We start from the raw sequence: 126,963 nt of genomic DNA, 5'->3' as shown, positions 1-126,963 counted from the left end.
AATTATACAATACCAGGATATCAAATCTAGTAAAGGTAAAAATTCACATTTTTTCCTTTCAATTTTCAACAGTCTAGTTTTACAAGCCCTACTAAGAGTAGTGTCCTGCTGCAATCCATCAGAGGGAAAAATTCAAAAATATACTGAAGCAGAAGTCATGTTTATTTAAAGATCTTATTGGTTTAAAATCATTACATGCTTGGAATTTTAATGTCCTTAGGTATATAATCAAACATGTATCAGTCTTACATGGACTCACACTACTTTCAGTCAAGATTCATCTACAAAAAAAACATGCTATCCTGTAATCCACTGGTATTTTCCAGTAACCGAAGCATTGTATACATGGGTAGGTGGTGGTGGCAGTACTCAGAGAGAGAGAGAGAGAGAGAGAGGGGGGGGGGTTCTACCATCTTGCTTCTGGTGTAAAAGCTGACATGGACCCTCCCTCCACCAACTGCCATTACAGTCACCTATAATCCATCTTGCCTTGATGGGAGGGAGAGAAAAACAGAACACTTTCAGATAACCTGACTAAAGAGAACATAAAATGTGCATCTACCAGCAGGAATTGTGTAAATTAATCTGTACAAGTGTATGCTCAGCTAGTATTTTTACTGCAGATTGAATGGTGCCCTTATTTATGCATTGGTTTAGTGGAAGAGTGATTCTTAAATGTAATCAATTTACTTCGTTCAGCTGTGAACAAGAAAAAGTGAGTCACTGTATAATGGATATTAATTCATTAATATTAATTCATTAATATTCATAATACAACAAAATTTGAGTCCAATGGCACCATTAAACCCATTTAATCAAGATGTGAGCTTTCATGTGCATGCACATGCCTTGCATAAATTTTTGTTGGTCTTAAAGGTGCCATTGGACTCAAATTTCATTGTGCTACTTCAGACCTACACGGCTATCTGATTGAATCTATCTATTATACAGTTACTCACTCTTGTAGTTGTGAATTTCCTGCATTTTGCAGGGGGTTGGACTAGATGACCCCGGAAGTCCCTTCCAACTCTATGATTATATGAATTCTTATGTAATTTTGTTTGTTTGTTTCAGGCTTGCAAATTGAATACGTTCATTTAAAAGGCCATCCTGTTAAACAGAGCTTCTGCCTGAAATGCTGTGAAATCATTAGTTATACATATCCTCACTCCCTGATATATTGTGGTTTGCCCCACCTCCCATGGCAGCCATTTTGTGGTTGCACCTACCCACCAAATTCCAAAGGCATCTGCTGGGTCAAAAGGCTGAAGACCCTGGATGGTAGACTGCATTTATTATGGAGGGTTTAAAATTGTGCAGATCATTATTACAATATTATACTTCCTTCATATGTAAGGATTTATTTTTCTTAAAAAAATAAATGTTTTGAATGAAATAACTCAGCACATGTTTTTCTAACCAGAGAAATTATCTTCTTTTGTTTAATCAAACAAGTCTGTCTTAACAAATAGATATTGTGTAATCAAATGAAAGTTTTTTTTTCTTCTACAGGCAAATCAAGTTACATCTGTTTTTAATATGACTGTTTGCCATTTGGCCTGGTTAATATTATTTATGTGTTACAGGCCATTTATGATGCAAAACAGAAATGGGCAGGCCATGTAGGTTTCTGCCTCAATAACAATAAACACCTCATGTCACTGGCTGGATTCCTACAGAGGTGTCCAGCAGGAAGACCAGAAAGGCTCTTGACCCAAGGCTAAACCCTTTGGCCCTGTGGTCCCCAACCTTTTTATCACCGGGGACCACTCAACGCCTTTTACTGAGGCCCGGTGGGGGGGGGTAGTTTACTCCTCTACTCTCAACCACTGCCCTAATGCTCTCTGATCGCTATGGTAATGTTTAAACATCCCTTTAAAATACGATACAGACACGCCACAACAATGAACATAAGGAACATTTTATTTTCACTCATGAAAATATTCACTATTTTAACTCATGACAATGACAAATCAATGGGAACCCTGAGCTTGTTTCTCTGCAACGAGATAGTCCCATCTGGGAGTGATGGAAGACAATGACACCCAAAGTGTGTTGTAAAGGGCCGGGGGGGGATGAAGTAAAGGGCCGGGGGGGAGAGAAGGTGTCCTTCGGGGCCCACCTCCAATTAGTCGAAGGACCACATGTGGTCCGCAGCCCACAGGTTGGGGATCGTTACTTTGGCCAAAAGGGTATGAACATACTTGCAAATAGAGTGCCATCATCTTGAATTCATGGAAGAATGGACATCAAAGTAAAAGAATAATTATTGGACTTGGATTCCTAAACTAGAAAATTCAGCTTTAAATGCCCTTGTTTCTAATATAAGAGGCACACCTACTGTAATGGTTTCAGAGCAATCAAGTACTGTGCCCTCATCGTAGGGAGATGTAGCAGTGATATTACTTTCCAGCAGTCACTAAACAGTTAAGGCTAGAAGTCTGAATATACAGATCTGTGAGCTGCAATTTTGAAGAGCATATAATTTTGAACCACTTTTCAATTCTCATAAGTATTGTATTACAATTAGTGTACAGAGAAGGTCATTTTCTAGTTTGTTTCTATCAAGGTTATTATGCCATTAAAACCATATTCTGAGGTCTAAAGGAAAATTTATAAAGGCTGCAATCTAGTCACATTCCTGAATTTCACAGGACTTTTCTTGGAGTAAATGGAACTGGCCTGAAACCGGCAAATCAATTAGGCTGCCTATAGATAGCTCCATCCCACACCATGGTGGCTTGATTTAGCAGAAACCAGAATGGAACACACAGGAACACAACACCTTTACACTGTTAATCATTTGAATGGTGTTTACCAGTGAGGGGCTTCAGAGAACAAGCAAAACTACATGATGTTGAATCAGACCCTTAGTATATCCAGGTTAGAACTGCTAGATTCAAGTTCAGTAGCACCTTAAAGAGCAACAAGATTTTCAGGATATAAGCATAGAATCATAGAGTTGGAAGGGTCCTTTAAGGCCATCTAGTCCAACCCCCAATTCAGTGCAGGATTAAAGCCTTTTCTGCATGTTTGTTCCCCAACAGTTCTGGTCCCATACTGTTTTGGTTTATTCTGAGTTTCCACACACACTTTTATGCTTTTAGTTTTCACTTTGACTTTTATCTCGGTGTAATCGAATGCTGATTTTGAGATCTAATCATAGAATCATAGAGTTGGAAGAGGCCATACAGGCCATCTAGTGCAGTGATCCCCAACCACCGGGCCGCAGCTCCTTCTCCCCACCCCCTCCCTGCAGTGAGAAACTTCCCAGGCCGCAAGCAAATCGGCCGCCAAAGCAGCCGATTTGCTTGCAGCCCGGCAAGCTTCTTTTTTTGGGGGGGAGAGGGAAGCAGGACCACCGGTGCAAACGCACATGCGTGGCTGCAAACACACATGCGCGGCTGCAAACACACATCCGCTGCAGTTACGTGCATGCATGCACAGAAGTGCTGCACATGTGCATTTGTGGCCGTGCATGGCGCAAACACGCATGTGCTGACCTGCTACGCACGCACATTTGCGCATGTACAGCCACACATGTGCGGCCGCCAGATCGCCCTCCCCCCCACCGGTCCGCAGCCTTAGATAGGTTGCGGACCACTGATCTAGTGCAACCCCCTGCTCAATGCAAGATGAGCCTCATGTTTCTGTTAGTTTAGATGCACCCTCTCCTACCCACCTCCAGCACATGGTTCGGTGATCGGACTGTTGTGCTCAATCCATACCCACTTTTCCCCCTGCCCTGAAGACAACTGAATTCTTTTTTTCCTTTTTAGAAAGACATTAAAATACCAACATATTACTGGAGAGTTGTACCAATTCTTATGTAAGAACATCCAGTCCAACACTCTTGTCACACAACGGCCAACATCCTGAATTTCCAGCTTTCATTTTTTTTAAAGGTAAAACTATAGCCTGGGATGCCCTATAAGGTGTCCATGGGTGCTGATGCCTTTTCTCGTGTTCATCAAATGTTTTTAGGAAGTGGGTGGGGCCAGGCGGGGCAGTTGATTGGCAGTGCAGTTTTTAAAAATATTGCTAAGGAAGCAGCTGGCACCACAGGACAAGGATCTTCACTGTGTGACTGAAATTAAGCTGCAGCAATCATTTTGTGGCTGACTTCATCTGCTGCGGGCAGCAGGCATTTTGTGGCAGACATTTTGTTGCTGTGCCAACCATGCCATGTCAAAATTCCAAAGGTGCCCACAGGCACAAATGGTTGGGGATTCCTGTTCTAGCCCCTTTCCTCAAAGAGATATGCCTTTTTCCTTGTACATGTGAAAGGAAAGGGGCTAGGTACATACTACCTAGTGATATATTAATATTTGAGTGCCTTATTTAAAAAGAGAGAGGGGAAGCTCATCGCCAATTATGATAGCACCCTCCCTTGAAATCCTCATTACTGAAGGTATGTGCAAGGGGGGGGGGGGGATGAACTGACTCCACAACTGTGAAAATGCAGTGGGAAGGCAGACATGTGAAAGAATCGTGCCTGAACTTATTCCAATACTTGTGTATCAACTGCCAAGGAAATTAGGAGTAAATTGAACATGCGGAAAAGCTCAGTGTTCCCTTCTGTATCTGACATAGGAAGCTTTGATTCTCAAAAACTTATACCACAAAAATCTTGTTTCTCTCTAAGTTGCTACTGGAATTGAATCTAGTTGCCCTACTGCAGACCAATGCAGCCATCCACTGAAACTGTCCCCAGGTCAAAACGACCTACTCTGACTGACAGTGGCTCTCCATGGTCTCAGGTGGAGTTCTCTCACATCACCCATCTGATCCTTTTAACTGGAGATGTTGGAGATTGAACCAGGGATCTTCTACATGCCAAGTAGATGCTCTGCCCAAAGAGGCCTGTAGGGCTCAGTGTTCTAAACAAACATCTGTCTGATGATCATGCTAAACTGCTCCTATTTGTATGCAGTGCTTGTTCCATGGCTTAGTCACTTGGATTTCATCGTGCCACCAAAACGTCTCCCCCCAAAGGGGTCCTATCGTTGTGTAGCTATTCACCTCTTGAAATGTGGGCCATATGTAAAAAGAATGCCTATAGAACAATTTTTAAACCATTTTTAAAGAAAAAGAAGAAAACTAATTGATGAGACAATTTCCCAATTTTAAACCGCCGTGCACATAACAAATCCTGCTGCTTCAGCAGATGTCTGCCTTCAAAATATATTTACTGGGGTCCCTTGGAACTTCTTCAGGAAATAATGTGGACATTTCTTTCCAGACTGAAGAAGCATGGCAAGAATTTTGCCTTGCTCAACAATCTGCTGGGATTTCCCCACCCCCACCCCCTTTTCCTATAAATCCCAGTTTTGGAGATTTCTCCACACACACACCTGACTTTGTGAAACTGCATAGTCCCAAAGAGATGATACTGTAGCTTTAATAATGACATTGTGTGGATGTAAGCCTTCTTTCCAAACTTGGTATTTGGACTTTTGCATAAGTGATGGGACCAGTGGTGTAATTTGAGAACGGAGAGCAAGCCAGCACAATCTGAGGGCCAAAAACCAAGCTCCGGCAATACCACCAATCCAGATGTAGTGTGTGTGTGTGTGGGGGGGGGTTAGTATGAAGCGGCTACAGCAGCTTCAGTTAATCCAGCGAAAACCTAGAGGCTGGCTCTTGCTGTCTCCCTCGTTTTGCTTGTAAATTTCAATAGCTTGGGAGAGAGTGGAGGGGGGGGGGAGTGTTGGAGGTGGCTGGGGGAAGCCGCAGAGCAATAGATCAGAAGCAACTCCCTCTTCGTTCCTCAGCAAAAGACGGAGTGAGCCGGTGCCAGAGCGGTCTGTCAAGAGAATGGGGCTCTTAGTTCCAGGGAGCCTGGGAGGGCGTCCCAACCGGCCCCAATGAAAACCCGCGTGAAGCGACCCTCCTGCCAGACAGCTTGATCCGCCGCCTTCAGGAGGGGGGGGGAAGGGGGGAGCGGAGCAAGAGGCTCCTCTCCGACTCATCTGCCTCTGCGCTGCGCCCGGGAAGCCGCCGTCGGGATGCCGCTCAGGCTGAGCGCGGTGTGGCTGCTGAGCTGCTTGGCCAGCCTGAGCCGCGGCTATTTCGACGGGCCGTTGTACCCGGAGATGTCCAACGGGACGCTGCACCATTACTTCGTGCCTGACGGGGACTACGAGGAGAACGACGACCCGGAGAAGTGCCAGCTGCTCTTCCGAGTGAGCGACCGGTTGCGCTGCTCGGCGGGCGGGGAGGCGCAGCAGCAGCAACAGCAGCTGAACTACCAGGCGGCGGCGGCGGCGGCGGCGCCCAGCCTGACCCTGCGGGAGGAGTTCACCATCCTGGGCCGGCAGGTGGAGGACGCGGCGCGGGTTTTGGAAGGCATCCGCAAGAGCATCTCCTACGACCTGGACGGCGAGGAGAGCTACGGCAAGTACCTGCGCCGGGAGTCCTCGCAGATCGGCGACGCCTACGCCAACTCGGACAAGTCGCTGGGCGAGCTGGAGAACAAGTTCCGGCAAGGGCAGGAGCACGAGAGCCGCGAGGAGAGCCGCCTCAACGACGACTTCCTGGGCATGCTGGTGCATACGCGCGCCCTCCTCAAGGAGACCCTGGCCGTCTCGGCGGGCCTCCGGGACAAGTACGAGCTGCTCGCGCTCACCGTCCGCAGCCACGGCACGCGCCTCAGCCGCCTCAAGACTGAGTACCTGAAGGGCTGAGCGCCGCCCCGCCACGTGGAGCCCCGCTGTGCGCGCCTGGCGGCGGGGCTGGCAAGCGGCGCGTCTCCCCACTGGCCTCCCTGTTATCAGTCACGCAGCTGCTAGACGCCGGGAATTTCGTTTGGATAAGCGGCCATAAACTTCAGTCATCCTTTTTTTTTGGGGGGGGGGGAGAGATTGTTTTTCTTCTTATGTTTTTTAAGTGATGCATTCGTGCGTCACCGCAAGCGCCATCTCAGAAGAGGCATCTCCTCCTGTGTAAGAGGAGTAATGCTTCTTTTAAGATGGCACTGGCCTCTCTTGAATATAGAAATACTATACAAATAGTTCATTTTAAAAGAAACTTTAGCAGATGAATCACGGGCATCAATCTAACGAAAGCTTTTTAATCATTGGATTTGGCTCATACACCTACAGTTGCAATCTTATGCAGAGTTCCTTCAGTCTACACCCATTTATGTCTGAATTTTAGCCAGTGTCGCTGTGCATAGGATTACACTGTTAATGTTGCAACTTCCTTTATTGCCATTGTTACTATTAGAAATTCTTTATTGTCAGTAATATAATCATTCATTCTCAGCCCTCTACAGCCTTGATCATGCTTGGAAGTTAGGTTGCCTGTTCTGGTTTGGGAAATATCTGAGGGTGGAGCTGGGAGTGGGTGGGTTTTCAGCCAGGGAAGGACAGTGGAATATAATACTACAGAGTCTTCCATCCCAAGCAGCTATTTTCTTCAGGGAATTGATCTGTGGCACCTGGAGATGAGCTATAATTCCAGGGCATCCCCAGGTCCCACTAGGGACTGGCATTCCTAGTTGGAAGTCCTCTGGGCACAGATGTATCAGAATTATTAAAAGAAACCAAATTATTTACTTGAGTATATTTTTAATCATCATGATGGGTGCCACTAATGCCAGGCATAAGTAGGACCACAATGCTCTCTGCCCCTATGCCTGCCAACTTTCTGACAAACAGGAATTCAATTGTTACTGCTGTGTCATTGTGCCAGCCAAAGCTTCACTTGCTGGATTTCTACCCGTTGTTAAAGGCTTCACAGGCCCATGAAGAACAAGCATAGTGAAACTTTGGGGGGGGGGGGGTGTTCATCTCCCATAAAGAGACCAGGAAGCAAAAAATTTGATGTTCCTGTTCCAGGCAGAGGTATTAAACTGGAATTAATGATTTGTCAGCAGATTTTTAAGATTGCTTATTTCCCTAGCTATGTGTAGCCCAATTGTAGCCAACTGAAAGTTTTATTTATTGTGTTAATATCGTTATCCATTATTGTTCCTCTATATATTTGTGAAACAGCCTAGGGGGTGGGACGTGTCCGGCTATCCAAGTTAGAATAGGGCCAATCAGGGTGTAGCTAGCTTTGCCCTGATTGGCCCTGCCCCTGCAGCTCCCACCCTCCGTCCCTAGCCTCTATCCTCTTTGTTCTCAGACGCCTCAGTGCCTGGAGCCAGCAGCAGGTAAGGGGAGAAGGCCCTGGGCAAAGGGTCGTGGTGGAGAGCTTGCTAACGAGGGCTTCTTGGCCTGCTATGCTGGGCCTTCCGACGAGGGCCTGCTGACTGCCTGCTAAGGAGCTCTGTCCCAGCCCTGCTAACGAGCTGCCCAGCCCCCGCCTGCTCCACTTGATCTGGCTGCAGCCCAAAGCCACCTTAAGCTGCCTGGCCAGCAGCCACAGGAGGTGGCCCTTTCAAGGCCCATTCTTAAGAACGGGCTTTGAAGCTAGTAATAATATATGTAGCACTTTCCTCATTCAAGAGATTTAGCAGCCCTACTGGTCACAGTCCAGCAACATTATCCCATTCATTTTACTCTATGCTGGTTTGTGAGCAGTGCATTATTTTTTTCAGTCTCCAAGGAAATGATTAACTGAGGCCAACAGAGTGATTTGCCTGCAGTTTTTGAACATTGTTTTCTATTCCTTCCCTACCTAAGAGCTGTGGAACCTCCATGAATGTGCATCAAAGATGCCCCAGTATCATCACAAAATGTAATAATGTATATAGCATTAGCACACCTAATACATGTAAAACAGACAATCATGGCTGCATCCATACCAAGTATTTCCCATGTTTCAGTCACCCAACTGGTGCATTTTTTCTACTTCCCACAAGATGTCATTCTGTTTGTCCACTGAACATTAACAGCATGCTCCCCTTCCATGGCAAAGAACAAACAAACACTGCTTTATTTTAAACCTATAAAAATTATGTTCCCTGGGAAAGTCGCCATGCAGCAGGAGCAGTTTCTTGTTGTGTCTGAAAGGGAAACAACTTATTGAAGGACTTCAGTGCAGTACAATTTAGTTACTCTGCTCATCTGTTGTTGATCCCCCAACAAGAGTTAACAAGAGAATCTAGCCTTTTAGGCAGAGAGGAGGGGATTGTTGAAGGAGGAAGGGTTTTGTTTTGTTTTGGATGGTTCTTAAGTTTATAAGGGCATTACATTATTCCTCTCTAGTGTTGTTCATGCTTGTGTTATTGTTTTTTAACAAAAATTCACCAATCAGCCTACATTTTAGGAAGTGGGGAGGGAATTGTCAGCAATGTCTTAAAATACATGGAGTTTTTAAAACCTTTTAAAAATAGAAATTGTATTCTTTTTAGGCAGTGTTACCCATGTTCCTCAAAATAAAAAAAATTAAACAAGGTGGGTGGAAAATATGAGGGTTCTATGAGAACACTTTGTGTGTGGGGAATTCAGCTCGATATGAAAGAGAAACCACTTTTAACAGTTGAGAGAAAATGGATTACCCTGGACTGTGTGGAATCTCTGTTGCAAGAATCATGTTAGCGATCAACTATCACGGGAAATGACCCTGGTGTGGAAGCTGGCTTTAAAATTACTCAGAGAATATCAGGGGATCCATTTCTATTATGGGCTTAAAAAAAACTGAGGCTTTTTTAAGTTAAGAAGTTACTTGCAACTATAAGGCCTCTCATAAAAACTGTCAGATTTGAACCAAATCCTCCATCCCTCCCTTTCCCTCCTCTTTCTGAAAGAATGATTTTTAAAGGCTGCAGAGGGATTTAGAGTAGTTGGAAGCTACTGTTGAGCCTAGCTTGGCTGTCTCCCAGATTTAACTCCTGCCATGTGGGAACTATCCCCACTGAACTGCCAGCACTGGAGTCAGCCACATTCTTAAAGCTAGCATTGCCAGGTCTGGATCTGAAAATTAAGGGGATGCTTCATAGCTGTGTTGGCCACAGTGTAATTCTGTTGGAGCTGGACCTATCTAATAATAGCAGCCTAAAGAACTCTCAAATAACATTTGTGTCATTACATGGACTGTCAGTGTTCCAGTGCCTAAAAATAAGGGCTAGAAATAAAGCAGGAACATTGCAGCTATTCTACCCTATTAGGATAGCTGGTTTTGCGATCTTTGATAAAGGGAAGCAAGAGACTCCAGGGAACTTTTAGGACCAGGATATAGCGGTATGTGTTGCACCACCTATTAGATAAAGTCATAGAACTGTTGTTTATTGCCTGGCTCCAGGATTGTTAGATATTTATGTCAGGGTAAAAAGTGAGATTCAGATAGGTCAAACTTTCAGTGGTCTTGGTGGGTAACCTAGGGTCAGCAGAGTGGAGGCTCAGAAACTTGGAAGAAAAGGCTGGCAAAGAAAGCATCCACGGGAGAAGCAGAACATCCACTTCCTTGGAATGGTCTGATGTCCTGTCTCCCTATTTTGGCCTGTAGCTACTTGAACAAAAAAGAGGGGGGGGAGTTCCCAAGAGTAATATTGGAGTAACTTTCCCCAGATTTACATACTTACAAACCTCTCCCCTTTCTGTCTTCATCATCACTTATCACTATCAGTGCTGCTTTCCAGTAATATCAGCTCTTCCCTTTTATTAGTGTGTGCACTGGTGCTGTCAGCTCAAGCCTTTCTTCTAATTCTGCAGAGCTGCAGGTCTTTGGAATTAGATACGTGCATTAAATGTCAAAGAACTGTTTTTATGTGGAATATAAAATATACTCCTTCAAATTAAGAAAAAAAATCTGACTAGATACCTTAGACTGTTCATCTTCTGAAAGTCCATAGAATATACTGCATATTTCATGGCAATTCTTTCTCACTTTGCATACACTTTTCACCTTTCTGAAAATTTTCATGCCCCATCCTCACAACTCCTCACAACAAAGCTAAAGCTTCCAGCTAGCACCCTTCATTCCCAAATGAGTTTAATCCAAGAAACTGGTTCATTCCAGTTTCTTCCATCCACTCCCTAGTACTTCCCACTTCGTACTGGTACCCTGGTAGGATTGTATTATAGCCCATTCTTTTGTATTATAGCCCATTCTTTAATTCTTTTGAAAGTGCAATATAACAGGTTCAGGTATTAAGGCTTTTAAAAAGTCAACTGAACCATTAATACAACAAGCCATTTTGTATTTCCATATATCAGAACTTGCTTGATTCTATGTCTTGTGATTCTGAAACATGCTAAAATTGCTTGAAAGAGTACAGAAGTCTGGCTGATGTTTTACAACTATCTCTTTATCCCCCCCCCCCCCAAGTAAGTAAATTGGCCTGGCTGAAATATGTAACTGACCTCTTGACATGTACTTTCAGACTGGAGATTTGCAACCACCTTGTATGTAAATTTTCTCACAAAAGTTATCCAATATGGGACAGCTCTCCTTCCATGAAAAGTGTTTCAAATTTGCTATGGTCTAGTATTATAAAGTAGAGCTTATCACAGTGATTAATTACACTTTGCTTGGTAAACATCACCATAATCTCTGCAAAGCCTTTAGTTCCTTATCAAATTAAAAGTATATTCCCACTGATAGCATCATATACACACTGTTGACCATTGTCCATGAGTGCATAGGATGTTTAGGAAATGTTACCAGATCTTCCAAAAGATACAACACAGAGAATCCATGATATAGTCACTTTCTATCAGGGACCCATGACTTTGCTTTCCAATATGGTATTTATTAAATTGACTTTCTGATTTATGAATTCTTAAAATACATATTGTAAGTTGTATGCAGTACATACATATGATGTTGAAATCTAGAGGTATTAAGTATTCAATATGTAAGAATGGTTTTGTATTCTATTGTCTATCTTTAATTGCAGATGGTGTATATTTACCATTTTGGACTCTTTATTGGGATGTTTTAACATGTATCCCCATATTCGCACTTCAGTCAGCACAGTTAACTGGCATGGGCCGCAATCCTATGCATACTTTTCAGACCCAAAATATTGGACAAAAAAAAATCACTGGTGAATGTTTACAGCTCATATGTCTGACACATTTAGAAAACTATTTGAACTGCAATGCTGCATTTAATTGAGAGGCAGTTTGGTGTAGTGGTTAGGAGTGCAGACTTTTAATCTGGCATGCCAGGTTCGATTCTGCGCTCCAGCTGGGTGACCTTGGGCTCACCACGGCACTGAAAACTGTTCTGACCGAGCAGTGATATCAGGGTTCTCTCAGCCTCACCCACCCCACAGGGTGTCTGTTGTGGGGAGAGGAAAGGGAAGGCAACCGTAAGCCGTTTTGAGCGTTCTTCGGGTAGGGGAAAGCGGCATATAAGAACCAACTGTTCTTCTTCTGATGTGACTGAAGCAGCTTAACTCTGCAATCTTGCATCTTTTTTGAGACTATGCCAAGAAGGAATTTGAATAGAATTTCCTCAAGGACCTCAGTCTTAATAGTGACCCTTTAAGAATGCCCAGGATTGCAGGCTAAATGGTAAAAAGAGATGATTTGTTCCAAGATACCAATAATTCTGTTCCTTCTATACTTTTGCTAGCTTTTGTTTCATAAAATGATTTGTTCTAGACAATAGCAAAAGAATGTGGTAGGAAACTTGTTCAATACAAACCATTTTCTATTTAATTATAAATTGAAGCAGATATTAGATACTACATTGCGAGCAGGACAATGACTTTCAAATTGTTTTCATAAATAAATAATAAAGTTGAAATCCTCCTATGATTTTTCCTTTTAATCATAGCATCCTGAAAAATTATCTTCTTTGACAACACTGAAAGGATTTGAGAAGTCTACCTGGCAAGAGCTTGCTGTCTATTAAAATAAGCCAGTTCGCTTCCATTATTGTCAGCTTTACAAACGTGTCAGTCCTTAATGCATCTTCTTGGAAGCAATTCCAGCTCAGAACAATGGAATGTATATCTAACTAAACAACATGTAGAGCTAAGTGAATGACCATGTGTGTTTAAACACAATTCATGCTATTGATTCTAAGCTGTACTTGAAAAATATTACAAGTTATATTGTGTGTGTGTGTGTGTGTGTGTGTGTGTGTGTGTGTGTGTGTGTGTGTGTGTCATACTCTTAACCTGCCAGCACCATTCATAGTTAAGAGACCAATTTCTGGGCTCCTTTTAAGTAACATTGCTCAGAGTGATATTTTAATGAGGGACTTACTCATACATGACTATATCTGTGATTGCAACTTACATTTGCAAATAATTCCTTTCAATGGAACTGAATGTCAAGTTCAGTATTATTATACTTCTGGAGAGCCTTAGGCACTTTCCCAACATCTTTTACACAATAAAAGCAATATTTAGGGCCATTCCGCACCGGGATCCATGTAGCAAATTGTTTGCTGAACAAAAAATCACCATTTTAAATAGTGGAAATCAGCGTAACCCATACCTGCCTTTGTAGTGGAATCCAGTTGCGTTTCTATCGTTTCCCACCGGGTTCCGTTCTCTGCAAAAATCGCTAACCAGGAAGCGCTATTGCTAAGCTGTGTCCCGCCCCTGGCCGTCAAGCAGCCAATGGGCGGCCGTTATCATGCTCCCAAACAGCCCCTTTCCCTTTGAGGAAGTTTAAAAAAAAAAAACACACACACACATTGCAACGAATATGCATTGATTCGTTGCAACGGAGAGACCCATCCAGTTAGCAGGTGGTGTTTGAGCTGCCGTTTCATCGTTGCCATGCTCCCCCTGAGTGAAAAAAAAAAATCCCCCCCCCTCGCGGGTGCAATTTTCGGCCGAAAACAGTGTGAAAATAAAGTGAAAATAAAGTGAAAATAAACCAGCAAACGGGCTTGTGCTTGGTGACTTTAAACAGAGGGGCTGCAGCCAGGGAAGCCTCGCTGGGTAAACGAAGGCTCGCTGGTGCGTTGATCTCCGCTCACTCGGAGAAAAAAAAATGGCGATCGCTTCGCCGGAAGATCAGAGGAGAGGGCCAGGGGGAGGGACTTTGCACAAACCGCAACAATGGTAACGCACAGAACTTTCCCGCTAGTGTTGCAGATTGGTTGCAGGAGTGTAGCGCTTTCCAGAGGGTGAATCCACTTTTTGGGATTTCCCTGAAAGCGCTACAACGAAGCGCTTTTTGCAGATCGGTTTCAGGAGTGTTGCAGATTGTCAACGACGTTGTGCATAATGGCAAAACTGTAGCAATTTCAATTAGTAACCATTGTGCTATTTTGGATGAATGTGGAAAGCCCCTTCGAGGAATCCAGGCCTTCCTCTTGCAGGAAAATCTCCTTTTTACAAATTCTCAAAATGCAGGGGGGGGGGCTTGCTGAGGTAACTCCTGCTTTCATTACAAAATAAATTTCTAGCATATATGTGCATATATGTGTTTATTTCCTTCACTTATACTCCTCTTTCTCCCCAGCAGCAGGGTTTTTCCTATGGTTTTTCCCCGTCAATTCTGGCGCCATGCTGCTTTGTTTTATCCCAATTGCCACATACATTTCTGTGCTGTTAGTTTTTAGTTTTTTTGTTATTCCCTAGACCAGTGGTCCCCAACCTGCGGGCCGCGGCCCGGTGCCGGGCCGTGAAGGCCATGGCGCCGGGCCGCGGCTCCCTCTCCCCGCCCCCCCCACAGTAAAAAACTTCCCAGGCCGCAATCAGGGCCGGGCCGCGCATCGCGGAAAGGTTGAGGACCACTGCCCTAGACCTCTTTACTCTGAACTTTCTGGAGGCTGACTTTGGATCACCTTTTCCCTTTTGCAAAACATTTCTGTCACTTTTCTTTGTCCCATCCACCCCTAGTCCATTTTTCAATATTTGGATTGACATCATTGTCAGTCTACACCACCACCACCCCGCCCACCAGTCCGCCCTAAGAAAAGTGGCTCGAGATTTTCTAAAGGCTCCAGAATATCAATATATCAGTATGGTGTTGTAATGGTAGTTCATGCAGGTTCTCTGAATACCAGCTTTTATTTTAAAAATGAAGTGAGTCCTTAGCCTAGCCTCTTCCCTCATAGGAAAATAAGGGAACAGGCATAGTTCTCTAAGGGAAATGGCTAGAAATTTATTTTGTAATGAAAGCAGGAGATTAAGAAAACCTGCTTAAACAATCATGACAATACAGTATTGATACAGTGATATTTTAGACCCATTTGTTTAAAAAGGGGGGTTTTTCTGATGCCTCTGCTGATGAAAAATGTTGCCTGAGCACCTGTGGCTTGCATTTTGCCATATCTGTGTATATGTAGATGTAACTGGTATATTTGATGGGGAATTTCCCTAGTTTTTCTCACAAATTAAGAACTATCTGCATGTTTGCAAGATTCTGAATCATAATTGTGGCTAGCCCTCTGATACAAGATACAGTGATTTGTATTTTGCCTCCTTGTTCTTCAAAAGCAGCCTGATCTTTAACATAATACTGTTATCAGGATTCATTAAAACAAAGCACTGAATTTTCCTGGGAATGAGTTTCTCCCCTTAAGTATAAAAGCAATGACATATTTTTTAAAAAATTAGACTTCTGTAAACAACTGTCTTCTGTAAACTTACTGAAAAACACAACTAAGAGATGGGTATCCATTTATTTAAATGTCAGACATCTAGTAGCTATAATAGAACTTGTAAATTTGTTATAAAAATGTGGAAATCTTGGCTTGAATTCACCATATGGTTTGTAAAAACTTCCCTTGGGCTGTATCTACATAGCTCTGGTTTATGTACTTATGTTGAGCTACAACAATAATTTGCAACTGGATTTTCTTATACAGACAAAACAACCCATTTGCAAATAACTATTACAGTGCAATGAGTGTGCAATAACCAATTATGCAAACATGATTCAGATCATGCTGGAAATACATCATGCTCTAGACACAGTTAAGTAAATTAATAGAATAATAGATTCATAGAAACATATGAGTTGGAAGGGACCTGCAGGGTCATTTAGTCCAGTGCAGGAAATTCACAGCTACCTGCCTACCCAGTGACCTCAATTCCATGCCCAGATTATGCCCCCCCCCCAAAAAAAAAACACCCCACAGAATCCCTGGCCGGTTTGGCCTGGAAGAAATTCACTTCCCGATCCCAAAGTGATGATTGGCATTTCCCTGGACATGAAAGAAAAGACTACAAGAGCCATGCACCGACACAGTCGCTTCTGCCCACCTACTAACAATCTGCCTAAGTTCACAGAATCAGCATTTCTGTCAGATGGCTATCTAGACTCCGCTTAAAATCTTCCAAAGAACCCACCACCTCCTGAGGAAGCCTGTTCCACTCTGTCCAGAACTTCTTCCGGATGTTTAGCTGAAAGTTCTTTTGAATTAATTTAAACTCATTGGTTCTGGTCTGACCCTCTGGGACAACAGAAAACAACTTTGCTCCAACCTCTATGTGACAGCCCTTCAAGTATTTGAAGATGGCTATCATATCACCTCTTAACAAAAATTGAGTCCAATAGCACCTTTAAGACCTACAAAGATTTATAAAGATTTGTTGGTCTTAAAGGTGCTATTGGACTCATTTTTTGCTTTGCTACTTCAGACCAACATGGCTGCCCAAAATTGAACACTGTACTCCAAGTGAGGCTTAACTAGAGCAGAGTAAAGCAGTGCCATCACATTGCATGATCTAGATACTATATTTTTGATACAGCTCGAAATCCCATTTGCCTTTTTACCCACCAAGTCACATTGCTAACTCAAGTTCCGTGTTTAGTCTACTAATACCCCTAGATCCTTTTCAACCATACTACTGCCAAGACAAGTCTCCTCCATCCTATATTGATGCATCTGAATTTTCCTACCTAAATGCAGAACTTTACATTTATCACTATTGGAATTCATTTTAGCCTAGTTTTCCAGTCTGTCAAGATCATCCTGTATCCTGATTCTGTCTTCTGCTGTGTATGCAACCGATCCAAGTTTAGTTCTTGTATTTATATACCGCTGCTCTTGGCCTTGCCAGTCAAGTAGGACAGTTAGATTTGGATACAGTAGCACTTTAGAGATCAATGAGATTTCCAGAGAATTAGCCTCCGATAGTCCATCTGAGGATGGAAGCGTATACCTTGAAAGTCTTGCTGATCTGCTAAGGATGACACTGTTAATAGACTAATTACATAGATAGGTTCTGAAAGTTCCACATCTCTCATACCACAAGTTGGTGATGGTTCCCACAAAAATCCACAACATTTCACAGATGAATCACATGTTCATGTCTATGCAAACTGTAAGAACATATCCACATGGTTTTCTTGTAACTTTTATACATCCCATACTCATAGGGGTACCTTCCCATGAAATACCTGCATATTTAAAACACACACAAAAGACACAAGTTTTATACTAGGAACTTTAAGAGACAAGCTGTTTCTTTGGGGAAAGCTGTATCAAGAGCCTTCAGTTTTCTCAGGGTTTAGCTGTTATCAAAGATTCATAGAATCGTAAGAGCTGGAAGGAGCCATACATTCAAAGGCAAGCAAAAATATTTTAGTGAAAGATGCGAAGGGAAATCAAACTAAGACCACATTCAACTATCCAACCATTGTTCCCTTAATTTTTATTAGCTCATAAATATGTTAATGATCTGAACTACAATGAAAGCATTTTGAGTGTGTGCACGTGTGTATATGTACCAGCTATTTCCACTCACAAAATTTCCATGTTTGATGGGCCATGTACTTAAACCAAGCAACCAGGTCCTGATCACAACCTCCACATCTATTAAATATGTACACTACAAAAGCATAACTTACAAGGTTCTGAGTATTTAATCAGTATACAATGTGTTTTATTTCCTTCAGTGTGCAAGAAAGAAAATGGTACCAGTGTTCAGAATCTTATTAACATAATAGAGCATTTTAATGCTGACTTTTATATGAAAGCCTAAACTTTTTTATGCCCTTAAAAGGTCACTTTCCCCCTAACTTTTCCCAAGGCACCCAGCTTTCACAATTTCTTTCAAAAAAAGAACCATTTCAGATGCCACTAAAGTATTATTAGTGTGAATGAAATACTGGCTATCATCATTATAAATAATGAAGCAAGAGTGTTGTATTTAGAGTCTGTCAGAATTGTCTGCAGTGTTTCAAACCATGAAAATGTGACTGTGCCTGCAAATGTTAAAAGAAATTTATTTCTTTAGCTTCATTTACTTTGATCTTCACCCAGCCAAAGAAGAAGAAAACTGGGGCCTAAGTTTATTTCTTTGAAACACAAAGCAGCTTTGCTTGTATTAAAAGTGAATCAGACACATGGTTTTTCAAACATTGCTTCATTTTACAGCCAAGCTACGTGTTGCTGGAGTTCCATAACATGAAAAGACAGCTGTGGAGAAGCCCAATCTGGTTTGGGGCTACAGTGCCTGGGAAAGAGGTTTAATTCTTCGCTCATCAAAAATACCCTGACACCAGAAGATAACTGAGAGCCAGAGTGGTATAGTGGTTAGAGTGTTATACTAGAATATGACTCGGGTTCGAGTTTCCACTCTGCCATAGAAGCTCACTGGGCGACCTTGGAGTGACTAAACAGTCACTCCAGTAAGCCCACTGATTTGGATTTACTTAGATCAAAGTAACTGGGTGGCCTAACCAATTACTGACTCACAACCTAATCTACTTTCTGGGGTGATGTACATTAAGGATGAAACGGAAGAGTGGGGAAACCATGTACACTAAGTACCTAGAGGAAGCTAAGGATCAAAATATATAATGAATAATTGTGGGCACATTTGTAGCCAAAGATAGCTTGGACCTATGTCAAAAGCATGTATGGTATTAAATACCCTTACAAATCAAAATCCTCCCATGTAAATGGTTTGTAATGATGGAAAGCCTGAAAACAGATGGAATAAATAAATTAACTTAAGTGTACATCTTTCTGTAAAATGATATTGTGACAGTAACAAAAACATGAAATCTGTTGCTAAAGAAACAAGTTCCAGATTTTCATTACAATTACTTTGGAAATTACTATTTTAAAACTCCATTTTACAAGCATTCAGAAAACAGAAGAATGTTAACTTTGGTTGAGTTCTTATGTAACCTAGAAAGGAGTGTTTTATTTCAGTTGGACAACCCTTTCTACTTGGACTTCATGCAGTACCCATTATACATTCCATAGGATACATCAATCAAAAAAACACAAATACATTACTTGCATGGGAAATCATTCTGTTTTAGGAGCAGCTGCAAAATATGACCAACTGCCAGGTGTCCATTCTCATGTCATTCTTACATCTGACAAAAACTATTTTTTTAAATTTGAGACTGCATTTAATCATTCAAAATGAAATCTTTTGTTAAGACAGGACTGCTTTAAAATTTTCTCTTGCTGTATTATCACTGTTTCTCCTGTAATTTATAGTAACACAAAGGGTAAGAACCACAATAATACAGATCAATTTATGTAGTGAGGAATCACACATCTCACCTCAGGCTTTAACATAACTGGGTGATTTTAGGCACGGTATTCACTCTAAACCTCAGACCCCTCTCCCCGTCTGCAGCATAAAGACAAGAATATTTATGTGCCTAACAATGTTGTCATAGATTAATATAATACTGTTCAAATGATGGATGCCTTAAAATTAGCATATTTGCACATCTGCTTGTCAGTATCCATTTCACTGAGATGTTTCCCAGGTGCCAGATATACGACAGGTGACGTGATACTACCAGCTTGTTTTCAGTGTTTTTGCAGTGCTATTTAAAATGTTATTATTATTACATGATCAATGTGTGAGACACTTTACTGAGTAAATAAAAACAGGCCTCTACCCTAAAAAACTTACCATCCAAAATCAGGACAAAGGATAACACAGAGAAAGAAAAAAAATACATAACTCAGATACTTTCTCTATAAACTGATCAGACCATTTTGAGGGCTTAAGCCCCAGAACATAACAATGCAAGAATTCTGTCCACCAAAATATAAATGGATCTTCTATCTTTGCATATATTTACATCTGTGTAAGCCATATATATTTCCACTCAAAAGGGATACACTTCACCAGTGGTCCCCAAACTTTTTATCACCGGTCACCGATCAACCCTTGACAATTTTACTGAGGCCTGGGGGGGGGGTAGTCTTTTGCCAACGGTCGTCACCACCGCCTGAGCCCCTGCTCCACTTGCTTTCCCGCCGGCGCCCCTGACTTCCCGCCGCTCACTGGAGGGCGCTGCCAGCAGCAGCTGCGCAGTGCCACACCTAGGGGGTGCCCCAGCTATGGCGGCCGCCGGAGAGCACCAAAGATGAGCCGGCAGCAGAGTGGCAGGGCAGCCCCCGAGGCAGCAGCCGGGGAGGAGGACGAGGAGCCATGCCCTGGTACCAACTGATCTACAGACCGGTACCAGTCCCCAGACCGGGGGGTTGGGGGCAGCTGCACTACACCATGCAATTTTCATTTTAAAAGACGGCTGTTAGATTCACCCTGACCAAACTGAAACATAATTTGAGAATGCCTGTTTTCCACAGCTTCAACTAACAGTTATGCACAAAACAGAAGGAAAGACCATGTTTGATCTAACAACTTGGACGAGAAACAAAAACCCATGGGAGGAAAGATGAAAAATGGTTATAGCACTGTTAATGTTAAAAGCAATTAAATACTACTTTATTTAATTTATGGAACAGAATTAGGCATTTTTTCATGGATTACAGCAATGATTTGGCACTCGGAGTCTCTTACTGAATAAAGCTGCCAACAACAAATATTCAATTTTCCATATGTCACAAAACTCAGTTTCAATTAATTTTTCATTCTGATTGTCAAAATGGTTGTAAAAATCTAATTTACAAACCAGCCTTTTATATTTTGTTATTACTTCTGCTCATAATTGATTCCATCAAACAAGCCAGCTGGGTGACCTTGGGTCAGTCTCAATTCTCTCAGAGCTCTCAGCTTCACCTACATCACAGGGTGCCTGTTGGATAGAGAGGAAGGGGAGGCAATTGTAAGCTGCTTTGAGACTCCTTCGGGTAGAGAAAAGCAGCATATAAGAACCAATTCATATTCTTCTGTCAAGGAACTATGAGATGCATACATAGTTATCTGCTCCTAATTTTATCCTCTTAGAAAACTCAACAATGGCCACAGGATTGGAAAAGGTCAGTTTACATTCCAATCCCAAAGAAGGGCAATGCCAAAGAATGTTCAAACTACCGCACCACTGCACTCATTTCTCATGATAGCAAAGTTATGCTCAAAATCCTACAAGCTAGGCTCCAGCAATATGTAGACCAAGAACTTCCAGAAGTACAGGCAGGATTTCGAAGAGGCAGAGGAACTAGAGATCAAATTGCCAACATACGCTGGATCATGGAGAAAGCTAGGGAGTTCCAGAAGAACAGCTACTTCTGCTTAATTGACTACGCTAAAGCCTTTGATTGTGTGGAGCACAACACATTATGGCAAGTTCCTAAAGAGATGGGAATACCAGAGCATCTTATTTGTCTCTTGAGAATCCTATATGTAAGTCAAAAGCAACAGTGAGAACCGAGCATGGAATCACTGATTGGTTCAAATTTGAGAAAGGAGTTCGGCAAGGCTGTATACTGTCACCTTGCCTATTTAATTTGTATGCGGAGCACATCATGCGAAAGGTGAGTCATAAATTGGGATCAAGATTGCAGGGAGAAATATCAACAACCTCAGATATGCAGATGATACCACTCTTATGGCAGAAAGTGAAGAGGAACTAAAGAGCCTGTTGATGCGGGTGAAGGAGGAGAGTGCAAAAGTTAGCTTGAAACTCAACATCAAGAAAACAAAGATCATGGCATCCGGCCCTCTCAATTCCTGGCAAATAGATGGGGAAGAAATGGAGATAGTGACAGATTTTATTTTCCTGGGCTCCAAGATCACTGCAGATGGGGACTGCAGCAAAGAAATTAAAAGACATTTGCTCCCGGGATGAAAGCTATGGCAAATCTAGACAGCATCCTAAAAAGCAGAGACATCACCCTGCCAACAAAAGTGTGTCTAGTCAAGGCTATGGTATTCCCAGTTGCAATGTATGGCTGTGAAAGTTGGACCATAAGGAAGGCCGAGCGTCAAAGAATTGAGGCTTTTGAACTCTGGTGCTGGAGAAGACTCTTGCGAGTCCCTTGGACTGCAAGGCAAACAAACCGGTCAGTCCTAGAGATCAGCCCTGACTGCTCCTTAGAAGGCCAGGTCCTGAAGATGAAACTCAAATACTTTGGCCACCTCATGAGAAGGAAGGACTCCCTGGAGAAGAGCCTAGTGCTGGGAGCGATTGAGGGCAAAAGAAGAAGGGGACGACAGAGAATGAGGTGGCTGGATGGAGTCACTGAAGCAGTAGGTGCAAACTTAAATGGACTCCGGGTTATGGTAGAGGACAGGAAGGCTTAGAGGATCATTGTCCATGGGGTCGCAATAGGTTAGACATGACTTCGCACCTAACAACAAGAACAATAAAATTATTCAAAAGTACAATGGTAGATGAGGATTCTTTCAAGGAAGGATTCAACAGATGAACTGTAAGATTCAAAACCAAACTGACTCTTAAAAAAAAAACGCAGGGCTAAAACTATTTGCAGTAGGCAATCCAAAACCTTGTCAAAAGCCACACCTGGCCCTGCAGTTTCATAGAACACCTTGCACCAGGAAAACAGCTGGCCTGTACTATGGGACTCACTGTGACACATTGGGGATTGGCTGGCTTAATGGATGTCCCATTCTATTCACCACATGACCTCACATTGTGTAATCTTCCATGAGTCTCATGGACTATAAATGACAACATCCCGAAATTCTATATTTCTTGGACCTTCAGTGCAAATTGCTGGCTGCTGTGTGAGAGGATGCTGGAGTAGATGGACCACTTTAAGATGGCTTAATTCAGCAAGGCTCCTGTAATTTTCCTCCTATGCCTTTCTTCATTGTCTTTCCTACTAGTGATCTTTCCTACTAGCGAGTTTGAAGGGACTAGATGCAAAAACCCTGAGGTTTCGGGAGGATCCATGCTTTGGAACCATGTTTTTGCTCCATGGCATGGCCATGAAGGTGTGGATCTGTGATTTTTGTGGTGTGAGAAGTGGCAATCTTATGGTGAGTTTCGGGTGGTCCAGTGAAAAACCCTGAGGATTCATGAGGATCTGATCTTTGGAATCATGTTTTTGTTCCATGGTGTAGCCGTTAAGGTTGGATCTGTAATTTTTGTGGTTTATGCTGTGGCTATTGATAGGTGATCTTAAGGTGAGTTTGACTATATGCAAAACCCCTGAGGATCCGTGGTTCGGAACCATGTTTTTGCCCTATGGTGCAGCTAGGAAGGTGTGGATCTGCGATTTTTGTTGTGTATGTTGTGGCTATTCAGAGAGGATGTGATCTTTTGGTGAGCTTGGGATGGGCCAGTGCAAAAATCATGAGGATCCATGTATTTCAACTATGATTTTCCCCCATTGCAGTGCCATACCTATAGTCTAAGGTAGCGATCCCCAACCTGTGGGCTGCGGACCACATGTGGTCCATCGACTAATTGGAGGTGGGCCGTGAAGGACGCCTTCTCCCCCCCACCACCTCCGGCCCTTTACTTCACCCCCCCCCCGGCCCTTTACAACACACTTCGGGTGTCATTGTCTCCCATCAGTCCCAGATGGGACTATCCCGTTGCAGAGAAACAAGCTCAGGGTTCCCATTGATTTGTCATTGTCATGAGTTAAAATTTCCATGAAAATAAAATGTTCCTTATGTTCATTGTTGTGGCGTGTCTGTATCTTATTTTGAAGGGATGTTTAAACACTACCATAGCGATCAGAGAGCATTAGGGCAGTGGTTGAGAGTAGAGAACTACCCCCCCCCACCGGACCTCAGTAAAAGGCGTTGAGTGGTCCCCAGTGATAAAAAGGTTGGGGACCACTGGTCTAAGGGACAGTATACAGAATGAAGGTGGCTTTATTTCGTTTAATGTAAAAAACACATGAATTCATGAGAACCCGTTTGAACTAATCTAGACCCACAGCCCATTAACGTTACACACTGGGGGAGGGGGGGGAGGGCTAAAACTTATTTTTCTCTTAACGTTTGTGAAAGGTCGCCTCGTTGCCCGTGACTAACAGAATCAATTTTCTAAAGTTACCTGTTCCTGGCTGCGTACCCGTGTCAGTTCGAACCCTGGCCGGGAGGGGGCGCTCCTCCCCCTGACGCTCCCTGTCGCTTCCGCTCACCTTCCCAAGGGCCGCGCACTCCTAGTCAATCGCCTTTCAACCCCCGCTCTCTGTGGGCGAGGCCGACCTTTACCCCACTCTGCCACATCTTGCTTACTGAGCCCGCCCGCGCGGTCCCTCCTGACCCTTCTTAAGCGAGCCCTTGACAGCCGCCCCCTTAAGGCTTGGCTCAGGTAAGACGTCCCCCCGCCCCTCGCCCAGTTGGGTGATATTTGTGGTTTTCGACCGTCTGCCTGCGGTTCGGATCCCAGCTCTCGAGCGGCCGAGAAAACGTCCGCCGGCAGTGCGCCCTCCTCTCTCTCCTTTCCCTTGGCAAGGCTGGAGGAGGCGGGCCCTCCCTGCCCCTCCGCCGGAGCCTTGCAATGCGGAGAGCCCACACGGATCGCTTCCCGCCCCCGCCGCCGCTGCGGTTCTGTGGCCGGCCGGCGCGACCTGGCAGGCAGACGGCGAAGGAGCCTCTGGGAAAGAACCCCGGGCGCTTCCCCAGCGGGGCTCCCCATGGGGGGGGGGGGGGGGGAGCGGGGCCGAAGCGCTCGCGACGGCGTCCGGGCAGCTGCGCAGCCCTCTCCTGGGCAGAGGCGTGGCCGCGAGAGGCAGGCGCGGCTGGGGAAATGGGACGCGGATGGGAGCGGGGGGAGGACACCGGCGGCTGGCTAGAAAGCCCCACGTCAAAAGAGCTGCAACAGGATGACCTCGTATCGGGCTAATGTCTTAGCACTGGTAGATGTTAATGAGTTTAGCTCGACTTCTGGATTTTTAATATTGGATTTGACTACCCTGGTTCTTCCTACAGCAGACCTATTTGTAGTCATCCTACATTCTACATCCTATTTCGCCCGCTTATCAGCAGCTGGAAGTGTTCCTCGTTCTCTCTGCATAGACTCTTGATTCAAAACTTGTTCAAATGAGCCTCTGTTTGTACCATCAGTCTTGGGATTTCTAATAGACTTGGAAACTCCTCTTTAAGATGCCACTGAACTCCTGTTTTATTACTTTACAAAACTAGCAACAAAGCCCTTTGCCACTCGGCCCTCTCCTTTGCGCCGTTCATGTCCACCATCATTTCCAGACTATAAATATCAGCTCCCAGGCAGAAATGACTGTTTTAGAGGGTGGGCAGGGTTGTTGTGCAGAAGAAACATTTGAGGCCTCCTATCCAGGATTGTTGTGGAGATGAAACGCTTGAGACATACCACACAGGATCATTGTGCAAATGAAACAGGAGCCAAAGAATTCCTGCAACAGCATCCAGTGTCCTCTGCACAACAGCTCTGTGCAGTAGGCCACCAGTGTTTGGAGGGAGGGAGAGCCATGCATGGCTTGGCTATGTCTTCATTCCAGTAGTGAGGCCAGCCACAGGGACTTTATGCGGTCTCTGTCAGCTGATGGTGAGGTCAAAGAGGAAAGTGCTTCCAAGTCACGCATGCCTCTTCAAAATGAATGCACGTGCATGTCCAGAAACATTCCTGCATCACTGTCAGAAGAGTGCAGCAATGGCTGCCCCTTGGCGCAATACAGACAAACACGTTTGCCACAGTCAAAGCAAGCAAGGGGATGGAGAATCCTGAACAAGAGCGCCTATTGGCCCTGAGTGGGCGATATTCCACCAACAGGAAAAGGGCAGTCCAGGTTTGTCAGCAGTTGCTGGGCAGATCCCTTGGACCGCAGGGTATACTGTTTAATTAGTGAGCTGTCCTTAATCACAAGCTCCTTTTTATGTGAGATGATGATGTTATAGAATCATAGAATAATAGAGTTGGAAGGGACCTCCTGAGTCATGTAGTCCGACCCCCTGCACTATGCAGGACACTCACAACCCTATCGCTCATCCACTGTAACCTGACACCCCCTTGAACCTTCACAGGATCAGCCTCTCCGTCAGATGGCTATGTACCTTCTGTTTAAAGAATTCAAAAGATGGAGAACCCACCACCTCTCGAGGAAGCCTGTTCCACTGAGAAACCACTTTAACTGTCAGGAAATTCTTTTGAATTAATTTAATCCCATTCATTCTGGTCTGTCCCTCTGGGGCAAGGGAGAACAATTCTGCTCCATCTTCCATATGGCACCCTTTTAAATACTTGAAGATGGTTATCAGATCCCCTCTCAATTGTCTCCTCTCTAGGCTAAACAGACCAAGCTCCCCCAACCTTTTTTCCTACGTCTTGGTCTCCAAACCCCTCATCTTTGTTGCCCTCCTCTGGACACGCTCCAGTTTGTCTACATCCCTCTTCAATTGGGGTTCCCAAAACTGAACAGAGTGAGGCTGAACCAGAGCAGAGTAAAGTGGTACCATCACCTCTGATCTGGACACGATACTCCATTTAATACAGCTCCAAATCTCATTTGCCTTTTTAGTTATTGAGTCACACTGCTGATTCATGTTCAATGTATGGTCTACTAAGACTCCTAGATCCCTTTTGCACATACTACTGCCAAGACAAGTCTCCCCCATCCTATACTGGTGTATTTGTTTTTTCCTACCTAAATGCAGAACTTTACTTTTGTCCCTATTTAATTTCATTTTATTCAGTTTAGCCCTCTTTTCAAGCCTATCAAGATCATCCTGTATTCTGATTCTGTCTTTGGTTGTGTTTGCTACCTCTCCCAGTTAAGTATCATCTACAAATTTAATAAGTATCCCCTCAATCCCTCATCCAAATCATTTATAAATATGTTGAACAACACAGGCCCCAGGACAGATCCCTGAGCCACTCCACTTTTCACTCTTCTCCAAGAGGATGCGGAACCATTTAAGAAGAAGAAGAAGAGTTGGTTCTTATATGCTGCTTTTCTCTACCCGAAGGAGGCTCAAAGTGGCTTACAGTCGCCTTCCCTTTCCTCTCCCCACATCAGACATCCTGTGGGGTGGGTGAGGCTGAGAGAGCGTTGATATCACTGCTCGGTCAGAACAATTTTATCAGTGCTGTGGCGAGCCCAAGGTCACCCAGCTGGCTGCATGTGTGGGAGTGCAGAATCGAACCCAACATGCTATATTAGATGTCCGCTCTCCTAACTCATTCCAATCCAAATGGAAATCGAAGCTAAAACCCAAGTGCAGAAGCAATCCAACCCCTGGTAAATGCAGGATCAGTCTTAAGCATCCATGAAAAGTATCACCCATTTCAAGTCCTAATAGTTTCCAATAGCCATGGAACTATTTACATTGACAGCTTGGGCTTTCCCTATAGTTGAGAAGCTGCTCATGTATTTGGGAGGATATGAAGTGAGTAGGAAGGCACTTGTGCATTTGGACCATGTGAGTATATTTTCTTTGATGACCCCATCAACAGTTGATTTTTGCCATAAAAGTGTGAGATTCAATTTATTTCTAACGACAGTATTACTAATTAAAAGGTTATACATACCTATAAGCAAAACTGGCATTAAACGGTTCTCATGTTAAAGAAAATTCCATCGTCAATTGAGTCTGGGCTTCCACTGCATACCTAAGGCATAGGTGGTCTCCCAGGTCAACAGTGTTCTGATTTAATGAGAGAAAGAAATTCTATAGCAGCCTAAGCTTGCCAAGTATAGCCTTGCAGAGGACTGAGTCATAAAGAAATTTATAACTACTGCAGAAGGAATATTTAAAGCATATTTCAATAGAGCGTTTAAAATCTCACCTCATATATTTTGCAATCTCACTCTCCTCACTGGTCATATTTTGGCATTCTAGCTGCATTTTTTAAAAGAAAATTTACCCATAGTGTTGTGTATTTCGAATTAAAGTGAATGTGTTTTTTTCTCTGCAGAGCTGCAAGAAAATGAAATATTTTAGTTGATTAATCATCTGACTTTTAATGTATTAGGTTTGTATATAGTTTCATATTAGCAAGCTTTTGGTATAGATACCTTGTTAAAGATACCGAGGAAGGGAATTGTTTTCCTTAAGGGTGAGATAAAATAATCATACAAGTTATAAAACATATCTTATTTTCAGAATGAAAGGGTGTCTTTCTTCAGTTTGAGCTTCTGGAATATACTATTACCAAGCCAAAATGCTTCCAGATATGACTTGTTCAAATCCCATCCAACTTGTGGAAGATCCACATTTAAAACAGACTGACACTGATTTGAATTGAGCACTATCAGCTTAAGTAAACTGTAGTTCAGGTAGCTAGAAGGAATGAAATGGCACTTCTACCCAAGAATGTTAAGCATCTCCCTGCTTTAGAATAAAAAAGAACATCCATTTTTAAGGCTCTTTTTCAACAAAATTGATACGTGGAAAAGAACACTAATGTATGTGTATAGGCCAGCCTTTTTCAACTGTTTTACTGTTGAGAAACCCCTGAAACATTCTACTCTGGTTTGCCCTCACTTAGAGTACTGTGTTCAGTTTTGGGCACCCCAGTTGAAGAGGGATGTAGACAAACTGGAGCCTGTCCAGAGGAGGGCAACAAAGTTGGTGAGGGGTTTGGAGACCAAGACGTATGAGGAAAGGTTGGGGGAGCTTGGTCTGTTTAACCTGGAGAGGAGTCGACTAAGAGGGGATCTGATAACCATCTTCAAGTATTTATTTATTATTATTATACTAGTAATCAAGCCCATTGCAGTTCGAAATGCAATGGGCGCTAGCAGTCAGAGTGGTTGGGGGGGGGGACTACCTGCAATCTTTGGGCGGGCTTTGAAAGGGGAGAAGGGGGAAGGGGAAGGGACACGCTCCCACCCCCCACCCACCCTCTCTCTCAGAACCCCCCCCCCGAAAAGCGGCGGCGCGGTCCTCCCTCCCAAGGCGAGTCAGAACCCCAGGTTCACTCACCGCCCTCGCGCTGGTCCTGGCTGGTCTCTGCTGTTTGTCTTCGGCCATCGGACTTGCTGGTTCGTGGGGCTCCGTTGGGTGGCGTGGCCTCCCCCGAGTTGTTTTGGCGCAGGGGAGTGACGTCAACCTGTAATGGCTGCCTCCGTGCGACTCCCACGTGGGCCAGTCATCCAGGAAGCGGCGGCGGCTGAGCCTCGTGCGTCAGCGGAGGTCGGTGTCTTCGCAGGGGGAGGTTTCGGTGAGTTCCAGCGCAGCTTGACGGGTGTTTTAGTCTCACTTCGGGGGGGTGTTTTGTTTTTTTTGCTAGGAGGAGTCCGGGAGTTCCCCCAGGCGGCGGGCCGAGCGGCGGGTCTCTTTTTTTTTTTTTTTTTTTGGAGTCCGGGAGTCCCCCCGCGGCGGGCCGAGCGGCGGTTCTCTCTCTGTTTTTTTCTTTGAGTCCGGGAGTTCCCCCAGGCGGCGGTCGGAGCGGCGCGTCTCTGTTTTTGTTTTTTTTGGTGTCCGGGAGTCCCCCTGCGGCGGGCCGAGCGGCGGTTCTCTCCCCGGTTTTTTTTTTTTTGAGTCTGGGAGTCCCCCAGGCGGCGGTCGGAGCGGCGCGTCCCTTTTAATTTTTTTTTTTTTGGAGTCCGGGAGTCCCACTGCGGCGGGCCGAGCGGCGGTTCTCTCCCCGGGGTTTTTTTTTTGAGTCTGGGAGTCCCCCAGGCGGCGGTCGGAGCGGCGCGTCCCTTTTAATTTTTTTTTTTTGGAGTCCGGGAGTCCCACTGCGGCGGGCCGAGCGGCGGTTCTCTCCCCGTTTTTTTTTTTTTTTTTTTTTTGAGTCTGGGAGTCCCCCAGGCCGCGATCGGAGCGGCGCGTCCCTTTTTTTTTTTTTTTTTTTTGGAGTCCGGGAGTCCCCCTGCGGCGGGCCGAGCGGCGGTTCTCGCTGTTTTTTTTTTCTTTGAGTCCGGGATTCCCCCAGGCCGCGGCCCGAGCGGCGGGTCTTTTTTTTCCTTCAAGGCATCGGTGGGTTCCCCCAGGCGGCGGCCTGACGCGGCGGGAGGCGCTTTGCGCCTCTCGCCGCGTCAGGCCGCCGGACAGGGAGCCCCCGGCAGCCGCGCTCCGCGCGACTGCCGGGGGCTCCCTCAGGCGGCGGCCTGACGCGGCGAGAGGCGCAAAGCGCCTCTCGCCGCATCAGGCCGCCGGGGGCTCCATCAGGCGGTGGCCTGACGCGGCGAGAGGCGCTTTGCGCCTCTCGCTGCGTCAGGCCGGGAGCAACTGCGAGCCGCGCTGCGCACGGCTCGCAGTTCCTGGGGCTGGGAATCGGAGGGACCAATCGGCAGGCGCAAAGCGCCTGCCGATTGGTCCCTCCGATTGTCTGTCATGAGGAAGGGTCCAATCTGGACCCTTCCTCATCCCGGACTCATCCCGCCCCAGCACCCCTTACTGCTTTATTTAGTCCGTGGCGCCCGCGGCGCCACGGGCGGTTTACAGATATTTGTATAACACCCTCCTCTGAGGGTCAGGGTGATTCACATACAACATAAAGAATACATAAAACTTTGTTTCTTCATAACTTGACATATAAATGGACTGTAGCAATATAACAGTAACAATAGCAACCAGAACTGAAGGTAACGGTCTAATTCATAATGGTTCTAACAGGTCCATGGTTCAAGTGTATGGGTTGTTGGGAGGGAGGTTTAGGGGCCCTGCAGATGTTACTGATTCCAGTCGACCGCAACCAAATGCCTGGTGGAAGAGCTCCCTTTTGTAGGCCATGCAGAACTGTTTTAGATCCATCAGGTCCCTGATCTCCAGGTGCTCATTCCACTAGGCGGGGCCAGGACAGAGAAGGCTCTGGCCCTAGTTGAGGCCAAGCGGGCTTCTTTTGGGCCAGGGATCATTAGCTGGTTGGTGGTAGCAGAGTGTAGGGCTCTTTTGGGGCATGAGAGGCGGTCCCACAGGTACACTGGGCCCTGATCGCATATGGACCTAAAGGTAATTACCAGAACCTTTAGCCTGATCCGGAATTTGACTGGTAGCCATTGCAGTTGAGGGAGGATTGGCAGTATGTGGGACCTCCATGGTGTTGCTGTGAGGACCTTGGCCGTTGCATTTTGGACCAGCTGTAATGTCAGGATCAAGGTTAAGGGCAGGCCTGCGTAGAGCGAATTGCAAAAGTCCAGACTAGAGGTGACCGTTGCATGGATCAGTGTGACTAGGTCTTCCAGGGCCAAGTAGGGCGCTAGTAGCTTGGCTTTGAAGAGATGGTAAAATGTCAGCCACACTACCTTTGTGACCTGGGCCTCCATTGTGAGGGAGGCATCCACGATCATGCCCACATTCCTGGTGGAGTGAGCTGTTGAGAGCTGCACACTATCCAGGGTGGGCAGACACACTTTCTTGCATGAACCCTTCCTACCCAGCCACAGGGCCTCCGTTTTTGACGGGTTGAGCTTCAGAGGACTCTGCTTAAGCCACTTTGTCACTGCTTCCAGGCAGCTGGCTAATGCTTCTGGGGGAAAGTCAGAGTGGTCATCTATCAGAAGGAAAAGCTGGGTGTCATATGCATATTGATGACACCCCAGCCCAAACTTCCATACCAGTTGGACAAGAGGTCACATAAAGATGTTGAATAGAATAGGAGAGAAAACCGCTCTTTGTGGGACTCCACAAGCAAGTTGTCAGCAGTTTGATGTTCTCTCTCTTATTGCTACCCTCTGTCTGGGACCCTGGAGGAAGGAGATCAGCAGATAGTGAATCCAGCACCTCTTGGGGGGGAATCACACAGCTAGATGTCCTTGTTTTGGAAATGAAAAATATACTAAAAATTTTAAAGTTAAGCATTATCTCTATTCCTTGAGGTTTAATTTGGCACATCACACTTACAATGAATATGGTTCAGCATGTAGTTGGAATATTTTTCTAAGTAGAATAAATAGGATGTGCAATAGGTAGAAAAAATAGGTTTTTTAAAAGATATAGCAAAGAGTGGCCTCATTGGTCTTCTCCACCAGTGAAATTTTTTTAATGATATGGTTCTGCACACTTTCCATGTGTGTGGTGCACAATTAGGATCAGAACTGTGGTGCATATGGAAAAGGGCCCTCAGCCACACTCTCCCTCAAATTTTCCTAATCTGATACCATTCTAAAGAGTGTAATTGGGCCTATTGAGAAAACCCACATGCCTCTCAAGGAATGTGTGTTTCCTTAAACTGCACCCTTAATTTCAGATTGGGAAAGCGACACAGGGAAAAGGCTGACACCTCTTCACAGATATTTTGATCCAAATCTGGTACTACATAGGTGATAATTGACAAGTACTTCCAAATATTATACGGCAGTGGTCCCCAACCAACCGTCTGGAGACCGGGACCTGTCCATTGATCAGTTGGTACCGGGCCGCAGCTCCTCCTCCCCAGCTGCTGCCTTGGGGGCTGCCCTGCCACTCTGCTGCTCTGCCGCCAGCTCACCTTTGGTGCTCTCCAGCAGCCGCCATGGCTGGGGCTCCCCCTCGGCGTGGCACTGCGCAGCTGCTGCTGGCAGTGCCCTCCAGCAGACAGCGGGAAGTCAGGGGTGCCGGGAGAGTAAGTGGAGCAGGGGTTCAGGCGGCAGCGACGACATCCCTCGGCAAAAGACTATCCCCCCCCCCCCGGGCCTTAGTAAAATTGTCAAGGGTTGACCAGTGATAAAAAGTTTGGGGACCACTGTATACGGTACTACATCTGACATAGAATGTTGACTCCAGACATAGCTAACGTACTCTATAATGTATGGTATGAACTTTGCTTTGCAATTCAAAACATAGTGTTTACCTAAGGATTATAGCAATTAATACTAAAAAAGGATTAAAAAGAAATTTGTATGCTTAGTATACTGACAAACTAAAGCAAAATTTTAAAACCCACTTTTCTTTCTTCTCTTGAAACTCCCTTTACCTCCATCATCCTGTTATCAGTGGCTGAGCCGGATTTACCTTTTCCTCTTGAATTCAACAGCTGAGACGGCTTCTACATATTATATTAAAACTAGGGGCAAAGCCTGTTGTACCCAGGAATACAATGGGTGCTAGGATGCACACCTGCACTGCGGCCTTCCTGGGGGCTGGCTACACGGCAAAAGCTCCTGCCCACCCTTGGACTCTTGAGGTCCCACCTCCAAACCTCAAGGAATATTCCTGACCTAGGGGTCACCAACCTCCAGCTGCTGTCTGGAAATCTTCTGGAATTGTACTATTGAGATCAGCTCCCCAGGGAAAAATGACTGTTTTGGAGTGGGGAGAACAACAACTCCAGGAGCTTGAAGATTAAAGGGCTCGCTTGGGAGGGGGGAACTCTATGGCAGAGAAGTTGCAGGATGGGAGAGGTTGGGACCTGGGGATTTGCTGAAATCACAGGTCATTTCCAGGCAACAGATCAGTCCCCCTGGAGAAGAGCCCTGGCTCTGGATCCCATGGATGCCAGACTCCAGGTGGATGCGGGACTCCAGGCTAATAATAATAAACATCAAGTAATTAATAAACTTGCCACGGTTTCTTCCTTTAATGAAAATATTTAATTGATAACAAAATTTGCTTAAAAAAACTAAACACATTTCATTCAGAACCTTCTTCAGTTCAGTTCAATATCAGAGTAAATCAAAAACAGTTGTACAATCAAACAAGAAAACATTGGTTGGCAAAGACCTTAATTGGGATCCTCAATTACTGCCTCTGTCAGATTTTCTCAACTTGTTTACCATTGAAAACCCCCTGAAATATTCTTCAGGCTTTGAGAAACCCCAGAAGTGGGATCTCCAGGTCCCTGCTGGAGACTAGCATCCCCACCAATGTCCAGGGGTGCCAGCCTACAGGTGGGACCTGGAAAACCCCCAGAATGAAAGCTCTTCTGCAGACTGCAGAGATCAGTTCCCCTGGAGGAAATACCTGCTTGGGATGCAGATGGAGGATGATGTTGCACTCCCCGCTACTCATAGAGAGAGAGAGAGAGAGAGAGAGAGAGAACACAGACGACAAAAACATTCTCAAAGAGCAAACCTTGCTAACTACACAATCACCTCTCCATGTACAAAATACCTGAATGTATCCCTCCTTGGATTGCTCTGAGAAGCCATTGGCCAGAAGGTCCAAATTTAAAAGAAAATAATCCTATAGCAGTCAATGAGTAAGTAAAAAATACACCATCCTCCTGCAACAGCTTCTTCTGCGTGCGCTCTACCTACATCTTTTTAAGATGTTTACTCATGAGTAAACATTCCCAGTGTAGAAGCTTTTCATGTCTGTCTGCATGCTGTTAGCTCTGATTTGCCCTCATTGGCAGAGTGTGATTTGAACGGATTGGCCCTCATTGGCAGAGTGTGATTTGAACTGATTGGCTCTCACTCATGAGTAAACATTCCAAGGGCAGAGGCTTTTCCTGGATGTTCTGTGTCCCAGAGGGCCAGCAGGCGGCTGTTTCTGGGCCTTCCACAGCTCCCCCTTCAGAAGGCATGCAGAGGCTGTGTCAAGAGGCTGCATCAGGAGGGAGATCACTTCCCACCCATGTCCTCCAAACTGAAAGAAGAGACCATGGGAACTTGCTGGCAGCAGGGCATGCTCTGAGGCCAGCTCCTCTTCCACCCATCAAATTTCTGAAACTAGCAGGAAGATGGAGTTGGAGAACTAATCACTTGTTAGCCTTTCCTGGCTGAAAGCTCCCTCCTGATTGGGGCTAAATTACCAGGGCTGAAGGCCCTCCTGATTGGGGCTAAATTTTCCTGTCTGAGGGCCATGACTTAACAGTAAATATTCCCAGGGCAGGGGTAATGACTTACTCATGAGTACACATTCCCAGGATAGGCTTTTCCTGGCTCTCTGCATGCAATTTGACCTGATTGTCCCTCATTGGCAGAGTGCAATTTAAGCTGATTTGCCCTCACTCTTGAGTAAACATTCCCAGGGTAGAGGCTTTTCCTGGCTGTCTACGCGGAATTTGAACTGACTGGCCCTTATTGGCAGAGTGCAGTTTGACCTGATTGGCTCTCATTGGCAAAGTGATCTCTCCCTATTGGTTGCATACCCCAAGGGAATTCTAATCAAGTAGGAAGTGAGTTGGCTGCATGCAAGTTCAACTTTATAATGTTTAATGATTATAATTGTTAGTGATTACGTAAAGACAGTACAATAATATAGTATGAAGGCAGAAGAAAAAAAGTTGACTAAAATTTTCAGAGGCAGTTTAAAATTCCTTGTATTACTTTATTATAGAAAGTTTTATAGAAAGTTTCATCCTGCACAAAGAGTGCCAATTATCTCTTTTCTAAATTGTGTGTACAGAATTCACTTTTTAAATTTCAGACAAAACTAGGTTGCATGTTATATTAGCAGTCTACTCCTTTATCATATGTAGCCAAAATAATTCTGTTTTTTCCTTAATTATGCTACTCAAACAGCTTCAAAATAAGAAACAAATTGTGAGCTTGTAAGAAAATGGCATCTTACTATTTCATAACATTAACAGTACTTTATTAGAACATATTCTGGTAAATAATTAGTTGTGTTTTGCCTTTCTTCTTTTTCATGAAATCATAACTAAGAAACAGAAAGCAAACCTACCTTGAAAGGCCAAATACACATGTCCCACTTAAAGTGCTTTTCAAAGCTCTTCTAATACCGTTGGAGCGTGCATGCGAAACAGGCAGTTCTAAGTGAACTTGTAGTAGGTTTCTGAATCAATTGAGGGCTAGGCAAGAAAACTGATTTACAATTGAATCCAGTCTTCCTGTACTTTACAATGCACATGTGATTGCCATTTTAGATTTCCCAGTGATTCTTGGCATAAGATGCTTGGACTTTTCATGAGATGACATATTTAGTAAACTTGAAGAATTACTGTACATGGAATATTCTATGTGCTGAAAGAAAGGAGAAAGAGGTGATTGAGAAAGAGATCAGAGGGTATAGTCTTTCCTCAAGTTTCAGTGTGCGTGTCAAGATTTTCTCTGACATGCCTTCTTTTGCAGCAGCTGTTCATTGCATACAACTGAAAATCATAGTTCTGTCAGCTGCCTCTAATTGGGGTCCAAGTTGATGTGGCCAGCACGGATTTTTTTTAAAGGTCTAGATGTTGAAAACAATGTCAGAACTTTTGTGCTAGAGGAACAAAGGGTGGAGAGTGAAGGAACACTTCTTAGAACATTTTCCTTTTCATTTCAAACCTTTCAACATTGTGCTTTAATCTTACAGAACCAAGCTGAAGAGAACATTCATGGTGCAAAGGCATTTATGTGCCAGACATTAAAGAAGCCAAGGCAAAGATGTGGAAAACTATAGCTAAATACCTGCTAAGGACCAAACTCCATCAAGACTATCTTCATCCTTTGCTGCAAGCACAGAACGGCAAACATATTCTTGAAAAGCATTTCTCTCTGAGTAGGAGGCCTTGGCAACACTCAACTGGAGCAGCACAGGCAGTGCAGATCTCCCGTGGAAGTGCACCCATCCAGAAAGTAGAAGCTCTGGATAAAAACCAGTTTGTTTGTGTTCACTGGGAGGATGGGAGTGAGAGCCTCTATCCTTCTGTATGGCTACGAGACAATTGCCAATGCCCTGACTGTTTTTTGCACTCTGCTAAGGCACGCAAATTACCACTTGAAAATCTTGATGTCAATATTGAGCCAAAGGATGTCACTTTGATGGAACAAAAAAAGGTAACTTTCTGTTTTATTAGAAAAAGAAGTGTTGTCACATTATAAAATATGAAATGAAAAATGTACAATAATTTCACTGTGTTCATAATACTTAAGAATACCTATTTCTTGCACAAATTGTCTTTGGAGACAAACTATTAGTAAAAAAAGAAAATGTCAGGGACTTTACTGACATCAAGACTTTTCTAACTCTCCTCCCCCAAAAGTCAACAAAGCAAATAACATACCCACAAGATTTTTTTATAAGTAAGTTTACTTTAGGCTGTTTTCAGTAGTGTTTTTCTTTGTTGACAAAGGTATACATTATATGGCCAGACAACCACACCAGTGAATTTGAGGCTGAATGGTTGAAGAAGAGATGTTTTTCTGAGCAAGCAAGAGCAAAAATACAAGAAGAATTATTTCTATCTGGTAAGAATTCATACCATTATGAAAAATGTATTAAAGTCAGAGGGTGCTTACTAGAGCAGGATTTCTTTAGCAATATTAATAGTAGTAATATTATTAGTATTAGTATAGATAAATTATTTACTTGATTTCTCACTGAGACTCAAGGTAGCATACAAAATTGCAATTGGGTGCGGGGGGGGAATTGTGCAGGTATGTCCCTCCTGGGCTATGGCCAGCCCTTACCAGCAACTGTTTTTATTATGCGGCACAAAAAGACAGACAGACCAGCATCAGTCCTGTGAGTCTGGAAAGTGCAGGAAGATCTAAATAAAGAATATTTACAGCCTGAAACTGTAAATAGTGAACAAGTAAATGGCTGGAGAGACATGGGAACTGAAGTGCCTTTTTCAACCTTGGCAAATAAAAAACAGTATAAAAAAAACCTTACTAAGGTCAAGACTGCTGTGCACAGAGAGACCTCCTCTTAGGGTTGCCAGCTTCCATGTGAGGCTCTCTACCCTACCTCCATCATGGGGAGTCTGCTATAGGGAGAGGAAGGGAAGATGACTGGAAACTGCTTTGAGACACCTGAGGCCTGCTGGGTCACTGTGGCCCATAGGTTGTCTATTGAGGGGAGACGAAGGGAAAAGGTAAACCGCTTTGGGTAGTAAACAACAGGGTACAAAAAACCCAGTTCTTCTTCTAAGGGGCAACCATGAAAGAAGCATGTGGGCACAGTGAAAAAATGGAGAAGAAGGAACAGGGTAGACATCTGTGTACTGTGACTACCCCATGTGTATTGGGGCAGGAGGATATTTCAATGTCTGTGGCCTAATTCACACAAGAAGAGAAATGATGCAGAACTGGGAGGAATTGGTTGCCATGTAATCTCCCCCTAAGAAGAGTTTCCAGTCTGATTTTCCCTTCACATATCTGAAGGCATGGCTCTGGAAAGCTCATCTGTAACCACAATGCCGCAATTCCCAAAGGTAGGTCTTCTCCCACACTCAATGAACATTCCAAACCACATGTTCTTGACACCCATCTCTCCAAACGCATGCCCTCATTTGTCACCACGCCACCACAACCTCCCACAAAACATACACATTCAACCCTATGCCCTTACAAACTGAACAACTCCTCCCCTTCCTCTTCCCACCGCCAAGCTCTAACGCCCATTGTATTCCTGGATGCAATGGGCTTTGCCCCTAGTAACAAAATAAATGAATAATAAATATAGGTAAAGATGGGAGGCAGATGAAAGTTGGTAGGCAAATGTCTGAGAAGGAGAGAAGAAGGTAGGGAAAAGGGAGAGAGCAGTGGGTTACTAGGAGGAAGGCAAAATAGTGTGGGGAGGAGGATCCATGGGAAAGTGAGATGCCACCTCACAAGCCCTTGAGTTTTTCCTCCTATGCAAGAGGGCCTGTCTCAGTGACCAGCATCACTGAACTGGGCCACAGTTCTCTTAGACAGAGGCTGCCGGGAGAGGGAGATAAAAGCTTAGAGAGACAGATAAAAGTAGGTTGGCTGTTGGAAGGAGATAAGGTTGCCAGCTCCCTAGCGATTTGCAGGAGTTGAGGGTGGGGTTTAAGAAGGGTAGGGACATCAGAGGGGCATAATGCCATATACTCCATCCTTCAAAGCAGCCATTTCCTCCAGGGGAATTGGGATTGCTGGAACTACAACTGCTTTCCAGATGACAGAAATCAGTTTCCCTGGAGCCAATGGCTGCTTTGGAGGGTGCACTCGGTGGCATTAGACCCTGTGGAGGATGGAGGATGCTTCACTCTTCAAGGCTCCACTCCCAAATCTCCATGAATTTCTTGATCTGAAGCTGGCAACCCTAATGAGGAACTGATCTCTGTAGTTGGGAGATCTGCCATGATTCCAGGAGATCTGCCAACCCCACTTGTTGGCTGGTAACTCTAGAAGGAGAGAAAGAAACAGGAAAAGGGAAGAGGCTATGGAGGCTTTCAGGAAAGACGAAATAGTGGGGGAAGAGGAAATGAGATAACTCCCACAAGACTTTGCGGTTTTCCTTTTGTAAGTCGTAGTTTCAGAGTATAAGATGTACACACACAGGCAACATTATGCTTCACTGAATCATCAGATATTGCAGTTATTTGGAGGACCATTCTGCATTCTAGTTTTGCTGTGTCCTTAATATGGGGCGGGGGGAGAGGGGTCGGAATTCATAGGAAATATAGAACAGAGGAGCTATTTTGTTTCCTTAACAGAGGAATTGTTCACAATTCAGAACACTGATTCTCCCTTGGGAGACATGAAGAAAACAGTTCATAAATGTTTTAATTGAGTAACATAAACTGGCTCTGGTAACCTGGGCATAAATATCAGAGTTTCAGGAAAAGAAATAATTGCTTCAAGTGAGCAGCTCTGGAGGATTTTCCTCAGATTTTACATTCAGATGGAAGCTTGAATCACACAGCTCATGTTTGAGATGGAGAGAGCCAATCAGTGCCCTCGTCCTACCAGCCTCACAGTGTTGCTCTTTGTCTACATCCTAGAAGATGGAGAATAGTGTATCCTACCCTTCCACTGAAAAAGAAATCTGAAGCCGTCTTTCACACAGAGGAGCCTTTCTCTCATAGAAGCGCTGTTCCTCTGGTAAAAGACTTTTAAGGCTGAAGGAGCGCTTCAGACTTTGCTGAGAAGAATGCCAATATACAAACCAGAAACTTAACATGTTTACATTGCACTAAGGGCTCCTGAAAATAATTACATTTCAGTAAATGTATAAAATAGAAACTTATTGTGCATTTTTTGTATTATTTTTTTATGATTCCTAAATAATTATTCATCACCTTTGCTGTACCTGGTTGTAGCATTTGCATCAATATTTGTCTTTCTAAAGAATTGTCACAGTAATGATTACCCTGACATTTTTTAAAATTTTTATTTACTGTTCCTAATTATGGTTACATGCAGGCAGTTTCTTTTCACCGAGCCAGATTGCTGCCTGCAGCATGTATGTTGAGGGCGTGGAATCCTTTCCTCCATGATGGAGTCTCATCAAACTGGTTTGGAAGGCTGTTGTATTCTCCCTTGTGAGGAACGCATGCTCAAATGCAGAATCCGTTCTTTTGATCAATTGCAGTATGCAGAAAGAAAAAAATGCACATTGTAACAAGGGGAGATTTATCCACGTCAGTGTTCGGACTTTGATGAAAAAGCGTGAATGCATAACTGCCCCAGGACATCGCTTTTTCCCTAGCAACCTCTTCATTCTACTGGCTTTGCCATATAGTTGTCCCCCTCCCCCCAGATCTTTTTTGTTCTTCCTTTAGATGCATGATGTATCTTTTCCTAGTGTACCTCTTTGAACTGCAGGTGAGGAAACCATATGGTCGAACATTTCCCATATGTTAAAACAGTGTACGGGGAAAGAAACACTCTACTTGACATTTTAGTATTTGATTTCTTCAGTCAGCATTGGGCAGATGGTATCCAGAAGAGCTGGAAGTCTATTTTTAAATGTAATATTGTTTATTTTGCTTCAGAAACATTTCAGCATTCTAAATATACAAAACCCCCAACATGAACCGAATAACAGGTAAATAAGACACCGTCTCAAATAACAAGGTGCAGGTTTGTTTTTGTTTTCCTTTTCCAAATGATGTTTCCCCTACTCTATGGTATTCACATGGAGACAAGTATTATACAGTTTCCTATTCATCGTCTTCCTCTTCTTCTTCCTCCTCTTCTTATTCTTCTTTGTCCTCTTCTTCCTCTTCTACCTTTTCCCAAGCCGCAGCAGCAGCTTTGGCAACTGCACTCTTGGTGCTATCAAACTTACCTTTTGACTTGGAGTCAGCAACATCCTTTTCATACTTCTCCTGCGGTTTAGCAGCCTTCTTGTTATACAGGTGTTTCTCACCATTACTGAGTTTGTTCCACAATTCAACAAGTTTATTTGTCACATATCCAATGGAGATAACAGAGTTAGGGGACTTGATCTTAGGACAGAACTCTGAACAGAAGAGGAAGAACCCAGATGGTGGCCTTTTAGGGACTTTTGGATCAATCCTCTTACCACCATTAGCTGGCCCATAATCCTTCATTTCTCTATCATATTGTACTTTGTCAGCTTTAGCCATCTCATCAAATTTACCCTTCTTTATGTGTGACATGGTGTTCCACCTCTCTGAGAGAATTCTGCAAACTTCAGGAACAGGAACTTCACAGTTATTTTTGTGTTCTTCATGGCAAGTCTGCACAAAGAAAGCATAAGCTAACGTTTTGCCCTTCAGCTTCTTCGGTTCACCTTTAGCCATGTTCTTAACTCTGAACTGTTCACTTTGAGCCCAGGCAATAAGCAAGAGAAAAGCAAGATCAAGAATCTTGATATAATCAGTTTATCTAACAAATAACACATTCTTCTTGCAAAATGTGAAAAGTACTATATCTCATTGAATCTGTCACACAGCTACACACACATCATCTTCTCATATGGCTTAGATCTGCTATACATCAGCAGTGACATAACTGATTTTGAAAGACATGAATAAGCTCTTTTGGTTTTCTTTATGTAATCTAAGCTATCCAAGTTTCTTGAAAATTGTTTGAAAAATATATTTTCAAGCAAGTATTTTAGAGCAACCATAGAAGTGAGATATAGGCCTATTAGATCCACCATGCCTTTTTACCATATCTTAACCATTTCAACCCTGCTCTGCAATCATCACAAAACATTATAAAGTTGAACTTGCATGCAGCCAACTCACTCGCTACACAGTTGGCCTTCTATTGTGGTATGCTGTCAGTAGGGAGAGAACACTCTGCCAATGAGGGCCAATCAGGTCAAATTCTATGCAGACAGCCTTGAAAAGCCTCTACCATGGGATTGTTTACTCGTGAGTGAGGGCCAGTTTAAATTACACTCTGTCAATGAGGGCCAGTCAGGTCAAATTGCATGCAGACAGCCAGGAAAAGCCTCTACCATGGGAATGTGTACTCATGAATAAGTCATGCCCTGGGAATGTTTACTCATGAGTAAGTCATGGTCCTCAGCCCTGGTAGTTTAGTCCCAATCAGGAGAAAGCTCTCAGCCAGGAAAGGCAAATAAGGGATCAGCTTTCCAACTTCCTGCCTGTTTCAGAAGTTTGGTGGGTGAAAGAGGAGCTGGCCTCAGACCTTGCCAGGAGCTTGGAGATGAGCTGTCATTGTAGAGTCCCCCCTCCAAAACAGCCATTTTTCTCTGGGGCATTGATGTCTGTTGACCAATTCCAGGAGATTTACAGGCTGCAGATGGAGTTTGGTGACCCCTGAGTCTGGAATGTTCCTTGAGGTTTGGAGCTGGGGCCTCAAGAGGTGAAGAGTGGTCAGGAGCTGTTGCCGTGTAGCCAGCCCCCAGGAAGGCCACAGTGTAGGTGTGCATCCTAGCACCTGTTGTATTCCTGGTTACAACGGGCTTCACCTCTAGTAGTGAAATAATGCCAAGCATGTTTAAGTAGTAAAAATGATACATCTTGCTGAAATGGTAGAATACTTTATTATGTGAGTGGAGCAGTTTACTTCCAGGAAGTAATCCTTGTTTAGAACTGCTGCATAATAGATTTTCAAGCCCTAACTCCATTTGATTTTTTTAAAAGAGTAAATAATGTTAATATCTAATTCTACAGACCATTGAAACTACAGACATGGCTGTGCAAGATGGCAGTGATCACCAAAACAATAACACCCCTCAGAAGATTGCAGCCGAGTATCACATGCTTTTTTTTTAGGATGAATCCAGCCTTAGCTGAGAACCCCTTTCTCTTTAGTTTCTATCACATTGGAGGGGAGGGCAAGAAGCAGCCCAGTATTGTTCCTCCATTCTTGAATACAGCTAAGCCAAGAATCAAGTCCCCAAGTGATATGTTGCTTGAAAATGTACTTTATTTGGCATTTGTATTAGATTTTTATTCTGGAGTGCTGTTTTGGGAAATATTGCTGGTTGAGAAACAGACTAAAAATATAAGACAGCTGATTCGCAAATTCTTTTTTTACTTTCCTACTGATGCTAAACCACTAGGCTTACCCAGCACATGCAAACAGAAATCAAACTCCAGGTGGGTGAAAGCAGGCTGGCAAAATGGGGGGCCAGGGAATGTGACGATATCTCTTCCAGCACACCAAGAAGCACTGGCAAGTTCATTGGTTGATACCCTAGCACTCACCCCAAAACTCCACTGAGTGGAGTGCATTGCCACTGCTTTCAGTTTGTGCCTGAAATGACGTCATCATATGGCAAGGAAAACTGCCATCCGCCAGAGTATGTACCCACTTCCCTCCATCTCCCACTTGCTAACCCAAAGACCTCTTTTACTAAACTGTTGTATTTAACATCAATGAGATATGTTATTGGGGTAGTCCTAACCTTTAACAGTCTATGGCATGCATTTGAATAGACAACACAACACTTGCAGAACTAGGCATTTGCTGGGTACTTTAAATGTCCAGAAATCGAGTTGGTTGACAGGCAAAAGACACACCCACTTTGGTTAAGAAATACAAAAAAAAAATCCAGCCAGATCTGATGTAAGCATCAGAACGTGCAATCCTGTGAACACACTCCCAGGAAGGGATGTCCTGGGAGTATGTCCCACTGAAGACACCTCAGTAGGATTCTGAGTAGACAGGATGACACTGTTAGAATATGTTTTATTATTACAAGTTCTGTAGTTGTCCATCACAACAAACTGTTCTGCTTGTCTGCTAATTTAATACTCACTTGAATGGTAAATATATTTATGTGCACTGCCTTGAACTATGATTTCCTCAGTTATTTGCAATAGTAGGGACATGTCAGTCTGACCTAATGTATTTGTTGGTAGTTATTTCTACATATATGGCTTTTCATGCTGTATTCTAGGGAACTGTAGTGTTGGAAATAATAGTCTTAAAGCCAGGGAGGACTGTAGAATTGTCTGTTTAGGGTACAGTCACTCTCCCCCAGAAGCAGTAGTTTGACGCAGAGTGAACCAGGATCCTCAAGTAGAAGCTGGGACCAGAAGTTTATTCTTCAATTAAGAACATTAGAAGAGTTCTGCTGGATCAGATTAGTGGTTAGTTTCATAGAGTAATTTACATGCCTGGCAAGTGCCACACCTAAATGAACCCTTGGATAGGGGATATTCCTTACACGTAAACTGAGTGTTTTATATTTCATAATTTATTTTGTTCTGCATAATGTAATTAAAGGTTTGTTATCACAATCTGGAATGTCAGAGAGAAGGTGCCAGTGTTTAAGAATAATTTTCTGAATATGGTTTGAAATATGTTAATACTCTTAACAAGCAAATCACTCTATCCATAGATTTCCTAGATTTGAATTTCAGTAATTCATGTCTAGGTATTTAGCTGGCACACTTCCTACCCATTAAAATCATAACAAGGGGATAACCCATTTCTAGGAAAGCCTTTTCCAGTTTATCTGCTGCAGACTGAATAGTTTTCATGTTACTATTAATACATCCATGTCTCAGGAACTGCCCAAATGGTAAATTGTTTCTTAAATGCACCAGATAGAAAGAAGAGTAATTAAGCAGTGTATTACAATGGTAGGTTTCTGATATGTAGTCACAGTTAAAGAGCCTTCTACTGAGTTGGTCACCATGATATAGAAAAATGTACTGATTTAGAATCAGATGTGGCAGAAAATTTGATAGAAAAATGTTGTGCATTGAGCCAATTTATAAATGGTTCTAAACAGCCACCATCCTGGAAGAGAATTAATGAGGTATTCAAATGACATCCAAAAATCTGGCATAAAAAATAATGTTATCAAAAATATTAAATAAAGCATTTCAAAGCCAATAGTATTCCAACTCAGGCATAACATATTTGCAACAATAGGGCTATAGAAGATCCCATTGCCAAGGCGACATTTTGTCTGTATAGATTGCCCTCAGATTGAAAGATATTGTTCTCAATTATTAAATAAAACAAATCAAGAAAAAATGGGTTGGTGGCTTTAAAAGGTCTTTGGTCCAAATATTTTCCACTACTGATCGTGCATCATTATGTGGTATGTTAGTATATAAACCAAGTTTTTAGTAACGTTTATAAAATGTTTTGTATTCTTTAATAAAGATGGTGATTCAGACAAAAGTTATTGAGCCTAGAAATTGAACTAAAGATCCGGAAGAAGTTCCTGACAGAGCAGTACCTCAATGGAAGAGGCTTCCTAGGGAGGTGGTGGGTTCTCTTTCTTTGGAAGTTTTTAAGCAGAGGATTTTAAACATCTGACAAAAATGCTGATTCTGCGAACTTAGGCAGATTGTGAGTGGCTGGGCAGGAAGGGATGTGCTAATGTTTGTCTCATGTGACCCTTCCTTGCATACGCAGGGAACTGCTGATTGCCACTATGGGATAGTAGGTGAATTCTTCCAGGCCAGGTTGGATTCTGGAGATTCTTGGTGGAGGAATCACTTAGGCATGAAGTTGGGGTCACTGTGGGTGAGCATTTAGTTGTGAGTTCCTGCATTATGCAGAGGGTTGGACTAAATGACCCTGGAGGCCCGTTCCAACTCTATGATTCTAATACAATCATAGGGTGACTCCTGACTCAGCCACCTGTTAAACAAAAGCAGCACTCACAGTTGAGTTATGGTTAAACGTCACACGGTTTATTATTTTAAAATGTTATTGTGTTCAAAATGTTGAATTTAAAACTATTGATATATTCCCTGTGTTGTTAAATGTTATGTCTAAAACTGTGTTCTCTATATCAGCATCACAACAAACTATGAGCTACAAAATTTTATTGTAAACCACCCCAAGCTACAAGGGAAGCTTGCCTGACCCCAACCAGCACCAGAGCTTTCTCCATCCTGGCCCCCACCTGGTGGAACAAGCTCCCAGAGTAGATCAGGGCCCTAACAGATCTAGAACAATTTCACAGGGCCTAAAAAAAGGAGCTCTTCCACCAGGCATTTGGCTGAGGTTTACCAGAACCAAGAGTTTCCACTGGGCCCTCCCTCCCATGTCCATGAGTTTCAGTATCTTGAACTGACCAACTATAGGTACATTGTATGTTATGTTTATGAATTTACTGTTCTCACTGTTTATTATTCTATTGTTATTTATGGTTAGTGATTTCTCTGTATTGGTCATGTTCCAGTGTTTCATGTGAACTGCCCTGAGCCTCCAGGAAGGGCGGTATATCAATTAAATGAATTAAATAAATATTTATTGGGACAGTAAGAAGCTAGAAAAAGAAAGTATACAGCTCACACTGACAATTGTCATAGGATTTGTATACCCAGGCAATTGTGTTGTTGGTCTTTTGCAGTCTTAGGTTTGTAATGTCACTGTTTTGGGTTGGTTTTTTACCGTCAAGATGATTTTCTCTCCACCAGTTTTTTCCATAAGGATTCAAAAGTATTCTCTGCTTTTTTAAAAATCCCCTTTTTGCTATAACTGTAATAGATTGACTACAGTGTACACTAAGTAATAATGTACTGGAATAGATTTGCTAAAATATTTAATAAGGTGTGATAAACCCCCCCCCCAAAGGATCACACTGTTTTTTCATTTTAGGAGTATTTGAAAATACTCAGTAACTTGTCAGTCATACCACAACTTTTTGAAAATATAAAGCCAACAATAAAGATAGTCTGTATGGAATGTTTATATTAGGATGTGTATTTTGTATTTCTTGGATTCTCCCTCTAACAAGCTTAAGCCAGAGGTATCATACTTGCTAGCTGTGGTTGGAAAGTGCAAACCTTGCAAATGTCAGAAATTGTTGCTACTTTTGGCAGTCATCTTTTGCAGACTAGATTCTAATGTATACCTGCCACGAAAACACACATGAAATAACAGACATTTAAAAAAAATCTTGGGTGCCTGTGGCAAAGGTGAAGGGAGTGTGCTATTTCATAGCAAGGTCTATAAAACAGTCCTAGCTTGTGACCAGCCAGTTTAAAACTATAATTTTACTGATTATTCCGTATTTCAGTATTAACTTACAACTACATTTGACTTTTATAATATAAAAAATGAAAGCTTCCTGTTAAATGTGCCAGTTTTCAATCTAAGGAAAGACTTTTTAGCTTTAAATGTACTGATCAAGGGGGAAATGAGCAAGGAAGGGCATGCGAACAGGTGGTGGTGGGTGGGGTCAGGGGCAATGGTTTCTCCCAGAAGCCCCAGCATCTTCTGCATCTCAGAGTATGAATATATCTCCAAATAATGACTTCATTTTTTTTACCTTGTCCAATGTATGAACAACTATCAACAACAGCTAAAGAAGTTTGCTATGCTATTCAAGTACCTGTTTGGTACATGAAGGTGATCATTTGGTACAAAGCATGTGATTGATATGAGATCTAATTTTTGTATGAAAAGGGATACATGGGTAAAGAGAGGGAGAGTCTCCCAGCACTTTGTCCTTGTGGCTAAGATCTCCATCTTTCATAAATGGATGGGCACTTGCCTTCTGAACTCTGTTTACAGAGACTGTTTCTGTATTGGCAGCAAGAGGTAATATTTCTAGTTTTGGAGACTCTAAAGTGTCCCCCCTCCCCCCCGCCAAAAAAAAATGAGATGGCAATGTCTGTGATTCCACTGAATTTGATTTGGTAAGTATACCCATATGTACTTGTTATTCACTGAAAAAAAGTTCACAAGTACTGCAACAGAAATCAAGCAAAGTGTTTGTGTGTGCACATGTGTGCACTATTAAGTCACAGCTGACTTACCACAATCCTGTAGGGTTTTCAAGGCAAGAGACATTCAGAGGTGGTTTGTCATTGCCTGCCTAATGTCACAACCCTGTATTCCTCAAAGAACTTTTATTCAAATGCTAGCCACGGTCAGTTCTGCTTAGCTTCTGAGATCTGACAAGATCAGGCTAGTCTGGGCTAACCAAGTCAAGGAACACGTTATGTAGAACATGGATACACAACCTGTGGCTTGAGCTGACAAACAGCCTAGGCAGCAGGGTTTTGGAGCACAATGACTCAGGGACGGTCATGACCAGCTTTCCTTAACCTTTTCACATTGAGAAACCCCTGAAACATTCTTCAGGTTTCTAAGAACCCCAGAAGTGATATCAGCAAACCACACCTTCCTGTCACACCCTGGAAGTCACGTAAGTGACATCACCCAGGCACTTCCACTGGATGTGACATCACCAGGCCACTCCCACAGCATAGGAAGTAACAGCACAGAAATATTCTCAGGAGGTTTGTGAACAGAACCATACCTGCACTCTGGGCTGGCTACCCGATTGCTCTTCTTCATCAAAAGAAATCTGCAATGTGAGCCTGCAGAAACAGGGCCAGGGCAGGCCTATGACACTCTGTCACCTCTACCCTGCCAACACCAGAAGCAGGGCAGAAGCAGGTCTATGCCGCTCTGTCATCCCGCCCACCCCCCTCCTGGCAGTTGTTAAAATGAGAGTACTTACCTCTCGGGACTTGTCACTGCCATTTGGCTTGGCCAGCCCCTCTCAACCCCTCCAGGCCCATCATTTGCCATTTGGTCGTATCATGATATTTTAAAATGTAAAAATATATAAAACTTAATTAACCCACTCAATTGGGAAACCCTTCCTAGGCAGAGTCTGCACTTACTTTCTTTATTCCATTGTCAATCCTGTTGAATTCAGATTGCTTTGAACTCGGGTCTTCCTTTCCTCCCTCCTTCCCACTGAAACAGGAAAGTCTTCTGCACGTGGTTAGGGAGGCTCAGAAGGTGGGCGGGGGGGGGCTCTTTCTTTTCTTGAAGCTTCTTTCTTTTCTTGAAAGGGGGGGGGAGAAGCCAAGCAAGGAGCCTCTTTCTTTTCTTGAAGGGGAGGGGGAGAGATCGAAGAAGGCAGAGGAGGGAGGAAAAATCCAGGACCAACAGAAGTTGAGAGAAGTTAGGGGCTTCTCCTTTAAGGCTAGCGTGTTACATGACCAGGTGTAGCCTATCAGAGGTTCTCTACCACGGAGCTTTCTTTATTCAGGATTAACAGCAGTCTGAGATATCACACAATAAAGGTAGGGTCACTCCAGATCAATTCTTCTTGCTACAGAAGGAAAATTTAAATCGCCCAAAATCCAAACAGAAATCGCATTCTGTGTAGAGGGCAGGGACTGAATCAATCTGGAGTTGGAATAAAAACTCCGTGCAGTTTACACCCTAGACTGTTGCAAAATCCTAGGGTTTCATGAAATCCTAGTTGAGAAAGCCTGGTCTAGACAGAGTTAAGCTTGTGCATGAGGCTGCGGTCTGTTCCTCAGCACAGGAAAGTAAGCAGCAACCCCCAGTAAGGCACAGGAGAGCATATAAAATATTTATACACAAGTGTCTCTGTTTAACATTTTGGTCTTGAAGCGACACACTTGTCAAAAAGACTGGCTACCACTAACCTAGACAACCAAACGTATAAAGAAAATAAATATTTACTAAACCATGTTTTTGGTTCAATTAGCATATTCAGCACACAGAAAATAGCTTATTAGGAAGAATTTAAGAGAAATTCTCAACCAAAGATAACTGGCAAATGCAATGAATTAATCAATGCAATCTCTAACCAACTTTCACTTTTATGTAACTGAGAATCTGACCCACTGTTTTTAAACTGCAGACTGCATATCATTTTAACTCAGAAGCAGTGATATCACTGGTTCCACACAAAGGATGACTGGGGTTATAAACAATTAAAAGATCTATTAGGTATGTGCAAGTAGGAACCCACAAGGACTTGCAGGAGGTACTTCATTTCCCCTCTCCCACTATTTCCTCATCCTCATAGAAGGCCTCTATAACGTCTCCAGTTTTCCTGCTTCCTTCTACTGTCGACATTCTGGAAATCCTTTGAAATTACAAAGGACCTTTCAACTACAGAATCAATTCTCCTCTAGGTTGCTAGTTCTAAGTTGGGAAACGCATGAAAATTTGGGGAGCCTTGGGAGGACGAGGTTTGGGGAGGGAAGTGACCTCAGCAGGATATAATGCCAAATAATCATCCTCCCCTAAAGTAGCTGTTATTTCCAGGGAAACTGATCTCTGTCATCTGGAGAACAGCTGTAATTCTGGGTTATCTCCAGACCTTACCTAGACGTCATGCAACAAACAGGGGAGAGTACACAGACGAAGGTGGACCAAATAAAAGGAGCCAGGGAATGCTGGAATCCAGTGTAATCCAAGATCCTGCCACTGCACTACGCCCACTTGCATGATGGAGAACCCTTAAGGAATTTTGTGTATGTGTGTGCATGCGTGGGATGGGTGTGTGCCTCACTTTCTCCTGTATCCCCTTCCCCATGCTATTCCCCCTTCTCCCCTTTACTTGCCTATTTTCTCCACAGTGATTCACCAATTTACCCTTTATTTGTTTCCTATCTTCAGCTATATTTATTTTTATTTACTTAATTTATCCCCTACTTTATTTCACACTGGGGACCAGAGCTGCTTATATTATTCTTCTCTCTTCCTTTTTAACTGCACAACAATCCAGTGGGGTAGGTTATCTGAAAGTATGCGACTGGGCCAAAATCACGCAGAGCTTCCACAGAAACATAGGGATTCGACCCTGCATCTCATAGAACCTACTCTGAAGCTCTAACCACTACACCACACCAAGGGTTGCTGCTGTTGAACAGTAGCAAGCACCAGGCCTAGATGAGTCATACAAGTCAGGTTATATCGCTGCCATGCTTGAGGTTGCCAATCTACAACCTGGAAAACTCCCAAAATCACAAATAAATTCCAGATGACAGAGGTATGTTTCCCTGGAGAAAATGGTTGGTTTGGAAGATTACTCTGTGGCATTATATCTTGCTGAGGTCTCTCCTCCCCAAACCCTGCCTCCTCAATCTCCATCCTCAAATTTCCAGAAACGTATGGATCTGGAGCTGGCAATCCTAAACTGACCTGTCCCTAATAAGTCCTGCCTGAAAGAGCTAAATAGGCTCAAGAAAGGGCCCTCCCCTGCCTTTTACTCCGAGAAGCTCAGCATGGAATACTGTGGTTGCCTAGCAAAAGCTACTGAGGCAGTTTGTTGCTTAGAGTTGCAGGTGTTCCTTTTATAATTTTTGCTTTTTAAAAAATCCACAATGTATTTTTTTTAAGATTTCACATTTTTCTGCTTATCTGAGGCCTGATTCCAATGTGTAGAAAGATCTCATAGAAGAGACCTCCAGGGTCACCTAGTCCAACCCCCTGCAGAATGTAGGAAATTCACAACTACTTGCCCACCCAAAGTTACCCCAATTCCATGCCCCTGCAAAAAAAAACTCCAGAATCCCTGGCCAGTTTAACCTGCAGGAAATTCACCTCCTGACCCCAAAGTGGCAATCGGCATTTCACTAGGCATGCAAGAAATGTCCGCAAGAGCCAGGAATGGACGCAATCCCTTCTGCCCATCTACTTCCAATCTGCCTAAAGTCACAGAATCAGCATTTGTCAAAATCACAAAATCAGATCTGTCTTTTCATCTCTTCAATCACTGGATTAAAGTATCCAAAGGTTGGCTGACTTTGCTATTAGAATACAAGATATCAAATGTGAATTGCCCTTTCCTCATAACAAAGGGTAAGTGAATATCTGATGAGTCAACAGTACTGATATATCAAACTCTCTTAAAATGGAGTACATTTTTCTTTTTATGTTTATTCTTGAACATATCCAAGGCCAGTGCTACAGCACTAAGGTTATATTCCTGGGAGCAAGTCCCATTTCATAAAATGGGACCAACTTGTGTGGAGAGTCGTTTAGGGTTTTCCCTCAAGCATAGCTGTACCACTGTGAGTTCACTAATGTCACTGGGCTTAGAAATGAGTAACGTGCTAACACCGTGAAGCTTACAAACAGTTTCCTGCCAGATCTTGGCAGCTTCACTTCACCTTTGGAATGCTGATTGCAGTAATGCCTTCATTAATGCTCAAGTTTCTTCCTTTTAGAATAAGGATGGGAAAATGCAGGACTTTCCAGCACTAGGATTTTTCTATTTGGTAATTCAACATATACAGATTTCAGAGGGAACTAAATAATGCCAACACTAAGCAGCTTAGAAATGTTAGCTTTCTATAACTGAGTCCTTCAAAGTTTGTAAGCAATGCTGTTGTAAGAAAATGCTAATTTTATTATGTTGTCTTTGTAAAGCCCAAGGATCTTCAGGGAGTTAGAATACTTTAAGAGGATGAAGGCCTAAGAAAATAATTTAAATGATCTCATTAATCATGGATGTATCCCAAAGGTTCATCTCTGATACTGAACCAGGTTGGTGTAGTGGCTAAGAGCAGTGGCTTCTAATCTGGGGAGCCAGGCTTGATTCCCCACTCCTCAGCATGCAGCCAGCTAGAATTCATTTTTCTTGGATCACAAATTGATGAGAGTGGTGATTGCAGTATGAAAATAAAATGTCAGATTGCTCTGGGTCACTCAGCATGGATGAGTTTGAACTGATCATGGAAAAGCAAGCATGTAAGTCTGACAGCCAAATGTTGATTAATTAGATCTATCATATTTCCAATAGTCACTTATTACTGTGACAGTTGGACGATGAAAAAATCAGACAAGAATCGATTTGTGTTGGAACTCTGGTGTTGGAACAGGCTTCCATGGGTTCCATGGATGCAAAAGTCATGAACAAGGAAATACCACACTGCATAAAGTCTGATATATCACTGGTAGACAAAATCACGGAATTCCAGCTCACTTACTTTGGCTATGTCGTGCCTCTCTGTATCGTGCGGTAAATGGAAACCAGACTGACAAAGAATGTGGTGGTTAGATACAATCAAAACGGACACCGGCCAGAACATTACACAACTAAAAGAAGTGGTGCAAGATTGGACATAATGGCCACAGTTGTGCCATAGGATCGCAAGAGTTGGACTCAACTTAATGACTAACATTATCATCATATTCTGTGAGGATCAGTTGAACTAAGCAGTTTATAAGGCATCACTTCAGCTTTCCCTGGCTGTAGAAAGGAAGGAGCAGTTGGCCAATCACAAATAATGTATCTTTAACAATTCTAGGAAGATGGCAATTACTGTATCTTTTACTTTACTCTGATGTTCTTGGTATATATATTCCTTTCCAGCTTTATGTCATACTAAAACTATGTATTTAAAAAAACTGCTCCTTATTAAGTTCTTGACATGAAGACATGTTTGGGACATAACGTCAGGATCAGTCTTGGAACAGCCTTTACATGGAATGAATACTTTTCAAAGAAGATTCCCCATGACATCCATTACACCCTAAGCTCTATATACTTCAATCTCCTTTGAGCATAGATTCCCAACTGAGGTTCCAGGGAAACCTTGAGGTTCTATAAGAGCTCTTCAGGGGTTCCATGGCCTTTCCTGAAAGTTTGGGTGGCTGCCTGCTGCTGTATGGTTGGATGGGGGTGCTGAACGGGAGCTCAGGCTAAGTTTTATGCTGGGAAATACCTGGAGGTTTAGGGATGGAGCCTGAGGAGGGTGGGAATTGGGGAGGGGATGGCATTCAGTAAGGTATAATGTCATAGCCCATCTTCCGAAAGCAACTTTTCTCCAGTTGAACTGATCTCTGTCACTGGGAGATCACATGTAATTGAGGGAGATCTTCAACCACCATCTGGAGGTTGGCAACCTTAGCCATGCAGATCAGTTGTGGTTCATGGAGATCTCCAGGCCCTACCCGGAGGTTGGCAAAGGTTAGCAACTCTAGCAATGTAGTAACTATATTAATACACAACAGTCAAATGTAAGTTGGGCTGGGTGGGGTAAGACATCAATACTGGCAACGCAAGAAGAGAAGGGGAGGCCTGACAACGTCACTTCCTATGATGTGGCAGTGGGAATATCTGGGCAATATAATTTCTGACGGGGTGGCAGGGAAGCATAGTCAGCTGACAGCAGTTCCAGGGTTTCTTCAAGCCAATATCTCAGGGGTTCCTCTACAGTGAAAATGTTGAAAAGACTGTTCCAGAGGGATACCCCATGTCCATGACAAAACAGGAGGCTCATTATGGATTAGTGGAGGTGGCATATAGGAACCTAAAGAAGGCCTGTGCATCTCCTGAATCCTCTCTGAGGATGTTTTTATGAACAATTAGGACTGCTAACCAATGTGTTTAAAAATTCTGGGAACTCATGTTGAAAGCTGTTGAGCAAGAGAGCCTTTCACCGCTGAAATTGATCAAAGAGAAAATTGCCCTAACAGGAGGGGGCACAGAAAGTTGTTGTTGCATATCTTTAAATAGGACAGGGTCCTATTAAATAAAAGAGTAAGGCCACCTGGGGAGGAGTTAGGGCGGGCCCTGTCCAGGATAAAAACTCAGAAGGCCCAATCAGGAGCCGCGAAGCGGCTCCTGATTGGGCCCTCCGAGTGTCCATCCAGGGCCAAGCAGCCAATGGGGAGGCGCGCAAAGTGCCTTCCTATTGGCCCCTCACCAGGACAGACCAAAATTCCATTCACCCAGCCCAGTCTGGCTGCCAGTCTGCTCCTGACCACCGCAGGGAGAGGAGGTCAGCAGGGCTGCCAAGGGGGATGAGAACAGAGGCTTGGACAAGCTGCACCAGCCCTTTTCGCCCCAAGGTGAAACTGTCCTAACTGCCATGTCCAACTGTAAATTGCCTCAGAACCCTGACAGAGCTGGCAGGAGCCCCCCCCCCCCTTCAGGCCTGCTGCGAAGGAGCCTCTGACAGGCCCTGACTGAGGGAAGGAGGCTTTTCCAAGAGCAACGCAGGGGAGCCTGAGGGCCTTCCTTTTGAGGGGGGGGGGGACTTTCCCCTTCTGCCAAACAGTTGCCTGACAGGGAGGCCACAGAAAAGCCCCTTCTCACTTCAAATACTGCTCTGGCCGGGGGTTAGACACAGCCAAGCCATGTGTCTTTCTTCTTTGCAACTCTCTGCAGATTTGAGGCCACTGCACAGCGTTATTCTGCAGAGGAAGCTGGCTCTTTTGTCTCCTGTTCCATCTGCACAACAACCCTGTGCAGTAGGCCTGAAGTCTTTCAATTCAACAACAACCTGTGTGGGAAGCTTTAAATGTTTATTCTCTACCACAACCCTGTCCAAAGTAGCCCTTTCTGCCTGGGGAGCTGATCTTTATACTCTGCAGGTGAGCTGTAATTCCAGGAGCTCTCCAGGCCACACCTGTAGGTTGGCTACCCCTGGGTTGGAAATATTCCTGGAGGTTTGGAGGTGGGACTTCAAAATCGTACAATGCCTCAGAGTCCAGCCTTCAAATGAGCCATTTTTGCCTGCAGTTGGTAGGGAGTGGTGCAGGAGTGTCCCTCCTGGCCTATAGGTTATGGCCAGCCCTTATCAGCAACTGTTTGTATTCTGGGGCGCAGACAGGCAGACCAGCATCAGTCCTGTGAGTCTGGAAAGTGTAGGAAGATCTAAATAAATATTTACAGCCTGAAACTAAATAGAGAACAAGTAAATGTCTGGAGACACATCGTAACTGAAATAGTAACTGGCAAATAACCTTGGCCTGGCAAATAAAAAAACAGTATTAAAAACCTTACTAAGGTCAAGACTGCTGTGCACAGACAGTCTTCCTCTTAGGGTTGCCAGCTTCCCTGTGAGGCTCGCTACCCCACCTCCCTCATGGGGAGTCTGCTATGGGGAGAGAAGGGGAAGACGATTGGAAAATGCTTTGAGACACCTGAGGCCTGCTGGGTCACTGCGGCCCATTCCCAGTTCTCTCAGATCTCTCACAACCCTACATACCTCACAGGTTGACTATTGTGGAGAGACAAATGGAAAAGGTGTTTGTAAACCGCTTTGAGACTCCTTTGGGGAGTAAGCAATAGGGTACAAAAATCCGTTCTTCTAAGGAGCAACCATGAAAGAAGCATGTGGGCACATAACATTTTACCAACAGTGAAAATATGGGAGACAGAAGGAACAGGGTGGACACCTGTGTACTGTGACTACCCCATGTGTATTAGGGCAGAGGGGCATTTCGGTGAATGTGGCCTAATTCACACAAGAAGGGAAATGACGCAGAACTGGGGGGAATTGGTTGCCATGTAATCTTCCCCTAAGAAGAGTCTCCAGTCTGATTTTCCCTTCACATATCTGAGGACATGGCTCTGGAAAGCTCATCTGTAACCACTATGCCACAATTCCCAAAGGTCAGTCCTCTCCCACACTCAATGAACATTCCACACCACAGGTTCTTGACACCCATATCTCCACACCCATGGCCTCATTTGCCACCATGCCACCACAACCTCCCACACAACACACATGACAACCCCATGCCCTTACAGACTGGACAACTCCTCCCCTTCCTCTTCCCACTGCCAAGCTCTGGCGCCTGTTGTATTCTTGGAGACAACGGGCTTTGCCCCTAGTTTAGCATAACTTCCTAAAGTTCTATTGGATGATGGGGAAAAATCAAAAATTAGCACAATCCTCTTCCTCTCCTGTCTTTTGTTTCTTTGAACTCCTCCACACTTCTTTGAATTCTGTCTTTCTCTCAGTAAGCTTTGGAATGTGATGCATATGGAACAATTAATGAGATTTGGACAAATGGAATGATGTAAGTAGGAGGACTGTTTGTCATGAATCTAGAGAACTAGCATTTACCTTTAAGTGCATAGATAAAGTGGAAGAAAAAACGGTATGCCCATTCTTTACACTTTCTCTTCTCCACATGCTACAGGTAGAGGAAGAAGGTAAACACAAGTACTGGGGGCTAGTTTGTTCATTTTTGAGTACTCCACCACCCATGCTCCCACTTTGTAGTATTGATGGGGAAATGCATTCTTGATGGCTACAACAGCAGCACTACCAGCAGCAAACACAAGCAAACATCAGGGAAATAACATAAATGTGGTGTAAGGAGCTGTGAATGTAGATGGTGAGAGGCTTGTGAACAGGGGAATAATTTGCAATCAGTGACGGAGCATGCAAGTCGTATGTGGAAAGAGGAGCATGAAGGGGAGCTGGTTGTGGATAGATGGGGGGACCTGGTCACTGTCTGCCTAGCCCCCCCCCCCCAACCTGCAACTGGCGCTGGATATATGCATGGTCTAGCTAGCATGTAGTGAAATAATTTCTTTGCTTCTGTTGAGCCTGTGACACCTCATCTGCTTTGCAATGACTGTTTTATTGTAGATATATACTTCTGGGAGTATATTCTAGAATTTGTGAATTTTCTAGAATCTAACTTGTTATTCTAGAAAGAATGTAAATGGATTTATGCTTACAAATCCTCATGTGGAAAATAAAATATTCTATACCAGGGCTGGAATGGTGTGCCCTCTGAGTAAAGAATGGAATCTACAGCTAGATTAATACAGTAGATTTTGTAACACAAGACTCAAATTGGCCTTGTAGATTAGGTTTGAAAGATTATATCTGTTTACACAATAGGCAGCATTATATACGCATTTAAAACGAGCACATTTCTTTCTTGGTAAGGTTCCCAAGTGTTGCTTTTGAAACTTGTCCTCCCTATACATTAATAACGGACATTTTTTCCCCACACTTGGCAGATGTTGCTACCTTTTGTGAACCGCCAGAAACAGAGCAGATGCATTATTTCATGAGATGCTGACAGAATTCTACCACAGCAGTACAATAAAATGTTCTTTAGGAATTTAGTTGTTCAGCTTTGTATATGCCCTGGAGGTAAACTGCTGAAGCTTTGCTGTGTATTTGGAAAATAATGTAGCGACTATCCTTTCATAGCTTTATGCTCACAATACATATTTGGAGGACAATAGGAGCTGATGATGTTTTTTTTCATACGGTATTTTGGAAAATCCTTTGATTCCTTGGAAGATCCCTAAATTAGATCAGAAATGGCAGACAAGAGTCAGTGAAAGTCAGCTTTCCAACCTACAGCAGCCAAACGTTCCCTGGTCAGCTCTGTTCTTGGGAGTCCCTTGTCACCAAGGGACAGGATTTCAGGAGCATTTCATGCCGCTGCAGGAGGAGGTAAGAAAGACATGCTCTGCAGGTGGTATTTGCTGCTTCTGTCAAACCTTTAGTCTTGATACTTGTCTTGAGCCAAACCAATGTGTCCACCCAAGAACATGCCCTTAAATTGTTTGTTACACGCTGAGTTTGAATGGAGGACATATTGATATGGAAAGTGAAATACCAGTATATGAAACAGAGCATAATAAGGAGGAAGGCAGCTGAGGTTTGCAGATGGTGGAAGGGAATCCATATTCTGTAAACTTTTAAGGCTGAAATCTTACATCTTACCTTATGAGCTATAAACCATATAAAATGCATTGTGGTCATTAGTATAAGGCAGACCCTACTAGCAGAATTAGGTGTAATACATATTCTCTCGATGAAATCCATTTTCATATCAAGTATATTTCATTCAAAGGTTCATGGTTGATTTTGTTTCTTAATATTGAAATAAATACAATCTTGGCATTATGCACATTTTATTTGTTTATTTAATTTTTGCAGAACGTCAGTACTGGGGCTCTGATCTACAACTCCCAACTATGACCTTTGAAGAGGTTTTATACTGTGATAAAAGTGCATACAAGTGGTTGGCTACTCTTAAAAAGGTGGGAATTGTGCTACTCACAGGAGCTCCTATTAGACAGGGAGAACTGCTTAAACTTGGACAACGGATTGGATTCCTTCGCCTCACATTTTATGGGTAAGTTACAGCTTTTTCATACTCCTTCCCTTGGCAGCAGTGCTTGGCACTTTGGTTTTCACCATTTTAGGATGCAACAGCTTTGTGGAGAGGAAGGCTGTTGGTTAACAGAGCCAGAATAGGTCTTCTAATGCATCAAATCTTTAGAGGAAGCAGAATGCTTTGCTTTACACCCCTGCTGCAGCAGCTCTTTTCATAAAATACATCTGCTGCATGCCAGGGAACTTCACGTGTGTTCATGACTTTTTATATTAGCACTAAAGCTTGCAACATAGAGCTTGGTAGAGATCAGCAAACAGTTAGAAAGCAAACCAATACTAACTCTCCCATCTGGTTAGCAGCTCTCCTCACTCCTATCTCGGATACCCCTGCTCAGAGCCACAGTATCTTCTGTGCCTTCACAAGAAGCAGTAATGTGTCCTTTTCCCACTTTGTACCACTTTCTTATACTGTGGTTAATATGACATGTAGGAAGTAGCTATTTTAAATTCATGTGATAGCCATGTGCTTAGATAATTCAAAAAAAAAATCACAGGGTGCACATTTTTCCTTCATGTGAACAAAGAGACGCTTATCACAGGCAGTGGTTTCCCAAGGAACCTGTCATCTCATAAAGGTGGGTGAGAATCCTGTGTCAGAATTTCCTTGTAGTTTCAGTGAATTATACTTCTCAGGCATCATTATTTTGAGCTATCACAGTTGTACAGGCTTAAACCTGATCTGAGCATGTTTTTAAAGGTGCTCATTACTTGCTGTTACTTCCCACTTGTATTATAGAAAAATTCCACATTAAAAAATATTTGATGTGAAAATGTTATCATTTGTAATTGTGGCATTTCTGTCACTTTATTGTAGCCTGGAAAGCTATGAAAAAAAACATACAGGGACTCCCAGCCAAAGATGACCCTTAATGTTTTTCCTTCTTTTAATTCAAATAACAATTCCAGGGAAACATCCTCCTTTTCTGATCCCCTCTGCAGTCCAAAAGTTAAAAAAATGGGAAGCAAGCAGTGTGTCTTCTCTTTTGTCTGAATCAATTTGAAATAAATAGAAGGAAAAAATATATTCAGAATCTTGGCTTGGAAGAGCCACATTCTTTCCACATTAGAACACAGAAGCAGCAATGATTTACTTGCCTCTGATAATGTTTTTTTTTTTTTTGTACTAGGCCACGTTTGAGTTGTGCTGGCACATGCAGCACTGACTGAACACAACATGGTAAAGATGGGGAAAATATGCCTGTTCAAATAGTTCATTCTGAGGCATGAATGATTAGTGAAAATCTTTCTCTGTCAATAGTTGGTAGCTTGCTAATTGAGAAAGCTGGAGGGAATGATTCAGCATAGTGGAAGGAAAACAAAACAAATCATCATTCTAAGCAATGTTATCTCTAAGCTATTTGTGTGAGCCGCTGCTCAACAGCAGCCTGGAACCATGCAGGGTCTTGTACTGTCCATTGCCCATGTTAAGATTAGGTAAAGGTAAAAGGTAAAGGTATCCCCTGTGCAAGCACCGGGTCATGTCTTGGGGTGACGCCCTCTAGCGCTTTCATGGCAGACTCAATACGGGGTGGTTTGCCAGTGCCTTCCCCAGTCATTACCGTTTACCCCCCAGCAAGCTGGGTACTCATTTTACCGACCTCGGAAGGATGGAAGGCTGAGTCAACCTTGAGCCGGCTGCTGGGATTGAACTCCCAGCCTCATGGGCAGACAGCTTCAGACAGCATTTCTGCTGCCTTACCACCCTGCGCCACAAGAGGCTCATATGTTAAGATTACAGCTGTTCTATTCCGCTCAGGACATGAACTGCTTTGCTCAGGAGGGAAAAAATAATTAAAGAGAACATTGATACTAAGCTAAAAAAATTTGGTCATTGAAAGCAACCAGAATTAAAATTTTGGAAGCTACTAACTCAGGAGGCTCTACAAAACCCCATAGATAGAAAATTAATCCTTGATGATGAATGTCATTTCTACTTTGAATGTATATTATAAGCAATTGTAGAAAGGGGAATATCAGTACCACAAAATTTCCAGCTTTGACCATGTAGTCTTTTTTAAATGGGATAAATTTACAAATCTACCCATTAAAAACTCATTAAAACAAAGAGTTTGCCATCTGAACATGTGGTGGAATCATACAAATATTAAGGCTGCTGCCCGACTACCATTTTGTTAGGCTAGTAGACCAGAATGGTTGGCTAATGTTTTCTCTGTAGGAGCTTGTATTTAGAAGTTGGGTTCCTGATAGATGGGACATGGGAACATCTCTGTATCCAAACAACAACTTGAGTGTTCCTTTCCATTCTGTGGATCGTACACAAGAACCCCACACATACTGGATAGCTCACACTAGTCTTGTGCCAGCTGCTCAGCCATATGGAAACTCTGTTGGCTGAAGAGCAATGAAACCAGAAATTAGCAAATGTATGTGTTCTTAGTGGACTAAATTCAACAGTATGGCCATTATTGGTGCGTCTTCAACGCTAAAGTTTCATCATGCTGCTGCCTTGCACTTCTCCCTGTTTTTCCACACTTTTCTGTTCTCATGGGAGAACTTGCGAAGACATGGTGAAAATGTAATATATGATTGGCTTTGAAGTGTTCTTTTTTAGTGAAGCTTTTTACAGAAGTGTAGGGTAATTTGTTTGCTAACTAGAATCTAAGGCAGCCTTTCCCAACTTTTTTTACCAGTGAAAAATCCCTGAAACATTCTTCAGGCTTCAATAAACCCCAGAATTGGCAGGATCATGCAGAATATGGTTGGGAAGCATAGCCCTCCCCTTCCCACCCCTCCAGGCCCAGCATGGACCATTGTGGGGGGGCAGGTCAACATGATCATATATGGTTATATCACCCAATAAATATTTAACAAATTTATAAACATATTAAATATTAATTAATTCCCACCCATTCATGAAAGCATTTGAGGACCATCAAGAAACCCTATGTGCATGTTTTTGTTATTGACTGGGCTCTATAAGACAAAAGAATTAAACTGGAGCCTGCAATTTTCAGACTTGACTTCTGCTTTGTGTTTTGTCAATGGACACATATTTGGACCGCATTGTAAACTTCTACATGCCCTTATATTTCAGCCATTTTACAGTCTGTAATTTGTCACTGTTGCCAACAGGATTCTCTTGTTTATGTCAGTTCATGCATCTTGAAAATATTAAAGGAAACAGGGAGCAGAAGTGTACCACTCTTTCTCTGGGTACAAGATGCATGAGAAATATCAGCATCTTCCACTGAATTATTTTTTCTATCCTGAAAGATAGTTTTGTGAAAGGACCCTTAGACATGTCCCAGACTTTTCCTGAAGAAGAAATCCAGCCTAAATCAACAAGGAAAACCAGATTTAGCCTTTATAATAGTCCTTATATATATTCTGAAAAAGAGCCTCTTGTGGCGCAGAGTGGTAAGGCAGCTGCCTGAAAGCTTTGCCCATGAGGTTGGGAGTTCATTCCCAGCAGCCGGCTCAAGGTTGACTCAGCCTTCCATCCTTCCGAGGTCGGTAGAATGAGTACCCAGCTTGCTGGGGGGTAAACGGTAATGACTGGGGAAGGCACTGGCAAACCACCCCGTATTGAGTCTGCCATGAAAACGCTAGAGGGCGTCACCCCAAGGGTCAGACATGACTCGGTGCTTGCACAGGGGATACCTTTACCTTTACCTTATATATATTCTGATTAGTAACCCCGGGCTTAGAATCATAGAATCATAGAGTTGGAAGAGGCCATACAGGCCATCTAGTCCAACCCCCTGCTCAACGCAGGATCAGCCCAAAGCATCCTAAAGCATCCAAGAAAAGTGTGTATCCAACCTTTGCTTGAAGACTGCCAGTGAGGGGGAGCTCACCACCTCCTTAGGCAGCCTATTCCACTGCTGAACTACTCTGACTGTGAATTTTTTTCCTGATATCTAGCCTATATCGTTGTACTTGTAGTTTAAACCCATTACTGCGCGTCCTTTCCTCTGCAGCCAATGGGAACAGCATCCTGCCCTCCTCCAAGTGACAACGTTTCAAATACTTAAAGAGGGCTATCATGTCCCCTCTCAACCTCCTTTTCTCCAGGCTAATATTCCCAAGTCTCTCAACCTATCTTCATAGGGCTTGGTCCCTTGGCATAATCCCACCTCTACCACAAGCACCAGAGTTATGTACTTTCCCCGTACTCAATGAACCCTTTCACCAGCTGGACTTCAGATGGAAACAAGTAATGCAGATCACAGGCTGCTGCACACCATATAACAGAGGTCCTGCTAATTTGTTCCCTGCACAAAGACTACCAATGCCAGAGCATTTTAGATACAGTGCATTGGTTTATTATTTTTGCACTATTTGCCTCCAGGACCACACATAAAGTAAAATGTTGACAGAGTAGAAACCTGAGAAGGCAAACGAGAAGGCAAAGTACTGATATCTTTCTATATGTCTTGTCCCCTTCCATTCTAGCAATTATTGCTACAAGTGTGAAGCCAAGGCCCATATCAAAGTCTTTTTGAATTGGAAATGCTTGTACAAAATAAAAATGACTTTAAAACATTTTGGAAACCATCTACATGTTATCACTACATAGTTGTGTACATCTGACCTGATTACATGATATTTTGAAATGGAGACATTTTTAAAGAGTAGCAAAAAAACAACAACAAAACTCCAATAATTTTTTTTACATTCCCCATCGTTCAAAACTACAGGATGTAACAGGGCAGTCTTTTACTACCAGTTGCCTTCTGAGAATACTTACCCAAATTTTATAGTATCTGTTTGCTTACTTAATAAATGTAACAGGAGAGCAGGAGAGAACAGGAGAGAAGCAGGCAATATCTCTACAATTGAGTCCCTCTGTTCACGTGTTTCTAAAAGAGTAATTTGAAAACAGTGGTAGGCTCTGTACAAATTTTATGATCATTTTTTTAAAAAGAACTCTTGTTTGATAGAAAGGCTGTTATAATTTTCCCTTTCTTTTCTCTCTCCTGTTCTCCCCCCCCCCTTTCGGGCATATTTCACAGACCTACTTGGCAAGTACAAGACAAAGTGGATGCTAACAATGTGGCTTACACAACTGGAAAGCTAAGTTTTCACACTGATTATCCCGTTCTACAATATCCACCTGGGGTAAGTGAAAACTGACAGCAAATGGAAGGTGAAAAGGGCTGCACAGCCCGAGGCCCAATGCTACTATAATAATCTGAAATAAGGAAACATGTAGAGTACATATGTGATGAGATATGGTCATGGACGGAAGTCATCCACAAGCCATCTAGTCTCACTTCAGAAGCATATTATTGATTTTTCAGCCTTTTCTACCTTGTAAGCTCAGACTGGATTCATTTGTTGAAAGGTGCTCTTGGCTACTTTTGCTGTGCTACAACTACAAGCCTCGAAGACCAGTTTTTCCCATGTCTCTTCCTTTCATTTAATCTCCCATTGTTACAATATTAATATCAAGAAACCTTTAATAGCATGGTCTGTAAAAGGAGTAACAGTAAGAATAAAATAGTATGCTAATAAGGAGGAAATAAAATTAAATAAAATGGGTAAACAGAGTTATCCAGTTTGGTGACAGCTAAGGGCTTTGCATAGGAATCCAGCTACAGCTGCTGAAATCACTGGATCCCTATCTTCTAGGAGGTAGCACGCCTGAGCTTCATCAGTGCAGGCCGATCTGCTCAACCATGGCATGAGATAGCGTACCTAGGCAGCTGCAGGGATGGGCCAGTATAGTAGCAAATGCACTACTGTTGTGAATTGGTTCATTTGGCAAGGACAGTTGCATGCAGCACAGGGAATGTTTTTATACCTTTCTCTTGACCAGGCTGTTGGGAGAGTATTTAGGCATGCTAACATGAAGCAATGCCTAAGATGTGAAATAATCAGTCTGGAGAAACAGGAAGGCAGGGACCTGTGCAAAGACTGAATACCATGAGACAGCGGAGAGCAGGATCATTGGACATCCAAAATCAATTCTTGGTGGTCAGTGTCTAGGATTATAACTCAGTGGAACACTGATCTTGAAATTCTTCAAGGATCATTCCAATAGAATTTAAGTAGTTAAAACTTTGCCACATCAAGTAGAGATGTCTCCCATTGTTATCACAGTCTTTTTTGTTCAGCTCCAATTAACTTACATACATACACAGGACCTGCCAAACTGCAGGTGGGATTCATATTTTAAAATGTCAAGATACAGCTGAAGGCGTTTGCAGAAAACAAACAATTCAGGTTGTTTTGAGTTTGGAAGGACATAACTCCAATAATTTAACCCACCTGAATCAGCCAAATCGATTTGGATGTCTCCAAAACAATTCGGCCAGTAAACTTAATGGCACCAGTATAGTCAATTTTTTTATGTTTCCATCTTCTCCACAGCCTGGGGGCTGGGGGTGAGTTAGAGGCTTCACACTTTCAATGTAGCTTGAGGACCCTCTTCTCTAAAGACCCCCCCTCCCAAGTTTCAAGATTATTGGACCTGGGGGTCCAGTTCTGGTGGAACCCAAAGAGGGTGTCCCCATCCGGCCCCATTGTATCCTATGGTGGGGAAAAGATTCTCTGTTCTAGTCTTGCTCCATTGGGTACAATGAGGAGGAGGGCCGCAGTGTGATGCGCAGACCCTACCACTACCCCTGAGAATCCAAGAAACGGGTGGGCTTGAAGTCTTCTAACAGAAAAGCTGGCCTGCAATGGAGTAGATGTACAGCCTGGTGTTTTTTAACTATTTAACTGTAATCTAGAAGTACAACGTGCCTTTTCTCTTATACTTCCTAAGATGTCTAATTAGGGGAGGAACGGAAAACCTATCCTACGTTATTAGTAGAACTTTAAATTATTCCCCGAAACAGTCCCTCTTCTGCTTAAAGCCTATTAGATGGGAAGACCTGCTAGAAACCAGTTCAGAAAAAACAGCATGCCCTGCCCCTACTGACAGATTAACCGTCAGCAGCAGCAATGGCCCCACAAGAAAACCAAAAGCCTCCACCAGCAACCAACCACCACAGCAGATTAAAGTTTAAACAGTCAAGTTAACAACAGCTGCCCAAGAAACCAGAGTAATAGGCAGAACCCCCCCCCAAAAAAAGAAATCCAAAAGGAAAAAAGGAGAATAAAACAGAATCCCAAGCCCTCCCAAAGCATCACCACCACAGAAACCCAAAGAGTAAAGAAGAAGAAAAACGGGGGGGGGGGGGGGGACAGATTCCCAAGCCCCATCAAAGCTCCCCCACCCCAACCACTCACAGAAGCCCATAAAGTGAGTTTAAAATAAAAAGTTAGTTGAATAGAAGGTGAGAAGAAAAGAAGAAGAAAAAGGAGAGTCCCTCAAGCAAATTGGTTGAAGTCTTCTCCAGCAATGAGTTGAAGATAGATCTTCCATGGTCCAGTGCAGCAGCAGGTCAGTGAGTTAACAGCAGTGGAGGTAAGACCCTCTAGCTTTATACCTCCCTGGCCATGCACAGAAGATTTTCAAAAAGAGAAAACCTTCTGTGATTGGCCAAGAGCTGTTTTCCCCAGCCTCTCTTCCCCCTTCCCTTTGCCCTGGAGCCAGGAAAAAGGTGGGAAACAGAGTGGAAAAGCTACAAGGGAGTTTCCTGGTCTCTGTATTCCTTTAAAGTTTAAACTGCCATCCAAAACAGCCGAATCATGCTGAATCACAATACAGCCATTTTGGACAGCCGTGATTCGGCCATACAAACCTATGGGGTTTTGTGAGCAGGATCGTTTTTGGCCAATCTGTGCCTGAAACAGACCTGATTCAGATACTTTTCAGCTGAAGCGGTCCAAAACACACATGCTTTCAGCTCAGCATTATTAGTGCAGTTAGGTCACCTCACTCTGAATCTTCATGTGATATCTTTCAGCTGCCTCATACATGCACTGAACTGGCTTAGAAACTAAATGGAATGTTGTAGCACTGCACAATGAAGATTATGGAGATGTGCAGAACTGTCCTGCTAGAAAAGACATAGAAATCTTGAGAGTGGGGTTTCGTACATTGTTACCCACAACTACATCAGTAACAGCACACAATCCAAGCTCGTCATCTCATGACTTGTCATGTAGTTAAATAGTGCAAACACATCTTCTGGTGGTGCCTAGACAGATCCTAAGTGATCCTCAACTTAGACACTCTGCATGAGCCAAACGCTAAATCAAATTCAACTTAGCCATGGCTAATGTGCAATGAGTTTAAGATAGCCCACACCATCACTGCAGAGCATCAGTTCACTGTGACGCTGAATGTTTCAGTGGAAACCATGATTCACTTCTGTACAGTGCTTTAATAACCTACTGAACTTATAACATTCTGACACCATGACTAAATTCTGCCATCCAGTCTGCCTTTGTGAAGACAGCAGATTAATGTTGAAGTCCACATGCTGTAGGAAACATTTGCTCAAAGCCCTCAGACAATTATTAATGAGTTGAGCAGGCTAGCATCATGCGCCTCTGAACAGGTGCCAGGTCATTCTCACTAATATCTTGTTTTGAAAATTCATTTGCAATCTGTAGAAATGAATATGGCATAGAAATGGGAGGGTATTCCTCAGATGGGAAACAAATACAAGTTAGCTCACTGTCTCATTTCTGCCAAGAATCACACAGCCCCATATGAAGTTACTCACAGTCTTTTCAATTTGGAAATGGTTGTACAAAATAAAAATGGCTTTAAAACATTTTGGAAACCATCTACCATCTACATGTTCTCACTACATACTTGTGAACATCTGCCCTGAAATGGAGACTTTTTTGAAGAGTGGGAAAAAAGCAACAACAAAACTCCAATAAAAGAGTTTCACATTCCCCATCTCCCAAAACTACAGGAAGTAACAGGACAGTCTTTTACAGCCAGTTTCCTTCTGAGGGTACTTACCCAAATTTTATAGTTTCTGTTTGCTTACTTAGTAAATGTATCAGGTAAGCATGAGAGAAGCAAGCAAATACCACAAGAGTATCCCCCAAGTCATCCCAAAAAGCAAGCAGCATTTTAAAGATTATAGCCCCCTAGGTTCTGAGGATCGTGCTGTAAAGATACAGCAAAAACAAACCAAGCTCTTCTTTCTGCCCCATTCCATGGAGACTCGTGTACAGTGGCAGCAAGGAGAGCTCAGGGCAGCTGCTGATATGCAGCAATTTTCTAGGGCCATCAGGAGCCAAGGAAAATGTGGTTCCCATGGCTTCCTATGCATTTAGATGCTGTTTTGACATGCATTGCATTTACTCCAGAAGAAGGAAAACCATGGGTGTCTTCTTACAGTAATGCGTGTCTTCTTACAGTAATGTAATGTAAGAAGTGGGCAAGACCACTTTCTGGTTGGGGCTTGTGGTTGGCAGGTTGCTTCCACATCAAAACAGCTGCCAATAAAGGATCAGGACAGGAAAGCTGTGAGCCTCCCTGAGCTGCAGGCTTTGTTCTGGGGAGGAAAGTAAAGGCTCTTCCTCTCCAGCAATCCTCAGCCCTTCTCCTCAGTCTCCATGTTCTCATCCCAGCCTCCAGGTGGCCGCTGACAAGGCAGCCCTCTGGAGAAAATAAAGAGAAAGTAAAACCAACACCCTGGCAAGTGGTTTACTCCCTGTCCAACCCACTCTTCCCTGGGAGCCTTGGTGATCACTTGGTCTCATGTGCCTGAACTGCTTGGCTTCATGCCAAGGAGAGAAAAGGAAGAAAGGGAAGCCTTTTGCCAGACACCTGGGGTGCCTACAGATCAACCGTGGTGGAAAGAGACAACCCCACACTCTGATAATCTTAATATTATTTGTATGTGTTTGGTGAGTTGACACACGAGGCTTGCTGTTATCATATGGCTCTCTTGGTTGATGGCAGTTGTGACTGCAGCTCCCCAAAAGCCATGGGATGAGTTCCTTGTGTACCATTGGGAGGAGCCTGACTGATAGTGCCTGCAACTTGGGGGAAGACCTGTAAAACTTGGTGTCTGAATCCATTGTTACCTCCTGCCCCCATTGCTGTTTGTCTCTCCCCCGCATGCCCAGGACACTGGCTGCAGCTGCCAGTCACCATTCTGAGAGAACTGGATTGTTGCCTGATCACAGGTGTCCAGGAACTCAGTTGACATTCCCATGACATAGTTTTGTTTAAAATCATAGAAGTATCTACTTGCCAAGTTTTTGTTCTGACTCATCACTGTAGAAACAAGACTCTCACTCCCCCCCCCCCAGACCTGTGAACCTTGAGAACTCTAGTTCTGTTACAGAGTAAGGAGAGAATAAACAGAGTTTGAAACAATGAGAGGAAGACGGAAAGATAGATATACATTCAAAGGCTGCTATACACTTAATCTGCAGTAGTCTTATCCACAATAGTAGCAACGCCTTTGCATAAAGTGTGGTATGTGGGTTGCAGGCTGGTGTACCCTAATACCACGCCAGTCCCATTGAATTCATAAGCAGTGGCTTCAGTGTGTGGATGTCTGAGTTCTCATTTTAGTTAGCTTGCTTGCAACCACTGCCTATTGCTAGTTCTCTCCCCCTGCCCCTGAATGATAGCTAGAGTGAGGTAGAATCATAGAAGAATCATAGAATCATAGAGTTGGAAGGGGCCATACAGGCCATCTAGTCCAACCCCCTGCTCAATGCAGGATCAGCCCAAAGCATCTAAGAAAAGTGTGTACCCAACCTTTGCTTGAAGACTGCCAGTGAGTGGGATCTCACCACCTCCTTAGGCAGCCTATTCCTGCTGCTGAACTACTCTGACTGTGAACATTTTTTTCCTGATATCAATCCTATATCGTTGTACTTGTGGTTTAAACCTGTTATAATAAGCCTGTGCAGGTCAGGCAATAGGGTTGCTAACTCTGGGTTGGGGGAGTTCCTGGAGACGTGGGGCTGGAGCCTGGGAAGCTTGCTCAGCAGGGATGGGATGCCATTGAGACCACCCTCTGAAGCTGCCATTGGCTCCGGGGAGAATTGATCCCTGTAGTCTGGAGATCAGTTGTATTTTTATTTATTTTTATTTTTTATTTATTTAGATTCCTATACCGCCCATTTCTTTGCAGCTCTGAGCGGTTTACATTGAACATTATATAATACAAATTACATGGGACGATGTATAGTACCAACAGTATGTAACATAAACTTTCATAAGCCCCCTGAGCCCCCGGGGAGGGCGGTATATAAATATAATAAATATACAAATAAACAAACAAACAGTATGTAACATAAACCACATTATAGATAAAAATTAACAGTAACATTGGGGTTTGATTGCCATGCCCAACCTGGAGGCTGGCAACTCTATCAAGCACTCCTATCATGGTTATCAGTCTACATTTCCTCTAATTGCCCAAATAATCCAGCTGTTTACTGCACTTACTCTGTTGCTTCTGCCTGAAAGTACGGGAGGGAAGGAGGGAGGGAGAGTGTATTTGCATGCATGTATAATATTGATGATTTGGGACTGACTCACAACATTTTTATTCAAGTAGCCTGTCTCTTGGGTAGTGGACCAGTACTAGTATAACAGAGAAATAAACTATTGCTAAATGTAATAGCTTTTCATAGCAGTTTTTTAGTTCCTGCCATCCTAATGGCAATTCACAAAAGGTAAAGGCGAAGTAATAAATCAAAGTTTGAACGAAATGCTCTGGTTTAATGAATTATGATGCCTCTAGGCCAGATTTTATTATAATTTAGCATTGATTTGTTACAGATTCAGTTCCTGCACTGTATAAAACAAACACCCACTGGAGGGGAGAGTGAAGTTGTAGATGGCTTTCATGTAGCAAACAAATTTAAGGAGCGGAATCCTCAGGCGTTCCAAATCTTGACCTCCACCCCTGTCGATTTCACAGACACTGGGACAGATTACTGTGATTTCTCAGTGCAGTCCAAGCAAAGAATTCTAGAGTAAGTAACAGGGCAAGAGCCAATTGTCCCCTACAGCCTGTAGCAGCATGTGCCTCTGCACTGTTTTATTCTGATTTATCATTACAGGACAGCACAGCAAGCATCTTGTTTAAATAGCAAAAATCCATAGGTCAATCACTGCCACCTGGTGGAATTAAAAATCAGTTTTCAAAGACAAGCTGAGTGCTGTTCTTGATCTCTTTAGAGGCAGGGTGGCATAAAAATGTAATTGATAGATATATAGAGATAGCTTTGAAAAAATCATATAGCATTTCATTTACTATGTTGTAACCTACTATGGCTCTTTTGTTGTAAATTATGTCTACTTTATAATAGCATAACCCTTTGTACTACATTCCATTTGCACTATACTCAACGTTATTTCTTACACCCAAACTGCCCAGGATTGAATGTCGAGATAACACGTTTTTTAAAAATTATTTCTCAACAGCATAGATGACAAAGGCCAGATGGTTCGTATCAACTTTAATAATGCAACCAGAGATACAATATTGGACATTCCTGCTCAAAAAGTAAAGCCATTTTATTCTGCTCTCAAGGATTTTGTTAATCTGCTAAATAGTGTGGAGAATAAGTTTACCTACAAGATGAAACCAGGTAAGTAAAATAACTTTAAGACTTGTACAGACAAGAAATAACTTGGATGATTCATTAAAAGATTTTCCCCAAAGGTATATGCTTTTAAAGAAATCCAAAATAGATGCCAACCCCCCCCCCACACACACACACACACAATTCTGCTGAAGATGACTTTTGCAGCATGTGTGCATCACATAAAAGAGGCATATTGGTGCACCATAGTTTATTTGGTACATGGTATGCTTCTGCCCATCTTGATTGTAGTCAAAGATGCCCACTGTACTGGACAGTGAACCTCTGCCCCCTCCTACTGGGATGGGAAGTTTTTTGAGCCTGTCTAGCTTTGGAGATTACACTTGGTATTATCCACATCCTGTTAGTGGATACTTTCCAGGTCAAGGGGATTGTTTGTTTCAAATGAAAGCTAACATTCTCAGGATTCCGCATTCTCACTATGAAATCCCATGGTTCTCTGCCACTTGTACAGGATCCCAGAATATATGCAGCTTTGAAAAATATTGTTGTTTTTTCAGGCTCTTTCCCCATGTCTTGTTTATTATGGTGATGAATGGATTAAGAATGTATTTCAGATGCAGCCCTTCCACCTACCCAGTAACTCAATAGACCTTCTGCCTGCCTGGGATTGCAAAGCCAGGCATTGCTAAGCTCTTGGGAGGCCACAATGTGTGGCTAGTTGACCTGTACTACCTGCATTTGAATGGGCAGGTAGTGCAGGTCCAGTTCAGGACAATGATTCCTAAAGATTGGGCTGAAATCCACTTTTGCATCACAGAGGGTTTTTGATCTGGGCTGGAATGTAAAACAGCTGCTAGAGCCCTCATGCCCCTGATATCTCTCCTGGCATGACTGAGAATATGCTTGCCTTCTCCTCCTTTAGTTTGTCTTAGAACAAATGGGTGTCAGCAGCAGAAAGGCATCAGACACATGCATCTTGGCAGGATGAAAAAACAGACATGTGAGAGTGTCTAAGGCCTTTGTGTATCCAGTGTCCAGCTCCGTATATTTAAGCTCTGACAGCTATAACCACCCATCTCCAGCAAGCAGTGCAAAACGAAGTCAGATGACAGGGAAGTCTTATTCATATTGGGAGGGGTACAGGGTACATCGTCTTCCTCTGCCACTGTCTTCCCCCACAAGTGAAGGCTATTTTGGTTAATTTGGCATTTCCCTATAAACTCTTACTCCTTGTTTGTTTGTTGTTGGTATGTCTGTGTGTTCTTATTGTATTCTTAAATAATTTATATACACTTTAAGTGCTGTTTTAATGCCTTGATGTTCTCTGCCTTGTGAACCCTATTTGGCATTAAACACCACAAGATTACTATATACTCATTAATGTTTTGTTCTAAGTTTTACTATTTACAAGACTTGATGGCAACTCTAGGGTTTGCTAGTGATTTGTTACCTCATAAAAACATGATGACATCCTGATTCAACTTGGATTTCATAATCTGAATCAGGTCAAGATTAATCTACATTAATCTACATCATGCCGCAGACAATATCTCACTAAGAAATTAACCTTCAACTGAGAATAGATCTGAGCTTTCCCAATCTTACCATGCTCCTCACTAGCTGCATTCTGTTCATTCTTATTGTAGGTGAAATAGTGGTATTTGACAACTGGCGTTTACTGCATGGCCGACAGAGTTACCAGGCTGGAACAGAAATATCCCGTCACCTTGAAGGAGCCTATGCAGACTGGGATGTGGTAATGTCAAGACTACGAATCCTACAGAAGAACATCCTGAAGAGGATGTAACCTTTGAAGGCTGGAATACTAGGGAATTATGCCTCTGCGCAAGTAACATAGTCCAGACAGTATGTTCCCGGAGGATAATGATCTCATGTGTTTCCAGATAGCCTACAGCAGGGGTAGTCAACCTGTGGTCCTCAAGATGTCCATGGACTACAGTTCCCATGAGCCCCTGCTAGCATTTGCTAGCAGGGGCTCATGGGAATTGTAGTCCATCTGGAGGACCACAGGTTGACTACCCCTGGCCTACAGGAAGGTCCCAGTTGACATATCTCTAGCTAGTCTATGTTATGTCTCCTTCCCCTCCACCATGTTATATACTGTAGCAAAAGATGAACCAAAGTCCCAAGAGCCTGTGGGGATGGTCTCTTGTTCTGCTTTCCCTCTTCTTCTGGGCTCTGGCCCCCGCATGCACGTAGCTTATTCCCAGGAAATGTAGAGTGTCCTTCACTAGGCTATCTGTAGGTTGGTATGTTATGACTGTACTACTTTGTCCTGATTGCCTTTTGGCCACTAGGTGTAAAAAGTGTAACTTTTGCTTTGTTTTAACTGTTCTTTGAAGCTCAAAGCCCATCTGACATGGAAACTGCCAATGGTGGGGATTCTGCAGGTGCCTATATCTATCCTGGTACTGGACATGCCATTTGTTCTTAGCAATAGACTTTTTCTGGTAATGAAGCTTCCAAATGTACACTCTTAGACATAATAAAACTTCGATCCTCTTTCTAAGAAGTATGTCTCAGTTTTTCTTGTTCATGTCAAGAGAGTAGCCTTAGTCTGGGACAATCTATTAGAAGCCTGACTAATCTCTGGTAAAGGATTAACTGAGCCTCAGTGGTTGACATGCATGTTGATACCAGTGTTCATAATTATGTGATTTGGAAAATGAATTTGGCCAGCTTGCATGGTTCAGAATGTTACGAGGTAGCTTGGAATACAGAATGAGATTCTGCACACTTATGTTCAATGTTCAGCATACCACACACCCAAAAGCAAGTTCCTTTTCAAGCTCATGCATACAAGTTATTGAATGTTAAGCCATCACTCTCAATAAAATTTATGCCAATCACTTTGAAACTATGTGATATACAAACTTAGCTGATTTGTAGGTGCATGCTTATGAGCACTTTACTCATAATGAAATAATCATGGATTTCTTTAAAACAGTATGAACTATATATCAGCTGTTTTGTAATTACATGTACAGAAATTCTATACAATTAACCCTTTACTTTCAGTAAAACTTTCATTGTTTGCTGTGAATTGCAGGATCAGGGTTGCCTATGTGGTGAGTAACTTCTCAGAGTCACTTTTCTCAGTCATCTCTTGCAAGAATTCTGGGGCTACTATTCCCATCCTGATCTAAAATTCTCTTGTTCTTAGCAGTGTTGGGGCTGAGTTTCCAAGTGGCTCTCTGCTGTGTCTCGTGCTAGGAAATATAATTGACTTGAAGCAGTATATCAGCATACGCCAACATTAGGAGCTGGGGAAGGATTCTTGGAAAACAGACAAATACTCTCTGAACACTTGGTGAGAAAGCTGTTCAGATACCCTCCTTACTTAACACAGTTAGCAACTAGAGACCCTCACCAATTAAAATTTAGGCAGGTTTTCTAGAGAACGGAGGGCAATGAAACAGCAGGGAAAAACCAGCTAGAGAATAGATGTGTTGGATGATTTACAATTTAGAACATTCACCACTTAGGACCTTCTCAAAGTCATGCGAAGGTGAAGGTGATCTTAGTAAAGCAACAGCATAAGTTTATGGGTTTCCCTGGTAAGAGTACCTCGTTAGTGGAATGCCTTCGCTTGTGAAATCTGCTGGATCAGTTGCTTCTGAACTTTTATAAGTAGGTTTTTGAAGGATAACAATCTGCTGACAAGTTTTTATGCTTTGATTTCATCCTTAGAAAAATTTTAGATTTTTAACTTTAATTATTTTACATGTATGGATTTGTGGGCATGTTGTGGAAATAATGGCAGGCTGAAGGTTGACAACAGCAACAGAACACTGTTCAGGTTTTTAAAGTAGCTATGAGTGGGTCTTTGCACTGCTATGCCGCATTTGCAGCAACCCATCTGGCTGAGAAACAAAGAAATCTGAAGCCCATACAGATACAACTTTTTAATAAATGAAACATAAATAGAACACAAGTTTCACTGTTTATTATATGAAAAGTATAACATGGTACGGCCAAAAATGACCCAGACCAAAATGAACATATCTTATGTGTACTTCTAAAATAGACCTGGAATTTGCCATAAAACAGCAGATTGTAGTGATGGCACAGAATTATACTGTAAAGACAAGAAAATAATTCTCTATTATAAAGTTGTGTGTACTTGCACATTTATGTGATTTCTTGGAGATCATGTGATACTTGTAAATTATTTCAGTTTAAGAGGTGTGGTAGCACTCTCAGGACACTCAGCAGTTCCTCAAAATATGCAGTCCAATTTGAATAGAATAGAACCATAGAGTTGGAAGGGGCCATACCTGTTCAATGCCGGATCAGCCTAAGCATCCATGATATCTATCCAGCTGCAGCTGGATCATATGTCAAATCTTATTTATTTACTTCATTCCTATCCCACTTTTTCTCCCCAGTGGAGACCCAAAGTAGTTTACACCAGTGGTCCCCAACCTTCATCTGGTCAGGGACCGCCTCCGGGGGTGGGGGAGAGCCAGCGGCCCGGCTGCCGCAATTGCTCATAAAAGCACATGCACGTTTTGGCCACCAGGTGGCTCTAACACACATGCGCAGAGTTGCCGCGCATGCGCGTTTTGGCCAACAGGGCCGTTTGGGCCAACTGTTGTGCCGGCTGCTGTGCCGGCTGCCGTGTCGGCCTCTTTCCCCCCTCTTGCTGCAGGGGGGGAGGCAGGCGCGGCCGCTGGCGGCCCGGTACGATGGCCTTTGCGGCCCGGTACCGGGCCGTGGATCGGGGGTTGGGGACCCCTGGTTTACACCGTTCTCCGTTTTATCCTCATGACATCTCTGGCAAAGTGCAGTTAGCCCAGCGTCACCGAGCAAGCATCGAAGGTGGAGTGCGGATCCAAACTCAGGTCCCCCAGATCCTAAACCTATTAACTCTAATCATGGTATGCTGGGTCTCAGGCCTTGTGCATGGAATACCACAGTCTGCACCTAAATCGAAAATACACTTCCATTTGAATTATAAACAAGTAATTTTAAAGTATGGAAATCATCTCAAAAAAAAAGGTCATTACAGTCAGAGAAGCACCTTATTTGCGAGTCTCACTTTGACTCCAGCTGCTGTTACATCTTTCTTGAAGTCATAATAAGCAACTCTGCTCTTCAGAATTTCTTCAGGGAGTTAAAGGATGGCTTCAGGATGAATTCCACTGTTAAGTTTACATGGAGCAAAAAGTTATTGATTCAAGCACAGTTTTCCATTTCAGTTGCAACAATTTTAGAACTTCTAAGTAGTAACCTTTTTTTTTACATATTCCTTTTTTTTTCCCCTTCCCCCCCCCCCACCGTTTACTATAGGTGTTTTATTACCTGGAGAGAGGCTGTGAATCACTGGAAATAATAAAATTATTACTGTCAAAATTATGAAGAAATGCCCAAATGTACATTTTAACAGGCATTTATAAAGTATACTTAACTTCTTTTCCAAGTTCTTGAGAAGTTTCCATTGTGATTGATTGTTCAAAATCATTTCAGCATTTTCAGCCTAGTAATCTTTGATCCAGATTCATTCAAACCGATGGGATTTTCATTGCAGGTGGCCAGTTCCAAGCTGCTAGATTTGCAGTGCTGTGATCTTATAAAAACTTACTTGGAATTAATTTTGCTTAAATTAATAGAACCTCCCTCTTAAATTTATGAGTGCACATGAAGTTGCTTTATACAAAATCTAGCTCAGCACGGTCCCTTTCACAGGTCTTACTTGAGATCTTTGAACAAGGATACCAGTGATTGACTATGGAACTGACTCTATGCAAAGCACACAAATGCTCAGCTACTGATTCACAACCTTGACCTAATACGGTACCATTGGACTGTATCCTACCATTCATCTTAGCTAATTGTTGCATGTTCCTCCAATGCGAGAGGCTTTTCTGATGGTGGTGGAGCTTTTTGCATCAGAGCAAAGCTATGTGCCAGAAGGCAATATGAATGGAAAGAATCAACTCTGTGTTAGTATATCTTAACACAGCCCGCGGTGCTGCGGGTGCCGCGGACTAAATAAAAGGGTAAGGGCTTGGGAGGCGGGATGTGTCCGTGATGAGGAAGGGTGCCGATTGGCCCCTTCCTCTGGACAGACTACTGGAGGAACCAATCGGCAGGCGCTTCGTGCCTGCCGATTGGTCCCTCCAAGTCCCCGCAGGAGCAACTGCGAGCCGCGCACAGCGCGGCTTGCTGTTGCTCCTTTCCCAGCGGCCTGACGAGGCAAGAGGTGCGAAGCGCCTCTCGCCGTGTCAGGCCACCGGCCAAGTGAGCTCCCGGCAGCCGCGCTCCGCGCAACTGCCGGGGGCTCCCATGCCTAGCGCCCGCTGTATTTATTTTACAGCGGGCTTGAATACTAGTACTGTATATATTTGAGTATAAGCCGACCCGAGTATAAGCCAAGGCACCAAATTTTACCACAAAAAACTGGGAAACTTATTGACTCGAATATAAGCCGAGGGTGGGAAGTGCAGCAGCGACAGGTAAATTTACATTAATTGAGGCATCAGTAGGTTAAATGTTTTTGAATAGTTATTTCAAAGAAAAACAGTAAACGAGCTCTGTAAGTGCAAAAGAGAGTCAACAAGAACAATATGGTATCAACAATAACCTTAAAAGTGCAAAAACCTTCGCTCAGTCAGCAACCAAGCTAAAACACAAGAGTTAAAATCCTTCAAAACTGGATTCCTCATCATCATCTCTATGTCCAAACAGAGCTTCAGCTGTAGCTGGTGTGAGGTTATCAGCATAGACGGAGTTCGCAGTCATCACCATCACTGCTGTTGTTCTCATACAAAGCACTGTCTTCACTGCCATCCATAGCATCAGAAAGCAAGGGGGGGTGTCACATGGACACCTTCCTCCTCCTCAGCAGGATTATCATGTGAACCTACCCTACTGACCCCCAGTGGAGGAGCTCAGGGTGGCCTAAGCACTTAATCCATGCTCCATCATCACAGGCTTTCCCACCCAGCCTCCCCCCAACAAATACAGAAAAGTCAGGTTGAATAGCTGCTGGTTTTTGTACCCTGCTTTTCACTAACCAAAGGAGTCTCAAAGCAGCTTACAATCGCCTTCTCTTCCTCACTTCATGCCAGACACCCTGAGAGAGCTCTGACAGAACTGCTCTGTGAGAACAGCTCTGGCAGGAAAACCAAACAGTGCCCCTCCCAGGCCAGCAAACTAGAGCAGAACAACAGTACCTAAAGCTGGCAACCTACTACAAGAAGTACAACGGCTACCAAATTGGGAGAATGGACAACTACAACTACAACTACAGTGCCCCCCAGAACAAAACACTGAGATAAAGAACTGTAAAAATCAACTTTTAAGAGGAATACAATCCCAGGAAGAAAAGCCAAACAATGCTGCTCCTCATATAAAAGAAGAAAGAAACACTAGGAGAAAGAAACAGTAAATCCCAAAGCACCCCCAAAACCCTTCCCACCCACAGAAAACAAAAAAAAAATACTTTGGAAGAAGTGATTAGGAAGAGGAAGAAGAAAAATGAAGGCAAAAGGAAAAAAATATCAGAGTCTCTCAGTCAAACCATCGATGTCCTACAAGCTGCCAGAGCAAGCTCAGCTTGCAATACATTTGCAAAATGCATTGCAATGTTTGGCTGACATTCCACAGCCTGAGCAGGCTGTTTAAAAGAATTTATTTCAATTACCATATATACCCAAGTATAAGCTGAGAGAGGCTTTTTCAGTGTGAAAAAAGATGCTGAAAAACTTGGCTTATACTCGAGTATATACGGTAACTGATTTCAGTCTTCCTTGTACCACCACTAACTTGGAAAATACAGTGTCCTAGAATTGTACAGTTATTTTACCTCCTCAGGACTAAAAGAATGCAGAAAAGATTGACCATCATCTTCAGTTTCAGATTGTAATGTAAATTTTCTTTAAAACAAAGTAACAGTCCCAACCCCCTTTCAAGGATCGCTGCTTTGTTGTGGCAAGGGGGCTTGCGTAGTTCAGTGAAGCTATGAGCTATACCGTGCAGGGCCACCCAAGACGGACAGGTCATAGCTGAGAGCTCTGACAAAAGGTGATCCACTGGAGAAGGAAATGGCAAACCACTCCAGTATCTTTGCCATGAAAACTCTATGGACAGTTCCAAAAGGCAAAACGTTATGACGCCGGAAGATGAGCCCCTCAGGTCAGAAGGTGTCCAATATGCTACTGGGGATGAGCAGACGGCTAGTACGAGTAGCGCCAGAATGAATGAAGCGACTGGGCCAAAGCCGAAAGGATGCTCAGTTGTGGAAGTAACTGATGGCGAAAAGACAGTCCGATGCTGTAAAGATTTTTATTCCATAGGAACCTGGAACGTCAGATCCATGAATCAAGGCAAGCTGGACGTGGTTAAACAAGAAATGACAAGACTGAACATCGACATTTTAGGAATCAGGGAACTAAAATGGACAGGAATGGGTGAATTTAATTCAGATGACCATCAGGTATACTACTGTGGACAAGAATCTCGCAGAAGAAATGGAGTAGCCTTCATAATCAATAAGAGAGTAGGAAAAGCAGTCTTGGGATACAATCCCCAAAATGACAGAATGATCTCAGTTCGAATCCAAGGCAAACCATTCGACATCACAGTGATCCAGGTCTATGCCCCAACCACTGCTGCTGAAGAGGATGAAGTTGATCAGTTCTATGAAGCCTTACAACACCTTCTAGAAGCAACGCCAAAAAATGATGTGCTTATCATCATGGGGGATTGGAATGCTAAAGTAGGAAGCCAAAAGATAACCGGGATAACAGGCAAGTTTGGCCTTGGAGTACAAAATGGAGCAGGGCACAGGCTGGTAGAATTTGGTCAAGAGAATACAATGGTCATAGCAAACACTCTTTTCCAACAACCCAAGAGACGACTCTACACATGGACATCACCAGACGGTCAACACAGAAATCAGATTGACTATGTGCTCTGCAGCCAAAGATGGAAAAGTTCTATCCAGTCAATAAAAACAAGACCAGGAGCTGATTGTGGTTCAGATCATGAGCTTCTTGTTGCAAAATTTAGGCTTAAATTGAAGAAAGTAGGGAAAAGCACTAGGCCACTCAGGTATGAACTAAATCATATCCCCAACGAATACACAGTAGAGGTGACAAATAGATTTAAGGAATTAGATCTGATAGACAGAGTGCCTGAAGAACTATGGATGGAGGTTCGTGACATTGTACAAGAGGTAGCAACTAAAACCATCCCAAAGAAAAAGAAATGCAAGAAATCAAAATAGCTGTCTGAGGAAGCTTTACAAATAGCTAAGGAGAGAAGGGAAGTGAAAGGCAAGGGAGAAAGAGAAAGATACACCCAATTGAATGCAGAATTCCAGAGAAAAGCTAGAAGAGATAAGAATGCCTTCTTAAATGAACAGTGCAAACAAATAGAAGAAAACAATAGAATGGGGAGGACCAGAGATCTTTTCAAGAAAATTGGAGATATGAAGAGAACGTTTCATGCAAAGATGGGTATAAGGGACCAAAATGGTAGGGACCTCACAGAAGCAGAAGAGATTAAACAAAGGTGGCAAAATTATACAGAAGAATTATACAAGAGCGAGCTTAACATCCCTGATGATCACAATGGGGTAGTTACTGACCTGGAGCCAGACATCCTGGAATGTGAAGTCAAATGGGCCTTAGGAAGTCTGAGCAACAATAAAGCTAGTGGTGGTGACAGCATTCCAGTTGAACTATTCAAAACTATTCAAAATTACGATGCAGTAAAAGTGATACACTCAATATGCCAGCAAATTTGGAAAACTCAACAATGGCCACAGGATTGGAAAAGGTCAGTTTACATTCCAATCCCAAAGAAGGGCAATGCCAAAGAATGTTCAAACTACCGCACCATTGCACTAATTTCTCATGCTAGCAAAGTTATGCTCAAAATCCTACAAGCTAGGCTCCAGCAATATGTGGACCGAGAACTTCCACAAGTACAGGCAGGATTTCGAAGAGGCAGAGGAACTAGAGATCAAATTGCCAACATATGCTGGATCATGGAGAAAGCTAGGGAGTACCAGAAGAATGTTTACTTCTGCTTCATTGACTATACTAAAGCCTTTGATTGTGTGGAGCACAACAAATTGTGGCAAGTTCTTAAAGAGATGGGAATACCAGAGCATCTTATTTGTCTCTTGAGAAATTTATATGCAGGTCTAGAAGCAACAGTGAGAACTGAACATGGAATCACTAACTGGTTCAAAATTGAGAAAGGAGTTCGGCAAGGCTGTATACTGTCACCTTGCCTATTTAACTTGTATGCAGAGCACATCATGAGAAATGCGGGATTAGAGGAGTCACAAATTGGGATCAAGATTGCAGGGAGAAATATCAACAACCTCAGATATGCAGATGATACCACTCTAATGGCAGAAAGTGAAGAGGAACTAAAGAGCCTGTTGATGCGGGTGAAGGAGGAGAGTGCAAAAGTTGGCTTGAAACTCAACATCAAGAAAACAAAGATCATGGCATCCGGCCCTCTCAATTCATGGCAAATAGATGGGGAAGAAATGGAGATAGTGACAGATTTTATTTTCCTGGGCTCCAAGATCACTGCAGATGGGGACTGCAGCAAAGAAATTAAAAGACGCTTGCTCCTGGGGAGGAAAGCTATGGCAAATCTAGACAGCATCCTAAAAAGCAGAGACATCACCCTGCCAACAAAAGTGCGTTTAGTCAAGGCTATGGTATTCCCAGTTGCAATGTATGGCTGCGAAAGTTGGACCATAAGGAAGGCCGAGCGTCAAAGAATTGAGGCTTTTGAACTCTGGTGCTGGAGAAGACTCTTGCGAGTCCCTTGGACTGCAAGGCGAACAAACCGGTCAGTCCTAGAGGAGATCAGCCCTGACTGCTCTTTAGAAGGCCAGATCCTGAAGATGAAACTCAAATACTTTGGCCACCTCATGAGAAGGAAGGACTCCTTGGAGAAGAGCCTAATGCTGGGAGTGATCGAGGGCAAAAGAAGAAGGGGACGACAGAGAATGAGGTGGCTGGATGGAGTCACTGAAGCAGTAGGTGCAAACTTAAATGGACTCCGGGGAATGGTAGAGGACAGGAAGGTCTGGAGGATCATTGTCCATGGGGTCGCGATGGGTCGGACACGACTTCGCACATAACAACAACAACAACAGTCCCAACAGGATGAGCCATAATCACTCAAAATAACTGCAGTCTACCAGGTGCTGTTACTGCATATCCTCTATTCACAAAGTCATACTGAACTGAATGAACGGATGACTTGGCAGAATCATTCCTCACATTAGTGAAAGCACCACCATCTAGTCCAAATGGATCAGTGAAACTGTTTTCTTGGAACAGTGAGGCATCTATGTGTCATGTTCGCCTCTGGCTCATGCCAGACCAATGCCCCAGGGTCCTCTCAGGTGGCTGTCTTCCTTGAGTCTCCCTCTCTGTTTCTCAGGTCCTTGGGCCATCTGGGCTACTATCATATTCTGCACGTTATGGCTCTTTTCCTGCCTCTAGGTGTCCAGTTATAAACCATCATACTCTTTAATGTAAAGTGATGCATCCTGTAAAATCACAGACTGGAAACAAATCGAAGCGGGGAAGGATAGGGCTGTCTCCATGTCTACTCCAAACTTTTGTATGCAGTCAGCTTTAGCAACAAAGTGTCCCATGTAGTGTCTCTTTGTAGCCTCTCTAATAAATTACTGAAGTTTCTTCCAGAACACAGAGTTTGCCTTTTGGGGGAGAATTGCCACAGAACATGTCAGATTGTTAAAGCTCACTTCAACAGTGTGAGTGGAGGCTTCATGCAACCATGGCCAGTTCCACACCATGCTGACCTTCCAAGGCACCCCAATGTGAGCAGAGACCACAAAAACATTGGCAGCCTCCGACATCTGTAGGGTCATCAGTTATGGAGGAAACCAAATGCAGGAGGCCCTCCTGGAGGCTTGCATCCAGAACCAGCAACTGAACAAGATCACCGTGAGCGCCCTCAACAAGCGTTCACAAACCTCGGAGATGACCGCCGTAACTAAGCTGAGATACTTCCAGCAGATGAGCATTGGTAGCAGTGAACCACAGTTGCTCATTTCAATGGACTCCAGTCAGCCTGACAGTGAGTGCCAAGTGGGTACCTAGGGGCAGCAACCCAAATGCCCACTCCCAAATGGGTGCCAGGCAAGTTCATCTGGCAGGACCTGGGTCTGGGGACTGGACATGCCTCTAAAGCTGAGAAATCAGTGTCCCAAGCAAAACAGGAGCTGGAACACCATGAGAAAGCCCCGCTGAGGAGAATGGAGCAGGAAGTGGAGGAGAAGTACCAGTACAATTGTGCCCTGGAACATGTGGTCAGGGAACTTCAGGAACGTGTGCAGCAGCTGACACTCCTGATGAGCACTGCCACATCAGGAAAGGTTGTCCAAGCTGCACTAGACCTGGAGGAGCAACAGTCCCTGCACAACTAAGTTCCTTCTGCTCCCACCCCCTCAACCACACCCATTATTGCCACCTGGGAACCAATCAGTGATGGCCACCAGGACATTGCTGGCACAGCAGGAGACTGTCTGGCCAATCCCCCCCCCCCTTCTCAGGACTCGGGAAAGCTTGAATGCTCATGCCATGGGAGGCGCTCTAGGCCTGGTGGCTGGTGGCCCAACCATTGCCCCAGCCCTGCTGCTGCCATTGCCCAGAGGGGCACCCCCTAATATCACAACTGTTGCTGCCTTCTGGATCAGCAATCCCAGCCCCAGTGTCCATGCCCCTCAGGGCAAGAGACTTTCCTGTGAAATACAATGGTCCCATGGGGAAATGTGAGTACTTCCTGGCACTGGCAACATATTTTATGCAAGAGTGGGGGCAGAGGTTCCCTACGCAGTCAAGCCAAGTCCTCTTTATCAGCTCATGACTGGAAGGGAAGGTGGTGGGATGGTGAGTGACTCTACATGTAGCCTATGCCCCTGAACGTGGGAACTTGAATGGTTCTGCATAGCCCTTCATGAGCACTTCAGGCATCTGTTCCAGGAAGTGAAAGCCTTGGCAGAGTTAATGAGCCTCAAAGGGGGGGGGTTTAGATGCCTCATCCACCAAGTCTCCACTTGGAATGAGGCTACGAAGGTCTAGTACTTTTGTAACAGATTGGATCCAGTCCTTTTGGAGTGGTGCCTTACAAGAGGATTCCCCAACCTTCAGGAAGTAGATGCACATGGTGAGGCAGATCAAGAATCACACCCTGCAAGTGAAATTATCTAAGCAGCTTTATTAATTTTTGTTATGCTTCCTTGGTAAACACTTTTGCCTAAGACAAGTGCTTTTTCATTGGGAAGACACACGAGAACATGACACCAGTTTTCTAGACTGTGTTTAGATATACATCCTAACCTTTTCCTTCTCAGGTTAGGTAAGGTTAGGAAGTCAACATAGTATAGTGGTTAAGAGTGGTGGCTTCTAATCTAGTGAGCCAGGTTCAATTCCCCACTCCTCCTCATGCAATCAGCTGAGTGACATTGGGCTAGCCACAGTTCTCACAGAGCAGTTCTGTCAGAGCTCTCTCAGCCCCCACTGACTTCAAAGAATGTCTGTTATGGGGAGAGGAAGGGAAGGCAATTGTAAGACACTTTGAAAGTCCTTTAGGTAGTGAAAAGCAGGGAGAAAGAACCAACTCTTATACTAATGCTTGCATATCAAAATGGACTTGGGAATGCGGGCTCACCCTCTAAAACAGTGCCTTTCCCCCTACAATTTTAGTATCACTTTGGAATTTCAGATACTGCAGAATGAGCTGATAATGACACATCACAAACACAGCAATTTTAACTGCTACTTGATCTGTTAATGTTTCCTTTGTTTTCTGCCCAGAATAATGTTTTATGGGGGGGGGGTATTAAAGGGAAACTCTAATAGTATTGCACATCAGTATCTTTAATTCAGCTGTTCTATAATGTTTCCTCTGTTGCAACAGTCCTTTCCTAGATCTCATCTTTAGCTTTAATTCAGCCATTTCATTTTTAAAAACAATTTTTTGTTGTTTTAGCTCTACAGTTCTCCTTGTTCGTGTGTTTATTCCTTAATAACATGCTGCTTGGAACCAATTAAGCTATTGGATTCTTGCCTAATCACAAAAGCCCATTGCGTAGCATAGCGATGTCCTGCACAGATGCCGAAACAAAGATAATGAGGGAGGAAAAGTTTTTCAGAGGCCATCATCAAAAGGTTTTAGTGAAACTTATGGATACACTCCATTGCGATAAGATTTGCATTTGTTCTAAATAAAAACCCATTAGGCTACAATACATGAAGGGAACTGCTGGCTGTACAAAGAGGTACAAAGATTGCTTTTGGCAGCATATTCATTACAACAGGAATTCATCCAATGGTGTTCTTTCCAAGTAAGCCTTGGTAATAGCAGTACACCAGGGCTGCTTCTGCAAATGCTACATTCCTATGTGGAACAGACAATAGCAAATTTGCCCAAATGTATTTTTCAGAAGACTTCTCTGGTTGGTCACCTGGCTTGTTCCAGGATCCCAAGGAAATATTTTAGTAGATAATCTAGTCTTCCGTTTGGCGTCCTACAGACCAGCCTTTCTCAACTTTTTACCATTGAGAAATACCTGAAACATTCTTCAGGCTTCGAGAAACCCCAGAAGTGGCACGATTGTGCAGAATATGATTGGGAAGCATAGCCTTGTACATGCCCACCTGGGGCCCCTCCTCTTCCCACCCACTTCAGGCCCATCATTGGCCATTTGGAGGGTGGGGGGACAGGTTGATATAATCATATATGGTCACATTACCCAAACAAATTTTTAAAATATATAAACATTTATTTAACTCCCACCCATTTGGGAAACCTTAACAAGGCTGTCAAGAAACCTCAGGGTTTTATGGAAACCTGGTTGAGAAAACCTGCTACAGACACTAACTAATAAACCTTTATTTATTTATACTCTATTTTTTCTCTAATTTCTCAAAGTAGCTTATCCTCACAACAACCCTGTGAAGTAAGATAAGTTGAGAGAGTGACTGGCCCAGGATCATCCAATAGGTTGTGATGTCATTTCTATTCCAACCTGGGTCACCTAAATGCTAGTCCCAGACAGTGACCACTGCACTACACTGGCTTTCTCTCTTTAAAAAAGAGTTCAATAGCAAAACATATCTAGACAAATTACCCTAGTTAGTGTTAAATGTAATTTAAGCCAAGCAGCTGGTTCTAGATGTGTAAGGTCACTTTGGAGAGTAATCCTAAACAGGTCTACTCAAAATCTCACTCAGGAATATTTAGTAGGATATACTCTCAGGAAATTGTTCTTAGGACAGTGTTGGTCTACTAGCTTCTGGACTTTAACTATAATGTACATGCATGCATGCACAAACACACACCTTTCTGGCAAAGAGGTTGCAACATATAGAATCTGAATTATAGAGTTGGAAGGGACCTCCAAGGTCATCTAGTCCAACCCCCTGCACAACACAGGAACTCACTACTACCTGCCTACCCACAGTGACCCTAATTTCATGCCCCAGTGATCTCCACACCAAAAATCTCCAGAATTCAGCCTTGCCTGGAGGGAATTCACTTACCATCTCACAGTGGCAAGCAGCAATTCCCTGGGTATGCAAGGAAGGGCCACAAGAGACAATCACTGGTACATCCCTTTCTGCCCACAAATTCACAATCTGCCTAAGTTCATAAAATCAGCATTTCTTTCAGATAACTAGCCTCTGCTTCCAAAGAAGGAGAAGCCACCAACTCCCAAGGAAGCCTATTCCACTAAGGAACCGCTCTTACTGCCAGGAACTTCTTCTGGATGTTTAGTTGAAATTCTTTTAAATTAATTTAATCCCACTGGTTCTGATCCAACCCTCTGGGGCAACAGAAAATGGAACGAGCTCCCCCAACCTTTCCTCATATGACTTGATCTCCAAACCCACCACCATATTCGTAGCCCTCCTCTGGACACACTCCAGCTTCTCTATGTCTTTCTTCATAGCTTCTCTATGTCTTTCTCCAGTTGCCCAAAACTAAACACAGTACTCCAAGTGAGGTCTTACCATAGCGGATTAAAGTGGTAGCATCACCTCGTGTGATCTGGACACTATATATTTTTAATCATTAAAGCAGGAATCATTAAAACACAAATATGTGTATATGTATATTTTTCAGATCCCAACGGGACCACAGAGTTCACAAAGTTCAGAAGAATTAGCTGCTAATCAGCTCTTGTTGAAGACTCTGGTGTTTTCCACATCGAGACAGATTTCTGTGTTTTCTGGTTGCTGCTACAGCTTCTGGTATAGTGCAGTGGGGCTTCCACACAAAACAATGAAGGAAGCATAGAAAAAGGGAACGTTTCTCCATTGCCTGTCTAAGCTGACAGTTGAGCACTGAAGTGCTAAAGTGATTGACGTGATTGCTCCCAAGTGTCCTTGGCAACCCTCCAGAGCTCATAAGGCATTCTGGTATTGCAGGGAGCTTTGAAGCAGGAGGGCCTGCAGTTAGAATGCAAGTACATAGGCAACAGCTCATCAAACTGTGTTGTGTCATCCTGTCTCTGTCTCCTGCCTTCGAGATTGATTGACCACCTTAGACTGGACTAAGTACCTGCCCCTTGCTACTCCTAAACCAGCCTGGTGTTGTGGGCTTCTAATCTGGGGAGCCGGGTTTGATTCCGCGCTCCCCCTTATGCAGCCAGCTGGGTGACCTTGGGCTTGCCATGGCACTGATACTTAAGAATTTACAGCAGACCTCTTCAACCAAAGTTCCAGGGTCACAACAATAAAAAAAATTCTAAAATACATTAAAACCATTCTTAAGTAAATAGGGCTGGATCCTATGTAGCCATGGTTTATCACACAAACCAAATAGGTAGAGTTCATCACATTATTACTGTGGTCAGTTTTTATGCTGCCCTTTCTCCAAGTATGTTCACAGCAGCATAAATGGTTCTCTTAGATTTGACTATCATCAAGTTAATAAAATGATTTCAAGTAAGGAATACAAAGATTACAGGTCAAGTGTCTCTGCACCATTCCTCTCCAAAGGAACTGTCAAGCAAACATACTGAACAGCCTACATATGCCTTGATTTAGCCTCTAATTGGTAAGTCAAAAAGAAAACACTCTTGTTTTAAGGATTTCTGTCTCAGCTGAGTAGATGCTAAATGCAGATGGTAAAACAGGGTTTCCATCTAGTGGCTTAATGGGGTAATTGTACAAATTACAAACCAGTTCGTCGGGGGACTGAATAATGTTTTGTTTCTGCAAAGTTTCACAACTGAGTACTTTAAGATGTATGAAGCTCACAGAAAGGGATTTCTACCCCCTTTCCCACTGCTGCCCACTGAGGCCCTTGCTCCTGCAAGGCTGTGAGCCTCTCAAGAACAGACCAGAAGCCCTTTTACCAAGTGCTGTTTCATTAGTGGAAATGCTGTTGTGCTGGGGGAAAGCACCATGGGTCCACCCTAAAGATATCCTTGTAAGACTGGAAGAAATTATATTTCCTCCATGAGCTTTCAGAGATACTAATTGCTGAGATAATCAGCCACTTGTATACTACAGATAAAGTGAAGTGGAGAACTAACACAACTGTGAAGTCAAGGAATTGGGCACCACTGGAGACCTGTGCCTTTATTCTGTCCAGTCTGATTTGCATCTTCACAACATCATTTGAAATTACCCTGATTCTCAGGTAGTACAGTAATTGCAGTTAACTCTGAGATTTAAAAAGACATGTTTTTAGAACTGCGGAATAGTTTCAGAAAAAAAACAAGGAATGAGAGAGAGGCAGAAAGAGATTGATTAATTTTCTCATGAAGTTTCTCATGAGTCTACAGTACTATAAAGAAGAACAGCTGTTTTTTGTGCCTTGCTTTGTACTACCCAAAGGAGTCACCCAAGGGAGTCTCAAAGTGGCTTACAATAGCCTTCCTCTCCCCACCACAAACACCCTGTGAGGTAGGTGAGGCTGAGAGAGCCAAAGGTCAACCAGCTGTCTGCATGTGAAGTAGTGGAGAATCAAACCCAGTTCTCCAGATTAGAGGCCACCATTCTTACCCACTCCACCAAGCTGTCTCTGGCTTTCAAAAAGTAAATAAAATTGTTCCATGTAGAATCATAGAATCATAGAGTTGGAAGGGGCCATACAGGCCATCTAGTCCAACGCCCTGCTCAACGCAGGATCAGCCCTAAGCATCCAAGAAAAGTGTGTATCCAACCTTTGCTTGAAGACTGCCAGTGAGGGGGAGCTCACCACCTCCTTAGGCAGCCTATTCCACTGCTGAACTACTCTGACTGTGAAAAACTTTTTCCTGATATCTAGCCTATATCGTTGTACTTGAAGTTTAAACCCATTACTGCGTGTCCTTTCCTCTGCAGCCAGCAGAAACAGCATCCTGCCCTCCTCCAAGTGACAACCTTTCAAATACTTAAAGAGGGCTATCATGTCCCCTCTCAACCTCCTTTTCTCCAGGCTGAACATTCCCAAGTCCCTCAACCTATCTTCATAGGGCTTGGTCCCTTGGCCCCAGATCATCTTCGTCGCTCTCCTCTGTACCTTTCAATTTTATCTACGTCCTTCTTGAAGTGAGGCCTCCAGAACTGCACACAGTACTCCAGGTGTTATCTGACCAGTGCCGTATACAATGGGACTATGACATCTTTTGATTTTGATGTGATGCCCCTGTTGATACAGCCCAAAATGGCATTTGCCTTTTTTACCGCTGCATCACACTGCCTGCTCATGTTTAGTTTACAGTCCACAAGTACCCCAAGGTCTCGTTCACATACAGTGTTACGTAGAAGCGTATCCCCCATCCAGTAGGCATGCTTTTCATTTTTCTGACCCAGATGCAGAACTTTACACTTATCTTTATTAAATTGCATCTTGTTCTCATTTGCCCATTTTTCCATTGTGTTCAGATCTCGTTGAACTCTGTCTCTATCTTCCGGAGTATTTGCCAGTCCTCCCAATTTGGTGTCATCTGCAAACTTGATGAGTAGTCCCTCCACCCCCTCATCTAGATCATTAATAAATATGTTAAAAAGTACCGGGCCAAGCACTGAGCCCTGAGGTACCCCGCTACTCACCTCTCTCCAGTCTGATGAAACACCATTGACAACAACTCTTTGAGTGCAGTTCTCTAACCAATTCCCTATCCACTTAACTATCTGAAAATCCAGATTGCAGTCCGTCAACTTATCCATCAGAACATCATGAGGAACCTTGTCAAAAGCTTTACTAAAATCCAAGTAAATGACATCAACCGAATTTCCCCGATCCAGCAAACCTGTTACTTGGTCAAAAAAGGAAACCTGGTTGGTCTGGCAGGACCTGTTGGAGACAAATCCATGCTGTCTTCCTTGGATCACCAAATTGTCCTCCAGATGTTTGCAGATCGCTCCCTTTAATATCTGCTCCATTATCTTCCCCACAACAGAGGTCAGACTCACTGGTCTGTAGTTTCCCAGGTCATCCTTCCTCCCTGCTTTGAAGATTGGAATAACATTTGCTCTTTTCCAGTCCTCCGGGACATCTCCAGTCCTTAAAGAGGTTCCGAAGATGATGGACAAGGGCTGTGCAAGTTCTCTGGAAAGTTCTTTGAGTACTCTTAGATGCATTTCATCCGGACCAGGGGATTTGAACTCATCCAGTGCAGCTAAATGCCTCTCGACAACCTCTCTATCCATGTTAACCTGCCACCCAGACACTATCCTTTGGCTACAGCCATCTCTAGATGTGCCTAAACACTTTGACCTGTGGGAAAAAACAGATGTAAAATAGGCACTAAGCCTTTCTGCTTTCTCTGCATCCTCCGTTAGAGTTTGTCCATCCGCACCCATCAGTGGGCCTATTGCCTCCTTTACTTTACGTTTGCTCCTCACATAACTGAAAAATCTTTTCTTGTTACAATCGGCTTCCCTGGCCAATCTTAGCTCACTCTCAGCTTTGGCCTTTCTGGTGATTGATCTATGTAAATCACTGCATCATTCTTAGCAGTATCTTCAAGTTAATTATATTCTAATTGTATTGTTTTAAGAATGTAGCCTGTAGCACTTGAGCATATTTGTGTCAAGGTAGATATTTACTTGATCGTGTGTCTGCCAGTTTCACATATAAGTAGGAGGGTTCTTAGGTTAACATTAAAAACAGGAAATGGACGGAAAGAGATGAACCTAGCTGCTGAATGTAAGACTAGGATCTGACCTATTGCCTCCTAGGGTTGTGTGCATGTGGTGGGGACTATGGATATGCTGAGCTCTTTGTAATTATAGTGGGATAAAGATAGATAACACAAACCATGCCCTTCCTCCTCGTGCTTTGTTGCTTTTCTTTTACCCTGACTTTCTTTGGGCAATGGAGTTAGGTTATGAAAATAGCACCATTGCTCTTTTAATATAAAGGATCAATTTCCTTCATGCCTTGACTTCAAAATGCACCTAGTCAACCTGTTGAACAGTTGTCTGCCAAACAATTTCTTCCACTTTCGTTTGCTGGGACAAGTCACCATTGTTTTCACTGGCAACAGTTGTACTTTTTTTCCAATGCTCAGGCCAAAAAGGATGTCTTCCCTATATTTTAAGCCTTTCCAAATGTGGATTCCTCTCCCCACAACAGATGAGGTAGGTGGGGCCAAGTGAGCTCTGAGAGAACTGATCTGCAAAAACAACGACTGGCCCAAGAACACACAACTGACTACATATGGAGGAGGTTCTCCAAATTAGAGACTGCCACTTTTAACAGTTACTCCAAAAAGAGTAGCTTGAGGTTGCCACCATATGCTCTTGCAGGCTGCAGTCAAAGAGTCACATCCATAGCCCACATGGTCTGGCTTCAGCAACCAGCTTTCCACTATATTAATATGTGTTGTCCAGTATGAAGGTGCAGTCCTAAGTAAAGTTCTAAGGCTACTTCAAGGGAGTCATCCAGGAGGTAGGGAGAAGGGGGGACGGGATTCAAGATAAATTTATTTATTTATTTAAAACATCCTTATGCTGCCTTTCCACCCATATAGGATCCCACAAGGCAGCAAACACCAAAACGTTTCAACATGAAAGCATTTCAACATCAAAACAGCATTTAAATATAAGTGTACATAAGCAATATTTAAGCAACTCAATAAAACATATCAACACACTTTATTTGTTTGTTTGTTTGTTTGTTCCATTTATTGCCCACCACTTCCTGAATGCTCATGGTGGGTTACAACCGTCTGCCTAAAACCCCCAATAAAATACCCTTAAAAACAGATGTAAAACCAAATTACATCCATAAAAACCCGTAAGACCACAGTGGCAACTCACACCAACCCTAACAATATCCCCAATATTGTCGTAGGAAGAGGGAGGGAGGAAAAGGGTGCAGATGGAATTCACCACCACTGCTTCTATGGGAGGGTCACGGTCTACCTGGCTGCCCAGCCACAGCCATAGACCTGGTGGAAGAGGCCCCGCGGAATAGGACCATTTTGCAGGCCCTGCAGAATGCTGAAAGTTCCCGCTGGGCCTGCAGCTCCTCCAAGAGCTCATTCCACCAGGTCAGGGCCAGGACCAAAAAGGCCCTTGCCCTGGTTGAGGCCAGACGTGCTTCCTTGTAGCCGGAAATGACCAGAAGATTCACACCCGCAGAGTGTGAATCTGCAGTGGGCATAAGATGACAGGTGGTCCCACAGATATGTGGTGCCCAGACCACATATGGCGTTGAAGGTCAAAACCAGATCCGGATTGCAACTGGCAACCAGTGCAGCTGCCTCAGCACTGGCTGGATATGGGCCCTCCAAGGTGTTCCAGTGAGGACCAGCTGCAATTTCCAGATCAAGCCCAGAGGCAGGCCTGGGTAGAGCAAGTTAGAGAAATCTATTCTGGAGGTAACCATTTCATGGATAACACAACCAGGGAGAGGGCCAATAATAGTGGGAGAATGCCCAGTGAAAAACTTTTCACCCAATGCAGAAGGTAATGATAGAGGAAGACAGTTTCCCTGGGAGTTCCAAAGTTTGGGTGCCATACACAACAAAGCCCTTTATTGGGCTGCCACTCATCCAGTCCCCAACTGCATGGGCCCCCGAACGTGGCTGGAGTGGAGTAGTTTTCCATTTCCTAGAAAGCTAGAAAGCAGGAGTCACAAACTGGTTTGTGAACTAATCTACAGGTTTGCATCAGTTCATGGTTCAGCCACAAACCATGAACTAAACAACCCAAAAATGTGGTTCATGCCCATTCCTAATAATTAAAGTGTCATACTGAGATCTGGGAAATACTGATACAAATCTCCACTCCTTCAGGAGGCATTGGAGGATATGTTTAATTAACATATTTAGATCAGGAATGTCCTGATATTTTTCATATACAGGAACTTTCTGGTATTTTTCAAATAATCTCCTTCTGATTGGCTCAATTGGAGACTTTCTGCTCCTATGAGCACACTTCCTCGTTTACCTACAAATGAAGAACAACAGTTAGTCAGTAAGAACACACTTTCTCCCCTCTTTCTCTCTCTTTACAGAGTTGTTTCAATTCTCAATAAAGCTATTTATCTTTTAAGCAGATGGTGCTTTAACCTATTTTGCATATTTAAACTCTGCCAACAGTTGCTTCATACAGTAATCTCCAAATCATGCCTTGTAATGTAATCCGGAACAGTAGCATAGGTTCCAGCTGTGCATGCATTTTGCCTGAGCAGGGTATCATAATTCATACACTAGTAAGTAATGAAACTGCCTTGTTTTGCTCAAGGTTGATTTCCAGACAACACATTCCATAATGCCTCCATGTAGCCTTGAGTAAAACCCAAGAGCAGCTGTTGTAGAACTGAATTACAACAGTTTCCAACAGGAAGTGCAGTCATCAGTCTAGTGAAGGAGAAATCTCGGCAGGAAAGAATAGATTTATTAGAGTTAACAGGAAGCTGGACTCAATAGCTGAAAGAAAAATGTTTCTTCTTGTGAACAGTGTAGTGTAAGCTCTTAGAGAAGTTGTCTCTGGATTTCTGTACTGTGTCTACGCCACAGAATCTCAGTTTCTTCTACACCAGAAAGTGCAGGATGGATGCATGTACCTCACAACTCTGTGAAGTAAAATCAGAGTCTAGTGGCACCTTTAAGACCAACAAAGATTTATTGAAGGTGTGAGCTTGCGAAAGCTCACACCTTGAATAAATTTTTGTTGGTATTCAAGGTGCCACTGGACTCTGGTTTTGTTTTGTTGTGCTGCTTTGAACGGCTACCCATTTGAATCTGTGAAGTAAGTCAGGCTGGGAATATGTGGTTGACACAAGGTCACCCAGGGAAAATCAGTGTATGAAATTTAGCTCCTACCCTTCCATACAGATGCACTGCTTTTTTGGTCCTCATTTCTTCCTTCGAGTTACCAGAACCACCACCACCCCAGTCTTTCTAATTTCTTCCATCAGCCATTGCCCACTCTGTATCCTTCCATCACTTCCTTTCCTCCAGTCTGATTTGAGACATCTTCCCACCCTACACACTATCTCCAGATGACATTTTAATCCCAGCTGAATTTGTCCTGGTTTACAGAAGCTAAACTACAAGGTGTTTCATTCCCATGAACAACTGACACTCCATGCCAGCATGTTAGCTTAACCAACAGGTGTGCAGTGTTTCACTGCCATAAGTCACATCTTCTCCCTATTCTTTATGCAGACTTCTATGCAAATTGTGCTGTTGTTGGATTCTTTACTTGAAAGTTATTTAGAAGGCTGACAGCTCCCACACTGCATTAAGGAAATCAACCAACATAAATCTGCCTGTGTTTTTCACACAAAACAGAAGCTAGAAGGAAGGAAGGAAGGAAGGAAGGAAGGAAGGAAGGAAGGAAGGAAGGAAGGAAGGAAGGAAGGAAGGAAGGAAGGAAGGAAGGAAGGAAGGAAGGAAGGAAGGAAAGGAGCTCTATTATTGGATTAATACAAGCTGATGTAATGTTAGATTTATTCTACCTGTCATTTTTTGTAATCAGCTGTTGCAGATTTTTTTTATATAGGAAGTTAGACACTATCTCTTTGAGTGGACTATCAGCTGTCTATTCCCCTTCCTCCCCCCAAAAAGTAACCTACTATTGATGTTATGTTAAATGTTATCTCTGCAGGCCTGTACTTTCCTTGCACATGAAAGTGTGTCAACAGTGGCCTCCATCTTCCTCTCCTGTACTCTGGCTGACACTGCGTCAACAAACTGAGGTATTTGCACATACAAAGAAGTGTTGACCACAGCACTCTAAAACATGGTTTTTTCATTACAAGGTCAATAGAAATTACCCCTTTACCCTGTCTAACAATATTTGAGTTGTGTGGGAAGAACAAGATGTTAAACTATAGCCTGAAAAGTCAATATTTAACACTCTACTGCAACTTGTAAAAGTGAAGTGTCACAGAGAAGTCAGATATAGTGCTCATTAACTATAGCTAAGATACAATTTTTCAGTATAACTTGAGTCAATATGGGTATCAGTATTTATTTGGATATTTATACCCCATTTGTTTCCTCCAACGAGGTCCCAAAAAACACCTTCTAGTATCATTCTCCTTTCTTCTATTTATCCTCTCTACAACCCTGTGAGGTATGTAAGCTGAGAGAAAGTAACTGGCCCAAGTTTCCATAGAGCTATGGAAATTTGAATCCAGGGCTTTCAAATCCTAGTCAGACAGTAAGCCAACCTTTTTATCACGGGGACCACTCAACGCTTGACAATTTTACTGAGGCCCGGCGGGGGGGGGGTAGTTTACTCCTCTACTCTCAACCACTGCCCTAATGCTCTCTGATGGCTATGGTAATGTTTAAACATCCCTTCAAAATAAGATACAGACACGCCACAACAATGAACATAAGGAACATTTTATTTTCATGGAAATTTTAACTCATGACAATGACAAATCAATGGGAACCCTGAGCTTGTTTCTCTGCAATGAGATAGTCCCATCTGGGAGTGATGGGAGACAATGACACCCAAAGTGTGTTGTAAAGGGCCGGGGGGGGGGGAGAAGGCGTCCTTCATGGCCCACCTCCAATTAGTCGATGGACCACATGTGGTCCACAGCCCACAGGTTGGGGATCGCTACTCTAAGCATTGCACCAAGACACTCTAACTGCTGATCCAAGTCCAGCTGTGAGAGGATCTCCCTCATTGCCACCTGGAAGAAGATAAGCCCTACCTGTGCTACAAGTTCCTCTGGAGCATGCCTTGTACCCTAGTAGAAGCACTATAAAAGGTAGGGTTGTCAATTTCCAGGTGGTAGCTAAAGATATCCCAGTTTTACAATTGATATCCAGGTGCCTGAGATAAGTTCAGCTGTGGAATATGGCCACTTTGGAAGGTCAATTCTATGGAAGAGTAAGGATATCAGCCTTAATATCAACGGCTAGTCAACGCCGTTGTCCCCCCCCCCCCATAACAACCTATGTATGTGAAAGCTGGACCCTGAAGATGGAGGACAGGAAGAGAATAGATGCTTCTGAATTATGGTGTTGGAGACGAATGCTGCCAATACCATGGACAGCCAAAATTACCAACAAGATAGTTTTAGAGATGAGTAAACTAACTATGTCATTAGAAGGGAAGATATTATGGCTAAAGCTCACTTACTTTGGACACATCATGCGATCAAACTCGCTAGAAAAATCATTAATGCTCGGCATGGTCAGCGGCAAAAGGAAAAAAGAAGCCAAAGTATCTGCTGGCTTGACATGATCAAAGCCCATATAGGGATGACCATGAACCACCTAAAAGAAGCAGTCAGAGATAGGGGCGCATGGTGAAGTCTTTCCTATAGAATCACCGAGGGTCGGACATTTCTCTTCTGCTACAACCCCCACCTGTTTTATTCTGGAGGACACTATGCCCTCAGAACAGCATCTGGGAATAATAAGAAGCATTGGCTGTCTACCAGAGGGAGTCTAAAAGCGGCTTACAATGACCTTCCCTTTCCTCTCCCCACAACAGACACCCTGTGAAGTAGGTGAGGCTGAGAGAGCCCTGATATTCCCAGCAGGAGGACATGATACAGCTCACAGAGAAAACATGCAACACACATCTTTAGAATAAATAAGGCCACAGCTTTATTACAACTCCTAGAGGAGCGCTGGCGTGGCATGAGGAGGAATCCAGCTGAAATGGTCAGCAGACTGTGGATAATTCAAGGTCCCAGGTGGCATCCAAGAGTACGGAGCATGCAACCCCTTGCCATCTGAAACCCACCCTAAGAAGATGGCTTAATGGGAATCCAGTGGGCGTAAGCCTCTGCCTGGTTTCCCAAACCACCTGGCAATGTGAGCCTGCATTCTCAGCAGGGTTAGCACCCAGCTCGCATATGCATCCCTTTAAGGGGACCCCAAAGATGGGAGAGACTGGTTTGTAGATGTGTCTCACCCAAAGGATCCTCCCATATCAAAATCACTACTGAACCACTACCCTAAGGCCTTGTTCCACCAACACTCCTAAAGCTGCAGCCACCCACATAAGTTTTGTAGGCAAATTACCTCCACTATCTCAAAGTCATAATCAGCTGCCACGGTGAAGGGCTTGGGTAGCAGCCCCTATACAAAAGGATTGTGTACAATAATGTTCAGGCCCCAAACCGAGACTCGCTAAGCATATATGAAGGATGGCCGTAAACTGATAGTGAGAAAGACCAAAGTGTCATTGGCATGCACAAATAAGAGGCCAGGGATGTCAGGTTGTAGAGCTAAGAACTCAGACATACTGTGCACTGGACAAGGTCAGTGGGCAGGAGATAATGACATAATGACTGATAACCCAACACTTCTTTGATCAGTTTTTGACTTACATAATCGAATTTGGAGTCCAGATGTAGCCAAAGATATGTCATCCACAGTTAAAGCGACCTCCCGCCCCCCCGGTTGTGATTGAGAAACTGCTAAAATCTCGCTGCTCCAAAAGTCACCATAAAAGACCAGCATAAAAGAAGATCTCTTCATTATGTGAATAACAGACCTCATGAAGTTTTACCAGCAGGTCATTAAGCAATGGTAATGTTATAGCCCTCCTGGAATCTTGGGCGCTCGGGGCCATCCTCCTCCACCATTCTACTGCCTATTTGGCTAAAAAGGAAGTGCCCGGGCCCCACTGGCCCAAGGCTTTGCTGTAAAATGATAAGCGATAGTGATACATTTATTTGTATTTAGCCATAGGCCTTTACAAAATATAAAATACAAATTTATAAACAGTAAAATAGAATAAAAGAACTGTATAAAAATATAAAATTTAAGACCAACGAACTGAAGCAGCGTACATGAGTACAAAGTGCGAGAGTATTAAGAGCTTGCCTTATAACAGTGTTGGCCCTTATTTTCCTTGCAGCCAAAGCAAAAAGAGCGGTTTTATATGAAACTTTATCAACCTGATCAGATAAAAGATAGATTGTCTTTTCAGCGACAGAGGGCAGGTTTAGGCCCCTTAAAATCTCGTTAAGGAATGTGGCCCTGGGTTGAGTGTAAAGTAGGCAGTCAAATATGTAATGGGGTAAATCCTCCAGAGCTTGTGCACCACAGTTACAAAAACGCTGTTTTTTTTGCGTACGGTTAAAACGGCCAGCTAAAACCTCTGTGGGCATCGTTTCAAATCGGAGTGATGTGAAAGCTGCTCTGAGTTTGTGGTTACTGATCTTAATTAGGTAAGAGGATCTATGGTGGTCATATTTAAACCACTTGAACCATGTTGCTGAGTTGATTTTCAAAATTTGCATTCTGTCTAGCTGGGCATCACTTTTGAAAATCCAGTCTCTAAGGTGAGAGTTATTAGCTGATGGATAAGCTGTCTAAATGTACACAGATAGATTTGGGTGAAATGGCCACAGACTGAATGCTAAATATGCTAAATAATGCAAGACCATGTGCTCATCTGTAGGCATAGGAGGTAAATGGCCCATAGCACTGGTGAATCTACAAAACAAGATGATAGCCTGCTCATAGACCCATCGTGTAGAGGCTGTCATAGATTGCATCACCCCTTGTAGAATTAATCGTTGCCAAGTTTCCAAAGATCCCCTTGGAAGGCCTCTGGGTCTCTGTTCATCCTCCTTTTTGGAGCAGTGTCAGGATCTACGAAAGGAAGACTGATGTTCACTTTTTGACAGGTCAACTTTGCATGAGAGCCACCGCATGATTTGCATGCATTTTCAAAGTGACATTGTCTGCATTTATATCCTCTCCTGTTATAATCCCAACAAAAAAGCATGCCAACTTTTTTGCTGGAAGCACCCTTCTTATCAGCTTTCTTCTAGTAGCTGATACCAGGGCCCACCTTGACAAGCCATGGGGCTTGAGGAATGACATCCCATCGTGTCATAGCATTGTGAGATGCCAGCTCACAGAATCTCTGATAGTAAGCAAGAGTAGCCTCATCCCCCATTATATTCTCTGACCTCCAGAACATGTGAAAGATGTTGACTGAGATCCATTCCCCTTTCAGGATAGGCTGCTAGGACTAGAGACATATACTCTTAACCAATTGTGAAATGTGCATTCACATGTAACCTTCCTCTTCTTCCATTTCTTAGAATGCTCACCAGTGTTGCCCCCAGCCTCATTGGTCTGGACTAAAGAAAACATATCAAGTAGCCCTCTAATACCCTTTTCCTCACCTTATGAGATAAATGGACGCCTGGTGGGGAATCTGTATAGTGACCAAGAAGGTCACATATGACAACAGTGATTACCCTGTCCTGCACTAATTTCTTTGCTTCCAAGCACTGCTTATAAAACTATATGGGAAGACCAGGAATGAAAGCGTCCTCGACCCAGGACCACCCATCCCTCCATGTATCTCCCTCATCCTCTTCAGAGGATGACTCACCAGAGGAATGGGTACAGTGAAAAGTGCATACTCTTTTGTGCCGACAAGTCAGCCATTGCTTCTTATACCATCTATCCCTGTGGGATCTTTCTCCTTGAAGCTCTTTGTCTAATGTGCTACTGCTAGAGGTGTTCTCCCCACTAGGATCCTGGAAGGTGCCTTGGACCGTAGCTGAAACTGTGAGCTACGCAACAGCTTTGGAATAGCCCTGCCAAATTGTGGCTGAATCTCCCACATCATGTGTTTCCATAGCTTGATAAAGACCAGCCCTCCCATTTACTCACCACTTTATGCCATCTGCTGCATCTATCCGGCAGGGCGAGATGATTGTTTAATTTAAAAAAAAACAGACCTAGAATGACCTGTGGAAGAACCCCTTACCTGAGAAGAGATGTTGGATTGTTGGTGCATTCTGCCGGCTGTAGAGGAAAAATTGCCTGGAGGGACCCACGAAAATATAGGCCGCATGCTGTGTCTGGAGAGCCAAAGACCCAGACCAATATGCATTGTACTTGGTCCATTTGATTGCACAGCTTGAGCTGCTGCGTATTCATTAGCAGCTGACTCAGCATTGTGATACAGAACAGGAGCTGAAGAAACTCCTCAGGTGTGCTGATGCCCTCTAGCGGGAATATTGGCCTGAGTGCTGAAACTCAAAGCTGCACTCGTGCGACTCATGGTGGACTTCCAACAGGCACTGGATTTGTCTTACATGCACAGAGATACTGTGTCTGCTGGGAGGCCTGGGCATCTCCATTTGTTCTGGCCTCCTCCTCCCTTGAGAAGGCAGCATGGCTCCAGCTGCCGCAACCCTCTGTGACTTTGGGCCTGTTCCAAGCTTAGTCATGGGGCTGGGGCCCATCATGGATCCCTGCCCTCTGATAGTACAGCCTTGTCTTTTGGGGGCCATTCTGCCTCTTTTTATGGCGAAATTGATGGGACTTAAAGGCCATTGGTCTAATGAGCTCTGCCGATCACCTCCCTTTCCTCCCCCCTTCCCAAATTTGCCACCCTTATTTTCTTTCTCTTTTTTAAATTAATTTTTTTAATTTATAATTTAAATATTTTTAAAAAAATAATTATAATTATATATGTGTGTGTGTGTGTATCATTATCATTATACAAACTGGGCAGCAAAATCCAGGAAGGCAATAGGGCTCCCCTATGCGAAATCTGGCCTTCAGGCCTGCCTGGATTTCAATGCTGCGGCAGGGAGCAAGCTTCCTGCTGCATCGCTAGGGAGGAAAGAGGCCAAATGCGTGCGCTCAGCCCCTTTTAAGGGCATCGGTGACACCCACTCCTCCTTCAGCTCGATGGACACACTGCATGCCTCAGCGAGCCTCTTTATAGAGGCTCACCCCAACAGCACGTCTGGGCAATGCATCTTTCGGGATGCTGGCTCGCTCCTCCGTGGCAGCAACCTGGAGCCTCTGGTGAGTGGAAGCTCCATTTACTGCTCGGTCAGAACAGCTCTATTAGTGCTGTGATGAGCCCAAGGTCACCCAGCTGGCTGCATGTGGGGAAGGAGTGGGGAGTCAAACCCAGCTCGCCAGATTAGAAGTCACCACTCTTAAACACTACACCAAACTGGCTGGAGTTCAGTGAGTGAATTTCAGTGAGAGGGGGAATTGAATACATTAAAAAAAAAACAGAAATCCCTTTCTCCCTCTTCTGTTGGAAATGCTGTTCCATCTAATGAACTGCATGTCTGGATACATGCCAGCATGTAACTTTGTGCCATTCACATCTTTCATCCCAGGTTAACAAAAAGCTTTGGGCAATATCTCAAATGTCCCTGACATTGATGCCCACTTTCCCATATGTTTTTTCCATATGACTACATGAAGAAATACTAGCCTGGAAAGAAAACTTCCAGCAATACTTTACTGCATTGTGAAAGTTCCTGACACCTCTAGCGAGATGGCTTTAAGTCCCATCAGCATGTTAAATTCCACTGGGCTGTTCCTTCTTGTGCCAAGTCTGCAACAATCTTAGGAAAGATTCCAGGGTGGACTAAGTGCTTGTTGACATTGTATAGCTCTCATGCCTTGGGCCAGCCAGGCAGCTTTGGCGAGGAGCTTTTTAAAAGCCAGAAAAGACTAAGAAATACTCAGGTTCCTGAGCAGGCCTTTAGAGACAGCCTGTAATAGTCAGTTTAACAATACTGTAATTGCTGCATTGTGTTATGCTTCCTTGTGCTAGTTCCATGACTTGAGTCTAAAGCCCATGAGAATGTCAATGGAATTTATTTCTACAAAATTGGCCCCAACTTTCAAATGCTCTCATGCAATACCTAGTACTCTAATGCTCACTGGTCTTCACAAGAATCTCCTGACTCCCTGCAGAGAGTAATGCTGCAGTCTTAAACAGAGCAACACCTTTTATTTATTTGTTTGTTTGTTTGTTTGTTTGTTTGTTTATTTATTTATTTATTTATTTAGCTGTCCTCAGTCACCTGATGGCAACTCCATAGGGTTTCCAAGGCAAGAGACTGACAGAGGTGTTTGCCATTGCCTGCCTCCCATCCAGATGCTGACCAGGTCCGACCTTGCTTACCTTCAAGGGTCTGATGAGATCACATGAGCCTGGGATATCCAGGTCAGGGAAAACGGGATGCTGTCACTTCAGGCCTGCAAGAGTGATCAGAAATACATTTCTGCTCCTATGGGTTTAATTCCATAAAGAGTAAGGTGACAAAACCCCATATCCACCACACTCAAGAGCATGGCACAAACAGTATAGTTGTAAGCTGAGTTGCACCCTAATGCCCACTTACATCTTTCTAAGTTAATTTGAATCAACAGGCAATAAGGGGTGAACTCATCTTTGAACTGCACTGTTAATGCCACATTCTTGATTTTACTGGAGGTGGGTTTTGTCACCTTACTCTTTGTGCATAGCATATGAAAGGAAAAACAGAAAGACTATGTGTAGAAACCTACTTCCACATACCAATCAAGTACCAACTACCAAGTTTTGGTAGTTTTGGTACACCAAGCTGGAAGATATTTTAAGCTTTCCAACAGAATTTCCACCACTAATGAGTTGAACTGTGACAAGATGGCATGATTAAAACATCATCAGAGCTGGGTGTTTACTAGCAGAGCTTGCCAGGAAAACAGCAAGAGGTGATCTAAACAGGAAAAAAATGATCACATACAGGTGACTGTTAATAGACAACTCAGGAAACAAGCTGTGTGGTACAAATATGCCACTGCAAATGCAATTTGTTTGTGGAGACTCTTATGCATAAGGTGACTTTCAGCTGCTTAATCTATGGCCTTTCCTGGAGGAAAAACAGACTGCAGAGGAGGAGCCAGCCTTGGTGCCGCTTTCCAGGACGTGAGGGTATATTGACCTTGGCTCCAGATGATGTGCTGTCAAGTCACATTAAGGCAGCGCAAAAACAAGGGAAGCAGTCTCTTTGCTTGCAAGTTTGTTCAGTCACTGATAGCATTCATACCCAGGAAAGAGCAGCTGTGTTGACATCCACACAGCCCACCCTCTCCATTCTAGTTTAATTCATGCCCATTGATCACCCTGTGAATACGATGACAGTGCCAGGTGCTCTTAGAGACAAGAAGGGACCCCTGCCATTATAATTCAGCAGTGATGTTCAGACCTCAGGGGCAAAACACAGAAGGCAGCAAAGCTGCTTTTGGCAACACAATGGCCTGAGATCTTTCCCCATTTCAGACAGGGTTTTATATACTGAAAGAAGAAGTAGCCTTGCCAGATTCCTCCATTATAGGGTTGTGCCATTATAAGGTTTGCTAGGACATTATACAGGGTTGCTAGGACTGCCAAGTCTGGCATAACATCTAGCTGAATCTGTCTCTTCTCTGAACACAAGTATATAGTTCTGATTGCTGGCAACACAGCAGGCACGCAGTAGAGTTTGTAAAGAAATTCCAAAGTTCGGGCACAGGGTAGGCAACACTAACAGCTTCAAGACTGAAGAGAAATCCAAGAACAAGGATAAAACAGTCCAGGCAAACCTCAATCCAGAGCAAAGCCAAGAACTAACAGACATGTTGCTTCCACACAGCCATTCCCTTCCCTGCTGTTTTTAAGCACCATACTGCTCACCAGCAGGGATCTGCAGCCTCTGAGCCTCAGAGGGAAGTGGAAGGAGGAGGGGGTGTCAGGGGTGGGGGACAGAAGGCGATTGGCTGGCTGCCGGACAGACAGGCAAGCCAGTTGGAGGAGGAGGCACCCAGGGGTGGGACAGCCACCCTGAGTGGGTGTTAAGCCACGAGACATTGTCCTCCTCCAAGGCCTTACCAGAAACATATAGTGGAACAGATAAATAACAATACATACCCAAGGGAATCAATAGCCACTGACAAGAAAATGTCAATATTTATATGTGGTATCTACACACAGAGTGACCTCTTGACATAGACATTACTGGTGATAATACCATATTTCTAAGTCAAAGGAACATTCTTAAAGGAAAATAAACTTCAGAATCCAAATCAAGTCCAAAAAAGAATCATTTTCTGACAAATCCCTGTTTAGCAATTTCACACTGAAACCCCTAGTCATAAGGTTTGAGGTCAGCAGTATAGCATCTTGAAAGGCTGAAATATTCTTAAACTGCTTTCGGACTGTTAACACGTCGATGAATTCTGTTTAGCAGATAATATGTACTCAACAGACAGTGTAATTGGTAGGCCGATATCACATCAGAGTAAGAGTAGGAAAATCAGCCCTTGACAGCAGGTCAATAAGTCCTGTAGCATGGCTCCCAGAGTGGATAGAAGGACCAAGTTAACATCTGGGTTTGTTCCAGAGCCTCGTCCTGTGTGAAACAGGAAAGTTCACCCATTGTCAAAGAGCACTGCAAGTGCATAGCAAGGACCTTAAGCAATTTGTGTGAAAGCAGTCTGTCAGTCCAGTAGTTTGTTGTAGGAAAAATAACATCCTGCAGGACTTGCCATCATTCATATTTTACCTTTCCATTTTTGAAAACACCCATTGAACATGCTGGCATCTTCTGGACAGCCTTAATGATCCAGTTTCATTTCCCTTTGTAAATGATTCCCTCTGCCCCCACATTTTCACACAACTTTGTTAGCAATCCTTTACTGCCCTGGTTTTTCGACATCCCCCCACGCACACACACAAACTCATCCTGAAATTTCCCCCAATCCTTTTTCTGAAACAGCTTGATTCTGGGTTTTAGGCAGTCTGAAATGTCTGTGCCATTTCTCAGTTCTCCACTACATTGTCATTTTGAGTGAGGTGGGCAATGGTTCTTGAAAAGAAAAAAAGAAAGAAATCGATAACCAGCATTCCAGTGTGAGACCACACATGTGCTGAATGAACAGTCATGGCCAATCAGATGGCCTGAAACAAATAGACAACCTTTACCCTGCTAGAGCCCATTTCAGCACCATGCTTGGGCACCATTCTCAAGTTTGGTATGCACTGTGCATGGATGAGTCAGGGCAGCAGTGAGAGAGACCAATGAGCCTTTTGAGTGTGGGAGTAATGGAGTTGGCAACTCAACAAGCCCTAAGTGAGCAGGCAATTCAAAACTGCAACCCTAATCTAGCTAAAAGAAGTACCTAAATGGAGTATGCCCCCCCCAAAAAAAACACACACACTTTCTGAGAACAAAATCAGGGCATTATACTAATGAATGGAACATAAGCACAGCCGATTCTTTACTGATAAACGTGCAGTTTGTAGCAGTTCATGGTGGTTTGTGAAAAGCAGAAAGCAGAGATCAATCCTGCTTTCTGTTCTTCATGAAGAACAGCTGAGTAAAAGGGAGCTCCACTCAACTGTTTGGTTAAATGGCTGGAGTCCTTTAAACCAGTGGTCCCCAACCAGGGGTCCAGGGGGTTTCTGTTCCTTGTGAAAAGCAAGAAAGCAGGAGTTTAAACAATCCCTGGCTTTCTGCAGGAAACCAGAAGCAAAAGGCAATGGTTTAAATGGCCCCTTCCTTCCTACTCCCCATGAATTTTACAAGTGGGGACACCCAAACACAATTAGGGGTAGACATGAACTGCATGTTTGTGTGCATTGAGCAACATGAATGGGGATGTTGCAGAAGCCAGAAGCAGAAAGCAGTGGTTTAAATGCCCCCTTGCTTTCTGCTCCCTACAAAAACCATCAGGGGTTTAAACTTTAAAAGGCTCATAAACCAATATAAACTGATTTGGTCCATGAATCAGTTTCTCAGTTCATGTTGGTCCATGCACACAAACATGCAGTTCATGCATATCCCTAACTGTAAGTCTTTGTAAAATTCTAAAAAACAACAATGCAAGAATTATAATATTAGGGGCTGAAGTGGCAGTTCTTCTAAATTTCACACAACTGCTGTGGACAATTATTGGTTCATCTTGCACAGAAACTATATTTCCTAACGTTCACTAAGTCTTACTACCAAATATTTATCAGTGACTGAACTGTGATAAAGGGATGTTCTAGAGAATGAGCATTTGAAGGCTAGTGCATCAGATTGTCTCTCCTAAATATGATCACACATGGTAACATAACATGTTTATTAACATATTTATTATTTAACATATTTATTAATGATCTAGATGAGGTGGTGGAGAGACTACTAATCATGTTTGCAGATGACGCCAAACTGGGAGGGCTGGCAAATACTCCAGAATATAGAGACAGAATTCAACAAGATCTGAACACAATGGAAAAATGGGCAAATGAGAACAAGATGCAATTTAATAAAGATAAGTGTAAAGTTCTGCATCTGGGTCAGAAAAATGAAAAGCATGCCTACTGGATGGGGGATACGCTTCTAGGTAACACTGTGTGTGAACGAGACCTTGTGGTACTTGTGGATTGTAAACTAAACATGAGCAGGCAGTGTGATGCAGCGGTAAAAAAGGCAAATGCCATTTTAGGCTGTATAAACAGGGGCATCACATCAAAATCATAAGATGTCATAGTCCCATTGTGTACGGCACTGGTCAGACCACACCTGGAGTACTGTATGCAGTTCTGGAGGCCTCAGTTCAAGAAGGACATAGATAAAATTCAAAGGGTACAGAGGAGACCGACGAAGATGATCTGGGGCCAAGGGACCAAGCCCTATGAAGATAGGTTGAGGGACTTGGGAATGTTCAGCCTGGAAAAAAGGAGGCTGAGAGGGGACATGATAGCCCTCTTTAAGTATTTGAAAGGTTGTCACTTGGAGGAGGGCAGGATGCTGTTTCTGCTGGCTGCAGTGGAAAGGACATGCAGTAATGGGTTTAAACTTCAAGTACAACGATATAGGCTAGATATCAGGGGGGAAAAATTCACAGTCAGAGTAATTCAGCAGTGAAATAGGCTGCCTAAGGAGGTGGTGAGCTCCCCCACACTGGCAGTCTTCAAGCAAAGGTTGGATACACACTTTTCTTGGATGCTTTAGGATGCTTAGGGCTGATCCTGCGTTGAGCAGGGGGTTGGACTAGATGGCCCGTATGGCCCCTTCCAACTCTACGATTCTATGATTCTATGATAAACTTCCTCAGAATCTCCCCTGTATTTCAGCTGTAGCACCATAAAGTTCTGCTACACATGATCAGATTTTTTTAAAGGCATAAAATAATTTTCCTTCTTAGAACAAAATTGCCAGACAGATTTAATTTAATATTAAATACTGAAACACAGTGCAAACTTTGCTATAGGTTAACACTTTGTACATTTCTCCCCCTTTACCACAAGGCGTCTCCCAATCTCAGTTGAAAAGTACCCAGAGTTGTGAGACAAGGGAAGCATAATGATGTGCATTCAGAAAGAAGCCTCCACTTAGAATACAATCTGGAGCCACTATGTAGCAGCTACATTGATGCTGAACCCTGCTGAACTTAAGCTCCTTGCTGTTTTCTGAGAAATTTCCCTCTGTAATCAGAAATGTCTGTCTTTTCCTCCTCCTAACAACAAGGGGATTCCCCTCCCTCAATCAATGAACAATACTGTTACAAAAACAAATCTAAAGCTCTACCTCTGAAATGTGGCCAACAATAGAAAGCAGAATTAGGGAGACCTCTTTCAGCATCTACAACCTAAACAATCAACTGCTATGGCAGCAGTGGCGGGTGGGGGGAGTGTGTGCATCAAGTGTTATCTTCTTTCCACCACTGGAGGGCATTCTTGCACTTAATCTATTTGCTAAGGTTTCTAAATCTGCTCAGTTCCACAGAAAGAATTTATAAGTAGACAATATTTTGCTGCAAATTAAAGCTAAGTCATTTTTTAAGTAATAATTTAGCCATAGATTGTTTTTCTCTCCTCCATCTTATCCTCATAACAACCCCATGAGATAAACTGAACTGAAGGACATTTGCTGACCCAAGGTCACCTGGTGTGCTTCATGGCTAAGTGAGGATTTGAATCCGATACCATTTCCATACAAGGAATCTGCCCCTGGACAGTCTCTGGTTGCTGGTGGGTTTTAGAGCCCCCTCCACATGATGTTCTCTGCATCCTGAGACTGTCCAGGGGCTTGCTTTTGTCCAGATGAGGGAAATCGCAAAAAGAGGATTTGCCACTTTTATCTCGCATCCCATCAGTGAGCAACCAGTGAGCAACCAGAGGCAAGCCCGTATGGAGGGAGGAAAGGCACAATAGTCTCTGTAGCATTGTCCCGCCCTCGCACCTGCCCTCCCTTCTCCATTTTCTGCTCCAGGTAATTTGTTTAATGGTGTGGTCCGCATTGCAGTGCAACTACAAACCTACATTGTCAAAGATAAAATAAAATCATATTTAAAGTGTCCATGATCTTTATGGGATCCGGAATGCAAAACACAGTCCCGTTTGCGTTTTTTAGAGCTGGGAAATGAAAGGAGAAGGGCGGAGGTGATCAAGCAGCCTTCTCGCAATCATCCAGGCATGCATGCCCCTTGTTTTAAAGCCTTCCATTTACACAAAATGATTTTTTCAGGCTCCAGTTTCCCATGTGCAGCCTCTCAGAATCCACCCAGACATAAATAAAGTCCCAAAAAATACGAATCCCAAAAAGGTGGTGAATGCTGTATCATTCTGGCGCTTCACGCTAGCAACGTGGAAGTGTTGATTTTTATTTAAAATGTATATGTCTTGTGGTATTACTGCATAGCAATGCAGAAGTGTCTAGTGTCAATGCAGAATTTTTTAAAGAAAAATTATTTTGAGGGCTGAGGGAGGGGGGAGAAAGTTTTAGTCCACAAGAGAACTGCTGTGCTGTGATTGGTGGCTTGCTGTGATTGACAAGCCAAGGAGCGGGGTGGGGGGAGAGATCTTGGGCTTGTTTTCTCTTGCAGCCTCGTTGGGAGGCAAAAAGCCCTCTGGGGCAGAGGGAAAACACAGGTTTGCAAGCAGAATGCCACTCGTGTTTTAGCCCTCCATGTGGAAATGATCTGAGTCTCTCCCACCATACTTGCTCCTCCAAGGAATTTCACATACACATTTGTATCCTCATAGCACTCCCATAAAGTTTAGGCCAGCCCAGAGTCACCCCATACACTGAATGATGATCCAAACCTGTTTTCTCAGTATTTTACTCTGGTGCTTTTGCAATCCTTCCAAATGCTCTCCCTCCCTACCACCACTTTTGTCCTCACAACAATCAGGAAGAGAACCTAGGATGAGTGAGAGATTGACCATCCCAAGGTCATCCATTGAAACATGATGTCAGTTAGGATCATCTGCCTCTTTTAACATTTCCAAATGTTGCTCTCTTGGCCTGTGTTTTCGATGATGATAAAACCAAATATGTGCCAAATATGTGGCTAATAATTGTCAAAGATGGTGCATGTACTTTGACTTTAGAAAATTAACCCAAATATAAAACCATTTGCATACAGTACTGCTATAGCTACCAGATTCAGTGTGGAATGTATTTTCAAAAACCAAATCAGAATTGAAGATGGGCAACTGCAACGCTTTCTTCCCTACAGCTTGTCAAAAAGATCTTTTATAGGCTGGGCAATTCCACACTGAGCTATTGGGAGTTTTAGCCTAGCCACGTGCAAACAAAGAAAATGAGAAACTCATTCTTTATGTCAGAAAATGCCTGACGTTGGGCTCCATTACATAGCTGAAAGTTTACTTCTCCTCCCCTAGTTCTTTCTTCGGAGCCCACCTGTGTATCCTATAGTTTATCCCCCTAATCCTTATTTCCAACTGTAGCTAAGCTTTAAGTACTTATAACTGCATCTGTTCACAATCTTCCCTCTATCTCCTCATTCCCTACACTTACAATATTCCACACTACCCACAAGCAGAAAGAAGTCTGAAGGGGAGCATTTTGATTTCTTCGAATGGGTGTGCACTGGAAACACCGGAGACATCTAATAATGCAAAAACATGTAACCAAAATTCAGCTCATACAGAAATTCCTCAAATCTTGATTTGCTTTAGAGCAGGAGCATGTGTAACAGTATTCTTTGGAAACAAGCTCAAGCCAGGACACTCAAGTTGAAACATGATGCAAAATCATAGCTAAGACTAATTGTGGTAAATAAAATTCAAATGATCTAGTTGATCTTGTTGACTTGGAAGGGGTACTTTTGGCAAATGGCATTACATCTCTCCCATGGAATACCCAGAGTGAGGTCACTCCAGGAATCACCAGTACCTCTGTTTTGGGCAATTCCAACTAACTAATAAACCTGATTCTAAGTGTGAGATTCAGCAAAACCAAGAAATCCAGAAGAATTGGACAAGAGTCCCAAATGAAGCAAAAAATAAAATATATATTAGCAAATATAAAGAGATCACAACAACAGGTCTGAAATACAGAGATACAGATCTCTGTCACAGCAAGGCTGATACAGATCTTAAATCACTTTCTTGTTACTTTAGAATTCATATATTTCCATTGGTCCATGTGCTATCATCATATACTGTTGGCACCACTAAATCTGTCAGGGTCTCAGGACCTGGTTCTGGCTCAGCTTAGAAGGTATTATTACATAGTGCTAGAATGTGCTGCCTGAGCAATCTCCTAAGGATGGCCCCTTGGTACATTCTTAAACCAGCAACATTTCATCCCTGAAGGCCATAATGTAGCCTCTTGAAAGTCCCCTTTTTTCTGCTATCTTGCAAATGGAATTTATTTATTTATTGTTAATTAATTAATTAATATTTGATTTCTATATCGCCCTTCCATATGGCTCAGGTAGCCGTGCCTCTCTTGCTTGCAGCTAATCACTCTAAACGCCTTCCGGTATCTGTGTGTAAATTTGGTCAAGCTATCTGCTATTAAGCTATATTAGAAAGATTTTACTACATCTATTTTCTCTGGTCCCACAGTTAAGAGGAAAGCCTCCCTCACAGGATTTCTTTTTGCCTTGTTTCTTCTTTGTTTTTTTCTGCTTTCCCACCCAATCATTTGAATGTATATTAATAAATTAATGTGCTGTTCTCACAGAGCAGTCCTGTCAGAGCTCTCTCAGCCTCACCTACCTCACGGGGTGTCTGTTTTGCATAGAGGAAGACGATTATAAGCCATTTCGAAACTCCTTCAGGTTGTGAAAAGTGGAGTATAAAAATAACTCTTCTTCTTAGTTCCACCACTGCTCTAGTGGCCAGTGGGAGAAGAATAAATAATCACTATTATTTCAATTCTGGGGAAAACCTGACATTAACCTGAAGTGACATTACCCTGCTCTAGGAATTGCCCAGAACAGAGGTACTGGTGATTCCTAGAGTGACCTCACTTCTGGGTATTCCGTGAGAGAGATGTAATGCCATTTGCCAAAAGTACCCCTCCTAAGTCCTGCGTTGAACAGGGGGTTGGACTAGATGGCCTGTATGGCCCCTTCCAACTCTATGATTCTATGATTCTATGATTCTAAGTCCCCACCCCATAGACATCCAGCTGTTGCCACTGGCTAGAAACCTAGTGTGAGCTGAGCTTTATTGCATCTTCATAATATTTAGTTTATTTACTGTGAAGTGACTTTGGTACTCTAAGGTAGCGATCCCCAACCTGTGGGCCGTGGACCACATGTGGTCCTTCGACTAATTGGAGGTGGGCCCCGAAGGATGCCTTCTTTCCCCCCCCCCCAGCCCTTTACAACCCACTTCATTGTTGTGGCGTGTCTGTATCTTATTTTGAAGGGATGTTTAAACATTACCATAGCGATCAGAGAGCGCTAGGGCAGTGGTTGAGAGTAGAGGAGTAAACTACCCCCCCACCAGGCCTCAGTAAAAGGTGTTGAGTGGTCCCTGGTGAGTGGTCCCCGGCGTTGAGTGGTCCCCGGTGATAAAAAGGTTGGGGACCACTGCTCTAAGGGACATATCTTGACAGCTGATTTATTTCTGCACAGAATTGACTAGGGTACTCCAAGAACCACCAAGCCCAGTAGGGACCAGTATTAACCCACTCAGCCACTAACATCTTCTTCTACGGTCTTCTTTGTGTTTTTGAGCTTATGAAGTAAGTGCTAGAGACAGGGACTTCTCCAGTGTGGTGTCTCACCTTTGTAGCTACTTCCCTGGGGCCAAATTTAACACCAGTGGCGCAGAGTGGTAAGGCAGAAGACATGCAGTCTGAAAGCTCTGCCCATGAGGCTGGGAGTTCAATCCCAGCAGCCGGCTCAAGGTTGACTCAGCCTTCCATCCTTCCAAGGTCGGTAAAATGAGTACCCAGCTTGCTGGGGGGTAAACGGTAATGACTGGGGAAGGCACTGGCAAACTACCCCGTATTGAGTCTGCCATGAAAACGCTAGAGGGTGTCACCCCAAGGATCAGACATGACCCAGTGCTTGCACAGGGGATACCTTTACCTTTTAAATATTACTTTTGTTAAAATTACTTATACTTTTACAAGAAATGTATTTTGCCTGTCCTGCTGGCTTTTAAACATCAATTTATGCTATTATTGGCTTTTGTAGTATTTTGTATTATTGCTGAAACACTACTAATTTTATGTTACCATATTATTGTTGGTCATATGAGTTTAAACATTTTATATCATTTTAATCATTGTTGCTATTTTTATCTGCTGCTATTGGAGTAATGTTCTATGGATGCCAGTTTTTAATTATTGAGTGGTTTGATTATTGGTTTTATTTGGAAGAGTACACTGCCTTGGGAGCCAATTCAGCTGAGAATGGAAGACAAACATGTTTAAAACACGTTAATACCAAAAAAAAAAAACCTTTTCAAACAATGGTGTCAAGCACAAATGGAGGTGAAAGGCACCCCTACATGTGGCGGAATGGGAAATCAAATGGCTGCTCTTAACCACTATACCATGTTGGTATACCCAAAGTTGGTATAGCCTACTTCACTAAGGTGAGGGGGGAAATTAAGATTGCTCCTGTACTTGGGGAAAGAAGGAAGTGGACATGTTAGGATCACTGATCTATGGCATTCTGAACAGGGACCTGCCTATATCACCTGTGCAAAGGGACCATCATCCACTAGTAGCAAATTGCACAAAGCATGGCTACTCTCATTTTTAATAATCAGGTGAGACAAAGAGTCAAGAAAAGCCTCCAGTTGCTGGTGACTGCATTTATATTGCACAGCTGTGCACACGTGAAACAATTTGCATAACATCAGGAATCCTTGAGACATTAAACATGTCAATTTGTCTGACTCCTCAGATCTGCTTGGAAAGCTATGGAGAGCTTTAAGCTGTCATGTTGTTTGGAGTATTTTCCTCAAAAAAGGTTTTTTAAAATATCTCCAGGCAAAGAGAAATATGAGATTGGAAATATTCTTTGAGTAACACGCCAATGTTTGTGAAAAGTGAGCAAACACTAAATTAGATATTTCCCATCCAAATCATGTAGAGTTCTGGTTTTCGAACTGCAGTAGTCATCAAATGAGAGGAACACTTTGTAGACAGAATTCATCCTCTTATTTGTTGAATGTGTGAGAGATTTTTAAGCATGATGGATGGTGAAACATGAACTTGTTTAACTGGTCTGGATTAAGCAGCTCAAACACAATAACATCAGCAAAGTATAATTCCATAAGAAAGCAGAATAGCTAGATTCAAAGTACGTTTGCCAATATAGAAAACAATTATTCAAGAATAGCTCGTATGTTTTTGAATACTTTTAAAGGCCAACAAAGTTGTACTGTACAGTTTTAAAGTGTTGTGGAACTATGTAGGTTTACCATGTGCCCACCTGTGGCAGATAAGCTCCCATCCCCTTCCTCAATTGTCCGTGCTTAATCAAAAGAGCAATGGGAGGAAAAAAAGGTGGGGCTGTGACATCACTTCCGGGTGCTCACCCAAAATGATATCACAGCATCTATCCTTTTTCCAGGTTCTCCCAAAAGCTCCTAGGATTGATGGATTCAAAAATGGCAATTCTAGATTCAGGATTAGCCTTTTAAGTGGTCTACTGGATTTAGAGCTGGTAATTGATTTGATCTTAATTCAGAAATCCATTTCTGATGCTGTTTAACAAATGTCTGCATTGCTTTACAACTCTGTCTCTAATGAGTTTTGGTAGCTAGGTAGTGTACCTCTGGGTCACGACTCCTTATATAGGCAAGCAGAGCCCAGCCGCATGGGTCCTCAAGGGTAAATGCATACAAATAAAGCAGACCTTTGTAAAAATGTATAAAGTTTTATTGACTAGACTTCAAAAAACAGAATATCACTATGCAGTACACTCCCTACCACTTAGCTATATTTGCGAGGCATGGCCTGGGAATCATGGGGTAGGGGGAGGGGCATGGAGAAACTTGTGGCAATGGCATAGTATGTCTGAGAGAAATCTTGTAGTGATAGCATGCCTCTCTAGAATAGTGGAAACACTGTGGTAAAACTATAAAATCAGAGTCCAGTATTTATTCAAGGCATGAGCTTTCGAGTGCAAGAACTCTTCCTCAGACACTCAAAAGCCCTGAATAAATCTTTGTTGGTCTTAAAGGTGCTACCGGTCTCTGATTTTATTGTGCTACTCAGACCAACACGGCTACCCATTTGAATCTATCCTTGTGGTAAAACTAGCGATTTCTAGAGCAAACTGACATCACTTCCAAGGGTTCACCGGAAGTGATGTCACACCATCACCAAGTGGTCTTCCTAAACATTATTGTTTCCTACTGGCCACAGGAGTAACAGCAGGGAATAGAAACCAGGGGATATCCTACTAGGAAACTGGGGACTCTAAGATGTTAATGACTTTAGGCCTCAGAAATTTGGAGCCACTGTAGCCCCAGAAATCATCCTAAAGATCTCTGACTTCAAAAGTGTTTGCAGCATCCTGTTATCAGCATACCATTTTATGTTCCGCATACAAAGTAAAATTTCTATTGGCTGGCTTCCAAATAGTGTGTTGAAAGAAGGGTTGTCAATGACAGAACGTTGAAGCACATAATTCAAAATGTCCAGATTCAAAATGTCTAGAAAGCCTACTCATGGTCACTTATTTAGCATTCTAGTCCACCTGTACATTTGTTATGACTATCACACTGATAGTCTTTATCCAATGATGTCATCAAATACTAATACTATTATTTAAATTAAGGGAAAGTCCAAGATGGAGAGTAGGATCACCAGCTCTGAGTCAGGAAATATCTGAAGAGTGGAACCAGGAGTGGGGTTTAGGCAGGGAGGGACTTCAGTGGAGTATAATGCTATGGAGTCCAATCTTTAAAGCAGCCATTTCCTCCAGGGGAACTGACCTCTGCTGCATGGAGATGAGCCGTAAAACTATGGGATCTGCAGGACCAACCTAAGGACTGGCATCCCTAGTGGAAAGCCAGAACTGCTTATGCTAAGGCCATCCCCACAGTTATTTGTCTCAGGGTTTTTTCTGCTTCCCCACAGCACTGTGAGGAATCTGTGCTTTCCAAGGGTTTTCCTAGCCTTTTCATGATCCTTCCCAAACTACCTTTGCTCCAGACTTTGTGGGGTTATCAAAACGAACCAGGATAAGTGCCACATGAATAAGAAAATTCAGTTATTTATAATCCTGCTCTAATGGAAGCTCTTTTCCTCACAGAGGCCATCTCTCTCTCTCTCTCTCTCTCTCTCTCACACACACACACACACACGCATACACACACACGCACAGCATGAGAGGAATGGTTGTTTTATATGGTGATATCATTATACTGATATAAGGTTATAACAATATGTGCAACAAGTTCTCTGAATTCCCAGCTTTCATTTTTTAAAATCTCTGGCCCCTTCCATTGCAGAGCTAAAAGGAAGGAAGGCATATCACAATTATCTATTTTTAAGCCTGGAAAAGCCCCCATGGCTCTTTGTGTGATGGTCCAAGTACATAAATGAATATTTTCAAACATCATATTAGGGAGCAGAGATCAGTCACAATGGATAGACACCACTTTCTGCATCATTCATGTGGCAGGCATATTGTGTTTAATGATCCTTCTTCACTTTATTTCAAGAGCTGTCATCAGGCTAAATAGCGGCAGCATAATCTCTACTGGCAAAGTGTGACCTGAGCAATGAGGAATGCAGGCTGCCTCAGATGTCCTACAAGAAGGGACATGCTATGCAATGATCATGTTGTATCTTGGCGAGAGGTGGAAAGAAGAAAGAAACGAGAGCCTCAAAAGCTTTTCTAAACTAGTGCTGTCACAGTAGACATTTTTGCAGGAGCTGGACCACACTGCATGTATAAGGTGAGGGAGCTGGCAACATCTGAAACTGCTGGAAAAGACCTGCATATCTGAGGGACCGCCTGTCGCCCTATGCCCCCCGCAGGGCTTTAAACTCTGCAGGTACTAATGTGTTGGTCATTCCCGGCCCCAGGGAAGCGTGCCTGGCCTCAACTAGGGCCAGGGCCTTTTCAGTCCTGGCCCTGACCTGGTGGAATGAGCTCCTGGAGGAGCTGCAGGCCCTGTAGGAACTTTTGACATTCCGCAGGGCCTGCAAAACTGAGCTCTTCCACCAGGTCTATGGTTGAAGCCAGCGCACCAAGGAAGTTCTGGATGGCCCCCCTTTAAGGTAGAGCAATGTGTATGGCGGCCACATTTTCCCTCTTCCACTTTACCCTCACAACAATCTATGAAATGGGCTGCAAAAAAAAAGAAAGAGGGGGGAGAGAGAGACTAAGTGAGTGCTTCTGTAGACTTCATGGCTAACTAGGGATTTGAACTTGGTTCTTCCCACTGCCAGATCTAAAGCTGAGTTGGGTGCTATCTGCATAATGATGGTACTTCATGCCACAACCCAGGATAACCTTTCCCTGTTATTTTATATAGCTGTGCAGGGTTTTTCCTGACTGCTTTCTGAGAAGTGCCACAGAGCCAATCAGTTGCCCCTGGCACCGGTTTCTTTTGATTGGCCAGATTGAATGTAATCATGGAACCACGGTACCCTGATACTCTTCTTGGCTAACTGATCCAGGAGAATAAGACAGCAGCCCCGAATGAGGGTCAATGAAATTTAACAGGGCTGCATTCCCCTTGCCTCTCCCCAGGATAACCAAGGCTATTTCCATTCCAAACAGCATTTGGAGCCACACTGTAATTTGTTAAGGCAAGAGAGCCAGTGTAGTATAATAGTATCTGGGAGACCCATGCTGGAGTACCAACACTACCATAGAAGGTCACTAGGTGAACTTGGTCCAGTCATTCTGTTTCAGTCTAACCTACCTCACAAAGTGGTAGTGAGGATAAAACAGAAGTGGGGCAAATGATGCTGTAAGCCACTTTGGGCTCCCATTGGGGAGAAAAGTGAAATAGAAATATCTAAATAAACCCTTCTCATCTACAAAAGCCTAGGGTTGCCTAGCCACCATCCACTGAGACACTAAACAAACAAAAACAACATTCCTAAAGAGGATTGCTATAATGATTGTTAAGATCATTCAGATCCAAAGAATACTTTTTCCAGGAAGGAGTCCACAACACTTCCTTCAAAGCTGCTGGCAATACTTTATCCTTTAATGAAGCATTCACAACTTTCCTGTTGTGAATAATCCTCTCCACTGAAATAATCCTCTCTTGCTTGATTCCAGAAGCTATGAAGATGGTTGAGCTCCAGTGTGAGAGGCTGGAACCCTCTATGAAGGGTTGCCTGCCCCCCCCCCCACCACCACCAACAGGGGATAGGAGGGGTAGGGTTGCCAGATCCATGTTGGGAGGCTTCCAGAGATTTGGGGATGGAGCCTGGGGAGGGAAGGGACCTCAGTGAGGTACAATGCCATGGAATCTATCTTTCAACACATTAAATTTCTCCAGGGAAACTGATCTCTGTAGTCTGGAGATGACTGAACTGTAATTCCAGGGGATCCCTGGGTCCCACCTGGAGGCTGGCAAACCTACCTCCACATAACTTCTCCACATTCTCAATCCACATTAACTGGAAGTTATCCAAGCAACTGTAAATAGACAAACCTTTGATACCATTGTGGTATCTCAGTCTCAGTAGAAATAAGTGAATGGCTGAATATGATTCAAATCCTGGGGTAAAGCAAGCAGACTAGTATGGGGAAGTTGCAGTGGAAGAATGCAACCAGGGAAAAGGTTAATGACACTCCACTTCCTCTACTTCTCACTATGGAGAGGGGGGGGGGAATCCTGAAATATTTTTATTTACTAAAAATGGTCATGAGATTTGTTGCATGCATTGAATGTAATGTATACTTTGCTCCTAACTAGAGTATAGAGATCTGCAAACACAGGAAGCCAAAACACAGAGCTCTAGAGAGGGACAAAAATATTTTGTGTCATTACTAAAGAAATGAAACACCCCTTTCCATCTAGAGCATAATAAGCATGAGCAAAGTCACAGAAATGTATGAAAACATTCACAGCAGAAATAGTAGCTGAATCCCTTTTCTTCCCACATGCACTGAGAGTGGTCAAGAATAGCTCATGCATAGTAATTTGCTTATTCAAAGAATTATGCAGTTTCAGCTCATAAATTGCTACTTGGAAATTTGGACTTCTATACTACAGGAAACCAATTTTTCTCCTAAGTATTAAACCCATCGGTCTGTTGGACTTTTCAGGTCAGAAGCAGACATGATGGGAGGCACATGATTGTTGCCAACTACTCATTTCCACCCACTCTTCTCCTTAACATCTACAGATGGCTCCACACTCATCCAAAGGGGCACAATTACTATAATTTGTGTACACAGCTCCAGACAAGGGTTCTGTCCATTTTCTGTTCTCTCATTCTTTCTGCATTATCTCTCCAAACTTTACTTGAGCAGACTTGCATGTTTTGTTGTTTTTATTGTCTGTGGGGAACAGAAGTTCATCTTTTATAGCATGTAGATCAGGGGTAGTCAAACTGCGGCCCTCCAGATGTCCATGGACTACAATTCCCAGGAGCCCCCTGCCAGCATTCGCTGGCAGGGGGCTCCTGGGAATTGTAGTCCATGGACATCTGGAGGGCCGCAGTTTGACTACCCCTGATGTAGATGGTCTTTGCATTACTGTCTTGTAATCAGCACTGTTTCTCGCCTTATCTGTCACCTTGAGATAGTGCAGCAACAGCCACTGCACTCTCAGTTTTCTTTTCAAATATTTATTGCCACTACCATGCCGTGAAAATGTAATATCATTTCTCAATGTATAGTTTCCAAAGTGGGGAGAGAAGTGAATTTGTGAGGGAAAGCCTGAAGTTTCTAGATAGCTAAATGAATCTGAGGTATAGCATTGTTGGAAGGCAAGTTACCAAAAATGTTCCCTAGGAATTAGAGGCAGGGCTAGTGGATATGCTGATTTATAGCAATGTGAGAAATGGACTGTATATATGGCATTGACATGGTGCCACGTAGTATTCGCTCAAAGAGACTCACTTTTTTTTTACAAAACAGTTAATAGAAAGAAACTTCTGCTGTTATCAATAGACAGCGGGGTGCAAAGTTGGGATTAGACTACAATGACCCCAAGCTGTTTGGAGGCTGTCACAAGGCCCAGGTGACGTGTGTGGAATCAAATTGTCTTGAAGCCACCACAGCACATAGGTCGATTTTCAAAATTTAATGGCAGCAATTTGCCTAGTGCTTGATGCTGAGCTTGGCCCCAATGAGTCCTCCTTGTAGGGTAGGGGGGAAGGAATCAGAAAAGCAGTGAGAGGCCAAAATAGCCCTAAACAGGGCTCTGCTTTTAACTAACAGAAACCAAAGTTACAGTTGCCAGCAGCCCCTCAATGGCAACTTAAGGCACTTGTTACTTAAAGGTACAAACTTTGCTTCCATGATTATGTATAGGCAGTTAACCCCCAATGTGGTAGCAATTGCTTTTTAAGATTTCAGAATTTTATTCAAACTTGAGACATTTCTCAGGTTTGTAGAAAGATCTGCCTTGTCTTTTAATGGCTGAATCTAAATATCCACAGATATCACCATGTTGATATGCTGCTTTATAACCAAATTACAAGATCCTTTCTGTCCTCACAACTTCCTTCCTCACAGCACTGAGCAGAGCCAAGTGGCAAGACATAGGGGGGGCTGTCCCCCCACTCTCCTTCACTAGCTCTGTTTGGTGCTTTGGGAAATGAAGTCCAGACTGACAAATGGGCAGACAAATAGGGAGAGGCAAACCAGGAAGGGAGCCATAGCCCATCAAAGGAGGAAGTGGCCCCTGGAGCAGCTTGGTGGTGCAGCCCATCTGCAAGAATTGGTTGAGCCACCCTAACCAGTAACAAGTGTGGAGCTGTCCCCTACCATTCCCCACTGGTTCTGCTTGACACTTTGCAAAGCAGAGCTCAGAGTAGGGGATGCAAGCAAGGGCCAGAGGCAGCTGCCAGGATAAGGGAGAGTTTTCTTTTATTTGTCAAAAAAAGAAGAAATGGCTTCATTAAATTATTTATTAAAACTTTTAGAGCTTGTCTTGTCAATTACAGTTTCACAGCGATCCAAAATTAGCATTCAACTCATACCACTAGACGTCCCATTTTTTAAAAAGGAATGGGAAAAACACCACAAGGATTTAATGGTGTGCTGAAATGGCTACCAGACAGTAACTATAAATAGACGAATCTCTACCTACAATTTCAAAACACACCCTGTCTCAAACTGACCAATAAGGAGAGACCTACCACACTGCACAAAGTGGGTGATAGAAGAGTAGGGGGAGGAGAAAATCCAATGGAATCATTATGCCTGTGAATTAATGTCACCTTTGAAGCAAAGAGAGGGGGAAACCTGGAGAAACAGCAGATGAAAAATGAAAAATGAGTGCTGAACTGAGCAAAATCCATGCAGAAGTAAAAAGAAAGTCTTAGGTGAGGGGACATGCAAAATAAAAAAAATATTCCTGATAGGAATGCACAGTAAAAGCAAAGGAAACCAGCAGTGCATAAAGGGTCTTAGTTAAGTTTTTAAATGAAAACTCAACTTATGAATGATTACCGCAATTAGCATTATAGATTTGAAAGACAGTTACATATCTTGATAGAATAAAATTAATTTCTTATTATTTGAAAAACATTAAATCAAAGTCAATTTGCACATATTTTTTAAAAACTAAAAATAAAAAACAGGAAAAAAATCTACTGGACTATTTTTCCCCCTACTAATAAGGCAATTTATGAACCAGCCACGCAAAAAGATTCCAGAATGGTATTCAGGTTAGTCACAGAAAAATAGGGAACCAGTGGGCATATTCAATGTTCTTACTTTTTAAGTCATTTTATTTTGCTGGACTTTCATTTTATTTTGCTGCAACAGACTGAAAAGGCTACTTTCTTGCTGTCTTAAAGACAAATAGATTTACTGTGGGATAAAGTTTGTGGTCAAAAAGCTTATGTCATAATAGACTTTAAGACAGAGGGCTCCTTTTTGTTTTTACTAGCAGAGAGGTGTAAGTTGACTGAATAAAGGGGGAGGGACACACACACACACACAAGATAAGATAAGCCAGTTGCTTTGACCCTGTCATTCCCTTTAGTGGAATGCATGAGTTATAAAGACAACATAGCTAGAGATTGCAGACTACAGATATTGCAACTCTGGTGTGACCTCTGAAAACAAAAACAACAAATTTAGTACTCTCACTTTGTATCAGCCAATACTTATCACTTATATAACAAGATTTTCATACTGGATTGATCCAAGCATAAGTGCATTGGGAATGGATATTTATTTAATTATAAAGAGTTTGAATTACATGTTACAGCCAAAGTACTCAGAGGATGCGCAACATTCACAGGGCTGCCCTTGAGATTGGTCTGGAAACTCCAACTGGTGGCTGCATGAGTCCTGACAAGGGCTTAATATAGAGTACATTTAACACCTGTGCTCACTCAGATGCATTGGTCCAGATGGGAGACTGAATCAAGTTCAAGGTGCTGGTTCTAACCTTTAAAACCCTAAATGGTCTGGGGCCAGCATACCTGCGGGGCTCCTTTTACTTTATATTCCCCCAAGAGCACTGAGATCCTCAGAATAACATCTGCTCACAGTTCCCAGCCTGAAAGAAGTGAAGTTGGCCTTCACCGAGGCCAGGGCTTTTAGAATGAGCTCCCAGAATAAATCAGGGCCCTGTGGGACCTAAATCAGTTCTTGCAAAATGGAGCTATTCCTCCAGGCTAATGGTCAAGGCCAGAAATAAGATCTACTATATATGACTGGTCTCACCACTAGGAGAGGGAGGGAGAAAGAATGCTGAAGATCAGCTCCAATCAAGTATAGAACCGTGGATTCCTCAATGTGGACTCAGAAGAAAAAAGGAAATCACGAGGCACAATGATATCGTAGTCTACTCTATAAGTGAAAAGGTTATAACATAAAGTCTAAATGGTCAAACATATGATCAAACATAAAGAGTAAACCAAAACGGAATCCTAGGTTAAGTGACCCGCTTTCTGTTTTATCTTCGTCAGTGGTTGCTCTGCAAAATGAATAGACAAGTAGACAATCTATGCGTGTAAAATTTCAAAACATAGTTCATAATTTTACAAAGCAGCATAACATACCTTCCAATATACTGTCATAGTAGTAGTCATAGTATCACATTGGCAAAATGCTCATAATCGTCTGGGGATTTCATAAAGTGCCCATGAGGGCTACCTTCAGTTAGTATTTATTGTATTGAGAATTGGAAAGGTGGGATATAAATAAAAAATTATCATTCTCATCATCATCATTAACATCACACTAAAATAACTATAGACTCTGAACATAGATCACAACAAAACCATTTCAAAACAGCAGCAAGCAAATATCAATCAGACTGAAAACATGACAAAACCCAGAAAATTCCACAGAGAACCAAAATGTTTAAGCCCTGTAAAAAGGATATAGGGGTACGTCAACCAATCTTCTTTAGCACTTTGAGGATCAATGAAAGCAATGATATCCATCCAGTTTGATCCCAAGGCAGAATCTCTTGATAAAGGCATGAATTCCCATAAACATTTTTGAGAGAAATTAGCCTGGTGCCTCCAGGAAAACAGTAATTGAGGCTCTTTGTTTGACACAGATACACCCCTCAAGCTCCTCACACCAGGAGCCATAATCAAGACCCAAATGTACTGGAAAAATAATCAAAGCTCAAAATAATCTTCATAATATTTCTTTTCAGATAATTCAGTCATAAACCCAGGAAAACCCATTAGCTCATCTCCTGGTATGAGTTATGTCTGCCAACCCTCCTAATAATCATTGGCAAGAAGACCCCGCTTATGTCTCCATCACTTCACTTTGGCATATCTTTAGATATCACCCTTTCACCATAGAAAGTTTGAACTCTCCTATGATGACCCGTATCCCAACTCTTAGAGCAATGGGGCTCAGATCCTACAGCTGTATCATTGAGAGTGCATCCCAAATACCACCAATGGGTGGACTTTTTTGTCCAATACCATTCTGGATTCTAATTCTGGACCAAATTTAGCCAGTAGAAGTACTCCCCCACTAGCATTCAGGTGAACCTCGGTGTATAAGAAAGGCATTTTCATAGTTGGTTCCCATCCAAGACCTTGTTCCAGCACAACAATACAAAATCACTGGCCCCTCTTCTTCAAGACAGGCAGAGAATGTTTTTCTTTCCCCTCCCCCACATTCTGCTGTCCTTCCTGAATTTAATCCTCAACAGATCCTCCTGCTCACTCCCCAATCCTTAGCTCCTTCACCTCCCATTCTTGGCCAGTCTGCTGTATCACTAGCTTGCCCTTCCCTATGGCATTCACCCCACTGGTTAGGATCTCCATCCTTTCTACCCAAAATGCTTTGACTATTTCTCCCATCACAGCTTCTTCTCCCATTGGGGCACTCTGTTACCTCTCTCTTATCTCCAGGTTGATTTGTCTTGGACTAACCAGGCGGGAGGAACATAATTCCTTCATAGGGACCAAGGCCTATGAAGATAGGTTGAGGGACTTGGGAATTTTCAGCGTGGAGAAAAGGAGGTTGAGAGGGGACATGATAGCCCTCTTTAAGTATTTGAAAGGTTGTCACTTGGATGAGGGCAGGATGCTGTTTCTGTTGGCTGCAGAGGAGAGGACATGTAGTAATGGGTTTAAACTACAAGTACAACGATATAGGCTAGATATCAGGAAAAAAAATTCACAGTCAGAGTAGTTCAACAGTGGAATAGGCTGCCTAAGAAGGTGGTGAGCTCCCCCTCACTGGCAGTCTTCAAGCAAAGGTTGGATACACACTTTTCTTGGATGTTTTAGGATGCTTAGGACTGATCCTGCGTTGAGCAGGGGGTTGGACTAGATGGCCTGTATGGCCCCTTCCAACTCTATGATTCTATGATTCTATAATTTGAAAAATAACAGAAATACATGCTAGAATTTACACTGAATTAAAAAAAATTGGGCCACTATGAGACAACATTGCACAAAAGAATTCTTTAGAACAGCTGACTACTGTGATGGAAATAGAATAAGTTTCTAGCTCAAACTAGAAAGCTTTTGTGTTTACTGTGATCATTCTGAATTTGAGTGTTCAAAGTACGCATCAAGTTGGATTATCTTTTACATTTCTAGGAGATTAAGAAATAGCTACCATTTACATCCACTCATTTTCAACTGTGTTTCCTTTCTACCATTTATGTGCACATGAGCACACTCCCAGAAAAAGCAACTCATGTCATGCTGTTTAATTAAACCTGATTTTATCAACTGCTTTAATTTAATGAGGAGCTCAGCCAAACAACTTTAGGCTAGCAAAAGCATTGGTTTCAAGAGATCAAAAACACCAGGTCCCGAAAAAACAAAAGGATCTGAAAAATGAAAACTTTAGAGACCATATATTGTATTTTAAATAATCTGTTAACCGCAGATTGTCCACGGTCCCCGAGATATATGACTGGCTTCGACCAGGGCCTTTTCAGTCCTGGTCCTGACCAGGTGGCATGAGCTCATGGAAGAACTGAGGGCCCTGACGGAGCTATCACAGTTCCACAGGGCCTGCAAGATGGAGCTCTTCTGCCAGGCATTTGGTTGAAGCCAGGCCAGGAAGATCGGGTCCCTCCTTATAGGCCCTATGTGCTAGACATCTGGGCAGGAGTTACCCCTCTGGGGCACTGGTGTGTGGCTACTGTCAGCCATGGATGGGGGGGGGAAGAGGACCTAGATTAGATTTTGCTGCCAGTATTTGCACTATGTATTTTATGGGGTTTTATGATTTTACTGTAAACCACCATGAGCCCACATGGTCTGGGATCAGTGGCTAATAAAAGCAAATATAAACAAACAAATATTTGCACATTCTAGTGGGAAAGCAGTGTGTTGTGGAAGAAGCAAAAAAAGATTGTTGCATCATAAAAACTAACAGGTTCATTGGGATGAACTTGTAGCTGAAAAGATGTTTCATCAGAGATGCCATGAAAACCTATGACACAATAACAACACCTTTCAAAGAAGAGTCACATTTCAATGGCACTGGCTTTCTTTCTCTGTGTAAGGACTTTTCCACACATTTGACTTACTCCTGATTTTCTTGGCAGTTGATCCACAAGCACTAGAATCAGCTGAAGCACAATTCTTTCACGCCTCTGCTCCCCCTTTGCATTTTCACAGTTGGTTTCTTTTCTTCTATAGATGTCTTCAATAATAAGAATTTTCACAATATGGTGCTGTCATCATTGGTGGTATCACAGCACCTATCTCTTTTAACAAAAATACTAGAATATTGGTATATTATTAGAGTGTTGTATAAACAGGTTTAGCAGTTATCTGAATTCCCAGCTTTCATTTTTTTAAGTAAGTCTCTCTCCCCTTCCCTCACAGAGATATGCCTTTTCCCTTACATCCCCATGAGGAAAGAGTCAGAGCAGTGATTCCCAACCAGGGTTCCAGAGAACCCTGAGGCTACGCAAGAGTTCTTCATGGGTTATGCAGCCTTTACCAGCGTTTGGATGGCCACTGGCATCACTAGTCCTCTCTGGAGCCAACTTCCACTGTTGCTCTACAGGCATTGTCCCTTTCCCCACAATGGAAACATTGATTGATTGATTGATTGATTGATTGATTGATTGATTGATTGATTGATTGATTGATTGATTGGCTCCTTACTTCTATGCCCACTTGTCAGGAGTTCCTTCATAGTCAAAAAGTTGAAAAAGACTAGTCTAGAGACTATTTTTTAATGAAATCTGCGAATTCAGAAAACTTGCCAAGCCTTTTGTTACAACACTCTAGCAACATATCAATATTTTAGTGTCATTAAAGAAAGAAAAAGAAACCATTTGCCTTCAGAGTGGGGGGTGTGGGGGTGGAGAAGTGGTTTGACCACCACAGTCCAATAATTGAAAAGTGGCCTGGAGGTGGCTGGGAGTGGGTGAAACAAAGAAAAGCAACAGAAACATTATGGCCTCCCAAAAAGCCAACTCAGAACCAGCTTCCAGGGAAAGACTGGGGTAAAATTAGTTGCAAAAGAAACTGACCCCTCTCTCAGGGGAGGGGAACAAAAATAATCAAGGTGAAAACTAAAGGCACAAAAATGTTCAGAACTAAGGGGATAAACCAGTTTGAATCCAGAACTGAAAAAAAAAACATGTGGAAAGCCTTGTTCTGCAGCCTACAGATTCACTTCATGCAGTTGTTGGAGTGGTCCCAAGGCCACCAAAGTTTATGTTATAACAGATCTTGAAGGGTCTCAAAGGAATCCTATTTGGTTTAGCATTAGTGGCCGTGACTTACTGTTGCTGCCATTGATGACATGGGTGGTGGCCAGAAGATATGGGTGGCCAGGGTCTCATAGCCAAGTGACCCATGGGGCACCAATGTGAGGTGGATGCCTGGTGGGCCTCGATAGGGCCGTTTCCCAGTAAGAGATTCCAGACGCAGAGGATCTGCTCTCCCAGCTGGGATGGAGTGGGTCCTAAGGCATCCAAGGACCCTCAGGTCAAGCAGCTGGATGGCT

General features: G+C 43.3%; 2 protein-coding genes and 1 pseudogene across 3 annotated transcripts; 2 read left to right on the top strand and 1 right to left on the bottom strand.

Annotated features, from left to right (window-relative positions):
* Positions 1–5,549: 5,549 nt before the first annotated feature.
* FIBIN (fin bud initiation factor homolog) lies at positions 5,550–12,645 on the top strand. The gene has a single exon (XM_077321988.1). It carries the CDS (start codon positions 6,009–6,011, stop codon positions 6,684–6,686), a length of 678 nt encoding a protein of 225 aa, XP_077178103.1. The 5' UTR covers positions 5,550–6,008; the 3' UTR covers positions 6,687–12,645.
* An 11,470-nt stretch (positions 12,646–24,115) lies between these two features.
* On the top strand, positions 24,116–73,458 carry BBOX1 (gamma-butyrobetaine hydroxylase 1). 2 transcript variants are annotated; one of them, XR_013228348.1, is made up of 9 exons: positions 24,116–24,266; positions 36,059–36,522; positions 36,819–36,933; positions 58,287–58,485; positions 63,503–63,608; positions 70,153–70,349; positions 70,801–70,967; positions 72,572–72,859; positions 72,919–73,458. XR_013228348.1 is itself a non-coding variant. In XM_077321989.1 (8 exons), the coding sequence occupies exons 2-8, from the start codon at positions 36,130–36,132 to the stop codon at positions 72,730–72,732; spliced, it is 1,338 nt and encodes a 445-aa protein (XP_077178104.1). In that variant the 5' UTR covers positions 24,116–24,266; positions 36,059–36,129; the 3' UTR covers positions 72,733–73,458. The 2 variants fall into 2 exon arrangements, 1 of the variants encoding a protein (XP_077178104.1); XM_077321989.1 differs by having other exon boundaries at positions 72,572–73,458.
* Positions 39,803–41,204, bottom strand: LOC143828770 (high mobility group protein B3 pseudogene; annotated as a pseudogene).
* Positions 73,459–126,963: the final 53,505 nt, after the last annotated feature.

The sequence above is a fragment of the Paroedura picta genome, chromosome 2 (assembly GCF_049243985.1).
Source record: "Paroedura picta isolate Pp20150507F chromosome 2, Ppicta_v3.0, whole genome shotgun sequence".
Taxonomy (NCBI): Eukaryota; Metazoa; Chordata; class Lepidosauria; order Squamata; family Gekkonidae; genus Paroedura; species Paroedura picta.
The sequence above is the reverse complement of the archived record's forward strand: the minus strand, read 5'-3'. Positions and strand labels throughout refer to the sequence as shown.

Coding starts and splice junctions, on each gene's coding strand:
- FIBIN (XM_077321988.1), top strand. CDS start 6,009: ATGCCGCTCAGGCTGAGCGCGGTGTGGCTGCTGAGCTGCTTGGCCAGC.
- BBOX1 (XM_077321989.1), top strand. CDS start 36,130: ATGTGGAAAACTATAGCTAAATACCTGCTAAGGACCAAACTCCATCAA. Junction 70,350..70,800: donor TCCAAGCAAAGAATTCTAGA/GTAAGTAACAGG, acceptor ATTTCTCAACAG/CATAGATGACAAAGGCCAGA. Junction 70,968..72,571: donor TACCTACAAGATGAAACCAG/GTAAGTAAAATA, acceptor TTCTTATTGTAG/GTGAAATAGTGGTATTTGAC.